Here is a 144179-nt window from a genome sequence, read left to right as displayed (position 1 = left end):
GGTTGGGATCTGGAGAGGCCTGCTTCACTTGAGGAGTGGAGGTTTGGGCTTCTAAAAAAGATTTAGCTACTTTTTACTCTTACACTTCTCCTCTTTCTCCTCCTAGATACATTTTGTCTTCCCTTCTTCCTCTATATCGAATTGCTTTGGGTGGCTTTTGAGCTATGCAACCAACTTCTTCAGATGTCCACCCATCTTAGAGTGTCCTCCGAAGGAGGCTATTGTCTAGGCTTATGTCACCATATTCCTTTACTATTTCTACCAAGATTCTACTCCATTTTTGCTGCCTTTAGCAAGTTGAAGTTTAATTTGCTCACATTGGCATTCTTTGCTAGAAGACATACTATATTCAAGTAAAACCTTATTTGTTTTTGGCGAGTTGTGGGCTCTCTATTATGGAGACAGAGTACTCCTTACCTTTTTTTTTCCTTTTTTTTTTGCTCTATGGGAATCCTTTGATGCATCAAAATTTGTTATTTCAAATGGGAGATATAGGGGTTTTAATAATATCTCCTCTATCATAGGCACAACTTTCTTTCTAGAGAAATCTGCACCTTGGCTAGCTCTATTAGCTATTCTTATGTTTCCAAATTGTCTTGCAAATTTCTCCAATATAATTGGGCCAAGTTGATGAGGATTGTCCTTTCCAACCATGGTTGATGGTTTGAGTGGGTAGGGTCTAGCGACGATGAGTTTGATGGTTCATAAATTGTATGAGCTTGCTTATTACCATGGTTGTAAAAGGAGGTGAAGTATTATGCAAGATCAGGAGGGAAAAAATGCAAGTAAAGCAAGCTATTATGTAGAGAAAGAGTATGAAATCATGAGCTTTTCCTTATCATCGATTTTGAACCATTTTGATTGATGTGATCACACAATTTGTATCTTCCATGATGTGCATGTGGAGTGGTAAGTAACTCTGGCAAGGGGATCAAAGTCCATGTCTATATACTTTTTGATGAGGTTGTGGCATACGAGGCATTCTATAATTGTTATGCTCATGTCTATATATGACCATATTGTTTACTTTTTCTACATAAAAAATGGTGAAAATAGAAAAGTTTTTCACATCATCAGTTTTCGGCTCTTCTATTTATAAATGCACTTTTTGCCTGCATATGCTTTTTGCCCTTGCATGGTACACTCCTACTATCAAATTGTGAATGACCCATGATATGGCTTCAATTTGAATCCATTGACTGCCTTTGGGGAAATGGTATCATTATATCTATAGTGAAATCAAACTAAATCTGCCTTGTCCTAGTATTCCAGTTATTTGATATGGTCCTATATTCCATTTGAGCTTTAGTTTACTAGTATGTGGACCCATTCTTGAATTAAACACCAACATATTCTGATATGGTCCTATCCAACAGAGCTTTAGTTTACTAGTATGTGGACCCATTCTTGAATTAAACATCAACACCTAGTCACTTTTCTCTTGAAAGAAATTAAACTTTGTGGTTTAGTCTTCTCTCTTTTGCGCTACACGGCTTCTGCCAAAATGACACTTTTTTGCATGTCCTCTTCTAGTGCTAGCAGTTGTTCAAGTTTATGTTGCACATAGAATGATTAGGCAAAAGCCACTTCTACACTACCAATCTCATTATTGGCATAAAGAACTCCATGGGCACAACTGCTTCCAATCCATACCGTATTAATTTGAGTGTTGTGTCTGCTATTAGTTCTGACCTTGTATTTTCTTCTAAATGCCCATAGTGTGGATTGCGGTTTTGGTCCCAATCTCTCCGATTTTTGTTGATGATCTTCTTTAATATTTTTAGCACAACATGATTGGTGGATTTTGCTATCCCCACCATCATTGCACTACGGCTAGTAAATTGTTGAATTTTTAATAGGACGATTGTTGGGCTCTTTTTGTTGCCCATTGCACTATGAATAGTAGACTATTGATTTTTTGTGTATGTTTGGTTGTGATCTCGGATATCGAATCATAAGGAAATTTCCTCCTTGGTCACTTATGAACTCTATTAGCATGCATATATCCAATTCTTGTCATTATATTCTTGTACAAAAAATTTGACATTAAATTGGTTGACTTATTGCCCTTGAGGGCCTTTGCCTCTACACGCTTGATCTGCAGTAGTTGCAACCAAGGTGTAGCAATTTCTTATCCATGTCGCTGTAGGATCACCTTTGCCAATGAAATCTAACCCTCACTTCATGAATTCTTTGATTGACAGAATTAGGTTATGGTGCATCATTCAGTTTGCTGCCCTCCTCGCCTTTAACATACATCACACTACTTGGAAAAATCCTAAGCAATAGTTGGCTACCATAGGCCTTCTTACATTATCTTTTTACATGTAATGTCACCTCCAAAGATACCTCCACTTATGCCTTGATGAGATTCCATTAGAATGGTTTGTTTACTGCTCATGCTTCAGCACACATCTCTGGAGTATTTTATCAAATCCCATTTTTCACAACAACTGATCAACTACTCATGTAAACATCTAGCGCCATCTTTTTGCATTCTTCTTGTGTTGATCCCTTATCATCCTTTCATGAGAAATGCCTTGATGTAGAAAGGTGAGCATATCATAATACCAACTTTATATTTCTATACCATTGTTGTTGCTTTGCAAACAGTCCTGCATCCACGTTGATGATTTGGAAGTCTAATTTTTGTTGGTTCTCCCACTGTACAAAAGTTTACCGTTGCATGGTCACTTCCTAGGGTGTGCACCAGTGTGAAATCAAATTCTTGCATAAGTAACATCCTTCAAGCCAACTTGCACATTATATGTCTTGTTGACGAGATACACTAGTTCTTGATGGTCCACATGGAACACAAACTTATTCCCTAACAAGTGTCTAAATTTGTTGATTGAATATATTAATCTGAGGGCTTCCCTTTTAGTTGTGTTGTAGTTGAACTTAGCCCCCTTGGAGAGTATTTTTCTTGCATAATAGATTGGGTGATACCAACTCTCTTCTCATTTTTATGTTAACACACTACCTATCGCCACATTGATGCATCCATAAATACATGAAATGGTTATTATCCTAGTTTATGGCAATTTGGTACAGGTGAGGTGTAGTAGTCAACATTTTCTTAACCCAAGCCAAATGCTTTGCCATATTACTTTGACCATTTGTACGCTAAATCTTTCTTTGTCAATGGGGGTATTAGATATGCCACGTGAGCCATATTTCTTATAAATCTTGTGTGCCATTCTACCTTGCCCAAGAATCTTTCTAATTACTTCAAATTCTTTGGTGGCAGCATGGTGCAGATTATCGTCAACTTTTACGAATCGATGATGACCAGTCCTTCTTTTGACATAATGTGGTCCATTAATGTTCCTAGGATACTATAAATGTGCACTTTTTTGGATTCAATTTGATCCTAGTTTCTTTGGACTCTATAAATATAGCCTCCGAATGGTGGTGGAGGTGTTTTGCTCTTTTGCCAAACACACTGAAATCATCCACAATTTTATGGAGAGGTTAGTTTCCTTAGAGTAAGCAAGGAAAGATTGTAATCTTCTTATGGGATTGATGGTTAAAAAACTACGGCCCAAACTCAAGGACAAATGCATAAAGGTAGGAGACATGGTACTGATGTAGTACAGTGTCTAGAACACCAATTGAAAACTCAAGTGTAGAGGCCAAGGTCCCTATTGAGTCACATAAATTTCTCCTTAAGATGTCATGAAGATAGAGACCTTGGATGGGGTTGAGATGGAAGGATATTTCAAGGTCCCTATTGAGTCACAAAATTTCACCTCAAGGTGCACTAAAGATAGAGACGACCCTAGATGGGGGCTTGAGATGGAAGGATATTTCAATGGTAGCAAGTTGAATTGTTTACTATGGACTTCTCACCTAAGGTGTGTTCTATGAAATCCACAAGACACATTAGGAATTTTTTGAGGTCATTTTTGGGGCTTGTAAGGAAGTTTGACCGGAATATTCCCTCCAAAAAGGGGCACCGGATAAAATTTTTGCAAATGAACTCCAAATTTGTCGGACCTCACATATTAAGATTCTACTCTTCAAAAGCTATCCATTGATATATAACACGATAGGGTTCGGAGAAGGGACAAGATAGATACCTAGAAGATTCCTTTTTGCTTGGGGAACATTCACGTAACGTTCGGAGAAGGGACAAGATAGATACCTAGAAGATTCCTTTTTGCCTGGGGAACATTCACGTAACGTGAATGTTTCCCAGGCAAAAAGGAATCTTCTAGGTATCTATCTTGTCCCTTCTCCAAACCCTATCGTGTTACGTGAATCTTCCCCAGGCAAAAAAGAATCTTCTAGGTATCTATCTTGTCCCTTCTCCAAACCCTATCGTGTTACGTGAATCTTCCCCAGGCAAAAAAGAATCTTTTAGGTATCTATCGTGTCCCTTCTCCGAACCCTATCATGTTATATATCAATGGATAGCTTTTGAAGAGTAAAATCTAAATATGTGAGGTCCGACAAATTTGGAGTTCGTTTGCAAAAATTTTATCTGGTGCCCCTTTTGGAGGGAATATTCCGGTCAAACTTCCTTACAAGCCCCAAAAATGACCTCAAATATTTCCTAATGAGGGAGGAGAAATGAGAGATAACATAGAAAAATGGAGGGCACAAATGCTCGTTCACGACAAAAGAAGAACCAAAGAGGTTGTAGACCCCACATGCAGGAGACATGCAACTTGCGGACCTTCAAGATTCAACCAAAATAGAAACAAAATGTTAAACTCTACTCACCATGAGCTAGAGTGACACCACCAACTTAGCCATAATGTTTTGTCTTGGGAGACATGGACCTTGTAATTAGGCCACCCACCCCTCACACCATTCACTTGTAGTATAGCCATTATTGTAGTAAAGAATTATCGATCCATGACCGTCAGGTTATTTTGAAACGGAGTTTTGCATTGAAACTAAATGAAAACTAAACCTACATCTTGCAAGTTCTATGTGACCCCAATGGGTACAATGAAAGAAAGCATCATCCTTAAAAGGGGTATAAATCATGGGGCCATTACTACATAGTTAGCCAGTGAAGAAGAACAATAATGCTCGAGCTCCGCTATAAAATGGTTATAGTACCTTTGGTGTGAACGAGGATATCTTGACAGCCTACCAACATCCCAGGCCTCATCGTCCAAGCACACACCATCATTTCATGTAACCCCTAACACATAAGACTCTCCTTGGCTCAACGCCGCATCAACCACCCCCTTCAACCCTCTTGGAGACCCAAAACTTCATCGATAGAGATGAAGACCACCCCCTAAATGTCAACCTTAATGGAATCTTGGGAGGTCACTAAGAAGGAAGGAGTGGGTACCCAAGAGTACTTTGGCTGGCCAAGGCAGGTTTGATGCTGCCCAAACAAAGACCTAGTAGTAGTAGCCACCAAAGCCCACCTTTGAGCATGGATTGGCCCAAGTAGGGGAGGGGGGATGACCCTTACACAAAGATGTCACCCAAATATGTGGCACTCTTAACCTAAGCCCCATTGGATATCAATCAAGTTGCTAGAAGAGCCCAAGGCTTCTACGAGGGGGATGACCCTTACATAAAGTTGCCACCCAAAGATGTGGCACTCTTAACCTGAGCTCCACTGAATCCTAATCAAGCTACTAGAAGAGCCCCAAGCTTCTACGAGGGTAACTCTTTTATTTGGATCCCAATCAAGCTGCTACTATAAGAGCCCCAGGCTTGCACATTAGAAAGGAAGAAAGACTAAGGGTCCTACCTCAAAGGTTGATTTGTATAGTTACTTGAGTAGAACATGAGAAGAGCAAGGGGGAGAGCATGCACATTAGAAAGGAAGAAAGACTAAATGTCCTAACTCAAATGTTGATTTGTATAGTTACTTGTAAAAGATAAAGAGTGTCTCCTCAGAGCCCTCAAACCCAAGCATCACAGCCATAGCCATACAACATTCTAATGCTACGCACACAATACCTTGAGTTGCATCTTCATTAGCAACAACAAGTCTATGCACAAACACAAATTCAGCATAAGCACGTGGCCTTGCAACTCCCAAAGCAGAAATTGTAGGCACCGTCAAGATCATGCTGCAGGTATAAGCTGCAGGTATAAGGTCTGCATGAATTGTTAATGCAGTGGTTGTAGCAAAGGATAAGGTTTTCATAACCTTAGTGATAAGGTTGTTTAGGGGTATGATGTAAAAAAGAGCCCTAATAAGGGGTGTTCACATGGTAGTTGAAAGGCTTCAACATATGGGCACATCCAATTGGGCTTCTTCACACATGAGGTGTGCAAGAGTATTTTCATCATCAAAGCTCATCGGCAAAACCTTGGGGGCATCTACTACATCATCGACAAATCTTTTCATCAAAAATTATAACCTTTGTAAATGATGCTGCCAATATGAGCAGCAGGCAAAGAATCAAGAATCAATCATGAGTAAGAAAGTGTTGTAATTCCGTGGCCAAATGAGCACATGTGAAATGAGTGTGTATGTGAGAAAAAGAAGAGCTCTCAAAAAAGTTTGGGAACATAGCACTTAGTAGTCTTTGGTAAACAAGAAGACTAAGCTCAAAGCCTCTGAGTCTAAAGCAAAGAACATGTATAATAAGTGTATGTATGTGAGAACATGTATAATAAGTGTATGTATGTGAGAACATGTATAATAAGTGTATGTATGTATAATAAGTGTATGTATGTGAGAACATGTATAATAAGTGTATGTATGTGAGAGCTCTCAAAAAAGTTTGGGAACATAGCACGAACTAGTCTTGGTTTGTAAAACAAGAAGACTATGCTCAAAGACTTTGAGTCTAAAGCAAAGAGAACAAGCCAATAAACCTAGCAATCAAAGGTTACTAAAGGTAGTAAAGAGTGAGAGCATAGATTATCACCCTATTCATCACCTCAACCTCAACCTCAACCTCAACCCCAACCTCATGTGTGTAAAGTGTCAAGTCAAAACCAACATTGTAGCCCATCGGGCAAGCTGAGATGGACCACTCTAGCATATGACTAGGAGTGTAGGTCCAGTGTAGCTTGTTAGGTGATAGACTCTAATCACATTAAGGAGGAGTGTTGAAATAGATTTGTGTAAGGGTACAACACGAATAGAGCAAGGGGATACAACACGAGTAGAGCAAGGGGGAGCATGCACATTAGAAAGGAAGAGAGACTAAGTGTCCTAACTCGAAAGTTGATTTGTATCTCATTTGTCTGGTTACTTGTAAAAGATGAAGTCAATGGTAAAAAAAGTAACACATGGAAAGCACAAGGAGGCGAATGTGGGCATATATTGGCACATGGATGGGACAAGGATGCATTTATCTTGTGGATGAGGGTTCCTTGAGAGCTATAAATCTTGTAATCCTTGCCTCATTTTAGGAGTTTGATTAATGCAATCATTATGTTATAAGTGTCTTAATCATGCGTTAGTTAATCTTTATTTAAATGATTATCTTATTATTTAATCACAAAGTTCATTATTTGACCCGTCAAATTTGAATCTCCCCACCATATCTTCAAAAATTCTCACCCCTAGCACACCATTGCACTCTAAATCACACACCAAACACAACACAAAATCACCCTACTCCAAGTTTTACAACTCATGGGTAAGAAAAATCAAACAACGGATCATTAGAATGTCCCAATTCCATTCTAGCACTAGCTCTACCCCCCGGTAGTGGCACCTCTTATGTAGAGAAGTTGTAGTATCTCATTAAGCAATGTCAATATCAGAAGCACTCACCCATCTAAAGTCGTCAGGTGTACTGCATTGCTTGTCTCAGAGGAATGGAGCCCTCAAGGGTTTTCAATCCCTCAAGCTCTACTAATCCAATGCTCAGACCCTTGTAATCCAATCCAATAAGCGAGTAAAGCTAGCAAGCTATCTCTCTATTCACTCCATCTCATTCTCAATCCCTCACTCACTCTCCCACCTAGCAAGTATCCATATCTCTTAATCCCTCACTCACTCTCCCACCTAACAAGTATCCATATCTCTTAATCCCTCACTCACTCTCTCCACACCTTGCTATTCTCAAAAGAATTAAGCATGTAAGGAAAACCTATCTCTTAATCCCTCACTCACTATCTCCACACCTAGCTATTATCAAGAATATATCTCTCTCTCCACACCTAGCTATTCTCAAGAATCCATCTCTCTCCTGTAACGCCTCCGCTATACGGCTGCGTCTTCCTCAAGCCGCCATAGCCTAGGCGTGGAGAAGAAGAGAGTGTGGAAGTCGGTTCACCTCCCAACCATATAATGACGAGTTAGGGTTTCTCGTTGGGTTTTATACCAAAACCCTGGCCTGTGTCCACACCTCCTAGCCCGGCCGCCCATCTTACTTAAGAGCCGTGCTAACTTAGATGTGTACACACATCGACCAAACCCTAACGCCCATTAACCCCTGAACCCCACTAGCACTAATAATACTCTCGAGACTCCGAAAGCTATTAACTTATGCTAGGGTTCGACTTCCATAGGACCATAGTGCTGACATTACTCCCTCCTTCGAAAAGAGTTTTCGTCCTCGAAAACAAAAGTGGGAAAACGTTTCCTCGTCACACTAATGTTTTCCCAAGTGGAGCCTTCCTCTGGACGGTCCTTCCACTTGATAAGAGCTTGTTTCCGAACTTGGTGGCGAGTACGTAACATGTGGTAATCCAATACTCTTTCTGGTTCATGAGGCAGTATTGGGGGTTCCACATATTCTACCAAGAAAGAATCATCCACCGGCCTTTCATGACCCATAAGGCGTTTCCTCAAACGGCTTACGTGAAAGATGGGATGAACCTTGGAATGTGCTGGTAACTCAAGTTTATAGGCTACTGGGCCCACCTTCTTGAGTATCTTAAACGGTCCACAAAATCGGGGCGATAATTTTGGTACGGGACCCGTTTTTAAACTGGTGGAGTTTTCTGGTACCTTCAGAAACACCCAATCACCTTCTTGAAAGTGAAGTGGCCTACGTTTCTGGTCCGCAAACTTCTTGTAACGATCTTGCGCTTGACGAACATTTAATCGTGCAAGGCGCAACATATCCATATGGTCTTGGATAAAATCCTTAACCTGACTGATTTTCTCATTCGCCAGTCCCACCGACACTGGTGAACGTGGCTGAAAACCATACATCAACATGAAAGGGCTAAAGCCTGTCGAGACATGCTTTGCACTATTGTAAGCAAACTCAAGAATAGGCAAATAAGACTCCCAATCAGATTGTTTTTTGCTGACATATGCCCTAAGCATATCTTCCAGCACTTGATTAACCCGTTCAGTCTGACCATCTGTCTGCGGATGATCAGCTGTACTAAGATTCAACATAGTACCCAGCTTACTGAATACTGCTCGCCAAAAATGGCTGTTAAACTTGCGATCGCGATCACTGACAATATTGGATGGTAAGCCATAAAGTCGGTAAACATTCTCCACGAAAAGGCGTCCCAATTCTGGAGTTGTAACTATTTTCTTAGTAGGCACAAACCGACAAAGCTTGGTTAATCGATCCACGATTACCCAAATGACATCATGTCCACGATTCGTTGTGGGCAAGCCCGTTATAAAATCCATAGAGATACTTTCCCACTTTCCGTCAGGAATCTCTAATGGATGCAGTAACCCGCCAGCTTTAAGACGTTCTGCTTTGTTCACTTGACACTTCTGACACTGCAGAACATAGTCAGTAACATCCTTGTGAAGTCCAGGCCAATAGAAATGCTTTCTTACGAGAGCATACGTTTTGCGAATGCCCGCATGACCTGCACTTGGACTATCATGACACTCAAAAAGAATTTGGCGCCTAGTGTCTAAGTCCAATGGAACACAAACTCTCCCCTTGTGGAGTAAGTATCCATCATCGATGGAAAAGTTTTTCCATCGCTGTAGTTCATCTTGTGATAAAGAAGAACCATGTGTGGAAGAACTGGGAACACTACCGTTTGAGTGAGAGGGACCCCTCATTTGAACATGATTCCACACCTTTGAGTATGTTGAATCCTGCTTGCATTTGCCTCGTAAAGATTCTAACAATTCGCTTTTCAACTCTGTGAATAACAGCGAATTAATCTCTGGCATACGACTCAAAGCATCAGCTACAATATTGTAACGTCCTTTGCGATAGCGTAGCTTGCAATCATACTCCTGAAGGATCTCAGCCCATCTGGCCTTTCGACCCTGCAAATCTGTTTGGTTCATAAACCACTTTATGCTTTCGTGATAAAAAACAATCTCGAATTGCGCACCATATAAGTAATGTCGCCATTTTCGTAAGGCATATATGATGGCAAAGAGCTCACGCTCATAAGCTGAGTAGTTTTGTTGAGCACAATTGAGCTTCTTGCTCTCATAGGCAACAGGATGACCATCTTGAATGAGAATCGCACCCACTGCCTTCGCACTGGCATCCGTTTCAATCACAAATGGTTTTTGAGGATCCACAATTGCCAAGATGGGAGCTGTAGCCAAAGCAACTTTAAGCTTATCAAAGCTACGTTGTTGCTCCTCACACCATTGAAAGGTAATTGCCGCACCTTTCAATTGATCAGTCATGGGAGTGGCAATCTTTGCATAACCGTTCACATATTTGCGATAAAATCCTGCCATTCCCAAGAAGATTTGAAGTTCTTCCTTACTTCGAGGTGTTGGCCATCGCATAATAGCATCAACCTTACTAGCATCCATAGCAATTCCGTCTGCAGAAATTACATGACCTAGGTATTGTATGCTATCCTTGAGAAATTCGCACTTACTTTCTTTCGCGTAAAGTGCATTCTCGCATAGTAACTGAAAAACTTTTCGTAAGTGTTCCAAATGCTCTTCTAAAGTCGAACTATAGACCAAAATGTCATCAAGAAAGACAATGACAAATTTGCCTAAGTACGGCCTTAGTACGCTATCCATAAGCGTCATAAATGTTGCCGGGGCATTAGTAAGCCCAAACGGCATAACCAAAAACTCATAGTGTCCAAAGCGAGTCCGGAATGCAGCCTTGGTTATATCATCAGCGTTAATACGCACTTGATGATATCCTGAACGTAAATCAATTTTAGAAAAATACTTCGCACCTTTGAGTTGATCAAACAACTCATCTATCCTAGGTAGCGGGTATTTGTTCTTAATTGTTACTGCATTCAAGGAGCGATAATCCACGCACATGCGCATGGATCCATCCTTTTTCTTCACCAAAAGAATGGGCGATGCCCATGGTGAAGCACTATGGCGAATGAAGCCCTTACTAAGGTAATCAGCAAGCTGACGTTCCACCTCAGCTGCTTCAGTCGCACTAAGCCTATACGACGGCTTACTAATTGGTTTGGTGCCTGGAACGACATCAATGCGATGAGGCAAAGCTCGTTCGGGTGGCAAACCCTCTGGTAAATCATTAGGAAAAATATCTTTAAATTCTTGTAACAGTTGTTGCAAAGACAAAGCATTAACTGGTTGCTTAAGATTATTTAAAGAGATTTTAGAAGAAGGTAAAGAGAAAGAAGGCATCGCTGAGGAAGATTCATTTGAAGAAGAAACATCATGCACATCAAACCCACTAGTTTGAGACACACAATAACAAAAATAGACTTCTTCTATTTGATTACTATGCTCCAAAAAAGAGAGTTCGGTATTACATATGAGTGGTGTTGGGGGTACATCACGTTCCCCAATAAGTAAAACATGCTTACCATTGGCCTCAAACGTAAACGTATTATGTTCATAACTCCTTTTGAGTGATGACCCTAACCCATACAACCACTCCCGTCCTAAGATGACATCCGCACGAGACATATTCATCACTTGGAAGTCAAGAACCATAGTGTGTTCTTGCACAAACACAGGCACTTGCCGTACTAGAGTATCCCACACATCGTGATCATCCCCCTGAATGGTGGACACCACATAACGATGAGAACTCTTTGTCTCCGGTAACTTTAATTTCTTAACTAATGCATAGTTCAAGAAATTGTGCGTGGCACCATCATCAATGAGAATACGTACTCGATGACCATAAATGGAGCCATGCATACGGACCAAATCGTGTGGTCCAATTGTCTCTTGCCACATAGATGCAGTGAGATTACACTCATGCAACTCGGCAGTGTGCGAAACCTCTACCGCAGAATACTTAGGATCAGCATCCAAGGGAAGCGTTTGCACCATGTGTACAGCCTTCTCCTTGACCTTATCCTTATTCTTGCGAGGCAACTGTGGACAATTTTTCTTCTCATGATCACTACCTAAGCAATGATAACATAGTTTCTCCTTCTTGGCCCGTTCATAGTCTTGTGGAGACAACGGACCACTTGACCCTTTAGACTTCTTTGTGTTTTCAGTAGAATTGCTGGCAAGTTTACGCTTATTAGCATTAAATTGCGAGCCATTGAATTTGGCCGGTCTATCCATGCCCTTCTTATCCATGGTGTCATCAAAGATAAGGGCACTTTGGATAGCCGCTTCCAAAGTTTTAGGATACTGGGTTTTAACCTTTGCCTGATATTCTTTATCAAGGCCTCTAACAAACCCACGAACCTTTTGAAAGTCGTCCAAACCGTCTAGCTTGAGAATGACTTCACGGTATTTGGACACATACTGATTAAGTGTAAGACCTTCCATCTTGCACTTGTCCCAGGCTGTCCAACTCCGATCTTTCTCGTTTTGCGGTAAGAACTCCTTTTTAAAAGCTGCCGCAAACTCCTCCCAAGTCTTAGGGCGAGTTTCAATAGGTAGACTCATCCACCACTTGTAGGCTTTACCTTCAAGTGTGAGACTCGTCTCAGTGACCATAACAGCAGCGGGAGTGCGGCGTAAGCGATGCAAGTCCGTCCACTTGTGTAAAAATGTATGGACCGCATCCTTGTTACGATCGCGCTCCTCTCCCTTAAACACAGGCGGCTTCACGTTTTTCAACATAGCCCCTTCCTGCGTTGCAGATGGTGCAATAGATTCTAGTGTAGGATTTGGAACAAGAGGAGGCATAACTATCGGAATAGGCCCTCCACTTGCCGCCGATCCACTTGCAAAACGTGCCATAAATTCAGTAAAAAGCGTGCTCATGTTTGTGAGATTGGTATTGACATTTGTTATAGTGCGCTCAAGTGCAACTACCCTTGAAGTGAGACGCCCAAACTCTACCGTGTCTACCAAACCATAATCATCTATTGGACTTGCACCCCCTTCGGCATCGGTCATGTTGTCATCCCGATCAGGCGCAACGGCCTGTCGCGAATCACCCACACCACCACCCAAAGGATGTGCCTCACTAACATCATGCATATCATTCTCAAAATCGAAGTGAACATGAGACGGTTCCGCTGAGGCCATGGTATGCACGTGCTTACAAATAGAGAACGGATTACCTTCAAAAGCGAACTCCAATTGAAGCGTCGTAGAAGAATTCCTCTTGCATGCACGGAAATTGAGAAGAAATCACCACTTGAGTCTTCAATCAACACATGCATGCAAAAAAGTGTGTTGCATGTAGCATATCGTTGAAGATCCGTCCACCAAAAACTTCCAAACTTGGAGCATAGAAAACTCCTCTCACAAATTGAAAGAAGGAAAGTTGAAGGTGAAAAGGTCACTTTCCTTGTAGTTTGTGTCACTTTCCTTGTAGTTTGTGTCCTCCCTTGAAAGAATAAGTAGAGCTCTTTTGAAGAGAAGAACAACACAAGTGAAAAGGTGAAGTGGCTAGCACACTTGCCTTGGAGCTTGAGGTTGTGGGTTCAAAACCCCACTCCTTGGATGGTGAAGCCTCCCCCTTGTGCCAATTCTCGCGCGCTCGCCAACGGCGCGCCAACGATCGCTCACCAATCGCCTTCGAGGACTGCCGGTCTGCCTTGGTCGCCGCCTTGGGCGTCCGCTATGGTGGCCGTCTGGTAGGGCCGTACGGACGGCGGGTAGGCGGCAGCGCTCGCTGTGGGCTGTTCACGCAGACGCGTGTAGGCTACGCTTGTGCAGGTCACCGTACGGGGCGGCGGCTGCGCTAGTTCCTTTTGCTGCAGCGTTGAGCTCTTTCTCGTGCAGGTCACGCCTACCGCCGCTGGCTCTGATACCAGTGTAACGCCTCCGCTACGGCTGCGTCTTCCTCAAGCCGCCATAGCCTAGGCGTGGAGAAGAAGAGAGTGTGGAAGTCGGTTCACCTCCCAACCATATAATGATGAGTTAGGGTTTCTCGTTGGGTTTTATACCAAAACCCTGGCCTGTGTCCACACCTCCTAGCCCGGCCGCCCATCTTACTTAAGAGCCGTGCTAACTTAGATGTGTACACACATCGACCAAACCCTAACGCCCATTAACCCCTGAACCCCACTAGCACTAATAATACTCTCGAGACTCCGAAAGTTATTAACTTATGCTAGGTTCGACTTCCGTAGGACCATAGTCCTGACATCTCCACACCTAGCTTTCTCAAGTTAATCCCTCACTCACTCTCTCCACACCTAGTTATCCTCAAGCATCCATCTCTCTCCACACCTAGCTATTCTCAAAATCATTCAGTATCATGTAAACAAGATCTCAGCATGCACATAAGCACTCATAAGACTCCATAGCCATGAACACACATAAACAGAGAAGCAAACAAGAATCAAGAAATCAACAAGGCAAAGAAAGAGAAGAGGAGCTCTTAAGCTCGAGCTCAATTATAGATTCTATTGCAAAAAAATGTCTTTTCACACCTTCATAAATCACTCATATACATCTAGGCTTTGTGTAGTGGGGTACCCTTAACCTATTCTTATCTTGTATGCAAGCCTTATATGGTCAAATTCCATTACAACAGTGGGCCCCTGGCCATATGTAGTGTGAATTACCTAAGCTAGGGTGGGGATTACATCATATGTATGGAAAAGAAGTAACAATCACATAGGTCATCTCTATGATTTGAGCTACAATAAAGGTATAGATGAAAGACAAAGAAGAAGATTAGCATAAAATCTTAGATCGGAATGAAGCATACTCTAGAAGCAAAGTCTCTATAGTAGAAAATCAATGGAGACATGCCATTTGAAGAAGGAGGCATTTATTAATGGAATTTAAAATTGAGTACTACAGCAGGGACTTGGCATGCATATGGCTACATCATCGACAAATGAAGAAAATGTTCTTTGATAGGACCTAGGAAAAAAGGTGGAAGAAAAAGAAGAGTTGAAGGAAAATGTTAAATGTATTACTGTACCATGTTAAAATTAAAATGAATAAGACACATTACTCCCTTGATTTGAGTGTATCACAATGAAAGAGATAAATATTTGGGTAACACCATCGGTATGTATAAAGGATAGAGAAATAATTATTTGCTCAATATCATCAATGTGTGTGTGTGTGTGTGTGTGTGAGAGAGAGAGAGAGAGAGAGAGAGAGAGAGAGAGAGAGAGAGAGAGAGAGAGAGAGAGAGAGAGAGAGAAGGACTAGACCAAGCTACGATGGACTAGGAGGATGGACTAGGAGGAGGGAGGATAAGGGGACAAGAGAGAGAGGACAGGGGTAATAGAGGGTATAGAGAGAGAGAGAGAGAGTGGATGTTAAAAAAAGCTCTCTTCAAGATTGCTTCATTCCCATCCCCAGTTATGCATCTTTTAGAGAGCAAGTTAAAGATATAAGTGAGTAGCTTTTTCATATACTTAGTTCAATGAATACAAATACAAGGAACCTTGGAGATATATGGTATGCTGATTCAAATGCTTCTAACCACATGACGAGTTATGGAGAGTGGTTTAGAGATATGTAAAAAATGGAAAAACTAGGGTATGAGGAAACATGTGATGTAACTGATTGCACATGTTTGTAAGGTTCCATTATCTATACAACATGGAAAAATTTACTTGGTGGATGTATTTCATGTCCAAACATTACAAAGAACTTGGTCTTAGTTGGTTTAAGGGTTGAGCTGAATCTAAAGTGAGGTTAATCCTCATGGATGGGGATGGGCACGGAGTGGGCTTCTCTGAGGATGCTTTTTTGAGACAACCAATCTCTCTCTATACCCATGTATTCTCTCTCTTCTCCCTGCTCCTCTTCCCTACTCCTAGCCATCCCGGCCCTAGCTTGCCAGACCACCACCTTCCCCCTCCAACCCACCATGACCAACTCCTCTCTCTTTCCATATCTCTCATGCCCCCTATCTCTCTCTATCCTCTCTCTCTCTCTCTCTCTCTCTCTCTCTCTCGTGCCCCTCCACTCCTCTCTCTCTCTCTCTCTCTCTCTCTCTCTCTCTCTCTCTCTCTCTCTCTCTCTCTCTACTGTGCCAAAATCTATCCTTCTAACTCTCCCTCCCTCTCTCGATGTAAACAAATATCTCTCTCACTCACTCTCTCTCTCCCTCTCTCTCCCTCCCTCTCTCTCCCTCCCTCTCTACCTCTCTATCTCTCTCCCTCCCTCTCTCTCCCTCTCTCTCTATCTCTCTCTTATGTTGTCTCTCTCTCTCTCTCTCTCTCTCTCTCTCTCTCTCTCTCTCTCTCTCTCTATATATATATATATATATATATATATATATATATATATATATATGTATATACATGTATGTATGTATACACACACACACACACACACACACACACACACACACACACATATATATATATACATATACACATATATATGTATATACATATACATATATCTATGTATATACATATATGTATATGTGTGTGTGTGTGTATGTATATATATATATATATATATATATATATATATATATATATATATATATGTATGTATGTATGTATGTATGTATGTATATACATATACATATATCTATGTATATATATACATATACATATATCTATGTATATACATATACATATATATATGTATATATATACATATACATATATCTATGTATATACAAAACTTTTGAGAAGGAAAACAATGTCAAGATCATGAATCTATCCCATATGTGTTGCTTCATTAATGTCTATATCTAATGGAAGCTCAATGAAAATATGGGGTTCCATATCAATATCACTATCATTATCCAATGAAGAATTGTCATGATTGATTAGGTAACTCATCATCTTCTTTGGATTGATGTTCCTCATGCTCTTGATCGGCCTCCTTCAAAATATTTTCTTCATCAGCTTCTTCTAATGAGCCCATTTGAGGTAGTACTTGCACCTCATCTAGAGATTTGACCTCCACATCTTGATCTTGAAAGATATGTTTTGAATGAGGGGAAACTTGTATAACATACCACCACTTTGGATCAATTTTATTAGTGTGAAACATAACCTAATATCACAAAGCAAAGGGGTTACACTTTTATTATACTACATCAAGATTTATCACTAGGATTAGTTAGGTTACTAACCTATTGTTGATAGTGTTGAGGTAGTACAAAAGTATCTTTCTCATCATTCCAAAATTTGGTGGAATCAATTTGAAAGAACCCATTTAAATGTTTCTTCATTGTTTCTTGGCACCTCTATATAATGTTATGCATACATTGATAGAGCCTCCTTTGCCTTGCTCTAATAATCTAAAGACTATTCGAGACCCCATGTCAAATGAGTTTACATTAGTGATGACACTATGGAGATTAGCACATGGTCATTCATCCACTAGAGTGTCCTAGTTGTGTGGTGTGGGGGTGAGTAATCTCAACCCATAAGTATATGGATATAATTCTGGATTTCTTGTGTACATAGGAAATGTTCGAGAGACATGGTATTAGTATACCACATGGTGATCATCCAGAATATATTATATCTGAGTTTAAAGCATTGACATCTTTGCCTAGCATGTGTGGTGCTATAGATGGTTCTCACATCAAGCTTTAACAAAAGCCACCAAAAAGGTATTTTCGTACCCTGTATATGTGTAGACATGCATTCCCTAGTATTATACTACAAGGTATTGTGGACTCTAGGAAAATATTTTGGAGTGTCAGATGTAATGCTCCAAGGGGGATGCATGACTCAACACACTTTAAAGAGTGTATGCTTTCTGGGCACTTAAAGAGAAGAGAGGTACTTGATGTATTGCAATTTGCAAGGAGAATCCGTACAATCGTATATTGTGGCTGATTCTACATATAATCCCACTACTTTCTTGGTTAAACCTTATAGGTCAATAGGTCAAAGGCTAGAGAACACTTACAACAGAAAATAATCTTTGATAAACATTTGTCAAAGGGTAGAGCTAAGGTAGAGGATGATTTGGGATCCTAAAAAATCGTTGGCATATTTTAAGAGACTTAAATGTCGCCATGCCTTTTGCACCAAAAGTATTACCTGCATGTTGTGTATTGCTTAATTTTGTGTAGATGCGTGGTGAAGTTGAACCACAAGATCAATGAGATCCTCACGCAAATGGGGGAGATGGTGGAAGGGCTAGCATGGGGCATCAACAAATCATGGGCATGAAGTTGCGAGCCGCCTTGTTCCATGTCTTCCGTTCGAGAATGCAATAGGATCTTAGGCTAAGAAAGTGAGTTTCTTATTCCTAGTTTTAATTTTTTTGTTTACTTGCTTTGAACAATTACTAACTTGGGTGTGGGTGGGTGGGAAGACTCTTCACAGAGTAGCAAAGGTGCTATTGTTCGATTCCCCATAGGCTAGAAAAGTTTGTGTTTGAGCGCAGGTCCTTATATGGCAGTGTAGGTCTCCTCTAAAGAAGTCAGTGGGGTGATGAAAGGTAATTTTAGTAATTAATTATTTTACAATTTCAATTTGTGGTTGATTGGTTGGATTTGTCTATTCATGTGGCCTCTTTTTAACCAACTCTAGGTAGGTCACTTTTTGGCTAGACGGGGACCACCAGAGATCGTCATGTGCACAATCTATCTCTTCTTTCTACTATGTCTAAAAGCACATACCTCTCTCTCTCGAGCCCTGTGTCTCTTCTACATCTAAAAGCACATACCTCTCTCTCGAGCTCTGTCTCCCTCCTTCTCTAATCCTACATCTAAAAATTTATGCCTCTCTCTCTTGTAAAGATCAGTGCCATCACTCAACCTCTGTGTCTGTTGCAACAAATTTTGTCTCCCTTACTACATGAGAAAAGAACCTAGGATGGTGTAGTTGAGAAATCGTAACTGTCTATGTCTGTTGGGAAGAAAAACTTGTGCTCTAGGTATCTAATATGTAGAATGCTTATAAAAAGAAGGAGAGTTGTTGCAAGGATAGTTGGTTGGGTTAGGATTCTGGCTATGGAATCTATGATAATTCGACCTGTGTAGATATAATCAAATGCTTAATGTAGTCGACTTTCAAATATATGTACAGCCTCTATGCTATGTGGTGCTTCCTTCCAGCAATGTTCAAAATAATGAAAGTAATAGTATCTATTGAAAGCAACACATGCTTTATAATAATTGTGTAGTAGTCAACTTTTGCTATGTGGTGCTTCCTTCTAGCAATGTTTAAAACAATGAAAGCAATAGTATCTATTGAAAGCAACACATGCTTTATGATAATTGTGTAGCACAATTCTTGATTCACCTTCCACAAGATATTAACATTGCCTTGGAAAGGTCTCCTATGTGTACCATCGCCCTGAGGCCCTCACTCTCAAGAGAACCCCCTTATCACCTGCGTGTTGACTGTACTAAAAAATAGGTATGTATACAAATACCATATTAGGGAGTTTGGGAAAATCCCATTACTCTAAGAATTTTCTTCTCAATCTACTTTTTGGTGTATCTTGAGCATACCAATTTCGAAAGTTGTCAGAGAATGTGGATTTAGAACCTACTCTTCAAGAGCTTTCTAACGATATGTCACATGAGGGGGGTTTGACAAAATCTTAAAAGGGTTCCCCTACTCCCCTTTTTTAATCTTGCAAAATCGAAATTGGGATTTTCCCAAACTCTCTAATATGGTCTTTACATGGTTTTATATATGTATCATTTTCTATATGTATATACATTCTTTCATATACATTGGCAACTAATAAATAGGACACCCTAAATTTAAAATTGTAAATGGCCAACTGATCAAAAAAAGGTCTCCACTGGGACTCTGGTTTGTGATAGCAACTATTTGCAATACAAAGTGATCACCAAATATAGCTCACTGAGTTGAGATATATATATAGACAAACTATCCACCAATGGTACAACATCCAACAAGAAAAAGCAATCAGAAATGCTAAGAGAATTGTAGCTCCAAAGCTCTGCATATAGCAATCACAAATGAGTAAGCTAGCCACCTCTCCTCCAAAGCACATGCCTAGTGAAACGAACTTCTTCACAATACTTTGAATCTGAACATTGATTGATGAAAAACATCCTACATCATAACAAATATCGCCCATTAATATTTAAAGATCTATACATGATAACCATAATTCATTAGCATTCCAAGAAAAGGGATTAATTTTTGCTTAGATTAATGTAACATACAAACATGATAGGTGCATTATTGCATACCTGCTCTGCAAGTACCATAATAATTTTTTGTTTTACCATCTTCGCATTCTTAATTTTCCACATAATGTTCATTTCTTTTGAAGTCACATCCTCGGCCTAGAAATATACAAAACTCGTATTTTAGTTTTTGGTCGGTGAGTTAGATCTAATAAATAAAAAAATGCTATATATTCTTGCCATGTTAAGTTTTAATTTAAAGTGGCACTATAACTAATTTCACAATATTTTACTCCTCTCACTTTATAGCTAGTAATGCAAAGCAATGGGTAGCCACCTCCCCTTATATCATGTGGTTCCTCTCCTCTTGTAGCTACATAACCCTCTGGCCTGCCTCCTGTCTCTCTCTCTCTTTCTCTCTCTCTCTCTCTCTCTCACACACACACACACACACACTCACACACCCCCTTTAACTACTCTTATACCTAGCCTTCTTATTGTATTTGCTAATAACAACTCTCCCTCTAGCCCCATTAAGTCATACCGATCTCTTCACTTGGTTCCAAGTTCCACCATACTTCCACCTTGCATATACACGTGCCTCCCCCTCCCCTAGTCCTGACTCCTCTCTCTCTCTCTCTCTCTCTCTCTCTCTCTCTCTCCCCCCCCCCCTTTTAACTACACTCTTATACCTAGCTCCTTATTGTATTTGCTACTAATAACAACTCTCCCTTTAGCCCCATTGAGTCATTCCGATCTCTTTACTTGGTTCCAAGTTCCACCATACTTCCACTCCTTCCACCTCACACACACACACACACCTCTATAATCCTTTTTTTAAAGTATGCAATCATATAATCCTTGATGGTAAGTAGTGCAGAAATTTAGATGGCCACAGAGAGTGACACATGGATGAATGTTGTGACAAGGGTAAGAACAGTGAGAATAATAGCTGAGATGTGTAGGTGGTGAGACAAAGTGTACACGCAATCAGTTAAATCATTGCTAAATTATGATAACTATAATGTAATTATACTGTTCTCTCTCTCTCTCTCTCTCTCTCTCTCTCTCTCTCTCTCTCTCTCTCTCTCTCTCTCTCTCTCTCTCTCTCTCTCTCTCTCTCTCTCTCTCTCTCTCTCTCCCCATCTCCCCAACCACCACCACCACCACCACCACCATACACAATTCTTAGTTTTGAGATACATGGAGCCTTATGTTACCACACACACAAAAATCTTGGTTCTGAGAGAGGGACAATGGATACATGGAGCCTTATGTTCTGAGGCTACGTAATCTCTAGAGATGAGATTCAAGAGGTGGTAGAATTGAATGAGGGGCAAGAAATAAATATGAGAGAAGAAGAGGAGCACCACCACCATGGAGCAGAAGAGCCAGGAATAGATGGGGTTTGCAGCGGAATACTGGTAGTTGTCTTTGATTTCTGACTTGGGCTTTCGTCCCCACATGCTTTCCATACAACCTGTTGCTTTTTTCGTTTATAGTGAAATATAGCCACTTATTTCGATTGACAATAAAAACATAAAGTAAATCGTGGAAAAATGGGCTTTATTTCTACTAAACCCATCATTTTGAAAGGTGACCCAGCCTATCAAAAACCAACCTAGACCCCACACTTTTTGACTTGTAGTCTACCCACAACACTCTTCCTCATGCTACTTCACATGCAACTGCTAAGAGCTCCCTCCTGGTTTGCGAAGTCTTGGAAGTCAATTAAGTAATGTAAATGTTCTACACCCCGTGGATTGATTTTGACTTACTAAACTAAAATGCAAGTGGGTTTAGTAATCGTTACTACATCATCTATTTTAAGCATGACTTGCAAGAACACGTTTGAGTTACACAAACAAATCCAATAGAGATGTTTCCTTTTTCTTTGATGCCACTAAAGTTCTCTTCTTATATATTAAAAAATAATAATAAATTCACTAGAAAGATTCTAGCATGGAATGCAATGATTTTTCTACTTGTGTGACTTCCCTACTACAAGTCAAGAAAAATATGGCAAGTCTGCATGGAACATAGCTCTAAGATATGCTTTGAGATGTCTTTCCCAACCAATCAAAATAAAGGTAATGCTAAAAAGTCCTTAAAAGTTGGGATTTAGACTTGATATTAGAGAAATATAGGGATTTTATCCTTTTAAAAAGAAAGGCAATGCAAGGATTCTTTTTTTTTACCCCAAAAAATACACTACAAGCTAGGCTTTTCCGAGGTCCCATTCTCACTTTGAAAAAGGAAACATGAGTAATACATAAACTATGCTTTTTATGTGCACTTGTTATCTAGAGATAGCATCTACATGTGTGTGACCCTTATTTGTAGTCCACAATGTTCTATGTGTAAGCCCTTGACTTGTATTTACCATGCTTAGACTTGTAGCATGTAGTAACATTGTGAGTAGTTTTCTACATAGCGCGTGTGACCTTGACTTGTAGTGTGCACACTCAAACTTGTAGCATGTTGTAACATTGCGAGTAGTTTTCTATGCACAAGAAACCTCCTTTTCTTACACCTTGACAACACATTTAGTCATGATCGTATCCTCACATTAATAATAGAACAAGAGAAGATTTTCTAAGCAACTTCCTTTTCTTACACCTTAACAACACATTTAGCCATGATGGTCATCTATTCTCCCATTGATAATAAAATAGGAGAAGGTTTCTCAATAGGCTTGTCTTAACCTTTTTAAAATATTATTTATCATAACATCATAAGTAGTTTTTCTCTCTACAAGAAACATCCTTTTCTTACACCAATTGTGTAGCATATTTCTTGATTCAAGATATCACCTTGCCAAGGACTCCTATGTACCATCGACCAAGGCCCTCACTCTCAAGAGAACCCCCATATCTTGAGGGTACTAAAAAATAGGCATGTATACATGGTTTTTGAAAATATATGTATCATTTTCCATATGTTTATACATTGGCAACTAATAAATAGGACACCTTAAATTTAAAATTGTAAATGCTCAATTGATTTTAAAAAAAAGGTCTCCAGTTGGACTCTGGTTTGTGATATCATACACTTTTTCCTCATGGAGCTCTCAAGGGGGGTTACCAAGGGTTGTGCTTAAGGGCTATGGAGGGCTGTGCATCGTTGGCTTGTGGACCCCTCCAGGTTGTGCTTATTATGGGCTATGGAGGGTTGTGCATAGTTGGCTTAGGTCATACCATGCTTTTTTCCACATAACTACATTATATTAATAAACATATTAATCATCAAATAAATTTTTATGTTGTTGCTATGCATTTGTTTCTAGAGGTTTAAAATGATATTTGTACCTTTTTGAATTTTAATTGTGAGCTTTATGAGGAATTAAACACAATCAAGCAACAAAATTATTTCAAGAATTTAAAGTGTAAGTACTCTATTACTTAGTATATAGCTATGTGAAATTCTCATCATCTCCCCTTTCTATAGTTGGAGAGATAACTGTCAAGTAAATGTCATGAACAATATAGAGAAGAAGCATTAAAATTTCCTTTCTTTGGTTATGGAAAAAGTAAAGTAGAATTTTTGGAGGTCACACATTTAGGAGAGATGATAATTGGGCTAAGGAATGGTTCCTATGAACAGATCTAAGACTTCTTATCTTTAACTTAAGTTGTTTTGGGATACTAAAGTTGATGATTACCTTAAGTTGTTTTGGGATACTAAAGTTGATGATTACGTCAATTCATTGTGGAACTTTAAATGGGAAATTAAAACTTGGTTGGCTATGTCTAAGAACATTTGAGATCTCAGGTTTCCTCTGAGGATTATGAACACCTTCCTATGGAAATTTTGCAAGCTTCAGCCATGGAGTTAATAGATGGTCATCTCATAGCTATGAGGTACTATTAGGATAACTATAAATAAGGATTTATTATAGATATCTAAAAGTTAAGCTTTACTTAAGTACCTTTCTACAAGCTCACCCCTTTCTTTTAGTAGGAAGGAGTGTCAGGCTATGGAATAACCCATTAGAAGAAGTTCATTTCACTAGGCATGTGCCTTTGGAGGATAGGTGGCCAGCTTACTTATTTGTGATTGCTATATGCAAAGCTTTAGAGCTACACTTCTCTTAGCATTTGTGGTTGCCTTTTCTTGTTAGGTGTTGTGGCATTGGATAGTTTATATATATATATATATATATATATATATATATATATATATATATATATATATATATATATATCAACTCAGTGAGTCGTTGTTTGGTGATCACTTTGGTATTATAAATACTTTCTTATTGTTGTAGCTTTATTTGCCAATCACAAATATATTTTAAATTTTTCCCCCAAAAAAAGAAATGTTATGTCACATGTCTCTAGCTCCTAACAAGCGTATTGTTTTCAAATTATAAAAATATGGAATAGCAAATTATGCTTACATTCTTCTTGTACAAGGGAGTTTCTCATTGTAAGTACATGTGTCTTGCCATACCTTTATGCTAGAGTTTTTAAAATGAATTGCAAGTTCTATCTAGAGCTAGCTTCATTGTTAATAAGTACCCATATAATGTTATCACTATTCACTACTACTATGAGGAGTTCCAAAACAAAAGGAAGCTTAAAGAGACACATTGTGACTGTGCTTTTCTTGGATAGTTTAGCATAAATGGCACCACCTAATAAGTACAGCCACACAATGAGGTAAGAAAAGACCAAATAAAGGCTTCGATCCCATGCTCGAAAAAACATATTTTTCAACCAATCAAAATAAGGACAACTCTTAAATCTATCTAGTTTTTGTTTGAGAGATCTCTATGTAATATGCCAGTTTTATAACTAAAATATATGAGAAATTGTTCCTTAAAATAGGGGCTACTTAAAATCTCAACCGGTTTTATAATCTCAACTAAAATATACTAAAAATCGTTCCTTAAAATAAGGGCTACTTAAAATCTCAACTGTTTTTTCTTAATTCTGGACGGCACAAATACAATAGAGTGCCATTTTTTCCGAGCACTACTGTGATCCATCGCTTGTAAAACAAAAACAATGTTGCTCAAGCAACAATGCTAAAAAAACACATCTTTCAACCAATCAAAATAAGAACAACTCTTAAATCTTTCTGGTTTTTAAGTGTCAAGGGAATGAAAGAGCGTGACAAAGCTTCTCCACCATTGGTCTACCTTGGGATGTGGTGATTGGTATTATCTCTTGGGGTCGGCAACTCTCTCATTGGGTGTATTCTTTCCATTGTTCTAATTTTCTAGTTGGGCATCTTCTTCTTTAGCATCTTGATCCAGAGTTTGGAAGCCACATCTCTTGTCCACCACAAAAAAGCACAATGTTGAGAAGATGTAGACTGTTCTAGCTGCACCAGTGCATACCAAGTAAGAAGGGAATATTCAAATTTTGAATATTTTTGGATGGAAAAATATCTCTTCTTATTAAAATAAGTTCCCCCAAAACATAAGTTCAAAAAGATTTTCAGAAGGTGCATTAGAAATCAAGTATAATCTATTCAAGAGGCCTTATCCTAGGGGTCCAGAGTTTCAAAAAATTTCAAATTAAGGTTTTGAAGGGCCAATCAAATTCATCCAAATGTATGAAGAAGATAAATAGAAGAAATAAAGAAAATCACCCCCAAAAATGAGTAAATACTCACATAAGATGAAGAGTGGACTAAGGACCAAAGGAAAAGCTAAAAAAATAGATTTTTGACACCTCACAATGTGTATTCCCCCTCATGAATGAGGCGCCTACTTCACATGTGCAATTGAGTTTTAAATCTTCAAAAATTGAGATATTTCATCTCTCCTCTCTCCTAATTCAAGTCTAGTTCCAAAAAGTTAGCTCAACTGACCTAAAAATGGTCAAAAATTGACCAACCTGATTTGGAAAATTCTAGAATCAGTTTGTTTGGTTAGGAGCTTAATTTTTCCTATAAATAGAAGCCTCCCCCTTTGTTGAAAAATAACAGTGTTTATGCATTGTTACTCTACTCCTCCCAAGCCAAGAACTGTGAATTTATTAATAATTCACTAGTTTTTGATGTTTCCCTCTTCCAAAGATTGGCGGCCACTCTTGTTACAAACAAGAGTAGAACCCTCAAACCATCAAGCCAAAGGAAAGCTCCCAGAAATTATATAAGTAGACATCTTATAATTTTCTTTATTGATTTTTATGCTTTTCTAATTTTTATGATTGTTTGAAGTGATAATTGGATGCTATGCCTTGATCGAAAGGCTTTTCCCCTCTCTCTTCTTAGAATCAACCCTTCTTTATCCTAGTTAAGTGATAATTGTTGGAATTAAACTTTTTATAATGTTTTCTCTTTTATAAGTGAATTTTGATTAGTCTAGATTACTTTAAATCAATTAGAGTTAATTTTTAAGTAGAAAATTTTGAAAAATGGTCAGCCATACAAAGGAGGTTATGGTGAAATTTTTGGAAATAAGTATTATCTTTTATTATGCTAAAAGAGTAATCCCTATCATTTCTATACTCTAAAAGTATCATTTTCATGCATAGAAGATGCATATTGATCATTATTATTTTTTATGCATAAAAGAATAAATTTTTTTATTATGAAAGTGTTACTTTCATCAAAATGGATTTTTATGCATAAAAGAATAATTTTTTTAATTATGAAAGTGTTACTTTCATCAAAATGGATTTTTATGCATAAAAGAATAATTTTTTTATTATGAAAGTGTTACTTTCATCAAAATGGATTTTTATGCATAAAAGAATAAATTTTTTATTATGAAAGTGTTACTTTCATCAAAATGGATTTTTATGCATAAAATAATAATTTTTTTTAATTATGAAGGTCTTACTTTCATCAAAATAGATTTTTATGCATAAAAGAATAATTATTATTTTTATTATGAAAGTGTTACTTTCATCAAAATGGAGTTTTATGCATAAAAGAATAATTTTTATTATTATGAAAGTGTTACTTTCATCAAAATGGATTTTTATGCATAAATGAATAATTTTTCAATTATGAAAGTGTTACTTTCATCAAAATGGATTTTTATGCATAAAAGAAATTTTTATTATAAAAGTGTTACTTTTATCATTATTGATTTTTATGCATAAAAGAATGCATAAAAGATTTTTTTATTATACAAGTGTTACTTTTATCATTATTGATTTTTATGCATAAAAGGATGCATAAAAGATTTTTTTTTAAATTATAAAAGTGTAACTTTTATCATTATTGATTTTTATGCATAAAAGGATGCATAAAAGAAATTTCTTTTATTATAGAAGTGTTACTTTTATCATTATTGATTTTTATGCATAAAAGGATGCATAAAAGAAATTTTTTTAATTATAAAAGTGTTACTTTTATCATTATTGATTTTTATGCACAAAGGGATGCATAAAAGAATTTTTTTTAAAATTATAAAAGTGTTACTTTTATCATTATTGATTTTTATGCATAAAAGGATGCATAAAAGAAAAAAATTTTATTATAAAAGTGTTACTTTTATCATTATTGATTTTTATGCATAAAAGGATGCATAAAAGAATTTTTTTTATTATAAAAGTGTTACTTTTATTATTATTGATTTTTATGCATAAAAGGATGCATAAAAGAAATTTTTTTTATTATTATAAAAGTGTTACTTTTATCATTATTGATTTTTATGCATAAAAGGATGCATAAAAGAAAATTTTTTATTATAAAAGTGTTACTTTTATCATTATTGATTTTAGGATGCATAAAAGAAATTTTTATTTATTATAAAAGAGTTACTTTCATCATTATTGATTTTTATGCATAAAAGGATGCATAAAAGAATTTTTTTAAATTATGAAAGTGTTACTTTCACAAATATCAATTTTTATGCAAAAAAAATTGATGCATAAAAGAATTTTTATATCAAGATAAGAGTTCTCTTAATCCTATGATTAATTTCCATGAATATTGGTAAATGATTAGTTTCAAATTTAGTAAAGTAGTAATTGAAATATTACCATTTGATAAAGATGGTTCAAGAAGAACAGTTCCAGACTCAAAACCTGAATCAGACTTTGACCAAGACGTAATTCCTTCGTCAATTTCAAGAAATGATGATGTGACCAATTTCTGAATCTATACTCAAATCACCCACCGAATCTATAACTAAGTTGAGACCTTTGATTTTGATCTAAGGATTAAGAATTCAGAATTCGAGGAATTCTGCTTGAGAATCCAGTCCTGTGATCTAGAAGTCTTGGATACGGAATTAAAATATACTCATTGTATTCAAAAGAAAATCAAAACTGAAAACTTGCATAGAAACCCTGTTTTCTTAAAAGACTGTCTTACGCCAAAATGCTAAAGGAAGCATTTGCTATATGTGTTTTCTAAGGGAAGATTGGTTGCAACAGCTACTGGCGGGGAGTGTTCAAGAGACAGCTCACGCGGCAAAGCCTGCCCAGGTCTTGACCAGCCTCGGTATGGTTAAAATGGTGCGCTTCCGGTACGATGGGCGAGGGCCGACGAAGCGGTCTCTGAGTGAAGTGCCAGGACACTTAAGGAGGATCCTGGAGGGTTCTAACCAAGAGATGCACGGGCTCGCGGTGCCGAGGACATCCATGCGTATGTCGAGGAAGATATTATATGATGGACCAATGTTTATTGTAATCTGTTTTACTGGATCTCGTTGTTGACCCGCTGGTCTCAACGGAGAGAGTGATACTGTTTTGTGTGAAACAAAGACTCAATGAAAATTTTGAGTTATGAAATGTGTAACCTGTAAACTGTTTGTCAATGGATTGTTTTATAAGTTAAAGTTTAAAGAGGAGTGTGTGCATATCTGTTTTCTAAAGCAAAAGTTAAGAAAGGCATTCAATTATGGGTGGGTGAGTACTTGTCTGGTTCTACTATTCCAGTGGTTGGGCGGTGGCTAACCGGATGGGGTTAGGCTGGAATCAGTAGAGTTTTAAAACAATAAAATTGATTAATAGGAATACGCTTAGAATTCGAGTAGTTAATTAGAATCCTGAAGACTTCTCTAAAGAATAAATCAACGGCTGTGCCTGATTCAATCAGGAAAAAAGCGTTGATTCCTTCAAGTTAAGTCTGTAATAGTTTCCCTTCTATCTGGTTTATTCAGATGAAGGCTAGTTCAGTATCTTAACCTCGTTAGAAAAATCCGTTAAGAAAATAAAAATGGTGGAATCGTCCCCGCTTCTCAGGCATGGGAAATTTTCCTGGTTTTGATTTTCGGAAGGACCACCAGCTTAGTCTCGTGCCCGGACATTCGAGGGCGAGGCCCCGAGTAAGAAACCCTTCCCCGCACAAAAGAGATCTACTTGTGCTGCTACCATCCGAGAATTCGGTGCGCAGAGGGGGCAGCGGGATCTCACACCATGCCTTCATCCACCATGGGATACAGTGGGCCTACTGTATTCTAACTACACTCTTATACCTAGCTTCTTATTGTATTTGCTACTAAACAACTCTCCCTCTAGCCCCATTGAGTGACTGATTTGGCAAAGGCAAAAATAGTGAAAATAAAAATCGGGTGGATCAAACACAATTAGTCAAATCATCACTCAATTATTATAACTATGATGTAATTGACTTTACACACACACACTCTCTCTCTCTATCTATCTCTCTCTTTCTCCCCAACCAACCAACCACCACCACTATCTCTCTCTCTTTCTCCCCAACCAACCACCACCACCACACACACACAATTCTTAGTTTTGAGATACATGGAGCCTTACGTTTTGAGGCTGCATGTTCTCCAGACAAGATTCACGAGGCGGTAGAATTGAATGAGGGCGTTGAGAGCAGCCTTGAGACAGAGCGAAGATGATGGCGTTGACGATGTGGGAGAAGAGGAAGAGGAGGAGGAGGAGGAGCACCACCACCACCAGAGGAATAGATGGGGTTAGCACCACCACCATGGAGGAGAAGAGCCAGGAATAGATGGGGTTAGCAGCGGAGTTCTGGTAGTATTTGATCGTGACGGCAATATATTTCTGAAGAGATGGGCACTGCTGCATACCTCTCCATGGCTTCCTTCTATTGTCCCTCGTTGGTGGTTCTTTTTATACCCATCTTTTTTGCATACCTTTGATTTCTGACTTTGGCCTTAATGTACACTTCGTCCCCACACGCTTTCCATACGACCTTACAACCTTCGCTTATTTAGATTGACCATCAAAAATAACGTAAATTGTGAAAATACGGGCTTTATTTCTACTAAACCCACCGGTCGTCGTTGGCTCGTCAAAAATCATCCTTGCTTTTACAACCCCACACTCTCTTGACTTGTAGTCTACCACAACACTCAAGTCCTCATGCTACTCTACTTCACATATGCAATTGCTCCAGAGCTCCCTCCTGTGCAGACTCAGAAGCCAATGGAAGTCAATTAAGTAATGTAAGTGTTCTACGTCCCATGATGGATTGATTTTGACTTACTCGACTAAAATGTAAGTGGGTTTAGTAAAGATTACTACATCATCTATTTTGGGCATGACTTGTAAGAACTCGTTTGAGTTACACAAACAAATCCAATAGAGACGTTTCCTTTTTATTTGATCCCACTAAAGTTCTCTTCTAATATATTAAATAATAATAATAAATTCATTAGGAAGGTACTAGCATGGAAAATAATGATCTTTCTACTTATGTGGCTTCCCTACAAGTCAAGAAAAATATGGCAAGTCCGCATGGGACATAGCTCTAAGATGCTCTGAGATGTCTTTCCCAACTAATCAAAATAAAGGTAATGTTAAAAAGTCAATACAAATTGGGATTTAGACTTGATCTTAGAGAAGTGTAGGGATTTTATCCTTTAAAAAAGAAAGGCAGTGTCAAATTCCAACAAGGATTCTTTTTTATTTTAACCCAAAAAATACACTACAAGCTATGCTTTTTCGAGGTCTTGTCATGATTTGTCCCTTTCTCACTTTGAAAAAAGAAACATGAGTAATACATCAACTATGCCTTTTATGTGCACTTGTTATTTAGAGTTAATATCTACATGTGTGTGACCCTTGTAGTCCACAATGTTCTCTATGTAAGCCCCTGCATGTGACCTTGACTTGTATTGCCCATGCTTAGACTTGTAGCATGTCATAACATTGTGAGTAGTTTTCTACATAGCGCGTGTGACCTTGACTTGTAGTGCACACACTCATACTTGTTATTTAGAGTTAATATCTACATGTGTGTGACCCTTGTAGTCCACAATGTTCTCTATGTAAGCCCATGCATGTGACCTTGACTTGTATTGCCCATGCTTAGACTTGTAGCATGTCATAACATTGTGAGTAGTTTTCTACATAGCGCGTGTGACCTTGACTTGTAGTGCACACACTCATACTTGTAGCATGTTGTAACATTGCGAGTGGTTTTCTATGTAACAAGAAACCTCCTTTTCTTACACCTTGACAACACATTTAGTCATGATCGTATCCTCACATTAATAATAGAACAAGAGAAGATTTTCTAAGAACCTTCCTTTCCTTACAGCTTAACAACACATTTAGTCATGTGATGGTCCTCTATTCTCCCATTGATAATAGAATAGGAGAAGGTTTCTCAATAGGCTTGTCTTGACTTTTTTTAAATATTATTTTTCTCTCTAAAAGTAGCCTTCTTTCCTTACACCTTGATAAAGCACTTAGTCATGATGGTCATGTCATGCTCATCCTCCCATTCTCATAGAATAATAGAACAAGAGAAGGTTTCTCAATAGGCTTGTCTTGACTTTTTCATAAGGACAAAGAAAATCCTATATTTTTATAAGTCCTAGCTTTATTTGTTTTATGTATTGTGTGTGTGTGTGTGTGTGTGTGTGTGTGTGTGTGTGTGTGCTTGCATCTACGTGCATGTACGAGTGTATGTGCATGTGCACATGTGTTGTGTGTGTATGTGTGTGTATGCACGTGTGCATGTGTGTGCATGAATGTGTGTGTGTGTGTGTGTGTGTGTGTGAGAGAGAGAGAGAGAGAGAGAGAGAGAGTTCAATTTGTAAGAAAAGTTTACAAGTTTCCCAATAGAGAATTAGTCATTCTTTTCAAGTCACACTCAAGGGGGAAACCTTTTTCAAAAATCTTTGTATTTTTAATTTGTGTACTCTAAACGTTATAAAAATATTTCACATATTCCATTCACAAAAAAAAAGTCCCTTGACGATTCTTTTGAATAGCTTTTGTTATGCATCTTTCAACATTGAACCAAAAAATCAATAAATTATAATATTTTGGCACCTTAATTGATATAAGTGAAATGCCACTACTAATTCCTTTCTTTTCCAAAGGCTCACCAATCATTATTTTTGTGAAATTTATGAGGATATTACAAAAGAAACAACATCACATGTTAAATCACAAAATGTAAAATTGAAACATGTAGGGACGTTGGAGATATAACCAAGCTTTAAATATTCATCAAAGATTGAAAGCACCATACATGAAGCTATATATATATATATATGAACGTGTGTGCATATGCGAATGTAATTAGTTTTAGAAAATGCAGTCTTAACTTTATAATGTAATAGTGCACTTGTCTAATAATCAATAATGTTTAACCCTTTACACAGAAGATAGTCATCATGATTATCGAATGCTAAACAATGACTACCTTTACATCAATAAACTTTTGATTTATTGGAAAACATGAATTTTATTCCCTACCTCTATTACTAAAATTAGAATGAATTGAAATCAAAAGGCTAAAGTATCCCTTTGCATTCCTTTATCCTTGATCATAGAAACTCTCACCACCAAGTTTTCATCACCAAATGGTTATCACGTTAACTCTAACTAATGGTTATTAGGTTAACTCTAAATTTATACTCGCTATAATTACAATTCTTATATTTTACATCTCATGACTCTCATAAAACTATTGGATATCCAACACATAAATTAAGTGTCAAAATATAGAACGATTCTCTTGACATTATAACAAGCATAACTTTAGAGTTATGCTCATTATAATTACAATTCTTATATTTTATATCTCATGACTCTCATAAAACTATTGGATATCCAACACATAAATTAAGTGTCAAAATATAGAAAGGTGCTCTTGACATTTTCCTAAAATTTGTGATCTTTTTGTAAAACCTAGTTAGTTAAATAATCATGTTTTTAGATTAGTAAATCCTTAACAATACTAGAGGATCTATTAATTATCGCTATTTTCAATTAGTTTGATGAAATTTATGGAACCCTAATCAATGGCTATGGAAGCTAACCCTAATCACACTAATTAAGTTAACCTATTCCTATGGAGGATGATGCCTAATTATAAACATAATGATGAGCTAGTTGAACTAATCAAGTTTGACTCAAGTTTAGTTAGGCTACAAGATGGAAACTTAGACTCATAGAAACACTTGAGAGCAGCTCGCTTTCATTTCTTGAAAACGACCCAAGGAGGGTACACCTCTTACAAATGTGCTCATGTGGGATAATGTCCAAGTGTGAAGTTGTTGCATTCTCTGAATCCTGGTCCTCTACTCATACCTTGCCCCTCAATGCCACCATAAATTTCAACACCCCCCTGTTGAGATGTCAAGCTCAACATGAGCTGACACTCACATGAGGTGCCTACATGACTGTTTGACATTTAAATCACTCGCAGGTTTGGTAGCTGGCACCGACATAGATTCGCCAGAGATTTGACAACTCGACTACACGACTAGTCCACATCTACCGACTCCTCTTAGCATGTTCACATTATGGACCGCTTGTCTATACTCTATTATGTGTGTTAGTCACTTTATCTTCTTTGTAGACCTCTTTTGTTATGTGAAGAAGAAGAAGAATTTTCAACCTCTCACCTTGGCGGCAAGAAAGAGAAGCACAGGACGCAGTACGAGGGTAAGAGCTTCATCTACTCTTCCCCCTTTGTGTTGGCTACTACACCCTTGTGTCGGGAGCTCTTCGGGAGGCACCGGCAAATGAACTCCGATTGAGGAGATTTCTTCATAGGAGGAGAGATACAAGGCTACAATTATATTTGTCGAATGAATTTTTTCAGGCCAAAAACGCGTTTCGGGCGCATCAAGACCTCCGTTTTTCAGCTCTCACAGGTATTCACAACGAGCATTGAAAGTAAGTTTCGATTCTCTGCAGAACTCTGTTTTTTGGAACTGCAGGAAGGGCGATTGGTTATGCAGACATTGTGTGTGTTGCAAAGAGGTCTCAAGTTACCTACCATTGGGTGTATGTATGCAAAGTAAGGTCACTGGTTGTGACAGTTTGGGTGCAGTATAGTACCGCTATGCAGAGAATACAGCAGTTTGTGTAAGTCAAACAAGAGTGCTATTTTTGGTAACATTATGCTGCAGATAAGATGTCAAATGATGGAATAAACCAGATTGTTGTAGAGAAGCTTGACAAGAACAACTTCCATGCTTAGAGGTTTATATTGACCAATTTCCTAATGGGAAAAGTTTACTGGGAAGGTGAACATGAGGAGGCACCGGAGATACCGGATATTAATCCAACTGCTCTCTGCAGATATAAAAGAGTTCAAGGATTGGAATCAAGGAGCAAGGAAAGTCATATATTAGCTTTCTATTAGTATATAGGACACTATGATTGGGCATATACAGAATGCCAAGTCACCTAAGGAGGCATGGGACACCTTGGTGAAGCTGTATGAAACCAATACCACCAAGGCACGAAAGATTCACTTGAAGAATGAGCTTCATACTGTGGAGAAGAAGAATATGTCTGTAAATTATTGTGCCTTGAAGATCAAGGGCATTTGTGGAATCCCTTGCATCAATTGGTGTTTCTGTTGATGATGATGATAAGGTGAAAGTGTGTCTGCGTGGTCTTGCGTCACAATATAAGGCGTTCAAGACGTCTATTCAGACTCGGGAGAACATTCCCAAATTCACAGATTTGGTGTCAATGCTGATCATTGAAGAGAAGAACTTGGGTGAAGATCAATAGTCTTCACAAAACAGAAATAGTTCAGAGCAGTAGGCCTTCTACACAAGTGCAAGTAGAGGACGAGGTAGAGTTCGTGGACATGGCCAAGGTGGTGGCCAAACAGGTAATCAAAATTATGGTCAACAGCAACAATAGTCCCAAGATTTGCAATAACACATAGGTAGAAGAGGCCAGTTTAGATGCAGGGGGAGTCAACAACGTCGTGGTAATTGGCAAAGGCAGCATAATGATACATGAGACTATTTTTACTATGGTAAGCCTGGGTATGTGTAGGAAGATTGCTATAAGAAGCAGAGTGACATGCGAAATGGAAAAGTGCAACAAAACAACTATGCATCCTCTAGCAAAAATAATGAGGATAATGAGAGGTTGTTTGTTATGCAACGTGTGGTTAATGATGTGTCTAGAAATGATGTAGCAACATGTAAGGACGATGTATGGTATGTTGATTCAGGTGCTTCGAACCACATGACAAGTCATGGTGAGTGGTTCAAGGAAATGAAAAGTCTTGAAAGACCAGGTTTTATTAAAACAGGGAATTACACTGCTCATCCTATTGCCCATGTTGGGGATGTGCCATTGTCTATGCAGGATGGTAAGGTGAAGTACCTTGTAGATGTACTTAATGTTCAGAACATTACAAAGAATCTAGTTTCTATTGGCCAGATAATTGAGCAGGGTTTGCAAGTCCGGTTTAACCTAGATGGCTACTATGTAGAAGACTTTAAAGGTAAGCGCAGGTTGGTTGGTTGCAAAAGGCAACAGAGTGGGCAGAATGTTTGCATTAAATGTAAATATGCTTGAATTGAGTGCTACAATGTTTGCAAATGGTTCAAGAGTTGTTGCAAATATAGACATTTGTCATAAGAGAATTGGGCATGTCAATGTGCAAAGAATGAAGTCTATACAAACTAAACAAATTGTGACAGGGCTGCCTAAGTTTAAGTTGAAGGTATGCAGAAAGTTTGTGAAGCATGTCAATTTGGAAAGCAAACAAAACATGTATTTCCACATAACAGAAATGTGAGTAGGAATGTACTAGATGTTGTGCATTCATATGTATGGGGTCCTATGAAGACTATGTCTATGGGTGGCTGCAGGTATGCAACATTCTTTGATGACCACAGGAGGAAAGTGTGGGTGTATTTCATGAAGGAGAAGAGTAAAGTGTTCGCTCATTTTCAAAATTTCAGAGTTATGGCTGAAAAACAGACAGGAAAGCATGTGAAGTGCCTAAGGTCAGATAAAGGGGGAGAATACTTCTCCAATGAGCTCTTTGAATTCTTGCGAAAGAATGGCATTCAGAGTTAATTTACATGTAGATATACTCCACAGTAAAATGGAGTGCTGAGCGAAAAAATAGGCACATTGCAGAGATAGCACGAGCATTGATGGCAGAGAAGAATATGCCACATAGCTATTGGGCTGAGATTGTGTCTATAGCAGTTTATATCATAAACAGGACTCCTATTGCAGATATACATGATGTAATGTCGAAGGAGAAGAATATGCCACATAGCTATTGGGCTGAGGTTGTGTCTATAGCAGTTTATATCATAAACAGGACTCCTATTTGCAGATATACATGATGTAATGCCGAAGGAGAAGTTTACTGCCAAGAAACCTGATTTGTCTCACTTGAAAGTTTTTGGATGTATTGCATATGTGCATATGCCAGATGAGTTACGTACCAAGCTGCATCCAAGAGCAGAAAAATGTGTGTTTATTGGGTATTCCCTTGAGCAAAGGGGATATAGATGTTATAATCTTGCTACACATGAATTGAGGGTAAGCAGAGATGTTGTATTTGATGAGATGAGTAGCTGGTATGCTGCTAAAAAAGATGTTGTTGGGGCTGATGTAAGTAAAAATGTGGTTGTACACAGAATGCAAGTCAGCAATCACAGTCATTGAGTGGACCAGGAGAGTCCTCATCCGGGGCGGTTTGTTAAATAGACCATGGAGTGGCAGGCTACGTCATAATACCAGTCCTAAAAATGTAGTTGGTACATCACATAAAGGTAAATAAAAAGTGGTTTGAGATCCTTAGTATGCCTGATATTTTTGCAAGGCATTCTCTTGTTGATGGAGATTCTAGTGGCTCAGAGATAAGCCTTAATGAGGAGCTTGGGATTCCAGCAACGAGGACACCTAGTGTAAAGAAGGCTATGGAATCCATGAATGCAAAGTTACGAAGATCTAGAAGTGTCAAAAACCCTGTGTGCAAAGGTTGACTTATGATGGTTATGTGGCACATCACTATGCTTATATGGCAAAAGTTGTGCAGGTTGTAGAACCCACATGTTTTGATGAGACTATTGGAAATGTGTTTTGGGAGAAAGCTATGGATGAGGAGATGGATGCATTGTATGGAAATGAGACTTGGGATTTGGTGCCATTACCTGAAGGCAAGAAAGCTATTGGCTGTAAGTGGATGTATAAGGTGAAACATAATAGTGATGGTACCATAAGCAAGTACAAGGCTAGATTGGTAGCCAAAGGATATGCGCAGACACATGGGATTGATTATGAGAAGGAGACATTTTTCCCTGCTGCAAAGATGGCAACTCTAAGAGTTGTGATTGCGGTGCATGCAGCTAAACAATGGTTTTTACATTAGCTGGATGTCAAAAATACGTTCTTGCATGGTGACTTGCAAAAAGAAGAGGTGTATATACAGATCAGCCACCACTAGGTTTTAAGGATACAGGTCACCCAGAGTATGTATGTAAGCTTTGTAAGGCCTTGTATGGGCTGAAGCAAGCTCCACGAGCATGGCATGACAAGATTGCTGAGTATCTTATCGCTAAGGAAGAGATCCAATACCAAAGGTTATTGAGGAAGAAGAAGAAATTTATTTACAAGGATCAATAAACTTATGGGAGGACAAACAACTTGTTGCAGTTGAGGGAAAAAAGGTATTTTTTAGAACTACACATAAAAATGTTATTTCCTTTTAAGTTAAGATTTTAATTAAGTAATTTATATATGCTTCCTTTTTAAAAAAATTGGAGATAGCTAATGAGGATAGATTCCTTAGCTAAGGCGGAGACAGACGTATGTTTGTTGGGAAATATTGTGCCCTCGGACACTATATATCAAAGATCCCTCCAAATGTGTTGATCATTTATTTTTCAAAGTATTCAAATGATCCATGCATTCCACTAATGCATCTAAAGGTATTATCAACATGCCTAGGATATGCTAAGATCCAACATAATGCAGATTATGTTTCTAGAGAAGTAAGAAGCAATACAAATATTTGGATATGATATAGGGTTCTGGGGATCAAGGGTATGGTATTTTTTATGTAATGTGGTTCAATATAGAGGCAAGCTACCAGAGGAAGACAACCCCAAAGAGGAGAGTGTGCCGCCCGAGTCTTCCCCTACCCCCAAAGCAGAAAAAAATGAGGTTGTCATGAGATTAATGAACCAATATTAAAAGATGGGATTTTAGGTACTAGCCCTCAAGTTAAAGAAAACAAGCATGCTCTACGTTAACTCGTTTTGTAAATGCTAGACTTTCTTTGAAAGATCCCCGCCCCCTCCGCGCAACAAATTCGGGGGTGCTAGCAGCGGAAGTAGCACTTCTTGCGCGGGGTAGGGTCCCTCACTCGGGGCCTCGCCCACGGATATCTAGACAAGAGACTAATCCCTCGGTTCTTCCAAAACCGACGAACCCGAAAAAACTTCCCTCGCCTGGAAAGCACGAGCGATTCCCCCAGGATATTTTTACTCTAACGGGCACTTGGATCATAGTGACCAACTCTGTTTTCCTCATCAAGAGACACAGCCGTTGATTCTTTTCCATAGAACAAGACTATCCGGGATTTACTTCATCTATTGTACCATAACAGAATTGAGTCTCATTTTAGGGATCCATCAGTCTAGCCTAACCCCATCCAGTCCCATGGGTTAGCCAACTGCCCAACCACAGTAGTGATGGGATCCAATTAAGAATTTGGTTAGGTTTTGTCCCGAGTACCAGGGAAAAGAGTTCCCAGGCCCCCTAGCCGGATATTCATGCAAACTTAAAGTTAGTCATACCACTTACACACCTAATATGAAATTGCCTAACAATCTTTTAATGAAACCATAGTGTCACTGATCATAATCCTCCAAAATATCCGGTTGAATCCTAATTTCCAATCATTCCTTCATCGGTGTACCTATGGCATCATTGGCAACCAGAACGCTCACCACTTGTTCACTCAGGGGCCTAGTTCCTAGCTCATAGTACCCGACAATATATTCATTTATGAAAATCCAGATGGAATCTCCGTTTGAAGATCAGCAAGATCAACCAACAGATCCATATAAAAGAGCCATGGACTCATCCGTTGAGGACCAGCTAGGTCAATCAACCAGATCCATGCCCGAATTCAGAAAACAACTCTTACTCCTTGTTCCAATATCTTCCTCAACGCATGTGTGGGTATCTTCGACGGCCCAGAGCCCGAGCACCGTATGGTCAACACCCTCCTCTAGGATCCTTTGGATCACCTAGCACTTCACTCTCCGTCAACTGTTGCAACTTTATCAGTTAGGTCTCCACGACCTCATTCGTAAGATAGTCAAAATGCTTCCCTAGCATTATTGACATAAAACAGTCATTTAAAAATAGGGCATAAATACAGTTCCTATAATGAACTCTCGTCTTTTCACATTGTTCCACATCAATCCACATTTTTAATCCTCGTCCAATTCATATGTATTCCCACTCTCATCCAATCACATCATTTTTCATCTCATCACATCTTTCCTCATTTATCCTCATCACATCTCATCCACTCGCATCCACCCATATCCACATCTTTCCTCATTTATCCTCATCACATCTCATCCACTCGCATTCACCCATATCCACATCTCATCACATCACATTCATTCACATCTCATCCATTCATATCTACCCCGATCCACATCACATCACATCACATCACCTCCATTTTACCTCACATCTCATTCATTGACATCTATCCCAATTCACATCACATATCATCCATTCACATTTATCCCAATTTACATCACGTCTCATCACATCACATCTCATTCATTCACATCCCGATTCACGTCACATCACATCTCATCCATTCATATCCCATATCATTCATTCACATCCCGATTCACATGACATCACATCTCATCCATTCACATCACATATCATTCATTCACATCCCGATTCACATGACATCACATCTCATCCATTCACATCACATATCATCCATTCATACTTGTCCAATTCACATCACATCCACATTCATCACATTCATTGTATTCCCATCCCATCACATACATTCTATCCACATTACGTCACATCCACATCATATCTCATTCATACACATCCCTTCTCATTCATTCACATCCATCCAATCATTCACATGCATGACTATTCACATCTATCCATACATTCACATCTATCACTTCACATCCACATATATTCACATCACATCACATCACATCTCATCCACATCCCTTCTCATTCATTCACATCCATCCAATCATTCACATGCATGACTATTCACATCTATCCATACATTCACATCTATCACTTCACATCCACATATATTCACATCACATCACATCACATCTCATCCAGATCCACATCACATTCAGGTCCACATCTCTTTACATTACACCACATCTCATCCACATCTACATCACATTCACATCCACATCGCTTTACATCACATCACATTCTTTCACATACACATCCACATCCATTCTTTCACATCCACATTGCTTTACATCACATCACATTCTTTCACATACACATCCACATCCATTCTTTCACATACACATCCATATCCATTTACATCACATTCTTTCGCATACACATCCACATCCATTTACTTCCCATCTCACCCTTTCACATATCCTCTCATCTCATCTTTCACATCCACATCCATTTACTTCACATCCTATCCACATTCATTTTCATTACACCATATCCCATTTACATCTTATCACATCTCATTTACATCCATTCACATCTCTTTTTCATTACACCACATCCCATTTACATCCATTCACATCCTATCACATCCCATTCACATCTTATCACATCCCATTTACATCTTATCGCATCCATTCACATCCTATCGCATCCCATTTACATCTTATCACATCCATTCACATCCTATCATATCCCATTTACATTTACATCTTATCATATCCATTTAGTAGCTTTTTCTACTTCGATACCGATAATGGGACTTTTTCTAAATTTTTGCCAATTGCTTGGCCTAGATAAAGGTTCTTTTTCTCGACGATCGACGACTATTTTCATATTCCTTCTCAATTCCTCAAATGAAATTATTCAATATTCCTCTTTTGAATAAAAGAATTCATGGGATTTACAAATATCAATTCTACCCATATTTCCACTTTTGATAAATAATCATAAATCTAATTATACTAAGAATTTCTCTTTTTTCCATTTAATTTCTTGGACCTCAAATATCATGAGAATTCCTCTTTTTGCATTTGATTATTTGCATTCCAATGTCATGGGAATTCCTCTTTTATCATCAAATATTTCTCATAAAATAAATTTATCTAAAATAAAATATCCATTAATTCAATATGTTAGGAATTTCTCTTTTCCCATCTAAATGATTAAATTCCAAATATCATAGGAATTCCTCTTTTATCATTTAAATATTTCTCATAGATAAAATAAATTTATCTAAAATTCATCTTTGAATTTAAATAAAATATCCATTAATTCCAATATGGCAAGAATTTCTCTTTTCCCATCTAAATGATTGAATGTTAAATATCATAGGAATTCCTCTTTTATCATTTAAATATTTCTCATAGATAAAATAAATTTATCTAAAATTCATCTTTAAATTTAAATAAAATATCCATTAATTCCAATATGCTAGGAATTTCTCTTTTCCCATCTAAATGATTTAATTCCAATGTCATAGGAATTCCTCTTTTATCATTTAAATATAATTACCATAATTTTCTCTTTTCTTAATTATTTAATTACATATAAACTTAAAAATTAGTTTTCCATTGAATGTGACAAAAACCATTCTTTTTGCCTAGAGTATTCAATCCTAGAATATGGTAGGAAGTCCTCTTTTTACGTTATGCAAAAGAATGAATTATGTATCAATTTTCTTAAAATTTTTGCCATAGCTCCACTGCTATTACTGGCAATTTTTAATTTTTATGAAAAGAATAAGACACAGTAAAGTAATTATGATAGTATAACTATCTTTTACTCTTAAATCTAATTTATGGATTTATCTCATAATATTACCATATTTTACAAGCGTATAAGTATAAAAACCATTTTCTTAAACCTCTAGCTTCACAAGCCTAGAGTTTGATTTGTGAATAGAGAATTTCTCCATGAGAGGCACTAATTGAATAGAGAATTAGTCATAGGAATGACCATTCCTTGGGGGAGAGAGAGATAAACATAAAAGCATTCTAATTTAAGCATAAATGTAAACTTCATGTGATTAATCACTAAAATTCATTAGAGAGCTTCATTTGCATTGAAGAACCATTCAATTGACTACTTCTCAAGCTTGAGAGGGGTTGAGAAGTGAAAAACATTTAGGAGATTAAGAAAAAGACCATAAAAACACACTTTACCTCTTGTTTTGCTTGATTCTTTAGTCATTGGAGAGGCCCCCAACCAATTAATTGGTTAGTATGTTGAGGAAGGCTCGAAAGAAGGTTGAAGAGAGAGAGAAGCTCTAATCTCTCCAAATTGTAGAGGATTTTTAGAGGATAATATAAAATATCATTATTTTAGTATAATATCGGCATGGTATAGTTCACATATCTTTTTACAAAGGACTAAGGAGATCTATTTATAGGTGAGGGAGGTCTCTAAACAAGTCCAACTAGGTTCTAGAATTTTCCAGGTTCAATTTAGCTAAATTTAGGTAAAATTTGGACTTGTTGGAATTAGGATTGCAGGAAAGCACACAGAGCTTGGAGAAGAAGAAGCAAGAATGCACACAACACACAGTGTATTAGATTGTGTCAATGTACAAAGATAAGTTAGCCTAGAATAATGGGCGTATATACAAGCCGGGGGAAAAAACCTCCTAAAGAGAAAAAAAGTACCCCGACGGTCCTAAGTGTGTTCACACACATCATTGCCTATATATATGGCAACAAATCCCCCCTGGGAGTGATAGTGTGAACCAGAGCTAGCACTCATGTATAGGGAAGTGCCATGCCCGAAGTAGATCAGTCCACAAAGGGGAGCAAGCCTAAAGCTTTGCAGAAAGCTTCGAACTTCTCACGAGGAAGCGCCTTTGTGAAAAGATCGGCGAGGTTGTCCTGTGTTGGCACATAGGCCAAGCTGATCTCTCCTACTAAGAGTCTCTCCCTGACATAGTGATAATGCACCTCAATGTGCTTTGTGCGAGCATGAAAAACTAGGTTTCTCACAACTGCCAATGAGCTCTGACTCTCAGTGTAGATAGAGGTGGCAGACTCCTATCCAACACCCAAGTCAGCCAGCATAAGCCGTCTGAGCCACACACACTCAACCGTAGCTGTGAAAGCTGCCCTGTACTCAACTTCACAACTAGAAGTGGCCACAGTAGGTCACTTCTAGCTCAACCAAGATATGCTTGAGCTACCGAGCATGAAACAAAAACCACTTGTGGACACTCTTGTGTCATAGCAACCAGCCCAATCTGAGTCTGAAAAAGCATGTAAATCTGGCGACAACAATCCCCCCTTGGGATAAAATAGTCCAAGATGTATGGTGCCACTCAAGTAGCAAAAGATGCGTTTAACTGCCCTCCAATGCTGAGACCCTGGGCTATGCATAAACCTGCTCACCTGTGAGACTGTAAAAACTGAATGTCCGACCTCGTAATGCATACATAAATGAGGCAACCAACAGCTGTCTGATAGAGTGTGACATCAAAGTGATCTCCAGCATCATGAAGACTCAACTTCAAACCTGTCTCCATTGGAGTAGCAATAGGCTTGCAGTCTTCAAGGCCAAATCTCCGCAACAATGTCTCAATATACTTTGTCTGACACAAAGCAATACCTCCATCACACTGCTTAAATTGTATCCCCAAATAATGATGCAAATGCCCCAAATCTAACATCTCAAAAGAGACATTCAAATCAGCCTTAAAATCAGCAATATGACTCTCATTTGGTCCTATGAGCAGCATGTCATCGACATAGAGAGCAATGATTAGATGTACATCATCCACACGTTTAACATACAAAGTGCTTTCTATTGGACTATTCTGAAAACCATGTGTAGTCAAATATGCATGTATCTTTTCATACCAAGCTCGTGGAGCTTGCTTTAAACCATAAAAAGCCTTTTTCAACCTGCACACTTTGTTTTCCTGCCCTCTTTGAACAAAACCACGAGGCTACGATCTCCATTCAAGAACGCAGTCTTTATGTCCAACTGATGTACATTCCAACCATTATGAGCTACCAATGCACAAATGCTACGAATGGTAGTCATACGACAAGTGGGAGCAAAGGTCTCATCAAAATCAATGCCCTTTTCTTGAGCATAACCCTTTGCAACAAGTCTAGCCTTATAGCGATCAACACTGCTATGTGGCTTTCGTTTCAACTTTAAAACCCACTTACATCCAATGACCTTTTTACCAATAGGCAAATCACACAAAGACCATGTACCATTCTTCATTATAGCATCATATTCACTTTGCATTGCAGCCAACCAATTTTTTGATTTTTGTGCCTCATCAAATGAAAGAGGTTCTTCCTCTTCACACATACTAGACACAGCCAAAGCATAACAATCTAATGCATAAGAGGCATGCTGAAAACCTGAACGAGTGCGACTAGAAATAGGTGCATCAATTTTACTATCACGCAAGGTTTGCACCAGCCATTTAGGCATACCTCTAGCCTGCTCATTTTCAGCCCTATCCTCATAAATTACATCCTGTAAATCTGCATCAGAAATAGGCTGATCTATGATGTCGTTTGAAATCTGCATAGGCTAAATATTTGCCTCATTAGGACTTACATTTGAATTCCCACCTGTAAACAGAGGCAACAACGTATCAAATACATCCCGTGAGCTCACACCTGTCTCTTTGGTACATGATAACAAAGGCTGCCCAGCATGTTCCACAAAAACAACATCTCGACTAATCAAGATACGCTTTGACTGCGGATGATACAATCTGTAACCCTTACTCTCAGCACTGTAACCAACAAAAATGCATTTGACAGCCTTATCATCTAATTTTCTACATTGTTGCACAGGCACTAAAGCATAGGCCAAGCAACCAAAGACACGCAAGTGACCAATAGAAGGCTTCCTGCCATGCCAAGCTTTGTATGGAGTAACAGACTGCAAGGACTTAGAGTACATATACAACACACATGACAGCCTCAAGCCAAAACGCATGTGGCAAAGCTTGGCTCTTGACCATACATCGTGCCATCTCCATAAGTGACTTGTTTTTCTCTCAGCAACACCATTTTGCTGAGGGGTATACGGCACTGTACATTGGTGTTTTATCCCATGACTAGCTAGAAATGCATCAAACTCTTTAGACATGTACTCCCCCCCCCCCCCCTCGATCAGAACGGAGGGTGCCCACAATACAATTGGATACATTTTCAACCATAAGCAAAAACTGTTTGAAGCACAAAAACACTTCGGACTTTGTCTTCAGTGGATATACCCATGCATGCCTTGAGTAATCATCAATGAAAGTCACGAAGTACAAGTGTTTACCAAATGACGGAGTTTGCATTGAGGCCCACATACATCACTATGTACAAGCTGCAATTTGCGAGTGGCCCACACAGAACCATCCTTTGGAAATGCAGAACGCTGCATTTTGCCCAAAATACAGCCTTCACAAACATGTTTTAATGGTGCCTCAAGAGGGGGCAATGAAGCAACCATATCAAATTTCTGCAAACGTAACAAACTAGCAAAGTTCAGATGACCAAAATGAGCATGCCATAGTTTTGCATCTGCCTTTTCATCAGAAACTGCATTTACTGAATCTTCCACACACTTGTCACATAAGAATTGAGCCTATACAGCCCACGAAACAAGGTGCTAGATGCAATAATCGTATCACCAGAAGTCAAATCATGAATAGTACATCTGTCATCCACAAATTTGACTACAAGTCCAAGTCTAGCAAGCGCAAAGATAGACAATAGATTCTTCTTTATCCCTGGCACATACAAAGCATCTAAAAGTGTGAAAGCGCTGCCATTTGCAGCAGTAAGTATAATTTTACCAACGCCCTTCACTGGGTAAGAAGCATTATTGGCACATGTGACAGTATTCCCATTAGGGACAGCCTCAAGACAAGTGAACATATCACGATGCGAGGTAATGTGCTTTGTAGCGCCACTGTCAAAATACCATACATCAGAGTCAATAGAAACTGCCAAACATGCATCATGTACAGATAGGTCAAACTGGCAATACACGCTAAATGTCCATTTTATATCTTGCACAACATTTGCAGAATCTGCATTTGTAGAAGCATCCGCTATTGTGGCTGCATTTGACTCTTTCTTCTTTGCCTCTTTAGCCTTTAGCTTAGGGCAATTCTTAATGACATGAGCCTTCTCAGACCTATTGTTGCTACCTGTGGAAGGAGAAGAAGTTGCAGACCTACTAATAGGAGAAGAAACAGTGGAAGGGGCTACCTTACCACTTCTTCTCTACTGGGGTAGCAAATGCCTGATCAACTGCACGCTGCTTAGCCCTGTTTTGCCTGGACTGCGCTTCTTGCAAGAGCTTGTTGACTAAAGTATCATACTTGATAACATCAGGTCTGTCCTCTCAGTAACAAGTCTCCACGTGGAAGCAAAGGTCTGATATGACTCAGGTAAAGTATCAAGAAGAGAATGATCAGGAATAATCTCACCTGTAGAAATCAACTCTTCCTTGAGATCTTTAATCTCAGAAAGAAAAACATTCATGTCATCATCTTCCTGCATAATCTTCGATTCTAGCTCTTTATGCAAGTAAGAGATTTTTGCCTCGTTACGACCTACATACAAACCAGCTAGAATATCCCAAGCCTGTTTTGTTGTTTTAGCTGAACGAATATGTGGAGTGATGTTACGTTTGACAGAAAGTGCAATCAAGGCATGAGCCTGCGCATCTTTACCATCCCAAACGAGCTTCTTCAGCAGTGGATAAAGAGCAGCAATAGTAGAGCTGCTAGAACCTGCAATATCCTCAACAGATCCTACATCCACAGAACCTGGACGTACATCCATACGCTGCACAATGTTCCACACTCTTTTTGCAACCAAAACATGCTGCATCATGTATGCCCAAAATGGATAGTTGCTGTCTCCATCCAGTTTGTCATCAGCAGACAACATGCGAAATACATCATTGCTGTTATCAGCCATGGCCACTGACTAAAACTGATGCAAAAGCTACCTGTAATGGAGCAAAGACTGAACAAAAAACAACTCGTGCTATGTAGCACGGTCCATAATAGAATACGTATGCCTTTTTTGCAGAAAATTGCACTGTCAAAATTTCTACACAAAATGACGAAAACACCTATGCATAACTTGTAATGCAAAAACAGAGCCCGAAACGACCTCAGATGCAATTTCTGAGAACGCAAAGCCATACGAGCTTATCTGTAGAGTATAGGGACCTGCAAAGCCATACGAGCTTATCTGTAGAGTATAGGGACCTGCAAAGCGCTCGTGAAAGCTCACCTCAATCGGAGAACGTGAGTCGGAGGGTGCTAGTGGCGTAGCCCTAGGAGTCGATGCCTGCTCTGATACCAATTATTGGAATTAGGGTTGCAGGAAAGCACACAGAGCTTGGAGAAGAAGAAGCAAGAATGCATACAACACACAGTGTATTAGATTGTGTCAATGCACAAAGATAAGTTAGCCTAGAATAATGGGCGTATATACAAGCTGGGGAAAAAACCTCCTAAAGAGGGAAAAAGTACCCCGGCGGTCCTAAGTGTGTTCACATACATCATTGCCTATATATATGGCAACGGGACCTAGTTTGGCTTCCTTTTGATTTGGTTTGATCCAGGAGAGATAAAAATATCACAATTTTTTTGAGTTAAAAACTCCACATGTGTGAAATAGGTGCCTCCTTGAAGTGCCCCCTTATCCTTACTACCAAGGTGTCAAAAATGTATCATTATACCCAAAATATCTCATTTTTTTAGTAATATCTCATAGTTTTTTACTAATAAACCTTGTACTCAGTCAACTCTTCATCTTATGTAGGCATTTACTCATTTTTGGGTATTTTTCTTTTATAAATTGGATTTATCTCCTCCCCACACTTGGATTGATCCTATTGGGAACCTTAATTGGACCATAATCCAAAAAATTCTGAAAATGTAGACCCTTAGGCTAAGGTCCTTTATACCTATTTTCAATTAATTCCAATTGCACATTGGAAAGTTCTTTTTGAATTTCTGTTTGAGGGGAAACCATTTTAGACACTAGGAGTTTATATCCAAAAATATCTCAATTTTGGATTATCTCTCTCTAGATATTTTCTCTCTCCAAGCCAAAATAGGGTAAAATAAGGTAAAACAGGATCTTTCTTTTATTTCAAAGAGGGAAATAATTATAAGATCAGAAGGGGAGGTTCTTACACCTATACACCTCAAAAACTGGAGGGAGGAATCTTACATTCTTGATGTCTTGTAAAATGTCTTAGCATTTTAAGATTCAGAATAATATACTTTTTTTCATGCTATAGATTTTGGATAATGTCTATACAATAAATCTTTAGTATGTTAAACTTTAAGTCAAGATTTTAAATTTGATAGCTACCTCACCACTTGATGAAGGGAAACTCTAAGCTTCAACATCGTAGGCTATCCCATCCATAATAGAGTTGACCGCATACATAATGTACATCAACCCACTCTTTGAGCAAACTACTATAGAATCATAGTAACTAAAAAAAACCCTCTATCAAAAAGAAGGACAGCCACAAGATCACGATGCAAGTGTGTGCACATAATCTATCATCTTATAGGTTATTCATCTCATGGAAGAGGTAACCACACGAAGCTAGCACTTGAGAAGACCCACCTCCCGCTATCACCACGATATGTGTCCTCCACTTTTCACACATTGCAATGTGTGCCTCTTTGCACTATGAGAAAATACATTTATTTGTATAGACATAAATACTATCTCTCCAATGAAAAAGGCAAGAGCGTTCTTTACCAACCATTATTTCACCACACTATTGTAAACCCTACGAATAACATTCCAATTAGCTACAACTTCATCAGCCATAAATCCAAAAAACATTCACTACAACAGAATGAGGGTCTAGCAACAACGAAAATAGCAGCGTTTTTATAACTAGAAGAGTAGGTAGATGTTGGGCCATTTTTGCTGCTAGAAACACTGTTATTTTCACTCTGCTGAGTAGCGAAAGCTCTACACAGCAAAAAAAGAGAGCTAAGGTAGACTGGGGAGTCTACACATCACTCCCTAGTCTACCCTAGCTCTTTTTTTAATTAAAACAGAGTCACATTTTTAAATTTATGACACAAACACAAATATAAGAAACACAGATTGTGGAGAATGCAATTGAGCCCAAAAAGTTATTATATTTCAGAAAGTGTTGGGCCTTTGGCCATATATATATAAAGTTTTTACCATGAAGAGGTATCTAACTGGAATCCTCATCGGATTCCGAGTGATTATCATCATCGTCTTCCTCGTCCTCTTCACTTGCTTCATGCTGATAATGAGGATCCTCCTCTTCATCTTCCCCTTCATCCTACATACAAGCGCAAGGTAAGCAAGAGCATTAACATACAATTAGACGTAGAAAAGAGAATGGTTTAGGCTCACTTACCTCATCTGCTTAAGTCTCCAAAATAGACTCATCCAAGAAGCATACGCCTCACGTACGCATGCATGCCCACAAATTGCGAACAGGGGGCTATGTACCCATAGTCATACTCCTCCTTTGTTGGGTCACGCCCAACAACCTCCCTCTACAAAAAACAATTAGAAAAATTTATAATTATTTAAAGAAAACAATATAGTACAAAACAAAATGAAAGAGGAGAAGAAATGATTACTTACAAAATGAGCAAGAAAGGAGGATTTCCCACAAGAGCTAAAGTGTGAAGCCCCTCGCTCCCATAATCGGGAAGCACTCGCCGCCGTTTGTTGTTGAAAAGCACATGGGTTCTTTCTTACAAAGCTGCGTGTGTGCCTCCACTCCTCGATTGTGCAAATGCTAGGCTTCTCCAAGTTATTGTTTGCTGCTCTCTTGATATTTTCTATCCTATTAGAGAGCAAAATCTTGATCCGCCTCTTCATCCACTCCTCGGAGAAGTAAAGACCCGCCATGTGGTATAGGGAACTCCAAACTTAAGTACATTGATAACGTATTGCTTAGAAAGTTCATCTTGTGCTTTTCACTTTTTGAAGGAGTTTATGAACTCCAGGTTTGCAAGTACATGCATACGGTTCATGACTTGCTTTCCTCATGCATCCATAACGAGTGCACCATCCACATCCACGTTGTATGGTAGGGTGTGTGGATCGAATGGTGAAATGGGTCTCCTAGGGGTTGGCTCATAATGTGTAGATGAAGAGCCCCCCCTATTGGGGAGACCCATCGAGAGACCTAGTGCTGCTTCTGCTTTGGCTTTTGCCAAAGCAAAAGCAGCTGCTCCCCCCCACCTACTAGCACGTCTACTACCCCCCCAAACTCCCTCTACTACGTCGTCGTTCGTGGGGATGAAGCCGGAGTGGGGTTGGGTATAGTCGAGGAAGGTGGTGTAGGCTCATCCATAACAAGGGCACCATCCACATCCACGTTGTATGGTAGGGTGTGTGGATCGAATGGTGGAATGGGTCTCCTGGGGTTGGCTCATAATGTGTAGATGAAGATCCCCCGTGTTGGGGAGATGCATCGAGAGACCTAGTGCTGCTTTTGCTTTGGCTTTTGCCAAAGCAAAAGCAGCTGCTCCCCCCCCACCTAATAGCACATCTACTACCCCCCCAAACTCCCTACTACATCGTCGTCATGGGTGAAGACGGACGTGAGGGAGTGGGGGTGGGTATAGTCGAGGAAGGTGCTGTAGGCTCATCACAACCATATTGTGATGGGCCAGCACCACTCGGCCCCGTGCCTATCAAAGGCATGGTGGTCTACCCCGACACTCACCAAGTGGGCCCCCACGGCGTCGACTAGCCAAGTGGGGTAGTCTGTCCCCATGGCATCGAGACTGGCCCGATTGTAAGCCCGCGTGCATATAAGATTAAAATATAACCCTTATAGAATGCCTAAAAGATTAACTTTGTGTATGTGAAAAGGTTTGATGGAACCATACTTGTGTCTGAGTAAACTAAGACCAAGCTTGCTGCCCATATCGTTCATTTATAATAGATAGCAGATTTGCTACTATATACATGCATGAGAAAATAAAACACGATTTCTCTAACAAAATCTATACTTAAAGCTTATAAAAAAAATACACGTGATATTTGAACATTGTTAAGACCTCCTACAATACTGCTTAGACAAGCAGGGTGGATAGTGCCCCTTTTAGATGATAACTTCTAACGACTTTCCACATGCTCCCCACTATTAAAGCCAAAGGTAACTCCTCTTTTACAAGAGAAGGATAATGAGAAGATCGAGGGCTCCCCCTCCACTATAACCACTCTCCTAACTTGACATTAGCAGCATTCTAGATGGCATATAACAATGCCACATATCTCTATGCATAAGTCCATTTCCTAAACTCGGCACCCAAGGGTGCAATAAATATGAGGTTGAATGAATAAGGCCTCTTACCTCGACAATGCCAAGCCAACCAAGAGAAAACAATAACACAAGCTTAGACAAAAAAAAAATACAACATGTGATATTAAAACATTGTTAAGACCTCCTACAATACTGCTTAGACAAGCAAGGTGATAGTGCCCCTTTTGGATGATAGCTTCTGAGGACTTTCCACATGCTCCCCACTATTAAAGCCAAAGGAAACTCCTCTTTTACAAGAGAAATATAGTGAGAAGATCGAGGGCTCCTCCTCCACTATAACCACCTACTCGTCATCGTAGATAACCACTCCTAACTTGACATAAGAAGCCTTCTAGATGGTATATAACAATGCCCCATATCTCTATTCATAAGACTGCGTACCCTAAGCATACCCTTATGCATAGCCTATATATATCCTATGCATACCCTATGCATAGCGTATGCATACCCTCTGCATACCCTAAGCATACCCTTATGCATAGCTTATGCATAGCGTATGTATAAGGCTATGCATAGATGAATTATTATAATAAATCAAAGCAACTATCATAATAAATCAAAATATTAGTTTATTAGTTCATAAGGCTATGCATAAGCTATGCATAGGCTATGGATAAGCACTATGCATAGGCTATGCATAGACTATGCATAAGCATTATGCGTAGGCTATGCATAGGGTATGGATAAGCACTATGCATAGGCTATGCATAAGCCTATTGTTAAGCCTATTATGAATTAGCCCTATTGTTAAGGCTATGCATAAATCCCTCTTGCATAAGACCTATTCATAGCCTTATTGCATAGGCTATGCATAAAGCCCTATGCATAAGGCCTATTACATAGCCTATGCGCATAAGCCCTACGCATAAGGCTATGCATAAGCCCTACACATAAGGCTATGCATAAAGCCTAATGCATAAGGCTATGCATAAACCTATTGTATATCCTATGCATAAGCCCTATGCATAAGGCTATGCATAAAGCTCTATTGCATAAGCCTATTATGCATAAACCTATTACATAGAGCTTATGTATAAGCCCTATGCATAAGGATATGCATAAACCTATGCATAATGCTATGCATAAGCCCTATGCAATAGGTTTATGCATAGCCTTATGCATAGGGCTTATGCAATAGGAATTATGCATAAGCCCTATGCATAAGGCTATGCATAAACCTATTGCATAGGGCTTATGCATAAGCCCTATTGCATAAGGCCTATGCATGTCCTATTGCAAGAGGCCTATTGCATAAGTCCTATGCATAAGACTATGCATAAAGCCTATTGCCTATTGACATAATCCTAATCCCTGGCACTGAAGGGTGCAAAAACACAAAGACAAGAAGTATAAGCAACAATGAAGAAAGAGGGCTTACCGTATAATGAGAGGCTATGCCCAAACCCTTGCTCACTTGAATAAACCTAAAAAAAAACATAATAAATAAAAAAACTTAGTCCTCATTAACACATTAGTAAGCAAGAAGAACGAGAGCAAAAATAGGTGAGTACCCTAAACCCTACTCTTAATGCATAAGTGAATGAAAAAACTAGTTTATGTTAAGCCTAAACCCTAGCTCTATGCATAGAATGTTTAATAGAAAGCTTTGATGGAGAGCTCTCTATTAGAGATCTATGCATTAGGCTAGGGTTAGGACAAGGGAGAGGAAATAGAGGGGAAGGGAGAAAGGGGAAGGAAAGAGAGAGGAAGGGGAAGAAAAGCTCACATTGAGCTATGTCCAAGCTTTCCATGAAAGCTTGGAAGAAGACAAAGATTGAAGAAAACCATTAAAGCTTGAAGAAAGCAAGAAAGGACTTACCTTGGAGAGGAAGACTTGATTGATGCAAAACCCTTGAGAGAAGTGGTGTGGTGGGAGGAATAGTCAAGAGGCTATAGGCATAGGCTGTACATGTGCAAGATAGGGGAAGTAGGTAGGTATTGACACCCATCGGCGGCGATTTAGGCGAGAGTCACAGTTCGCAAGGGTCGCTGCTTAGTAGTAAACTTTCGCTGCTAGCTTCGCTGATGAGCAGTGAATTTTAGCCTGGTTGGGCAACAAAAAAAACGATGATGTGGTTGTTGTGTAGCAACAAAACCCTTGGGTAATTTTCTGTTTGCAGTTCTGGATGTTGTTGTGTGTTTTGTATGAACCCTAAATCAGTTTTGGCCAGGAGGTTAAAGATATCTGACAGTGATCATCAAGGGCCGAAAGTTGGTTTCGAGGCATGGTTGAGAGAAAAAATTCAACGTGTGTGTGATCGATGCAAGGGCTAGTATATACGACAACATCGTATAACAATTGAGCATGTTCAGACATATGGTCTTCATGAGGCAGTGGCACAACCAAGTCTAGATGATGACATGCAGGAGAACCATAGGAGTGTGCTAGGTAACATGCCACACCATTCGGTGACATCGGGTAGAGTGCGGAAGGTGGCAAGGCTTCATATGGAAAGCATGGTTAAGACTCATCTTCCCCAATCAGTGAATGAGGTGCCTCCACCATTGCCACATGAGGAGGACGAGAATCTCATCATGGACGACATGGTGAATGACTTCTTTGTACGGGAGGTCATAGATGATAGTGAACAAACTCCAATGTCACAAGAGGAGGAAACCTTGCATAGAGAGGCAAACACCCCTTTGTATGAGGGATGTTCATACTCCACACTGCGAGTAAACTTGGAGCTATTGAACTTGCAAACAACTTATGGATAGAGTGATGCAAGTGCCACAAGTCTTCTTCGGTAAGACCGCCTCATTCTATTCTCTCAAATAGAAAATGTTTCATATTCTATATACTCTAATATTTTGACATATGAATTCTTATGTTATGTTGTACGCTTCTCAAGAAGATTCTTCCCCCTCAAAATCTATTACCGAACTCACGAGATGGGTGTCGTAAAATGCTCTCTATGCTAGGTATGGATTACACAAAAATACACGCATGTCCCAATGATTGCATGCTATTTAGAGGGGTTAATAAAGATGCAACAAAATGTCTACAATGTGGGGAGAGCTGCTATAGGGATGATTTGTAAGGAGATAAAGTTCCTCGAAAGGTACTGAGCACTCCGAGAACCCGGGATAGTCATGCATCATCCAAAGTAAAACTCCTTTCACCTCCGCCTCACGCCTATTTATTGGCCTTGAAACATCATGTACTTTGATACCTAGTCATAGTGTCTCAAGCTCCTCAATTAAAGGCTTGAGGTACACATCCATGTTCGCCACCTTATACTTGCCTGGTATACAAGGAGAGCAAGCATGATATGACCTTTCTTGATTGCCACCCATGGAGGGAGGTTGTAATTCACCAGTACAATAGGCCAAGTAGACCATGATGTGGACTTGAAGCCAAATAGGTTAACACCATCCATGCCCAAGACAATACGTACATGAGGAGGCTCATCTTTAAACTCTGGCCATTGATGCTCCACATGTTGCATTGCCGTCCTACAATCCTCATGGTGCCATCATTCGAGCGATGAGTACCATGTCACGTCATGAGTTCTACAATCCCCTTACATTTAAACATGTGTTGGATGCGAGAAATGATAGGGAAGTGTGCATGACTGTAACCCAATGATCATCTTCCAATGCATCAAAAAGAGAAGGTGGCTCCTTATGTAATGTGGAAACAACGAGGACAGAATCAGTAAAATAAGATGCATGAACAAAGGCGGCACGTGTCCAACCGTTATCAGCAGATCACAATGGCTCCATCCTCTTCAATTAATGCATCACCCATGGCATTAGAGTAATATGGGAAAGTTAGGCTACTGAATCTAACTGAATGACAAACAGGAAACTGATTTAGAGCCAAAACAAGCTCAGTAGAGTCAGTAAGAAAAAAATAATGTGAGCATTGTGAACAACAGCAAGGATAAGTTGTCAAAGTCCACAATGCCAATACATCTGAAAAATAACTTGTGTCAATGGTTAAGCCAACAACTTTGGATCATAAGGCAACCTCTCAGTATGGCAATGTAAAAGATGTGTAATCCCATAAAGATTGAGGTAAAGGAATCCTAAATTATGCATAGTGACAAGGAAACTAAGTTGAATAATGTAACAGTACAACTCCATTAGCATCCATGTCAATGAGGTACAAAGGTGAGGCGATTCAAACAAGGAGTTGGCTCAGCGTAAGTAATACAACTTAGCAAGTTAAACATCACTACATATAGGTATGTCTCCAAGACATAGCACAACTGAGGGGTCAAATGCATAAGTGGCCACAAACATCACCATCAACAATACACATCCTGCCTTCCCCCTCAAATGCAAAAGCCATAGAGATAATTCTACTGACAACTACTATAAAGCATAATCAGCTGAGGACAGATCATCATCAGGATCAATGTCAGACATAGCACAATAGACAATCATTATTCAGAGTACAGATATTCTCCAGGATCAATATTAGGCATAGTAGCATCATGCATTTTTGCATTAGATAAACCAATAACTGACAATCCTATATGTGACTAGTATTCCCTCCTTGATCAGTTTGCAATGTCAAGAGCTTGTGTGGGAGTTATGTTGAGATATCGAGCTCGTCTAGTGAGGCGGTGGACACTGATGACCCGCCTGGGGGATAGGCCCCACACTTACACCACTGGCATGGTTGGTGAGATCATGGGTGATATGCGGCCAATGGGATGACAAGCTGTGTGACAACCATTCTAGAGACTGGCATAGTTATAGCGCCAGCTCATTTAGTTGGGGTCACACTATAGAGAACCCGTGTATGTGTTGGTTGAGTACCTTTCATATTATGAGTACTCTTATCTTGTATATGGTGTGTTGAGTGTTGAGTGAAGAAGAAGAAGATTTTCAGCCTCTCACCTTGTGTGTTCTCTATTAGGGTTTTGTGAGTGTGTGTGTGTGCTTGTAAGAGCTCAAGCTCTCTTCCCCCTTGCATCTTTTCATGGTATCAGAGCCTGGTTCGTGCTAAGGGCTGAGCTGCAAGCAAGAGAACCACAGGAAGCGGTACGAGGGTAAGAGCTTCAACTACTCTTCCCTATTTGTGTTGGTGACTACACCCTTGGCGGGAGCTCTACGGGAGGCACCGGTAAACGATCTCTGATTGAGGAGCTTTCTTCGTGGGAGTAAAGCTATAGAGCAACTATAAGGTCCTATCAGGCAAAGTTTTCTAGGCCGAAAACGCGTTTCGGGCGCGTCTGGACCTCCGTTTTTCAGAAAGCAGGCGATTTCGAGCACTGTGGGTAAGTCATCGATTCTCTGCAGAACTCTGTTTTAAGAACTGCAGGACGACAGATTGACTATGCAGACACTGTGGGTGCTGCAAAAAGGTGAACAGTTGCCATTGGGTGTATATATGCACATTGAAGTCATTGGTTGTGACATTTGAGAGTATTACAGTACCGCTGCAGAAAATACAACAGTTTGTGCAGAAAAACCAGAGTGTTATTTTTGGTAAAATTGTGTGTTTGGCAAGATGTCAAATGATGGGATAACCCAGATTGTGGCTGAGAAGCTTGATAAGAATAACTTCCATGCTTGGAGGTTCAGGTTGACGAATTTTCTGATGGGAAAGGGCTGTTGGGACTACATAGAAGGTGAACATGAAGAGGCACCGGAGATACCGGACATAAATCCGACTACTGTAAATGTGAAAGAGTTTAAAGACTGGAACCAAGGAGCCAGGAAAGTTATGTATTGGCTCTCCATTAGTATACAAGACACCATGATTGGGCACATTCAGGATGCCAAGTCCCCCAAGGAGGCGTGGGACGCCTTGGTAAAGCTCTATGAAACAAATACCAAGGCACGTAAGATACAGTTGAAGAATGAACTTCATACTGTGGAGAAAAAGAGCATGTCTGTGAATGACTATGCACTAAAGATAAAGGGTATTGTGAAATCCCTTGCATCTATTGGTGTGTCAGTAGATGATGATGACAAGGTGGAAGTCTCTCTACGTGGTCTCGAGCCACAATACAAGGCGTTCAAGACCTCTATTCAGACTCGGAAAAACATTCCCAACTTTACAGATTTGGTGTCTATGCTGATTATAGAAGAGAAGAGCTTGGGTGAAGACCAACAGTCTTCACAAAACAAAAATAGTTCAGAGCAACAGGCCTTCTACACCAGTTCAGGAAGAGGACGAGGTAGAGGAGGCCATGGACGCGGTCAAGGAGGTGACCGAACAGGTAATCAGAATTATGGCCAGCACATCAGTAACAACAACAGTCCCAGAATACACAACAACAACACGCAGGTGGAAGAGGCAAATTCAAAGGCAGGGGGAGTCAAAGAGGCCGTGGAAATTGGCAAAGGCAGTATAATGATGCACGTGAATGCTATTATTGTGGTAAGCCTGGACATGTGCAGGCAGAATGTTATAAAAAGCAGGCTGACATGCAAAATGGGAAAGTGTAGCAAAACAACTATGCATCCTCAAGTAGAAATAATGAGGATAATGAAAGGTTGTTTGTTATGCAGCATATCGTGAATGCCATGTTTGAAAATGTTAAAGCAGCACAAAAAGATGATGTGTGGTATGTGGATTCAGGTGCTTCGAACCACATGACAAGTCATGGGGAATGGTTCAAGGAGATGAAAAACCCGGAAAGACCAGGTTTTATGGAAACAGGAGATGACACTGCTCATCCAATTGCCCAAGCTGGAGATGTGCCATTATCTATGCAGGATGGCAAAGTGAAGTACCTTGCAGATGTACTTCACGTTCCGAACATAACAAAGAATCTGGTTTCAGTTGGTCAGATGATTGAGCAGGGTTTGCAGATTCGGTTTAACCCTGTCGGTTTAACCCTGATGGTTGTTATGTTGAAGACTTTAAAGACAAGTGCAGGTTGGTTGCAAAAGGCAACAGAGTGGGCAGAATGTTTACGTTGAATATAGACATGCCTGAGATGAGTGCTGCGATGTTTGCAAATGGTTCAGGAATTGTTGCAGACACAGACATTTGGCATAAAAGGATTGGACATGTGAATGTGCAGAGATTGAAGTCTATGCAGACTAAAGGAATTGTGACAGGGCTGCCAAAGTTTAAAGTGGAAGGTATGCAGAGAATATGTGAAGCATGCCAATTTGGAAAGCAAACAAAGCATGTATTTTCACGTAACAGATATGTGAGCAGAAATGCACTAGATGTTGTGCATTCAGATGTATGGGGTCCTACAAAGACCATGTCTATGGGAGGCTGCAGGTATTATGTGACTTTCATTGATGACCACACAAGGAAAGTGTGGGTATATTTCATGAAGGAGAAGAGTGAGGTGTTCACTCACTTTCAGAATTTTAGAGTTTTGGTTGAAAAGCAAACAGAGAAATATGTAAAGTGCCTAAGGTCAGACAGAGGGGGAGAGTACTTCTCCAATGAGTTCTCTGAATTTTTGAAGAAGAATGGTATTCGGAGACAGTTTACATGCAGATACACTCCACAGCAAAATGGAGTTGCTGAGCGGAAAAACAGGCACATCGCTGAGATTGCGCGAGCATTGATGGAAGAGAAGAATATGCCGCATAGCTATTGGGCTGAGGCTGTTTCTATAGCAGTATACATCATGAACAGGACTCCAACTGCAGCCATACATGATGTAACTCCAGAGGAGAGGTTTATTGGCAGAAAACCTGATTTGTCTCATCTGAAAGTTTTTGGATGCATTGCATATGTGCATGTGCCAGATGAGCTGAGAACTAAGCTGGATCCAAAAGCTGAAAAATGTGTGTTTATTGGATATTCCCTTGAGCAAAAGGGATACAGGTGTTATAACCCTGCTACACGTGAGTTGAGGGTAAGCAGGGATGTTTTTGATGAGATGAGCAGTTGGTATGCTGCTGGAAAAGAACCTGTTGGGGCTGATGTGAGCGGAAGTGTGGTTGCACAGAATGCAGGTCAGCAATCACAGTCTTTGAGTGGACCAGGAGAGTCCTCATCTAGTGGGTCTGTTGATAGACCATGGAGTGGCAGGCTACGTCATAATACCAGTCCTGCAAATGTGATTAGTACATCACCTAAAGGAAAAGAGAAAGTAGTTGAGCCCCTTGGTATGCCTGACATTTCTGCAGGGCATTCTCATGTTGATAGTGGCTCAGATATGAGCCTTGATGAGGAGCTTGGGATCCCAGCTATGAGAACACCTGGTGTAAAGAAGGCTATGGAAGCCATGAATGAAAAGCTGCGAAGATCTGGGAGAGTGAAAAATCCTGTGCAGAGATTTACCTATGATGGTTGTGTGGCACATCACTATGCATATATGGCAAAGGTTGTGCAGGTTGTTGAGCCCACATGCATTGATGAGACTGTTGGAAATGTGTGTTGGGAGAAAGCTATGGATGAGGAGATGAATGCACTTTATGGAAATGAAACTTGGGACTTATTGCAATTGCCTGAAGGCAAGAAAGCCATTGGATGCAAGTGGGTGTACAAAGTAAAACATAACAGTGATGGAAGTATAAACAGGTATAAGGCTAGGTTGGTAGCCAAAGGATATGCGCAGACATATGGCATTGATTATGAGGAAACTTTCATCCCAGTTGCCAAGATGGCAACAGTGAGAGTTGTGATAGCAGTGGCTGCGTCAAAGCAATGGTCTTTACATCAGATGGATGTAAAGAATGCATTCTTGCATGGGGATTTGCAAGAAGAGGTGTATATGTTGCAGCCACCTGGTTATGAGGATGTGGGTCACCCCGAGCATGTTTGCAAGTTGAAGAAAGCCTTGTATGGCTTAAAGCAAGCACCAAGAGCATGGTCTGACAAGATTTCTGAATATCTTGTCACTATTGGCTTTCATGTAGCCAATGCAGATTTCTCACTGTATGTGAGACATGGTGATAGAGGGGTTGTGCTTGTTGTCATCTATGTAGATGACTTGATCATTACGGGGGACCACGATGCAAGAACTTTGATGTAAAGATCTTGCTTAGACAGAAGTTTGAGATGAAGGATCTGGGAGAGCTCAGATATTTCTTGGGCATTGAGGTGATTAGGTCACCACATGGTATTGGATTACTGCAGAGACAGTATGGCTTGGACATGTTGTCCAAGTATGGTATGACAGGCTGTAAGCCTATCTCAGTGCCATTGCATCAGAATGGCAAGTTGAGTGCAGATTCAGGAGAGATTCTGGAGGATCCTACTATGTATAGACGCATAGTAGGAAGCTTGATATACATGATGATCACCAGGCCAGATTTGAGCTATGCTGTTGGGTTGGTGAGTCAGTTTATGCAGGTTCCACGGAAGCCGCATTTGGATGCATTGAGACGCATACTGAGGTATGTGAAGTCTACTTTGCATTGTGGACTATTCTATGAGACTGGGACAGAGATATGTGTACATGGGTACACAGATGCTGATTGGGCTGGTAGTATCTCAGATAGATCTACCAGTGGATTCATGTTTTCTTTGGGGAGTGCTGATGTGACTTGGAGCAGCAAAAAGCAGCCTACGGTTGCTCTATCCAGTACTACAGAGGCTGAGTACAGAGGAGCTGCTATGGCAGAATGTGAGGTAGCTTGGTTGAGAAAGCTACTTGCAGATTTGGGTCTATCAGTGGATAGACAAGTTGTCATTTTCTGTGACAACATTAGCAGTATACAATTGGCCAGGAACTCAGTATTTCATGCTCGTACAAAGCATATAGAGGTCCACTACCACTTCGTCAGAGAGAAGGTCTTGGTAGGAGACCTTGACCTTGTTTATGTCAGCACAGAGGATCAGGTAGCTGACATCTTCACCAAAGCATTGGGTACAGAGAAGCTCCGCAGATTCAAGCTAAACCTTTTTATATTCTCTGCTGTGAGCGTCTCCGTGCGTTTGAATTGCACAAAACATCAAAATCCAAAAGGGCCAGAGAGGTTGCGAAAATGCCATGTGCGGGCCTCCCACACATGCCTTTTTCGCATCCTTCTAGCCCATCATGAGGACAGGTCTTCTTCCCACATGGATGGCTTAGGTGTCAATAAAGAGAGAACACTTTTCACAAATTAAATGATATGATTACTTTGAGATGGGAATATGAATTGAATTGACATGAGATTTTGAGTTATTTAATTCTTGCATGGATGTATTAGTATCCAACTTCGAGTTGAAGGTCATTTGGCCTATAGATGATTAGATTGTAAGAAATATCATGATTTCATGCACTACTGTTACAAAGGTGTGGAACACAAAATAAATGTATTTGAAAAACTTGAACTCAAATTACAAGGTATAACTGGAGAAACACTTCCTTTCCTCTTTAGACTTATGTGTCAACGTATGGAAAATGCGCAAGAACAGCAAATTTAAAGTGACTTAAGCATTAGGTCTCGTGCCATATTAAAATGAAATCGATACAAAGCCCATTAGTTCCATTAGTGCAAAGGACTGGTATAGTTGGAGCTTTGTATTTGCCTTCGCTCCAAACCTGTCGTCAAGCTTGAAAGACGATGTCAAAGAGCTTTGTAAGTTAAGATGAGCTAATTTTAAGTCTTCTTGAAATGTTAACATCACTATTTGCACAAAAAAGATCCACAAACATTACACAAAACATTAAAATCCAAAGGGACCAGAGGGGTGCGAAAATGCCTTGTGTGGGCCTCCCGTACAGTCCTTTTTCGCACTCTTCTGGCCCATCATGTGGACAGGTCTTCTTTCCACATGGATGGGCTAGATGTCAATAAAGAGAAGGCTTTTCACAAATTAACGATTACTGTGGAAATATGAATTGAATTAACATGAGATTTTGAGTTATTTAATTCTTGCAAAGGATGTATTAGTGTTTTATGATCCAACTTCGAGTTGAAGGTCATTTGATCTATAGATGATTAGATTGTAAGAAATATCACGATTGCATGCACTACTCTTACAAAGGTATGGAGCACAAAATAAATATATTTGAAAAGCTTGAACTCAAATTACAAGGTATAACTAGAGAAACAATTGCTTTCCTCTTTAGACTTATGTGAGCGTATGGAAAATGGACGAGGATTGCAAATTTGAAGTGACTTAAGCGTTAGGTCTCATGCCATATTAAAATGAAAGCGATACAAAGTCCATTAGTTTCATTAGTGCAAAGGGCTGGTATAGTTGGAGTTTTGTATTTACCTTCGCTCCAAACCTGTTGTCAGTGTTGAAAGACCATGTCAAAGAGCTTTGTAAGTTAAGATGAGCTAATTTTAAGTCATCTTAAAAGTAAACATCACTATTTGCATATAAAAATCCACAAACATTGCACAAAACGTCGAAATCCAAAGAGGCCAAAGGGGTGCGAAAATGTCCTGTGCAGGCCTCCCGCAGAGGCCTTTTTCGCACCCTTCTGGCCCCATCTTCTGCATACGTTGTTCTTCCATTTAAATGAATGTAGTGAACTCAGAGACCGAGAATCGCATAAATTTATCAATCGAACGTAGTGTAAACTCATAGATCACCATATCCTAAATTCATCAATCGAGTATAGCGTAAATTCATAGACCGAGTATAGCATTCATCGCATCAAACACTCAATCGCAGACTATGAAACAAAGACAAAAAAGTTATCTTGCATTGACAATTGCAAAAATATTACATTTGAACTTGATAGGCCAATCTATTTTTGCAACCCTTTTTCTCCGCGAATTTACCACGCCAACTACATGTCCTTCGTCATGATGGTCACTCTCTTAGCATGAATTGCGCAAAGGTTAGTGTCTTCAAAAAGAGTGACCAGGTAGGCCTCTGCTACCTCCTGTAACGCTTCGAGAAAAACGAAGTGCATGTGACATTCCATCTTATAATCCCATAGAATTTCCTTACACATCTCTGCGAATGGAGCCCTCTCGATTAGCAGCTCCGTCGACTTTTAGTAATAGTGTATCTCTTGGAATACTCTGAAGCAAGAGCGCGTTTTACGTCGTTGACCACGCGAAAGAGCTTGGGGGGGTCAGGCCATGTGTGCGGGGGGCTTGAAAAACTTGTTATGAGGGCGGTGTTGTGGAGGTGACTCATCGGGATCGGATTGGCCAACCCCATCTCTATCCGAAGAGGGAGCTAGTATGGTGCCCAATCTGTCGAGCTAACAATGCCAACACGGAGTGTCTACATTCCCCGTTCCACCCTCTATTGCACATATTGCCAAAGATAGAGCAATCATAAGTCACGAACTACTATCAACAACGGACTACTCAAGCCCATGCTCTACCTCAAGCCCTACCTGCGAACCCAAGGCAACTGTTGGCCTTGCCAACACCTGCTCTTCACAATGTACCTCCACCAGGCCAAGAAGTGGCCCAAAGAGAAATTGGAGTGCAGATTTCATGTTATAGATGAAAAAGCACTCCAAGGCCGGATAATAATTCCCTTGAGTATGAAAGAGGATGTCTCTAGAAACAAATTTCAAGCTACAGAGACAACCTTAAATTTGCAAAGGCATACATACCACTTCTATGTATGTACAACTACTTTTTCTCAAGTTTGCAATGAGCATGTGTATTTGCCATCCCTTAACACCAAGGGAGTTAACAACCACATTCCGAATAAAGACTCCCCTATGGTAGGGATTGCACCTCAATCTTTATGCACTTCCTCCTTTTTCTTATGTTTTCATAAAAAGTCCAAAATGTTGACATGTGCCATTGTGCATGTGTGCAAATAATTGTGAACGCAAAGCAGATATTCTACTTGTTTACCACATCAAGTTGTGCAAGGCATTCACTCCAGTCCTGAAACCCACCCTAGCTTCTTATATGCTTGAACTGATGAATTAGTATAAACACCATTACACACTTCAAATGATAAAATGCTACCTTAAACAAATTTGCAAAGAGTGCATATATTTTCCTTTCAAAGTATAAAACAGTTATACATCACATTCCTTTCTTTCTGTGAATAGAGATCCCCTCAGTATATATTCATTCCACCTACACATTCACTTTTTCATGGTTGTCATAAAGTTCAGTATGCATGCTATGCATGAAGTACTTGTATGAACACAAATGTCAATATTGTTGGCATGCACACTGGATATTCTACTTGTTTATCAGATCAAGTTGTGGAAGGCAATTGAAACTCCTACTGTCTTGAAACACACCTCAAATTTCTTGCTTGCTCGGACATTTTAATGCAAGGTGTGTTCAAACAAGTATAAATATTGCATAAAGCAAGATATCTAAGCTATCCAAAATCTTGAGGCATAATTGAACCAAAAATCCAAAATGTAAGACCACCTGCAACGAGCAATATAAGATAATAGCCAGCAATATTGTAACGTGGGTGACATGACCCACCACAGAAAAGAGCCTTTACACTTAATGAAGAAAGAGTACTCTCAAAAGAGTGAAGAATAAGCTTGTTTACTTCATTGGCCAAGGTTTGTTTTGATTGAAAATCCATGTATACCCCATAATACTGAAAGTTGTATGTTAAATATTTGAGGGAAAAAAGGAAATGATTTCGCCGTCATCTATTTGAAGTTCCTAGTACAATTAATGATGATCTTCCAAAGCCTTGTCACCAACATTAGATGAGTAGTCGGACCTGCAGTGTCATCACAAGTGAAAAGCCTCAATCACAAGAGAAGCTACCAAATACAACAGAAACTTGCACACTAACACCCAAGCATGTGTGCTGACTTCAAACAGTCATTTTTATATGCCAAGAATACCAAAGCAAGCTACGGCATAGAGCAAGAACTGAACATGTTATTAATAGGGACATACATGACTTTCCTCGACAATTGGTAGATTCCAGTAGCTGCCATAGCAACATTCACACTAAAAAGGTTCCAGTTTTTCTGTGGACCACCACACTCAAAACAAGTCAGCATTTAGATCACAAAAATTAACCTGTATCACAAAAACATGTCTAACAAAGACGCATAGAATAATTATAGCTTGAGATGTTCAGTGAGTCATGATACAATGCAGGACGAGTAACTGAACATTTCAAAAACAGAACTCTCTCTTTCTCTCTCTCGGCTCTCGAATATCCCATCACTTATTGTACTCCTTATACCTGGCACAGTAGGATCTAGATTTTTCATCTTGTATAATCTCAGAGTCTAAGATCTTAGCTTTCAGTTTTTACTGTTGCTTTTTCTTAATTCATCCATGACGGGATTTCATGGACACTATGTACACCTCATTTTGGTCTCGTAGACCCTTTGGGTCTTTTGAAGACATTAATATAACTTCCGTTCTTCCTTTCTTTCTCCCCCTCATGGCATCCTAGGACAGATGGTGCAATGTGGCACAAGAGCCAACCATATCACCAAAGTTTCATCATAAGCTTATCTGATAAATGAGAAAAACATATAAATCCACACAACTGTCTCCAATATATAAAATACACCAATCCATGCCAGCTCAATACACCATGTCTACATGGCCGGCATTAATATAAGTGCAAGATCTCCATTGGCCCTACCCAAGATCTGAGCAAGTGGGCCATACCCAAGATCTCCACATGCCCTACCCGAGATATAAAACAAACTGTGGACCCTCCCCAAGGACCAAACATCTAGAGATCTCCATGAGCCTTACCTGAGATCCTAGATCATCCTGCCATGTCCTTGGACTCCATATGGCCCCTACCCACATGATCCATATGCATGCCCTGCATGTCTCCATTAATGTCAGTTGGTTCCAAATTTAGATTTGCAAGCTCTGGCTCACCACCCAACCATAGATCCCTCATCAAGGATCACCCCCGAGCTTAGGGCTAAGACTCCCGTACATCATCAATCCATGCTTGTCGACCAGGGTGTCCCATACCAGCAAGGTTTGCCTAGCCAAGGCCCTCAGTAAGTTATCTGCATCTTGGATAGACAAATATCAATCCTCAAGTCTAGGTAAAGACCAACTTGTCCTCAAGACAATAACATGCACAATAGATCCAGTCATCCCACTTATAGAAGTGTCCTCCTTACGAGTTTACGGAACACTTTGTTTTGTCTGGCTGGATTTAGGCCCAAGATCCTCCCATAGTTACAGTTTTTTCACCACTTATATAGTAACCCCCCATAAAAGCATAAGGCAGTCAATTATTTAATTTACAAGTATTTACAACCTTACACTATTATAATCAGCATGTTTTCCTAATATTTTGGGCCCTGTAACCCAAGATTGGACCAAATAATCCTATGGATAGCATCAGGTACGTAACAAGAAGCCATAATAATCAGGCTCATTAATGCTTTCTTGGAACACACTCAAGAAAACATACCACTCCTTGCAAAGATACAAGGGTAAGGATAAACAAAACCAATGCAACAATCTTCTAGACTACATAATCTATATAAATGTGTAAAAATATATATACATATACATACATATATATATGGATTTCGGCAACTTCATGGGCTCCTCAGTCCTCATGAGAGAGATGGAGAAAAGGGGAGTCCAAACTGTACTGAGGGGTGCGAGGCGGTCCATGCAGAGCCCATATACTAAGAACCAAGTGGAAACAAAGGCATATCATACTCCAAGGTGGCCCTCAAGTGCTAGCTATCTCAAGGACTCCAAGGCAAGCCTCGGGTAACTGCAGGGATCCATGTGATTGATGCGATGGAGGTATGTGACTATCAGGAAGAGTGCATCCACCACCATCGGGGCTGTAGCAAACTCTGCCTAGATAATCTAGTGTGGGACTGATGGTATGCTAAGGATCATATGCGAGAACATCATGATCTTGGGGCCCCTCAACTCACTGCCAATCCTTATCGGATAAATCTGGCCCCTCGAAGGCTGCTCCATACATCAAGGCTGGTGTGACGAGGGTGTCAAAAAGCCAACCCTTCGTCTTGGGCTCCTGGAAACGTGCCTGGAAGCACTACCACTCAAGGCTACCTATCCCCGTGTCACTGTGGCACATGCTGTGGGAAGCATGGTGAAGTGTGAGCCACTAAAAGTGACACCAAGGTAGACATGGGATGAGACAATCTCCACAAGATCCCCTCTGTATGTGAAGCTCAATCTGGATGTGAAGAGGCGGGAGGTAATATCAGCGTGACTGCGAAACCTAAAACGTTTCACCTCGACAACTGCTTACTGAAACGCTGCTATATACACACACACCCAACATACATACATACACACAAAAATATATACATACACATATAAATACATCCACATATATACACACATATACATACATACATACATATAAATATAACTATAAATTTATGTATATACATACGTATGTACTTGCAGTAGTAGGTTCTCGACCCATGCCTTCTTGACATGAAACCAGCAAAGCAATATGTTTCAACCAACCTACCATCAAAGCCCCTATCGATCTAATTTCCAGTAATGTCAATCCTCATCCACACGACCTTCAAAATAGAGTGTAGCTCTTCTGTACACTTGTCAATGATAATGGCTGCTAACGAAATTCTATTTAATCTAGAGAACACCATACTTATCATGATCTCCAAGGTAATGCTTTCTTGATTTGTACCAACATCATTCCTGCAAAATCATGAACCAAATAGGTATTCTAATGCCAGGTTGGCTGTCTAAAATAGTAGCGTACAATGGGAGACAAAACACATTGGTTTTGAAAGTGCTATCCACAACCCAAGCATTGTTGCATGAAAATATCATTGCCATTTGTAGCATCCAATCATCTTGAATGACGACGATAATAGGCTTATCCTTGTCCTTTCATGCATGTGGATTATAAGTCTAGACGTACAAAACCTACATATAACACTTTGCTTTGCACAATTAAATAATATTACGAAAAGCCACATAGACACCCAAGAATCGAGGGGGTCATCAATTACCTTCTTTTTATCCTTTAGGCCGAGTGCCTCCCTGAACATTGTTTTCCAATCATCACTTGAATGTCTACCATGGCAAAGCCTTTGATATTGAATCAACTAGACTTCCTTTGGTATCATGAAGAAGCTATAGTTTATGTATATACGTACGTGTGTACGTAAATATGTATGTAATAGTCTTTGTGCGCATGCGAGAGAGAGGGAGAGAAAGAGAGAGACTTGAAACTGAGAACACGAAACGGTGTTTCAGAGATGATGTTTCAAGGTTTCACGCAACGCTAAAAACGTGTTTCAGCGTTTCAAGGTTTCAGCCGAGCTGAAACACGTTTCATGGTGACCCTGGGAGGTATTGAAGACCATTACCTTGGTTTTACCAAGGTTAACAGAGAGGTCTCGCTGAGTGCCCTGTCTCTCTGCAAATGAACTGAGCTCCGTCTCTAGCACCGATCACTTGGTAACCCAATAGTACCCCGACGTCAAGCCAGTGAAGGCAAAGGGAACTATTCCATAAATCCCATGAAGAGGAATCTACAAAAGAGACCATCGGTGATGCAAACGGCGTCTCTCATGCCGACTGGACGCTGGTGTAGAATGATGATTGCCGGACCAAGGGCGAAGCTTGTCTGGTACATCCCTACCTGCATCCAAATGAGTGAAAAACCTTTCTTTGCAAAGTTTTGCACTTTGCCTCGGAATCATCAAGCACTTTTACTGAGAAGCAGGAGCCTAAGTAGATACCGAATCCGGAACAATAGGTGCTTGGAGTGCCGACTCTATCCAATCGAGATGTTAGACATGGCTTCCATGCTTGCTTTAAAACCCTAAACTTTGAAGTGAATCTGCAAGCTCTACTAGATCCATAAAAAGTCGCACCAGAAACCAAAGATGAAGAATGAAAGCCTTTCACAACGAGAAAGGGTGGGTGGGATAAGGGAGCACTCCTGGAACCTAGGGACTCTACCCTATTCAAGCACTCAATCCACATGGGTGCCAGAAAAGAACACTAGGCTCTGATACCAACTGTAGAACACTCATGTGTATGTGCTAGGATTTTTAGAGATAGAAAGAAGAGTGCGATGGCATCACACATAGCACACACGAGAGTCTTAGACTACTGCCTGTATTACGTTCAAGAAAGAAGTAACACAATTGAATCTCTAGTGCAATGGATATGGCTGAGTGAAAACGTCAACTGCAACCCTGTGACCTAGTATATACTCCAATTTTATTTTTTTCCCCAAAAAAAAGATCCTTCAATTAGTTAAAGAGAAAACAGCCACAAAGGGTAAATACAAACTCACCTCATATAAGGACAGGAAACGAGTGATCATAAGGGGGAGAGATGCTTCTCCTCCGGCTGGGCGCTCTATGAGGAGAAGGCTATCTCATAAAGGGGGGGGGGGGGGGGAACAACCACACAGGTGGTCTGTAGTGCCAAATGGGGTCACCGCCTCTATTAGTGAGGAAAGGGCTAGGCCTCCAAAGTCTCAAGAAGGCTTCCCGCCACTTCCTCATGCGGTCACAACCTCCCTGTTGCTTCCCCCACTGACCGCAGAGGGTGTGAATGATGTCGAGCCATATGCTCCTAATGCCGGAGTGTGGGTACCCTCGATGGCCTCGCTACATCCAGCACGCCAAATGTGCCAGGCTGCTATGCTACTGCAAATCTCCCAGTGCTGGTGTCATGACCCTGTGTTTTTCTCTGGACAAGATGCAGATGTGCACGGGGACATGGTGGACAGTGTGAATGGCATCAGGTGGGAGTGAAGATGGAAGCCCATGTGTGGATAACCCCATGTGTGAAAGGGGGCAAAAAGATTTTAGCTTAAAAGGTTTAAAAACCTTTGTAATCATTTATTAAGCTTTTCATTAAAGAAACGTGGCCCTTATGCTATTTTGGGGGCCACGTGTGCTTTTTGGGAAAAAGGAGGGCTGCTCATCTGATTATTCAGGCGCCTATCTCTCTTGAGGAAGCATGCGCTTTTTGGGAGAGGTGAACTGCATACTGGCTGCACACAGAAAAGCCTGTGAAGGATTGTACGGCTGCTGTGCAGGTACTGTCCACGTGGCAGATCAGACTGCTGCAGGTGCAGATTCAGGCGATGCAGGTACAGGCGGCGCAGGTCAGGTTGCTGCAGTTTGGAGGCGGCGCATGTGCAGGTGCAGTCCACGTGGCAGATCTGTACGGCTGTTGCAGGTTGGCTGGCGGCGGCTGGTCCAGGTGTTAGATGCAGGCCTGTACGGACAGTAGGAAGGTACTGCTGGCGGGCTGCGCTACAGGCTATATAGGCGCATCTGAGTGTCTATTTATGCATGCTTTTTGGGAGATTAAAGGGCTGGCTGCTGTGCGGTGCTACAGAACTGAGACACAGGCCTCCTTTCTCTCTCTCTCTCTCTTTCTCTCTCTCCCTCTGCTGAAGAGTAAACAAGGGCTGGTTTCTCCTGACACAAAGGTGGACAGAGACTGGGTTTCCATGAACATAGACATCATGTCGATGGCGTTCATCTGATGGAACTCTCAACTACTCTTTGCTTTGGATTCGGGACTGTTTTGGGACAGTTTATGGGCTGTTTTTGTTTGGTTGCAAATTCAGCTATGTGCTTGGGTTTTTGGCTGCAAGTACAAGGTCATTTGGTAATGTTTCTTGGCATGGGAGTGATGCAAGCTCGCATGGCTGCGTGCTCATGGAGCAGATTGTTTTCTTCCTGCTAGAAAGGAACAGTGGGACACCTACAGTTATGGGCATCTCTATGTTGCCAGATGTTTCATGAGGGAACAGGTAACTAGATGTATGGGAAACAGGACAGAAGTTTCAAAGGGGAACAGGCCTCAGGGTTTCATGTGGAAACAGGTCGTAGGTTTTCTCGAAGAGACATGCTTTTGGGTTTCTCCAGGAGATAGGTCACATGCAGGCAGAAGGTACAGGAGTAGACACATGTTTGGTACAGCCTTGCTACTGACAAGACAGGGGACAGGGAATCCATGACAGAGATGGATAGTACCCTTGGAAGGTAGAGAGGGTTTGTACAGGTGTGTCGACTGTATGGTATGCTGTGCTGTGATACTCTTTTGAGAGACAGTTTTGGAGTCTGTGTTGTGATGCAGAAGCACTGGATGTGTCAGGGTGTGATGCTGTTCATAGTGTGAGAGGCTATGGATGGTTGTCGCAGCCTTGATCATGGGAGAAAGCTTCTGTATGCAGACTCAATGCGAGAAGAGTCTTTCGATATGAACAATGGCTAGACTTGTTTGTGGATGCCGTGTGGACAAGAAGCCAGATGCAGGTTCTTTGCAGGCTTCAGGAGTTCTACTGGGACGGCCGAATTACCAGCCTTATATTGTAATCAAAGCTCCTATAATCAATTAAAGAAATACCGCAAGGGGCGCCACTGCGATTTGGGGCCAATCGGTGTCCGTGTACTATTTGCAGGAGCACTCTAGCTCCCTCTGTTTGTTTTCCTTTTCTAGGTCCTCAATGGTGTTGAAATGTTTTATGTGCGAGTGTTTGTTCCACCGCCCTTTGGTTTCTGAAGGCCGGTTTCATGGTTCCGTTGCCGGGACACATCGTCGACTTTCTCAAGGAGGCGAGTCCGTGGTTGCTTTGGTTGGGACAATCGCCAACTTTCCTAAGGGGGCGAGCTCGTGGTTGTCTCATGAGAGTCACATCAAAAGCTTCAACATGAGGAAAGTGAAAAGGAAGTGCAGGACACACTTCAGGATTTTGTGTCTTTGCCTATATGAGGTGAAGAGCAAGAGCTGAAGATGAAGCTCAGGAGAAAAGACACCAAGGACAAGAAGTAGTCGGCCAGGAACAAGAAGCAGTTGAAGTGTTATGGTGCAGGAGATGCGTTGAAGGCTATGGCTTTCGACAGTTTGTCACCGGTGGTATCTTCACGGAGGCTTCATGGGTTCGGAAGACAGTTTCTTTCTATGTTTAGCAGTGGTGATCTACTATGCTTCATCGAGGACTTGTGCTTACCACTTGGGTGGAGTGCAAGCAAGTTTTGGGTGCCTGAGGATGTATCAGATGAGGCTCAGATGGAAGTGGAGGAACTTGACGAGGTTCTTATTCCTGAGCATATACTGGCACATAAGGAAAGAAAGGTACAGGGTAAGGTTTCCCGTCGCTATCCTATGAAGTTCAAGAGCTGTTCACTGATGGATACGAAGTGGATGGAGGAGGTTCACTGATGGATGCGAAGTGGATGGAGGAGGGTGACTTAGCAGATTCACCTCAGGAGTTGCAGCTTTATCTTGATGCCTATGAGTTGGAGTCGACTCTTGTTACGGCTCATTCAGGTTCAGCAGAGCATAGGTCTGGAGCATTGCCTGATGCTCAAGAGGGGGGTAGCACCTCCGCTCCCTTGTTGTTACAGACAGGCTCAGTTGTTATCTAGGAGTCGCTTGGTGACATCTTTGTATTCACCCGAAGGTACTGAGGCTGACAGTACATCTGCTTATGGGACTTCTATGATATTGTGTACTAATCACAGGAGATGGTGGTTGAGTATGGTTCACAGTCGCGCGCACCTTGAACTCTAACTGCAACTATGGATAACTCTATGGAGGGCATAAGTCTTGCGAGCAGTCCTAGAGTTGGTTTGGTTCATGGAAATATGGATCGAACTCTATTTGTGCATGTATGCATACACTTTTTGACGTAGAGGTATTTTTGTATTCTGGTGCCATTGGATCCTGGTACCATTGAGAATACATTGGGAAATACTCTGCATTGTGTCATGTGCTGCATGTATGTTGGTATGATACATCAAGTGCTTTATTATGTCATGGATGCACCACTGGGTGTGACTCCTGCGGGATGACCATGAAACATATGTGGGAAAGTACTTGGTAGATGTAGTGATTGGATGCATTGAGTGCTTTCATATGCTCATGTTGTACCATCAGTCATGGGTCCTGCGGGATGCCCATGGGCGTAAGGCTTGCGAGCAGCCCTCAGACTGTTACTTTGGAGTAGGTAGAGCATTTTGATGAGCATATTGTTTGCGAATGCATATATGTGTCATGCATATGTGTGCCATATGTAGAATGATGCATGGTTTTGTTTTTGGCTAACACCGTTAACGTGTTTCCATTTGGTTTTAGACTTTTGCTGTAGGTTCTGAAGGAACAAGCAAGAGGACAGTGTGGCTTATTGTGCAGGATGATTATTTTATCATCCAGATGCATTGGAGAGCCATTGTTTTTGCCATACGGGGTGTCTTTGCTCATGAGATGCTTTACTGTGCCATTAAGTGCAATCGAGGATGCTTGCCATTTTTCAAGAGGGGGGTATGTCATGACCCTGTGTTTTTCTCTGGACAAGATGCAGATGTGCACGGGGACATGGTGGACAGTGTGAATGGCATCAGGTGGGAGTGAAGATGGAAGCCCATGTGTGGATAACCCCATGTGTGAAAGGGGGCAAAAAGATTTTAGCTTAAAAGGTTTAAAAACCTTTGTAATCATTTATTAAGCTTTTCATTAAAGAAACGTGGCCCTTATGCTATTTTGGGGGCCACGTGTGCTTTTTGGGAAAAAGGAGGGCTGCTCATCTGATTATTCAGGCGCCTATCTCTCTTGAGGAAGCATGCGCTTTTTGGAAGAGGTGAACTGCATACTGGCTGCGCACAGAAGAGCCTGTGCAGGACTGTACGGCTGCTCTGCAGGTACTGTCCACGTGGCAGATCAGACTGCTGCAGGTGCAGATTCAGGCGATGCAGGTACAGGCGGCGCAGGTCAGGTTGCTGCAGTTTGGAGGCGGCGCATGTGCAGGTACAGTCCACGTGGCAGATCTGTACGGCTGTTGTTGCAGGTTGGCTGGCGGCTGGTCCAGGTGTTAGATGCAAGCCTGTACGGACAGCAGGAAGGTACTGCTGGCGGGCTGCGCTACAGGCTATATAGGCGCATCTGAGTGTCTATTTATGCATGCTTTTTGGGAGATTAAAGGGCTGGCTGCTGTGCGGTGCTACAGAACTGAGACACAGGCCTCCTTTCTCTCTCTCTCTCTTTCTCTCTCTCCCTCTGCTGAAGAGTAAACAAGGGCTGGTTTCTCCTGACACAAAGGTGGACAGAGACTGGGTTTCCATGAACATAGACATCATGTCGATGGCGTTCATCTGATGGAACTCTCAGCTACTCTTTGCTTTGGATTCGGGACTGTTTTGGGACAGTTTATGGGCTGTTTTTGTTTGGTTGCAAATTCAGCTATGTGCTTGGGTTTTTGGCTGCAAGTACAAGGTCATTTGGTAATGTTTCTTGGCATGGGAGTGATGCAAGCTCGCATGGCTGCGTGCTCATGGAGCAGATTGTTTTCTTCCTGCTAGAAAGGAACAGTGGGACCTACAGTTATGGGCATCTCTATGTTGCCAGATGTTTCATGAGGGAACAGGTAACTAGATGTATGGGAAACAGGACAGAAGTTTCAAAGGGGAACAGGCCTCAGGGTTTCATGTGGAAACAGGTCGTAGGTTTTCTCGAAGAGACATGTTTTTGGGTTTCTCCAGGAGATAGGTCACATGCAGGCAGAAGGTACAGGAGTAGACACATGTTTGGTACAGCCTTGCTACTGACAAGACAGGGGACAGGGAATCCATGACAGAGATGGATAGTACCCTTGGAAGGTAGAGAGGGTTTGTGCAGGTGTGTCGACTGTATGGTATGCTGTGCTGTGATACTCTTTTGAGAGACAGTTTTGGAGTCTGTGTTGTGATGCAGAAGCACTGGATGTGTCAGGGTGTGATGCTGTTCATAGTGTGAGAGGCTATGGATGGTTGTGGCAGCCTTGATCATGGGAGAAAGCTTCTGTATGCAGACTCAATGTGAGAAGAGTCTTTCGATATGAACAATGGCTGGACTTGTTTGTGGATGCCGTGTGGACAAGAAGCCAGATGCAGCTGCAGGCTTCAGGAGTTCTACTGGGACGGCCGAATTACCAGCCTTATATTGTAATCAAAGCTCTTATAATCAATTAAAGAAATACCGCAAGGGACGCCACTGCGATTTGGGGCCAATCGGTGTCCGTGTACTATTTGCAGGAGCACTCTAGCTCCCTCTGTTTGTTTTCCTTTTCTGGGTCCTCAATGGTGTTGAAATGTTTTATGTGCGAGTGTTTGTTCCACCGCCCTTCGGTTTCTGAAGGCCGGTGTCAGCTGGCATGAGCCTGGACGCCAAACACCTGCAGGTGGGGCTGTTATTGGTACTACTACAATACAATGGTGGGAGACCTGAAGGGCATGGCCTCCCCCATCCTCCTCGTAAGTCCTAACCACTCTAGCCTCGGTGGCCCAAGCGACAATACCCCAAGTGATAATCCGGGTCGATGCCCTGTCCATAGCAAAGATGTGGAGAATCCGCTGCCAAATCTGCTGAGCCTTCGGGCAAATCCCAAAGGCAATGTCGCTGAGACTCCTGGGAGTGGCCGCACCTCGGGCAAGCTGCTAGCCGCCCTCCGACTGCCAGCCAAGTACCCACTGCCAGACTCCTGTGTGCCGTCAGCTAGAGGAAGAGAGTGATCTTCCTCGGCCGAAAGCTGTCCCAAAGCCTCTTCCAGAAATCTGAAAGGAAGCGCTGTGATAGGCCCTGAGATTGCCAGTGTGCTACTGTTGCCGGTGTGCCATCTATCTCCGACATCTGGATCCTACAGCCGAGCCTCGCTGTATATGCAAAGAAAGGGGCATCTAGAGTCTCCACCCAATGGGATCATGCCACGTCCACTCTCCAGGGTCCCACTGCAACCACGTGAGAGGTCGGCACTCCCAAATCCATAACCGCCAAAATCTCTCCATGGCCACCTTGGCTGGTGCTGGATCTACGTGCCATGCACGTGCCCGAAATCCAATCACCCTCACCCTCTGCAAGGTGCAGCCTCTGAAATCCTCCAAGGTCTCTCTAATCTGCCATGTAATCCAATAGAAAAAGTGGGCAGACAACTGTCCTCATTTGCTCCATAGACTGCCATGAGAATATCGTGTCTAGTGAACACGCCTAGCCATATCGTGGGGGGGGAGTCAGCCACTCCAGAGGAATAGCTGAGTCAATGTTGATGCTGAGCTAGTCTCTAACCCAGATCCCTGTCAAGCCTCTCTCCTACTCCTCCTGGGGTAACTGCCTGTGTGCAACCCAATCTCCAAGAGACCTGGCTGGTCCCATGCTCCAGGCACCCCAAGATATGTGCAGTTGGGCCCCTAGCATGTGGCCACTAGGTAAACGGATCAGGGGATTCCAGATCAAAGGCTGTCGAAGCTGCTCCTCTAAGGTCACTGGAACAATCTGTCTGAGGGCTAACCTGAGATGATCCCAAGCACGAAGTAGACTGGCTGCAAATCTATCCTCAAAGGCAGGACTAAAACCACAGGCTCGCATCTCTGTGAAGATCCATCTAGTGCTTTGCGGCCACAGGCCTCCAAGGCTCAGAGTGCAGACTGAAATCCGGGCCAAGAGGAAATCCTTCCAAGGCTCACCACTAGGTTGGAGTCCTCTAAATATCAACTTGCCCAACAGGGCACGACTCTGTATAGCTGGATCAATGAGACCTAGCCCCCTCCTGCTACGTGGTTGAATGATCACTCTCCATGCCACCTTGACCCTGGCTGGCCTCCCATCACTTATGGCCCACAAGAAGTTCGTTGTACCTGGCCAATACAAGCCCAAGAAAAGGCCCAGCACGAGGTGATGTACCACATGGTGGCAAGCAGTACTTGGTTCGCCACCACCACTTTGCTTGCAAGGGATAGCCTCACCGAGCTCCAATATAGAAGCTTCTTCCGAATACTAAGAAGAAGCGGAGCGACCTGCTGCTCGGGAGAGATATCAATGCCAACCTGGCACCCGCCGAGGTATTAGATTGGAGTGCCCCTCAAGATCCACTGGAAAGCCTCAACTGATCGCCAAGTCGGGGTGGGTGCTGAGCCTACCCAAAAACAACACGACTTGTGCCAGTTGATCTGTGCTCCTGATGCACGACAGAAAATCTCTATCACCTCTGAGAATCTTTGGAGATTCCCAACATCTCTAGCAAGGTAGGCTGCTGTGTCATCTGCAAACTCTGAGTCCATCAGCTCCTCCTGCGTGCGGAGGGGAAGGCGCAATCCCTGAAGTTCGGTCTCCCAGGCGGGAAGAAAACTACTCATGTCCTCGGCGACAAATAGAAAGACGTACGGTGCCAGAGGATAGCCCTATCGAACCGAGCGGGAAAGGGGGAATCTGTCGCCTCAGGCTCCCTAAATGAAAACCTGGCTGTGAGATGCTGAATAAAGTCTTGAAACTCCGCAAATCCACTCCATGGGGAATCCCATCCGGCTCATAGTGCGCTCCAATCCACCCTATCATAAGCTTTCTCAAAGTCAAGGAGTAGCACAATGAGGTCCTGCTGTCGCATCCTGGCCAAAGTTGTCGCCTCCCAAAAGGTAAAGATGTTGTCCAGAATACTCGGATCCTGAACAAAACCAATCTTGAGTGTCATGGATCAAGTCTGGGAGGGAAGGCTGAAGTCGCCTGCTGATGGCCTTGGCCAAAATCTTGTAGGCCGTCCCTAGAAGGGTGATGGGTCTCCACTGCCGGATCTCCAATCCATCACCACCCTCCTTGGGAGTCAAATGTATCAAGCCCTTTGTGAGCCTCCTGGCATGGCACCTGTGAGCATAATCTCATTGAAGGTAGCACGAAGGCCACCTTCCATGAGGTCCCAATGGCAAAGAAAGAAAGAAGCAGGAAGCCCGTCCGCCCCCGAGCATTTGCCCCTGGGTAATGCCTTCACCGCCTCCGCCAGCTCGGGGGGGGGGGAACCACCCCTCTCGTGTGTCTCCAGACTCTCGCGCGCATCCATCAACTGGGGGGATAATGGGACACCAGTGAGAAGAGACCAGAAGAAACCCATGGCGATGGCTCTCACCTACAAGGGATCGGAAACAATAACTCCATCCTGGCCACGTAGCCTGTGAATACCATCTCTCCTCAAAGAAGTCTCCAGTAACTCTGTCACCGGCCTGAGTCTAGAATGAGGATCTGGCGGCATGGTATCTATACTCCACCCTCCTCTCCTCAATGGACTGAATCTCCGTGCGGGCAGCTATGATCTGACTCTCAATCCACGGGCTGTCCGGGGAACACTCCTGAAGACGCTGTAAAGAGGCTAGGCCCCTCCTCAGACTCCTCTCTTGCTCTCTAAATCCCTCCAATCTCCTTTGGGTTGCCTCCTGTAAGAAAATAATGACCTCCCCAAGGCCCTCATCCAAAGTGCACGCTGCAGATCCTGAGGAAAAGTCTAGACCCGCCCATATTTGCTCAATCCGGCTACGAATCTCGGGGTCCTAAATGAGGCTATCTGGAATCCTGGAGCTCGCATGTCTGTCATGCCCATGGGTCCTCTAGGGACATAATAACTCGGGCATGATCTGAAAATGTAGTGACTGCCAGAATACCAACCATGCCTCCACGGCTGCAAGCCCACTCGTCAACATAAAACCTGTCTAGCCGAGAGAGGTTGGGGCTAGTGCTCCGCCTATCCGATCGAGAAAAGCTAAGACTCCCAGGGCTGCGCCCAAACTCTGGAAGATGCCAAGGGTCCTGTACCCTAAGAATCAGTATCATCTCCTCCCATGCAAAGTACTCCACCCCTGAGACAGTGGCCGTGCCACCTCCAAGTCTGTCCTTTGCTGCCTCTATCATGTTGAAGTCACCACCCATGCACCAAAAATCAGCCTGGGGAAGGGCCTGTCGGACAGTGCTCCAAAAGACAGCTCTACCTACAGCCGCATTTGGGGCATAAATGTTGAAGAAGCCAACGCTATCCTCTCCAATCAAAATGGTAACCCACTGAGCACGTCCTGGAACTATGACTCCTGATCTTGTCAGAGACGGTAGAAGCTGCTCGCTGACAGAGAGAGACACTCCTCCCTGTGTCCCTAAAGGGCCGAAGGACGGAGACCAAAAAGTATGACTCCTGCCTGGTAGAATCTTCCCGTGGCAGCGGGTACGCCCCTCAATAAGATGGTGCTCCTGAAGGAAAAGAATGTCGATAGATCCCCCCACCATCTTACTAATCCACCAAGCTCCATCTTGGTCACAAGCCATAGATGAGTAAGAACGTCTGTGATCCGGAGATCCTGCAGATGATGCGATAGCTCAATTGCCAGATCCTATATGGTAGTGGCCACCAACTCTGGATCCCATCTCTCTCAGGGGCTGTGCTCAAGGGGAAAGAGAAGATCATCGCACCATTCTCTAGCATTGAGGGTCTCCTCAAACTTGTCTCCTCACATACCACACATACCCGAATAGGGGCTACGGTCTCCTCAAACCTGTCTGTCCCTTCCGTCGAAAGACACCGAAAGAAACTATAATCCACAGGCTGCCCCAAGATCCTGGGGGGGCCGCCTGGAGACTCAAGTGGGAGAGCCCTCACCGGTGAGGCGGCAATGGTCATCTCCACCAGCTCTAAGAAACGATGAATCAAGTGGCGAACGGTACTCACTGGTTGTCTCCTCTCCATGCCAGGGGCCGATGGGAATGCTCTAGAGAGGCGGAAGGGAAAGGGAGGAGGGGGGGGTGATCGTAGGCACGAGAAAGAGGAAGGGGCAAATGGAGCGACTGCGGGAAGAGTCGGAGGCGAGGGTGGGGGAGGGGGGGGAGGCGGCGAGGGAGGAAGCGAGGGGCAGTGGGAAGGCAGAGAGGCTGGAGAGGGATGCTACTGAGAGGTATCCATCGGAGAGGAAGGCTGCTGTGGAAGGCTCGACGAAGCGAGGGTGGGGTCAACCTACCCCACTGGGCACTGAAGGCCAGAGGACAAGTCGCGACGAGGAATCGGCCACCACCTCGGGGGGGGGGGGGGGGGGGGGGGGGGGGGGACCCTCTTCGTGACTGGAGGGGACCCGCCGTTTGCTGGTGGGTGCTGTGATAAGTGCTCAAAACGGTTCTCTGACAGAACCGAATCCTCCTGCATGTTGCCAGCCTAGCGCACACGACGGCGACGCGCAGCTTTGGTGCTCAGCTGGCGACCGCGGCGGGGGCCAACCGTCTGCCACTCTCCGGCTGATGGATCATCCACGCTGGGAACCTAGTGCTCCACGGCCTGGGAACATGCTCCTCCCTCGGCTCCCTGATGAGGATCTAAGTGGGCAATAGGAGGGGAAACCACAGGGGGCGGTCACCTAGTCTGACGCCGAGGGCAAACTCCGGCCAAATGACCCATCTGTCTGCAAATAAAGCATAGGCCTAGAAGGCCGGAATACTCCACTCGCTGCATAATGGGATCGCCCCAAAGATTGGGAATAGATATCATGTGAGGCACAGAATCTGGCGAGGCAATACAAATGCGGAGAGATGGAATCCCTGCTGCTCGTGCGAGGGCCGAGGCAGCAGTGGGGGGGGGGGGATTCCATCACTCTCCCGATGGCACCACCAATCACTGGGAGAAGAGAAAGGTATTCCTTCCTGAGGCCTGGAAAGCAGACTGCCTCGGGAAAGCCTCAAACTCCAGCTAATGGGTCAGATGCCGGGTCAAAGCCGTGCTGCCATCGTGCAAAGAAGGCCTGGGTCGTACGCAGTGCAATGGGGCTCAATTGCATGACAAGATCAGACGCCGCTGGTGAGTCGAACTTAACCTGGTAGTAGCCGCACCCCAAAGGATGAATATCTGCGATCTTTGTTGGCGCACCTAGGAGGCTAGCTTGAAGAAGATCTCTGAGTTGGCCATGCACAGGGCGGCTACCGACAATCTTGCTCTGAGTGGAGGCCTCTAGGGATGCGATAGTCGTAGTGAGAAGCTCCACGTCCGCTTTAGAAAACAAAAGGTAGGTAACAGCGGCCTCGGACGGGGGAGACAGAGCGGCTGCCATGGAGTCCTCCCGGGGGCGAAGACCAGAAGAGGCCGAAACTTTGCCGAGACAATGAAGAAATACCCACAACCTGAGGGCGCTGCCGGAGGAACAAGGACGGGCTAGAGATGGCGGAGAAGAGAGGAAAGGGAGGGATAGAGGGCGCAGAAAGGAAAAGGACAAGGAAAACAAAAAAAACAAAAAAACAAAAAGAAGAAGAAAGAAAAGAAAAGAAAAGAGAAGGAAAAAGTAAAAGAGAAAGAAAAAGAAAGAAAGAAAGAAAGAAAAATAAAGAAAAAAGAAGAAGAAGAAGAAGAAGAAGAAGAGGAAGAAGAAAGAAAGAAAGAAAGAAAGAAGAGAGAAGGAAAAATAAAATAAATAAAAATAAATAAAAAAGAAAGAAAGAAAAGAAAAAGGCGGCAAAGGGAAAGGGGCGGAAAAAGAAAAAAAGGCAGCGAAAGGAGAGGGCGGGGGAGGGAGGTGGGAGGGAAGGGCAAGCGAAAAAGAAGAGAACGGAGGGGGAGGGGCACAGGAAGAAGCACAGCAGGGGGGGGGGGGGGGGGAGCAGGTCGCGCTACTGGCTACTGGCTACTGACAACAACTTGTGTATACTCCAGGTTAGCACTTCGCCTACGGAGAAATGCTATGTGAAGTACAACGCTGAGGAAAGAAAATGGTTATGAACATTTGGCTACCCACCTTTATATTACACCAATACTACTGGTCAGTTTGTTTTATTGCTGTCACCTAAGTCCCGGACATGCCACGTGTCATCAATGCCACGTCATCTTGCCACCACTTCCAAATGGCAAACCCAGCAAGACGTGCTATGACAGATTCCACCATGTATCCAACAGAGAAAAATAGAAAGAGAAGATAGAGAGAGGAAGAGTGTAGGGTTTAGAGAATTTTGCACAGGACACACACTGAGTGGGGAACAAGCTCCGCCCCCTTTCAAGAATTTATTCAGGAACACTCCACGGGCTCGCAAGCCAAGATCAATGCATCAATGAATAAAAAAGCAAACAAATATGCCGATGAAGAAACCAATATCCTAGTCGATGTCGAGGCACCAAGTCCCGTTGCCGAGCACACCACGGGGATGGCCCACAAGATCCCTCACCAGGCTAGTACCAAATCCAAGGGGAAATTTGCCCAAAACTTGAGCAAAAGCACAAATTCACCATGTATCCAAGAGAGAGAAAAATAGAGAGAGAAGATAGAGAGAGGGAAAGTGTAGGGTTTAGAGAATTTTGCACAGGACACACACTGAGTGGGGAACAGGCTCCGCCCCCTTTCATGAATTTATTCAGGAACACTCCACGGCCTCGCAAGCTAGGATCAATGCATCAATGAATACAAAAGCAAACAAATATGCCAATGAAGAAACCAATATCCTAGTCGATGTCGAGGCACCAAATCGCGTTGCCGAGCACACCACGGGGATGGCCCACAAGATCCCTCACCAGGCTAGTACCAAATCCAAGGGGAAATTTGCCCAAAACTTGAGCAAAAGCACAAGTTCACCATGTATCCAAGAGAGAGAAAAATAGAGAGAGAAGATAGAGAGAGGGAGAGTGTAGGGTTTAGAGAATTTTGCACAGGACACACACTGAGTGGGGAACAGGCTCCGCCCCCTTTCATGAATTTATTCAGGAACACTCCACGGCCTCGCAAGCCAGGATCAATGCATCAATGAATACAAAAGCAAACAAATATGCCGATGAAGAAACCAATATCCTAGCCGATGTCGAGGCACCAAATCCCGTTGAGCACACCACGGGGATAGCCCACAAGATCCCTCACTAGGCTAGTACCAAATCCAAGGGGAAATTTGCCCAAAACTTGAGCAAAAGCACAAATTCACCATGTATCCAAGAGAGAGAAAAATAGAGAGAGAAGATAGAGAGAGGGAGAGTGTAGGGTTTAGAGAAGTTTGCACAGGACACACACTGAGTGGGGACAGGCTCCGCCCCCTTTCATGAATTTATTCAGGAACACTCCACGGCCTCGCAAGCCAGGATCAATGCATCAATGAATACAAAAGCAAACAAATATGCCGATGAAGAAAAAAGTTTGCAAAAAAGTTATAATACAGGCACATGTCACAACCCTTTGTCCGGCAAAGTAAGGCCATTTGTAGTGTGCACAATGGCCTCCTATGTTTCATGATAAATTGCACCTCCATCAATCATTGTGTGCACTTCTTAGCAACCTAAGACCTTGTTTGCACACACATTGGCTGGTAGCTGTGTATCCACACTCTGTCACAAACAATTGCTAGCATCCAACATGCTTACATGGCTTCTTTATTTTCCACAACTTTTGGAAAATTTGAAATTTTGTCCATTGTCCCTGTTGAGGAAGCGTGGGAACGGGCTCTTAGATCTTTGGCGGCCGGATTTCCATTGGCGTTGGGCTGCCGTGATGTGGCGCCCTAAAATGGTGGGTATGATGTCGGCACACATTCTAATTTCTTGTGCTTATTTGGCATTTTAGGAGGGTTGTGTGTCTTGAAGTTGAGAGTGAGCGATGAAGCTTGTGAACTTGCAGGGGCTGCAGAGTGTCCTGCGGCACAACAAGCGACTCATAGGCTTGGATGTGGGTGTGAAGTACCTGGGCGTGGCTGACGGACCCTAATTGTCGAATTGCAATACCCCTCAGGTATGTTCTTCTTTAATTTCTTTTGTATCAAATGTAAGAGGAACGGGCTAAGGGGCTAGGGCTAGGGCTAGGGCTAGGGTTAGGGTTACCTTGGTGTTGTTTCATCAACTTGATGGAAATCCAAGGGGAAATTTGCCCAAAACTTGAGCAAAAGCACAAATTCTCCACAAGTTTGATTCTTTCGCACAAAATCCAATGTACCCCAAGTTTGATCCTTCTGCACGAAATGCTCAATCCCCTCTTGTCAATGATGCTCCTGGCTGGCATTTAACTCAGTTTGACTTTTTGCTTTTCTCTGCTTTTTGACCAAAACTAGTGCTTTTCCATGTGCAAACCTTATGGTCCCTATCCCCATGCCTTCTTCCACCAGTCCAGTGTCCTGGCAAGGGTTCCATCATGTGATAAAGTGCGAGAAAGGCCAAATAGTTACACCTGTGTCCACCCACGGGCCTATACATGCTATCCTATATGTACCACAAGTGAGGTGTGGCAGCACCTGAATGCTTGCATTAACCTCCTGGATGACCTTCTACTGGCTGCGTTTTGCTCACAGCAGGTCGCCCTTGATTCCTATGGGTTGCCTGCGGCTGGACACAACTGGGTGGACCTTTGCAGAGATCTTAGATGTCAAACCCTAGGGCTAGAGCACCCTTATAAAGGGGATGGAAGGCTGAAATACATGGCCTGCCTTGTGCATGGGGGGTGGCCAACCTGAAAATGGAAAAATATGTGACTATTTGTCAAAGTGTGTTTCCCATGTGTGGCCCCCAGGTTGGGCACCTATGCATGGGCTGCCCCCTTGGCCTCCTTGTCACCCAATGGGCTTGTCTATGGGCTGTCCGCAACCCCATGGCCCCAAAAGCCACCCAAGCCCTTGTAAGCGTTGCTAGTTTCTATCCTTCAAATGGGTTCACACACTCTCCTGGGCTCCTGTGCCTAAAACTATTGACTGTGACAGATGCCTGTACACCCGGCTACTACCCTAATGAATGCTCAGAACATCAATACATCATTCAAGAGAGTTACATCAGTGTGCAGGACAAGCACGACTGACCTGTGCAGGACATGCACACATGAACCTGACGTTCCTGTGAAGGCACACTGGCTGACATGCCTCTGGACAAGGGCTCACAAGGGACCAGGTGTCCACACTTATCCTGTACAGTCATGTCCACCACATTTCAGTGCACGATTATGCCACCTGTACCTACAACACCCCTGTTGATGTCATTTTGTACCTGCTGGCCGTACTTCTGCTGTTGGTCAAGGTGTACCGGCTAAACCTGCTTTTGTGTCTTGTATCACTTCGAATCATCTTTGTAACCACATTGTGTTGACAAAAAGTGAGCTCACAACCATCAAAAGGAGCATACACTGCACACAAGAGGGCATTACACATGATGGCATGTTCCCTGCCTTCCGAACTGCACAACAACAAATCTTCCGGAGAACTTATTTTGTTAACATGTTCCTCCCCATCTCAATTCCCTATGTAAAAAATTTCCTGTATGCATCATCTGCCACACCATGATTTAACATGTAAGGCGTGGGCAGGAGAAAATTACCGGAGTGATAACCGTGCTATAACGTGACCAAATCACCCCCGTGGCAGTCACAGCTGTTTACACACAGTCAAGTTGAAGATGTCAGCTTATCAAGGTGTAATTATTGCAAAAGGTGTACATAGCTCTTGCACCACTAAAGAATTCAAATTGCAGCACACACCAGAATACTACCAGCAAAAAGGATCAAAAAGAAGTGCAAGAATGGGCGTAAAATTGTTTCCTACCGATTTGCTGAGGGTAAGAGATCTTTTCAGGTGGCTTGGCAAAGTCAGCAACATTTGCTATACTGATACCCCATTTGAATGTTGGTGCCCAGAAATGGACTGCAATTGTACAAAAGCACAGTACAGCTTACTGCAATGCCAACTCCTTTAAGAGCTGACAGACGACTAGTGTAGACTGATTCAGCATATGAGCCAATGGTTTCAAAAAAAAAAATCCAAAACAGGTAACCAGTAATGAACTTATTATTTTCAGTTGTTTCAATTTGTCAATTCTTAATCCAACCATTTTAATTGGTCTAAAAGAGAAAATGGTAAGTGCCAAAGAAAGGGTATATTTCCTGCCATCTTGTACATGGAATCCATAACGTTCATTATAATTTCCATCCATCTAACTTACTTGTCACCATTCTTTTCAAAAGCAAACAAGTCTTATCCTTCCCTGTTTACACTTCTCTTTGTCAGTACATCATGAAAACATGTACATGAATACAAAGGGTTCAACATTATGTTTAGTCAAAATTTTCTCATCTAAGCCAAAAAAACTATTGAGATTAAAAGGAAGATAAGGGAGCTTAGATACTCCCTATTGTTGTCTCCATAAAAAGTGGTTGATGAATGCTATGAATGCAGTATAGTAGACAAATTCTTGAAGAGGATCTCACACTTCCTTCATGGAAACCTGGTCTTCAATCTCTTCTCTAGACGCAATTGCCCAAGGTGGCATATGCAGAAATCTTCGAGCTTTCTATTTCATGTTCATTCTTTTTTGCCAAAAAATACTTCCTTCCATTGGTAGAAATAATGTGTATCAAAAAACAAATAAAAACCCTCCAATGAGATTTAAGTATAAAGAAAGAGAGGTGGATGTGTGGGTGGGAGTCGGGGGTGTGTGTTGGGAGGGGGGGATTACATGCAGGTGAGGTGGGGAGAGCCACACTCCAAGCTTGTAGCACACCTTGTGATTCCATTCATGCCTCCAGGACAAGAGGTCCAGAACTCCATATGTGCAAGAAAGCAGCCTTTTGTTCCTGCATAGCCCTAGGGCTGTCTTGAAGGTGCTCCCATCAGCCCAACATATCAATAAGGTATGTCCAAATGGAAAGTTGCAAGTTGCAGGGGTGGTGTAATGTTCCCAAAGGTCATAATGTAGTCCGCATAGTATTTAAAGCTAGCTTATACCTATGATAGAGACTCCAAGGATAACAAATGACTCATATACACGTATGGGCATGGGCTAGTGTGAAAGGACTTATAAGTGTCCTTTTGTGCTTTATTTATAACTGAGCCCTATCTATATAAGTGAGTGAGTTATTGCCGGCTAAGTCAACATCCCTCACAAGGAAGACTCTTTGGAGATCAAGACCCAAGCAAGGCCTTGGCAAATGCCCGCTAGAGATTCATTCCTTGACTTGAGTAACTCTTAAATACAAAATAAAAACACATAACAATGCTATCATGCAATCATGCAATGCAATTTATTCCATGGAAACAAAAGCCGTTTCTCAAAGTAGATGACCCGCCAAGTCAGATGGAACTCTCTCTGCACATAATAGTGGTTCAATTAACCTTCCAATAGAAAACCATGAGCCAGTAGACTTATAGAAGCCAATAACTGAATCTTTTCCTTTCTAGACACATAATCCCACAGTATTCTTCTGCCTGAGCAAAATCCAAAAGACCAAAAAAATCCAACCAATCAAAAATTCCCTTGATGATGTGCAATGTTGTCGTGGCATAAATCACTTGTCTTTCTCAAGACAAATCCAAACAAATGAGCTACCTGCCCACAAGCCATGTTATAGACCGGGTGTCCCAGGTAACACCTCACCAGCCACTTAAATTCATGAACAAACCTTTGCCTAACCAATGTCTGCCCATCAATGCAATAACTTTAATAGTTTTAAATTGCCGACATTGCACGCAACATTAGCCTTTACCCTAAAAGAAGAAAAATAGTCAACACTTCAAGTAGCTCTCCAAAAGTGGGAGTCCCTCCATGGCGGCAGCATTCAAGCACAATATGCAGTGGCATTCTCAAAGCAATGGCATTGAATAGAGGCATAGTGGCGCTTATTACAGAGAGACACAAAGGCCAAGCAAAGTGTAGCTAAAGATGGCAACAACGCTCCCAAATGACAATGATGGTGCATAGCAGAGGTAATGACAGAAATACTATAGGCGGGGCAGTAGCCGCAACAACACTATGGGCAGGGTGGCGAACGCACTGCACACCTCAGCAAACAGCTCCACATCAACTACAGGTTCACCTCAGCAGCCATACACCTCCCACCTGTGCTCCACTCAGAACATTTCTGTAAGAGGGAAATTTTGGGGCTTTTACAAAAATCAGCATCATGCAGCGAAACTGCCTCTTGCAATGCCCACAATTTGGGGGTTTTTTGAAATTGAGTCCAAATCGACAAATTGGACCACCATTAGTCGGGGGTCTCTCCTATAAAAGGACCTTGTACTAATGTTTATATACAACTTAAGCAAGATGTAGCCCCTACAGCAATCTCATGTTATTTGTATAGGGGTGTGCTAATCAATTTCTTGGGGCTTTTCAAATCAACTCTCAACGGATCAGAGATGTATACACATTGCAGTATGTTACTTCCCACCAAAGGAAGTCCTCATATGCTATTTTTGAGGAGGGAGAGCAGTTTTATCCCCTCCATGCAGACATCATTGAGTTCTCATGCTTGGGCAAAGTTCTCCTTTTAGGGGACTTCAATGCTAGGACGCAGAGTGAGCATACATCTGAAGTTCTCATCTTAGGAAAGTTTTATGCTTTTTAGGGTTCTTATGTCATGTTAGGAAGTACATGGATTCTGAGAGAGGGAGCGAGATGGGAGAATCATGCGAGAAACACTTAGCCAGAGTCTTGGTCAAACTTGGACCAATATTGAGACTATGATAACAATAACCCATGTCTCACTTATATAGTGCCCACTGCCGCTATAAATAACCATCGTGTTATAAATAGCTAGTACACATGGATTTGTTAATAATAACCTTAGCCACCCGTATTAGCCTGCCTTCTCCTAATCCTAGGGCTCCCCTAACCCTGTTGGATTAGGCCATAAATTTTGAGGATTAGCACATGAGAGCTGTCCTGAATGATCTCATCATTGTTGGCAAGCTGCTCTGAATGGGAGAATTAGGGTTAGGTTTTCATGTGGGAGACATACACAGAGAAGAAGGGAGAGAGAGAGAGAGTTGTGGAGTTAAGTCAACTCAATGAGATGAGTGTGTGACTCCCCTATCACACATGTATATTGCACTAGTACACATAGTGCACTTAGTACATTAAAAGTACTAAGTGTACTATGTACTATAACTTATGGGCTTGTACACACTACAAGGGTGGGCATAGTGCCTTTACCCCAACAACCTCCCACTTAAAGGCAAAGTGCCCTTAAGTAAAGGAAAAGAAAAAATCAACATGTACATGATAATATACAAGGCCATATCAAGGCTGAAACTGGCCTCATCCAATGCCCATCAAGTGTGTGCAATGAGCAAACCGCTCCGGCGGCAAACTCTTTGTCAACAGATCAGCCGGGTTGTCATCCGTATGAATCTTAACAAGCTGAATTTGCTTGTTCTCTATCACCTCTCTGATGAAGTGATACTTCACATCCACATGCTTCGTCTTTGCATGAAAGACAGGCTCTTCCGGATCTGGCCCCACATACTTCCGCAAAAGACTCAAGTGAAAAGCATTGTGAATCTTCCAATGACTGGGTAAAGCAAGCATGTAGGACACTTCATTGATCTTGTCAACCACTTTGAAGGGTCCATAATATCGAGTAGAAAGCTTTGGATATGATCCCTCTCGTCTTGGCCTCTTCCGAAACCTAGCTTTCTCAAATTTCAGCAATACCCAATCACCTTCCTTGACTTGCATGTCCCTTCTATGCTTGTCAGCAGCCCTCTTATGCTTGTCTTGTGACCTTGCAATGGCTGTCCGCACCTGAGCAAATGGATGCAGTTTTATGGATATCTTGGGGTACCACACAAATTTGGTGGTAACCACTCTTCAAATCTATACCGCTGAAACAAGTCGAACCATCAGGTTTATCCAAGATGTCATCTATGAGTGGAACTGGAAACCTGTTCTTGATGGTAAGCTTGTTTAGAGCTCCATAATCCATGTATATGCGGAAAGATCCATCCTCCTTTTGCACAAGAAGCACGGGAGAACAAAAGGGTGAGGAGCTTAGATGAACCAAACCCTTTTCTAAAAGCTCACTAACCTACTTCAAGATGACTCTGCCAGGCTCCTGTTGCCTTGCAGGCTCCTTATACATGCATGTTTCATCAAAAATGACATCATTGCTGCGTATAATCTTTCTATTCACGGGATCCCAAAGTCTATACCCCATTTCACCTCTGTCACCATATCCTAGGAATATGCATTTGTGAGACTTAGGATCAAGTTTGGTGCGCATTTCCCTGCGTATGTGCACGTACGCAACGCAACCAAACACTCTCAAGTGCTTGTATGACGGAGGCTTCCTTGTCCATACTTCCTCTGGCACTTTCCCACCAAGCCTCGTGTTAGGTGACCTGTTTATAAGATGAACGGCTATCATAACAGCTTCAGCCCAAAAACCATGAGGTAACGCAGCATGTGACAACATAGAACGGACCTTCTCTTGAATGGTCCTGTTCATCCTCTCTGCTGTCCCGTTTTGTGGAGGATCATAAGGAGTAGAGAGCTCCCTCTTGATGCCTTTAGCATCACAAAAGTCCTGAAACTGTTTGGACATATACTCTCCACCATTGTCGGAACGCAAAGCCTTCAGTGTTTTGCCAGTTTGATTCTCAACATGAGCAACAAACTTCTCAAACACTGAGAATGTATCACTCTTCAAACGAAGAGGATAAACCCACACCTTGCGTGTGGCATCATCAATAAAAGACACAAAGTATTTTGCCCCTCCCAAAGAAAGCTGAGGCATCTCACATACATCTGTATGCACAAGCTCTAACTCAGCATCTTTCTATCCAAGAGCTTTCTTGTGGGGGCACTAGAGTTGCCTGCCATATATACAATGCTCACAAAACTGAAAACTTGAAAACTTTAGAGAAGGCAAGTAACCCAAACGAGACAATTGCTCCATTCCTTTGACACTCATGTGTCCCAACCGGCTATGCCACATAGAGATTTCCGACAGCTCGGTTGCATTTACATTAGCATGGTGACAAACACCTCCATGCATGAAGTAAAGAGTGTCCACCTTAGAGCCTCTGGCAACAACCAGTGAGCCCTTAACTAATTTTCCACTTTCCACGACCAAATGTGGTAACATAATCAGCATCATCAAGCTGTCCAGTAGAAAGCAGGTTCTTCTTGATCTCAGGCACATGCCTGACATCATGGAGCTTAAGCTGTGAGCCATTTGAAAACACAAGCCTCACATCACCTCTGCCAAGAATCTTGCATGCATGGTTGTCACCCAAATAAACTACTCCTTCATTGCCAGCAGTATACCTGACAAACAAGTCTCTGCAGCCTGTGACATGAAAGGAGGCACCTGAATCAATGATCCATGAGTGCATACCATGACCATCTCCTGTAAGAAGTGAATGGGCATCAAGTGAAGACGTGAATAGGACTCCATCCTCACTGTCACCTGCATGTGACACATTGACTTCTTCAATTTTAACTCCACTTGTGCCCTTTGGCTTCGCATCTTTGGCTTCATCTTTGTCTTTGTCCTTTCCTTTTCCCTTTTCCTTTTGATCATTTTTCCATTTGTAGCATTGCTTTTTGATGTGTCCCTTCTTGCAACAATAATGGAATTCCAAGTCCTTTTTGGAGCGGGACTTGCTCCTTCCCCGTTCTTGGCTTTTACCCCTTTGCTGGGATCTCCCACGTGCATTCATTGCATTGGACTTTCCAACAGAGTTGTTTTTCCTGTTCATCTCTTCTTGAAGAAGAGCACCCTCAACATCTGCATATGACAGCATAGCAGTCGAATTGCTAGTGGCTGTCCTGAATGTGTCCCAACTCTCTGGCAAAGTGCATAAGAGAAAAGTGGCTTTGAACTCATCGTCCATTGCCAACTTTTGATTAATGACCTGGCTGACAATACCATTAAACTCATTTAGATGGGCTGCCATAGACGCCCCTTCCTTCATCTAAAGACCTATGAGTTTCTTCAACCAATACACTTTGCTTGCGGCACTTTGCTAGGCATACAAGTCCTACAATCTTTGCCACATTCCCCAAGCTGTCTTCTCTTCACGAATGCTGAAAAGTAAAGTGTCTGACACAGACAACATGATGGTGGATCTTGCTAGCTCATCCATATCTTCCCACTCTTCAGCAGTAAGAGAAGCGGGCATTACACCCCTTTCTTTGATAGGCTTGTGCTGCTTCTTCTGGAGCAACACATTATAGCACTGGGTTTGCCAAATATCATAGTTATGTGAGCCTTCAAGCTTCTTGATGTGAAGCAATGAAGAGCTCTCACCTGTGGTTGCCATAGCAATATGCAACCTGTCAATGCCTGACTCCCTGCAAAATGTGCAAACACTGCACCAAAGCACACAAAGTGCTTACAGTTGTTCTCCCAAAGTTTATCTCCCACTGCGGAAGCACAAATGCAACTTTGCTCCCACTGTATGTGATGAAATCACCAAAATCTGGTTGCTGCAGATTTAGGACAGCACCTTCAATGTGCTCTGTTCCCCTTCCAAAGTACTGTACAGCAGTACTAAGTGCTCACCAATGATGTACCAAACCTGTACCGGCAAGTACAGTAGCTGAAATTGAGATTTTTGCTCACTCAAATCAATGTGCAGCCATGCCAAAACTTGTACAAAGCTGTACCAAATCTGTACCAGCAGGTACAGTAGCAATAAATGCTCTCCTGGCTGTCCAAATGAGTGAAAATCAGACTTTTACAGTCCCCACCACTGCATACAACAGTCCCGGACTGAAATTGAGCAAAAGCCCCTTGACTGCAAGTGGATTTCTGAGGATTCAAAACATAAAAGTCTTGTCTGCTGCTTTGCCAAGCTCAACAAGCATAAAATCTTGAAAAGCCCCTTGATTTGAGATCAATTTCTGATCATACATAGTACATTAACGCACATGAAGGCATCCACAGTGCTTCCCCCTGGCCACATAAACATCCAGTACATAAAAGCCCCTTGACTTACAGGCACATTGAGTGCTTGTCAGGCATCAACACATTGCCCAAAGCATCAAATGCGATTGCCTGCATGCAAATCAATCCAATCGGCACAAAAGCCCTTTGATCTGCACTGCAATTTGCTGCAATTTTGCCCGAATGTACGATTTCTCACATCATACAGCATGTATGAATGCTTAATTGCACAATTACATCAAAAGCCCCAAATTTTGACATCCAATTTCTTGCAAATTGATCCTGATTGTGACCAATGTCACCCAATTTTGCCAATTTTGCTCAAAATTTGAGCAATTTTGGCACCTATACCTGCTCAATTGATTGAATTGATAAGAAATTCCCAAAGAATTGAAGCAAATACCTCTTAATTTTTGAATTTCTCTGAGATTTGCAGACTGAATTTTGTTGTTGCAAGAGAAGGGGGGGGGGGGGGGGGGGGGAGGGGGGCGCTTCTTGCTGATGTTGCTGAATCGGATGCTGCTGCTGCTGAAAAGGGTGCTGCACGTGTGTTGATGCGCCTGCTGCTGTGCAGGTACGGATGGCTGGGCAGCCCTCTGCGCTACTTGGTTGGGCAGCGTGCTCTGGTTGTATTGCTGAAGGCGACTAGTTGTTGACGTGCAGGATTGAAGAGGGCAGCTGTATTAGTGCAGGCGGCAGTTCCTCAGGCGGTTTCGTACTGCGCGAAGACGGCTAGGAGTCGTTTCTGTGAGGTCGAAGGAGAAGCGCCGCGTTTGCCTCACAGCAGGGCAACGCTAGTTTTCTTCTTCGCTTGCTTGCCTCCCCTTCGCGCTACGGGTACTCGCTCACGCCCAGCAGCCAGCCATCTAACGCCCAACGCGTTGCTGCTTGCAACGCTCTCTTGTGGCAAGGCGCTGACGCGTGGCGATGATGACGTGCTGCTTCTTTTGAGCCGGTGCCCTTTGTTACGTTACTGGCCAGTCGCCTGCCTGCCAGCCTCGCAAACCTGTGTCATGCACACTGCACACGTTTGCTGTGTGCCTACCTGCTTGCGACTCTACAACTCACGACACAGTAGAGATTGACCTTCTGTCGACCTTGCTCACAGGCACCAGTTGAAATCACAGGATTGTGTGAAGAGCTGGGTGCAGCCATAGAGGGGAAGAGGGAGAGGATCAAGATAGCTCTGATACCAGTTGAATGGGAGAATTAGGGTTAGGTTTTTATGTGGGAGACATACACAGAGAAGAAGGGAGAGAGAGAGAGAGTTGTGGGGATAAGTCAACTCAATGAGATGAGTGTGTGACTCCCCTATCACACATGTATATTGCACTAGTACACATAGTGCACTTAGTACATTAAAAGTACTAAGTGTACTATGTACTATAACTTATGGGCTTGTACACACTACAAGGGTGGGCATAGTGCCTTTACCCCAACATGCTCTTGAAGGTCGTTAACCTTCATCTAATCCATAGAATCACCCTCATCCATATGCAACATATCCAACTGCTTTTTCAAATAGGCCACTCGTGCCTCATTGCGCACTTGGTAGAGTGCTGCAAGTGCATCCCAAGCCAACTTAGTAGTGACACAAGAATGGATATGAGGAATGATGCTCCTCTTCATTGAGAGGGCAATGAGCGCATATGCCTATGTATAACTAGCATCCCAGCCTCGCCGATCCACAGTAGGGGGTGTGGGTGCCTTAGTGACAGAAGATCCCATAGTGCCAGATGTAGTTGTGCCCTTGCCACCTCTAGGTGGAGGAGCAGCTCGCCGTTTCAAAACTCCTCCTCACGTGAAACCATAACCCATAGGCCCTTGGAAACTAGAAGGTGCCTCATCATGTATGCCCACAATGGGTAGTTAGTCCCATCCAATTTGTCCTTAGCTGTAAGCATGCCGAATACATCATTGCCAACCATAATAACCTGCACAAAATATCTGACCCAAACACTCAAGTGTCCAAATCGTATGGCTGTGGAGTGGCCTGCTGTAAACCTGAAAATGTATTGAAATTTCAAGTGTAGGGATAGAAAGTACTAATCAATGTCGATTTTGGCATTGTGACTTGTAGCCTCACCCACATAAAGCATGCCTCTATGTCCCTGCCGACTATAGTGATCATGAGCTATAGGTGTGTCCTGAATAGTACCGCCACTCCACCAAACTCGCGTATCCCACCGCATGTGCATGTCTCCTTGGTAGGCGGATGCCCACTCATAGCCAGAAATGCATGGTAGCCCTCCCTCTGGGCTTTGGTGGATCTCTGTGAAGAAGATAATGTCCCTCTGTGTAAAAACTTCCCTTAAGTCCCCCAATGTCCGACCATAGCGTTCCCTTGCAGTTCCAAACTGTCAGCTCCAGGTGTATGGTCCCACACACCCCATGCCCCTATTTGGGATGCTGCTCTGTGATGATGATTGCCGTCCATGTATACTGCCCACTTCCTCGCCTTGCGGGCCTCGTGTACCTTGGGCATGTTTGCCCGTTTGTGCTCTACCTAGGTTTGGGTGAGATCATCCCCTAGGTATATCTTCTCCCCTTGGAGAGCTGTCCGTGTGTCCATGAAGGCCTCTCGGCTAGCAAGGTCCGGTAATTTCAAAATTAGGGGCCGCTCCCGTGAAGTGTCTTGTCCTACATGCCATGTGTCCACATAAGGGGTCCCTTCCACTTTGAATTTCTTGCATAGGGCTAGAGCGTCAGCCTTGGGGGCTTCCTCCTTTAATCTTGTCACCTTCACATGAAGAGCACGGACCTTCCTCCTCTTCCAAGGTATCATGTATGATGGGAGTGCGGGTGGGTGTGGGGTGTTTTCTCACCACCTCTGTCCATTCTTTCTCTACTTCTTGCTTAACCACTATGGCCCACCCTTTCTCCATCTCCTTCTCTCTGGCCACTAAACCTTCCTATAGTTTGTTTTTTAGGCTTTCAACCTCCAAGGCAAGAGAGGGATTAATTTCCCCTTCTTTCATTTGTGCTTTGCATACATGTAGCTCCTCCTTGAGGTCTTCAACTTGTGCTTTCTACTTTCCCACTTAAGTCGCATGGGCTTCCCTCGAGCACTTTGATTTCCCTATCCTGTGTATTTTCCTGGCATATCAGGATGTTCGTGATAACTTTTAGCTCATCTTTCACCCATCCGCCTAGAGGGTGCTTATCTGGCTTCTCCGAGCTAGCAAGCACCAATGGGCACTATATAAGTGAGACATGGGTTATTGTTGTCATAACCTCACTATTGGTCAGAGTTCGACCAAGACTACTAATCACTTGTGTCTTGTGTTTAGGAGATCTGTGGGGTCATAACACGTTGGCACCCTATGATGGAGTCCGCCAGTCTGGGCGGTGAAAATGGACAAAAACTAGCTGAGATGGTGGTACGAAGCCAATAGGCCGCTCCTAGCCGAATGGTGGCGCAAAGAAGACAGTAGCTCCGATAGGGCTCTAATACCAATTGAAGCTCACAGGGTTAGGTTATGGCGGGTGGAAGACCACCATGGTGGAGATGACGAGCGGCAGATAGAGATATGACAACCTCAACACATGAAAGAGAGACTCCATGACTCAATGAACTGATTTGATAGATGTGATAGTTCACCACGTACAATGCTTTTATGGTCATGTAGGCTCATCTTCATGACATCATTGCTTATGTCAATTTGGGTATAAAATATCTAGATATTAAGTGAACCACTTTAAGAGTGGGTTCACACATACTAGCACACTCAACCTTTATAGAGGTTGTTCACACATAGAAGCTCCGTCATCCCAACACTTACAAAGCTTGGCATAACAAAAAGCCATCAATGGCTCATATGCATGTCTTTGGTTGCTTGGCTTATGCTCTTGTGCTTGAGTAGCACCACACAAAACTTGATGACAAGGCAGTGAAATGTATCTTTGTGGGCACCGTCTCTACCATCCTCCTCCTCAGAGAGTAGCACCATACGAAACTTGATGACAAGGCAGTGAAATGTATAGTTCAGAGAGTAAAGGGTACCGTCTCTACCATCCTCCTCCTCAGAGATTATGATTAGCTGAGACGAACATTTTTTGTGGAGAAATCATCTCAGCCCTTACTTGACTGCACAAAATAGCCAACTGACAGAACTCTTTAATATTATCCTCCCCTTATATGGGACACACTAACCAGGTGTTGGGCATTTGGACACTCAACCAACCTCATGGTTTTGTTCAGAAGGGTCAAGAACACAAAGTGTGTAGGTTATGGGAGGCTTTGTATGGCCTTAAGTAGGCTCCCAGAGCTTGGTACGAGAAGATACATGCATACTTGGTCTCATGCGTTTTCTAACAGTCCAATATAGAAAGCACTCTCTACGTCTTTGTAATTGTAATCTTCTCAACATTGGCCCCAATGTTGAGAAGATTTCAGCCTTTCAGGCTGAATTACAAGCATGTTGGGGATTTGGGCCCGCTGCACTTTTTATTTGGGCATTCAGTTCTTACATAGTGATGATGGGATAGTCATCATGCAATCAAAGCACATACAAAGACTACTTAAAAGATTTAATCTTGAGGATAATAAGCCTATGTCTACACTAGTTGAGACAGGTGCCAAGCTTAGCATTCAAGATTTCGGAGAGCCTTTTTATAAGACACTATATTAGCATGATGTTGGATGCTTGATCTACCTATGCAACACGTGGACAGACATTCACTATGGGGGGGAGGGGGGTCACAGTTGAGTAGATGTATGCATTGCCTGGGTACCACGCATTGGTAGGCATAATGACTATCCCATCATCACTATGTAAGAATTGAATGCCCAAATAAAAAATGCAGTCAAAGCACATAAAAAGACTACTTAAAAGATTTAATCTTGAGGATAATAAGCCTATGTCTACACTAGTTGAGACAGGTGCCAAGCTTAGCATTCAGGATTTCGGAGAGCCTTTTTATAAGACACTATATTAGCATGATGTTGGATGCTTGATCTACCTATGCAACACGTGGACAGACATTCACTATGGGGGGGAGGGGGGTCACAGTTGAGTAGATGTACCACGCATTGGCAGGCTGTCAAGCGGGTTTTCCACTACTCACACTGCACCTAGTTTCTTGGATTGTTCTATCCAAAACGGGGGGGTTGGTCACAGTTGCATGCCTTTATAGTGATTCGGACTAGGCATGATGTTACAACACTAGAGTGTCCACTAAGCAATTTTGTTTCTTTCTTGGTGGTTCATGGATATCATGACTCAGCAAGAAACAAATGACATTGGCCACAACTAACCATTAAGCTGAGTACAAGGCACCATTCACAACTACCATTGAGTGTGTATGGCTCAGACATCTTTTGGCACATCTTAGTGTTGGAGAGCAGTCCTCCACTCCTATCTACACTAACTCTCAGAGCGCATTGGCAGATACAAGGAACCCCGTGTTTCATGCTCACACAAAGCACATTGAGGTGCATTATCATTATGTCAGGGAGACGCTCCATGCAGGAGAGATCTCCTTGGTTTATGTCTCTACACATGACAATGTGGCAGATTTATTCACAAAGGCTCTTCCTTGTAAAAAGCTCGAAGATTTCTACAGAGTTTCAAGCTTATTGCCTTTTGGAGATTGATCAGCATATCCCTGTACATGTTCACTATTGTAATCCTAGTGGAAATGCTAATGAGACATTCATGATATGAAAAACAGCTCGGTTGCATTACATTAAAATGAACTAGTTACAAAGGCTTATATAGCCTTTGAGGAGGTGCACAGCTAAAAGTAAACAATGACAAATCCTTTACAAAGTATAGGAGTCATCTTCATCTCCACGACCAACAAAACCATAAACTTCTACAAAGTTACTTTCTTCTACTGCAACAGTGTTGGCCTTCTCTTTACCTTTCTTCTTGTCCTTGAGATAGCACTTGTGTGGTGGATGGTTGGTCTTTCCACAATGCACACAAGGGTTGGTGGTGTAGCAATATTTGGTTTGGTGATTGGTCCTTCCAGAACTTGCACATTTCTTCTTATTGTTGATGGAGAAGACAACATAGTCACCGTCTTGGAAGTATTTGGCCACCTTCTTTTCTTCATTACATAACCTTTAACCTTGGTTTGCCATATATGGAAACCAGTAACATTAAATTTGTCAAGAGATTTTGATCCATTGTAAGCCCAGCGGGACGTGCCCTGACAGATTCAACCACTTGTCCATGAGAAAAAGATAGAGAGAGGGGAGAGAGAAAAGGGTGTAGTGTCACCAACCTGGACATTTCCTAGTATGAAAGGGGTCTGGTGGACTCCAGGATGTCTAAATATTTGAAAAGTACAAGCTTTGGGAATGGGGGATTATCCTGGAATACAAAGGACCACACTCCTAAAATTTAGGAGAGTTGCTATTTTGGCCCAACTCGAAAGTGGATCAGAGTTAGACAAGGGGCCTCACACTTGTCACTTCAGCTATCGTGTAGCTCTCCACTTGTCATTGTAGCCTTCTCTTGCCATTTTAGCTCGTGGGAGGCCCAAATCTATAAATTGGAGCCCTCTCTCTTCATTAATAGAGGCTCTCTTGCTGCACACTAGCCCCTACCACCGTTACAAGCTGCCCTAATGATGGCTACTCTCTTTCTCTCTCTCTCTTGAAGGCTACCCATGAAGATTACCGGCTGTTGGGGACTGTTTTGGAGACTTCTATCGCGAAGAAATACTGAAGGCAAGGGTATTTACTCATTTATTATGATTTCTAGCCATTGTACTTGTTGTACCAACCCTTGTACCTACTGTACTAGCCAATATACTGGTTGTACCAGTCCTTGTACTTGATGTACCTGATTGTACCAACCACTGTACCAACTATACCAACCATTATACCTATTGTACCAACATTTGTACTTGTTGTACCAGCCACTGTGCCGGCTGTACCTATCATGACCCTGTGAAATTGGTGCAGCATAAGTGTGAGCATGGTGGTCGGTGAGCAAGATATATGTTTAAAGGTTCATACTTGGGGACAAAAAAGGAACTAAGGTTTATAATCCCATGTGTGGACAACCCCAAGTTTGAAGGGGACAAAGAGAATTAAAGCTAAAAGGTTTTATAACCTTTGGTGCTAAGAGAAGTAAAATTAAAAAGGTTTCATAACCTTGGGTGGCCTCTAGGCTATTAATGGAGGCTACACCACTTTTGGGAGACACACCTCTCTCTATCTCTCTTGTTTTTTGAGAAAACAGCGGCTGGCGGGCTGCGCTTCAGGCCTACTGTTGCTTTTTGGAAGGGATTACAGGCGGGGTGTGCTACAGAGTGCTAAGGCGCAGCTTAATACCTCCGTACGCATGCTTTTTGGAGGCTGAAGGTTGGCTGCTGTGCTGCGCTACAGGACAGAGACACAGACCATCCTTTCTCTCTCTCTCTTTGGCTTTTGGAGGACAGTTTGGCTGCTGCGCAACGGTGCATACATGCACCTGTAGAATCTCTTTCTCGTCTCCTTTGCTTTTGGCAAGAAGCTAACTGTCAGCTGAACTGAGTTCATACAACCAGTGCTGGACATAGAAGCGTGGACTGTAGGAGGGAGTACAAGGCTGGACAGCAAGTTCATCCACAGGTGTTCTCTCTCTCAGCTGCAAGACAAGAGGGCAGGACTGAACGGGGCTTTTCCTCGCGTCTCCTCTCTCTTGTGAAAAGAGACACAAAGACTGTAAGTTTCTCTCTCTTTGTGAGTAAGTGGGTGCCATATTGAGTCTCTCTTTTCATTGGCTCGTGACCGTTCCGGAGTTGTTCTCTCTGGCCCTTTGTGAGAGGAAGGGTTTGGCAGTTCAAAGGGTGGAAACGGGGAAAGATTGTGGACTGATTTGGAAGAGTTTGTGGACTGTTTTCATGGCTGAGTTTGTGCCTATGTGCATGGTTCAGTCAGATGCATATTCAAGGCCTCATGGATGCACTGACTTAGCAGATTAGAGGAGATAACAGCGTGGTGTTCTTGGGACACAAAGCTGTGTGTAACCCCTATGCTGAGAGGTCCAAAGGATTGGCAGATTAGACTTGTAGACATACGAGCCATGAATGGCCATGTTGTAATCATTTAAACTTTTCCATTGAAATTGAATAAAGAAATACTGAAAGGGGCGCCAAGCTTTGGAGCCAATAGGTGTCATTCTCTTTCATGTGTTGGAGCACTCTAGCTCCTATTTATTTGTTTTATTGGCTAGACTACAATTAGATTGGGTGACTGCTAGTCTACTGCAATTTGGTTTCTACCAGAGGCCGGTTTCAAGGTTCCGTTGCCGGGACCATCACCAACTTTCTTAAGGGGGTGAGCTCGTGGTTGTCTCGAGGAAAGCCATTGCTGAAAATTTCAGTAAGATGTCAGACTCTGAAGATGACTATGATTATGATGATGAGGTAGAGCAGGAGACCACTCCTGAGAGGACTGAATCTGAGGATGTACTTGCAGGAGAACAAGCTGCAGAAGATACACGTTATGAGGATGTAACGTAGCCAAAAGACATGCAAAGTAAAGCGGAAGATGATGCCCAGTTTAAAGCCCGTTTGGCAGAGGCAGTGGATGTGTTTATGCAGCTCACGCAAAGTGAGAAGTTTGCTGAAGTTATGAGGGCCCCTTCTGAGCCTAAGAAGAAGAAGAAGGTGTATTCTAGGAACCCACCTCAAGGCAATATTGGTGCCTTCCCATAGGATCCTGCTTTTGGAGATTTTTCTAACATGCAGAACACTTATGGTGCAAACCCACAGAGTTCCTTTTCGGACAGCCACCTATTCCACAGCAATCTATGCATCCAGGCTATTTTGGCAGTGATTCTGTGTTCCAATCTATGACTGGGGGTTACCCTCAGGGAGGCATGGAAATGCAAGGGAATTTTGGAGCTAATTTTCAGCCTGGTATGCAAGGCAATATGTATGGTGGTATGCAGTCCGGAATGCAAGGGAATATGTATGGGGGCATGCAGCCCCGAATGCAAGGAAACATGTATGGGGGCATGCAGCTCGGTATGCATAGTGGTATGTTTGGAAACATGGGAGGATCAACAAGATTGCATGGTATGCAAGGTGTGGGAACCGGCAATGTTGACCCTACTATGGGCATGAATGCAGGGGGTAGCAATCTTGTGAGGCCACTTCCTTACGATAATCTAACGCCTATGGGTAAGGCGAAGTATTATAAGGAAGGGGGAGCTGCAGTAAAATTTGACAGGAACAATCCACGGGCACGCTGGCCAGGATCAATACAATCAATGAATACAAAACAAACAAATATGCCGTTGTAGGATATCCAAGTTGATGTAGATGTCGACGCACAAGATCTCTGATGTCGAGCACACCACGGGGATGACCCACAAGTATCTCTCATCGGGCTAGTACCAGATCCAATATCCAATATCCAAGTCCAATATCCAATATCGAAGTCCAAATCCAAGTCCAAGTCCAAGTCCAAATCCCAGTCCAAAATCCAAGCTCCATGTCTAAGCTCTGTGTTCCATGTTCATGTCCAAGCTTCATGCCCAAGCTCTATGTCCAAGTTCTTCATGTCTATGCTCAAGTTCAAGCTGCCATGTCCAAACTTCATGTTCCATGTCCAAGCTCTATGCCCAAGTTCCATGTCCAAGCTCTATGCCCAAGTTCCTCATCCCATGAATAATCTCCAAAATTCCTATAGCCTTGTCGATGATGAAAACCCTAGAGAAGCTCTTTCTGGCAAGAAAAGTGATATAAAACCTGTTAAAATGGTTTTCGAGAGATAAAAAGCTCGAAAAAGCAAAATTTTAGGATTTTTTTAAAGCAGTTTTAGGGTTTTTGGAATTTTTAGGGTTTCTGAAAATCTATGTCTGTACAGTTCGTACAGCTGTACGGATCCGTACAGTCACACGAAACGATGGTGACGGTGGCACTGCATTGTTGGAGGCGCTCTGAAATCAACGGGCGGATAGCGATGAAAAACTCCATGATTTGGTTCATAGATGATGAAGAAGATAATCTCCACGCTTGAACGAAGATGGCAATGCGATGAAGAGATTCTTCTTCAACTTGATGCTAAAGCGAGACTCATGCTTCTTTTATACTTGGGGAAGCCTTGCTTTTTGCCAAAAAGTAATGCTTTTGCTTTGCTTTTGTCTTTTTATTAAATATTATTAATAATAGCCAAAGTTCTTGATTTGTGCTTTTACAACTTCAGGGCCTTGCTTTTTGGCCCTAGAGCTGCTTTTTGGCCCTAGACGCTTTTAGCTTTTTGGTCCAACTTAGTCTCCTCTTTCCAATGGTGCCCTTGGCTCGTGGTCAACCTTGTTTGACTTTTTCCATTTTCTTGCTTTTTGACCAAGAATGGTGCTTTTTCTTAATCAATCCTTATGGACCCTGTCCCCATGTCTTCTTCCACGTGCCTAGTGTCCGCGCATGGATTTCATTATGTGAAATAGAGCTAGGAGAGCCAAATAGTTACAACTTGGGTACAATTTAAACAGGTGTTCTCTTCCGTGTGGCTCACATCTACATTTGAGGTGGATGTAATCACAGCATGGCATAAGTTGGATGCATCGAAATGTGAGAATCTTGAGGATTACAACAAGAAGTTTTGGGAAGCTTTACTCCCAGTTACTTCTTATCATGCAGTGCCACTCTCGGAGCAGATTGAGAAGTGTTGTTGTGGGTTGCCCAAGGAGGTGTGTGACTATTGCATAAAGACTTGAGTAACAAATATGTCGCAAATGATAGAGAATGCCATGACGGCAAATGTGTTACTCACTGGAGTTTCAACTTGATTTAAGGGCAGCAAAAGCACAAACAAGAAAACTGAAAAGTCAGGACATGCATCGCGTGATGCAACAGTGTCTGCAGAGAAACGACGTAAGAAGTTACCAATGCCCAAAAGAACTCCTCAGGAGAGACAGGCTTTGATGGATGCCAAAAAATGCTTTTTCTATACCGAAGAGGGACATGTCTTTCAAATGTCCCAAGTGTAAGTCCCACAAGGACTCTGACACTAATAAAGGGGAGCCCAAGTCTAAGAAAGCAAAGCCTTCTGCAGGGTTAGTTCTTGATCTTGTTGGGGAACAGCCAGGTGGTGAGGAGAGTAAGTTGTGCAGGGCATGGGGCAAAGTTAGAGATCAAAATGCTTTGATTTTCTTTGACACAGGTGCTAGAGCCAAATCCGTGCAGAGGAGATGGGGCCTTTGTATAAGGCTAATATGGCTTGTCCTGGGTATGCAGAACCCGTTACCCCTATTATTGGGAAGTTGGGCTTCATGTGCAGGGTTATGTGGAAAGTGAAAAGTTCTATATCATGCCACTTGATAGGTGTGATGTTTTGTTGGGTATGCCATGGTGCCATACAGTACATGCGGTGGTGGATACGTACAACAGGAAGATTACTTTTACTCATAGAGAGAAAGAGCATATTTTGGATGTAAAGCTTAAAGAGGAATCCGTTCCTGTTGTATCGGCTTCGGCCATTTCATCAGTAATGAAAAACCATCTTCCCGTGTACTTGGTTTTTGTAAAGGATGCAAAAGATGATGCATCTCAATCTAATTTGTCTATGTTAGATAAAGACAAGACTGATTTCCTACGTGAGTACCAAGATTGCTTTTCCGAGTCATTGCCACGAAAACATCCTCCAGAAAGGCCAAAAGATCATGCTATTTATTCCGGGGAGTACCCCACCAAATAGACCGTCATACCGTGTTAGTGCAACCCGACAAGAGGAAATTATGAGCCAGGTACAGGAGTTGTTGAAAAAGGGGTTGATTCAGCCTAGCTCATCACCCTTTTGCTCACCTGTGCAAAAGAAAGATGGTTCTTGGCGCATGTGTATAGATTACAGGGCGCTAAACAAGAACGCGATCAAGAATCGATTCCCTATTCCGAGGATCGATGACATATTGGACCGCTTACAGGGCTCTACAGTCTTTAGTCGGATAGTGTCACGTGCATCCCGCACTTGGATGCCACGTAGACATTTCTGTACAGAAGGTGCAGGACCTGGGATGGTGAACTGGTCCCATGTGAGCCCAGTCCGGGACGAGTCAGCCAGGGATCCATCTCAGTCGTCCGAGGTCAGGTGTGCATTGTCCTGCACATGAGTCCAAGGTCAGGTGTGCACTGTCCTGCACATGAGTCCAAGGTCAGGTGTGCACTGTCCTGCACATGAAGCAGTGCCAGTCCGCGCTGTGAGTCTCCCTCTGGAATGATGTCAGATGTTCTGGGTATTTGGTTTGCAACTGGATGCCAGACCTCTGTAGGCATGTAGGTTTGCATGTAGAGATGGGGCCAGCCCATAGGGCTACCCCAGTGCGAAGAGTTGCACCCCTAGTGTGGGCATGGGGGAGGTGTAGAACCACCCCCAAGGGGCCAAGAGAGCCCAAGCTGTGCCCACCAGCCATGGCATGGGCTGGAAGGGCTGTCGGCCAGCTTTACTGCTGCTGGACAGGCAGCCGACAGGGTCAGAATCCCTAACCAGCAGGTCGGCCAGGTGTAGGGGCAGTCCCACACCCATGCGCAACCTGGTACTGTCCCACACAAGCATAAGCGCAGGCTGGACAGCATTGTAGGTGTGAAATGGTGGGCAAAATAAGCATTTAATGCCTATTAAAACAGGTCGTGAGCTTTTCACAGCAATCCGACTTCAGGATGCTGGCCGACCAGGGCTAGAGAAGGGTATAAAAGCCCAGCCAAGAAATCAATGAGATCATCTCATAATTCACCAAGTGCATCAAGCAAACAAGGGCCAGGACAGCCAAGAGGTTGCTAACGCAAAGGGGTGAAGGACTGAAGGTCAAGGGCAGGTTTTCCAGCCAAGAAAAGGTCAAGTTTCTGTATTTGTTTTCAAATTTACATCATTCTAATAAAGCAAATACACCATCCGTGGTGGGGGCCCTACAGAGGGTAATTGGGACCCAATATTGTGTCCTCTCCATCTCCCCCTTCTCTCTCTTTTTTCTGCACATCGTCTTTCAGTTTGTGCGTTAATTCCGTCGCGAAAAGAGTGCTGATTTCTGAGTTTTGAAGTACCGATCCTTCTCCGAAGCTTCCGCATATTACAGTGGTATCAGAGCTCACTTCAAGCACAAAGATTCAGCAAAGAAAACCAGCAAATTTTTTCGCTCATGTGGTTGGTTTTTAGACGCCGGTGGACTACCCCTTTCGGAGTGACGTTTTTAGCCTCCGGAAGCCTCCGGAAGTCTCCCACACAGATAGTGGATGGTCAGATTGCGTTCCGGAAAGGAATTGCATTTTCCCGCTATGGCGAGTTTCGGCGACGAGAGAGAACCAGAACCATGGGACCAGAGTGCACCAGGCAGCCCAGCTAGGGCACCCGGCTTGAGTGTCACAAACATGTTCCAGCAGATGATGCGAGCAATCGCAGACCAGACAACCAAGTTGGATGAGCAGAAGGCGCGGATTTTGGCTCTAGAGGAGCGTTCTCGCTCTCCAGCGTCGCGTTTTCCATGTCCTCCTCCCTCTCCTTCCGTATCCCAGATACCAGATCCTCGTCACAGGGACCCTCTCGCGGGGTCACAGCCGCAGCCAAGCTCCTTGCTTGAGATGCAGATGCGTGCATTGGAGATTCGACAACGAGAAGACGACGCCATGCGACGAGTGGAACACGAGCGTTACCTCAGAGCTTTGGACGCCAGATTGACACCGGCGGCGCCCTCGAATCATTTTCCCGAGAAAATGAATTTCAGTAAGTATAATGGTAAACTCGATCCCACTACTCTTTATTCATGGTTACATCAATTTGAAGCTTACTTTGCCACAGTTAGGAAAACAGATATTGACAAAGTGATCTTAGCTAGTTGGTACTTGGAAGGTGAGGCCATTCCTTGGTGGACTCAGTGGGCTCATGCCCACACCAGAGCAGGTATGGCAGCTTATGTGTGGGACGAGTTCGTCCGCGACCTTAAGCAGCGGTTTCTACCGCCCCACTACCTTGAGCGACTCGAAGACGAGTTCAGGGGAGCGCGTCAGAACGCGCAACCAGTCCTTCAGTTTGCCAATAAAATTTCGACCTTGTGTCTGCAATTAGGCTTATCTGATACGGACAAGAAAGGGCAGTTTTTGTATGGCCTGGACACGCAAATCCAATGGGAGGTGCGTATGTTTAGGCCAGCCACCTTTGAGGACGCACTCTCGCTTGCGCAGAGTGCAGAAATGAAACACAATGGTGGCAAGCCCAAGACTTCCCAGCCGGCTTCCTTGGTGAGGCCATTCCTTGGTGGACTCAGTGGGCTCATGCCCACACCAGAGCAGGTATGGCAACTTATGTGTGGGACGAGTTCGTCCGCGACCTTAAGCAGCAGTTTCTACCGCCCCACTACCTTGAGCGACTCGAAGACGAGTTCACGGGAGCGCGTCAGAACGCGCAACCAGTCCTTCAGTTTGCCAATAAAATTTCGACCTTGTGTCTGCAATTAGGCTTATCTGATACGGACAAGAAAGGGCAGTTTTTGTATGGCCTGGACACGCAAATCCAATGGGAGGTGCGTATGTTTAGGCCAGCCACCTTTGAGGACGCACTCTCGCTTGCGCAGAGTGCAGAAATGAAACACAATGGTGGCAAGCCCAAGACTTCCCAGCCGGCTTCTCCCAAGGCTAACGCCTCGGGGGGCAAAAGCCAGAACCAGACGGGGTCTTCCCCAGGACAGAGCCCGAGAGCCTCTGGCTCCAAGAACTCGAACAATGCGTCTAAGCTTACTCCAGACCAGAAAGCGGAGGCAGGCAAGACAGGTGGCAAGTTGAGTGCTGAGGAGCTTGCTCAGTACAGGAAGGAGGGTAGATGCTTCTTTTGTCACACAAAAGGACATACTTCTCGGGATTGTCCGAAGAAGCCTCCAAAGGCCGCCGCCGCCTCCACAGCTTCAGTGGTGAGCACAGCTCCCACACAGACCCCAGCGGCTACCCCTAGTTCTTCAACCCCCGGTGCTTCAGTTGGAGCAATTATTAGCCGGGAGCTCGAAGATAAGCAGAAGGGCGCCCATGACCAGGAGTATGAGCGCAACGAATTGCTCAAGTCCTTTGGCTACATAGGTGGCCAGAGAGTCGTTGTCTTGTTTGACAGCGGCAGCACGGAGGATGTGATCACGGAAGAGGCCGCTAGGCGTGCCCGTTTCGAGCTGACTCCGGTGGACAAACAAGTTGAGGGTTTTAGCACAGGTATGACAACGAGCGTCAAGTATGAAGCTCTAGGTGCTAAGTTAGTGATTCAGGGCATAGACTTTGTGCGTGACTTTATGGTTGCCCCTCTTGTAGGAGCAGACATAATTTTGGGTATCCAGTGGTTTCACAAGTTTCTTCCTGATGTCAAGTGGGACAAGCACACGTTCCAGATTGATCGGAATGTGTCAAACACCCCGGTGACCATTAAGTGTGAGCCAGGTATTCCAAACTTTCCGCTCATAAGCCACTTGCAGGCTAAGCGAGCAGTCAGGAAAGGCGCACAGTGTGCGATGATTTACATCCAGACAGCCCAGACGGTGGCCAGTGCTTCCGAGAAGTACTCGGTTCTCCATGAAAAGTTCCACAAGATTTTTCTTCGGGACAGTCTCCCTCCCCAGCTCCCCCCGTCCAGACCGGAGGATCACAAGATTGACCTCCTCCCAGGCTTGGAACCCCCGAGCAAGTTTCCATATCGCCTTTCTAAGGCAATGGAATCGGAGTTGGACCGCCAACTCCAAGAATTGTTGCAAGCTGGCTTCATCCGCCCCAGCGTGTCGCCATTTGCAGCACCGATCTTATTTGTCAAGAAGAAAGATGGGTCTTCTCGGTTGTGTGTCGATTATCGTGCACTCAACAAGCTGACTATCAAGAGCAGATTCCCGATGCCTCGAATTGACTATATTCTCGAGAGGCTGAATGGAGCTAAGGTGTTCTCCAAACTGGATTTAAAGAGTGTACCACCAGGTACGGATTGTAGAGGGGGACATCCCCAAGACAGCCTTCCGTACAGAACGGGCCCACTATGAATTTGTGGTTATGCCATTTGGATTGACGAACGCCCCAGCTACATTTAACCGCATGATGATGCGTATTTTCCGGGAGTTGATTGGAGTGTGTGTGTTCATATTTCTGGACGACATACTCATATTTTTAGCGACAGTTGAGCAGCATGACATTGATGTGGAGAAAGTCCTTAAGTTGCTGGAAAGCAACGAGCTCTATGTCAATGAAAAGAAGTCAGAATTTTATCTGTTCCAGGTACATTACTTGGGATATATAATTAGTGCCGAAGGCATTCGACTTGATCCGGCTAAAGTGGCCGAGATTGTTAACTGGGAAGTACCTCAGACCGCTTATGACATTAGATCATTTGTGGGTATATGCCAGGCATATTCCACCCACATTGACAAGTTTTCTGATCTCTCGGCAGACCTCACCGATCTGCTAAAGGGAGTGAAAACAAGGAGGCAAAAGATTCGAATGACTCCACGAGCGTTGGAGGCATTCCAGAACCTCAAGGTGGCTTTGTCAGAAGCGCCTTGTTTAGCCCTTGCCTCATGGGACGAACCATTTCAAGTGATCACCGATGCGAGTAACATCGCAATTGGAGGTGTATTACAACAGAATGGTCATCCGGTAGCTTACATGTCTCGTAAGTTACTGCCCGCCGAAAAGAACTACTCAGTCTACGATCGTGAACTCCTAGCAGTTATACAGGCCTTGAAACATTGGAAACATTTCCTGTATGGCCGTGACTTCAAGGTTCGCACTAACCATCAGGCATTGCGCTGGATTCAGACGATGCCAAGTGCACAGTAAGTGATCGACAACACCGCTGGAGTCAGATATTCCAGCAGTTTGGTGGTATGATTGAGTACCTTCCAGGAAAGGCCAATCCAGTGGCCGATGCTTTGAGCAGGAAGGGACAAGTATCTGCGATTCAGACCACTAGACTGGACCTTGTTGGTACAGGACTAGAGGACATGAAGCACACGTACACGGATTCCGAGGAATTCGGTACACAGTGGGAACAGGCATTGGATGCCACAGGACCATGCCATTTTCTGATACGCGATGGTTGGCTTTTCTACAAAGGCCGACTATGTGTCATGAAATCATTCCGGGCAGCTCTTCTTCATGATGCCCATGACGCCATTACAGGTGGTCATAGGGGCATGAATTCGACTCTGGAGAAATTAGAACGGCAATACTATTGGCCAAAGATGAGGCGTGATGTGTTTACATATGTACAACGCTGTGACATTTGTCAAAAGGTGAAAGCTCCTCGGGGAAAGAAGATAGGGTTGTTACAGCCTTTGCCAATTCCTGAGAGTCCTTTCCAGGACATTTCGATGGACTTTGTCACAAATGTGCCTCCCAGTCTGAGTAAGCGTAATACACAGTGTTTAACTATTGTTGATAGGTTCAGCAAATTTGTTATGCTTATTCCTTGCAGGGCCAATGTGACCGCCGAGGATGTTGCCCAGCTATTCATTCAGCATTGGTACCCGATTGGCGGGATTCCTAGGACCATAGTGTCAGACCGAGATGCCAAGTTTACCAGTCATTTTTGGAGGGCATTGTTTGATAATTTTGGTTCTAAGTTGAATTTTTCAAGTGCATTCCACCCACAGACAGATGGCCAGACAGAGATATACAACCAGTTGGCCTTTGATGTGCTGAAGTGTTATGTCCACGATCAGCAAGGTAAGTGGGAATCGTTTTTGCCTTTAGTTCAAGCTGTTTTGAATGACTCTTTTTCTTCAGCTATTAGCAGGACTCCATATGAGGCAGCGTTTGGAAGACCTTTCCAGTCGTTGTTAACCAGGACTTCGTCTTCAGTACCGGAGGCGAACAGAGTGACGGAGTCTTACCAGGAGATCCTAGAGTCCGTTAAAGACAGATTGGCTAAAGCGCAAGAGGCCTACACTCGACAGGCCAATAAAGACCGAAGGGACATGAAGTTTTCGGAAGGGGATTGGGTGTATCTTCGGATTATGAAGCAAAGATTGAAGCAGGTGGGCAAGCGATGCCCAAAGTTGTCTTTCGGAAGCTTCGGACCATTTCCCATCCGGAAAAAGATTAATGAGGTGTCTATGCAGTTAAAGCTACCTCCGAGTTGGACTATGCACAATGTATTTCATGTCAGTTGGTTAAAGCCATATGCAGGTCCACCCCCTTCAGAGGTCAAAGACGAAGCGGAACCAGACATTATTGATGAAGCAGAAGTAATGGTTCCAGAACAGATCCTTCTGCACCGTTTCAAGCATGGCTCAGGCCGAAGACTACGACAGTTTCTCACAAGTTTCAGGACCGAGGAACTCATGAAGCGGTATGGCTCGACAAAGAATTTTTCGAAGACTATCCGGCATTATTGACGGATTATTTGGAGGCTATGCAGCTTCCGTCAAGTTAAGCAGAAGGGGATGTCACGTGCATCCCGCACTTGGATGCCACGTAGACATTTCTGTACAGAAGGTGCAGGACCTAGGATGGTGAACTGGTCCCATGTGAGCCCAGTCCGGGACGAGTCAGCTAGGGATCCATCTCAGTCGTCCGAGGTCACGTGTGCATTGTCCTGCACATGAGTCCAAGGTCAGGTGTGCACTGTGTAGGGAAAAATGGGGGAGAGACAAAGATAAACTGAAACTAAAAATGAGAGCAAGACTAGAAGGAAACACAAAGCATAGACATACCTTGAGATGAGTGTAGACAAGACACAAGATTGATGCATTCATTGATGTGACACCTACAATATATAGGTGAGAAGTACAAGATTGAGTAGACTCACTTATGGGATAAATGTAGAGGTGCCACATGGCACTAGACTCAAGACACAAAGACTGAAACTAGACTAGAGAAATAATACACCTAGTGTGCACTTATTTCCAACACCCTCCTTAAGTGGACACTAGGAGGAAGACAAAAAAACAAGACTATGACATGACAAAAGATAAGACCAAGACAGAGAGACTAGACAAGGATTGAGAGACAAGCTAGAAGACAAGATGGACAAGACTAGAAGACAGAAGACAGACATAAAGACTGATAGACTGAGAAACAAGACATGAGAGACAAAAGATCCTGAGACACCCCTCCTCAAGTGATATCCTCATATGGGTCCACAAGGGTAGGGACAAGAGTGGATCATAGACAGACAGAGAGAGAGACAATCAGCCAGTAGAGTGGTCCCACAGAGAGAGAGAGACTTTCAGATAGACATGAGAGAGACTGACACATAGAAGATAAATGGGGACATAGACAAAATGCCAAAGAGAATGTGGGTAGCTAATCCACAAAAGAGAGGCATATAGACTGATAGACAGAGTGTCAAAGATATGTGACAGGATAGACACATAGACAGAGAGACTGACTGATTGTAGATAGACAGAGAGATGGGCCTTGATTGATAATCCCTCCTCAAGGGCAATCCTCCTGCTAGAGTGGGTAATGCAGGGGTGCCTCTTGGATAGGGACAAGATAAGTCCATGTAGACAAATAAACATGATATTACCCCATGATCTACATCATTGGTGATCAATGGTGGTAGATAGCATGAAAAACATAGATAATTATGAGAGAGATGGGAAGGTCTTACCAGATTTGGCAGTGTCTAATCCCGTACAAGATAGAGAAGTAAATGAAATTCAGAACTGAGATTTTTATTTTTCAAGAGATAGAGAGTAGACTGAAAATAGAACACAGCATACTCTTGATGTCTGTTTTAAATTTGCTGCTGCAGGTCTGGCTGGTCCAATGGACAGCTAACCCACATGTGAAGATGAAGAGGAAATGGGAAATAACAAAGGGGAAAATGCCTTTGCACAGATGTTGCAAAATCAGGTCCAAAATCAGCATTGGAGTTTACCTTCACAAAAGGACCTGTTGAGCTGATGTCGAGAAGACCAGAGATCCAAAAATGACGAGTTGTTGCATGAGTTGAATGTCCAGGAGGTCCACGACTTGAGAAGGCATGTTGATGAAGAAGAGAGTGTGGGGGTAGCTGCTGCATGTGCAGTACTAGAAGACAGGCCGGTAAGCTCAAGAGAGGCGGCAGCACCATGATGAACCCCCGTAGCAGCAAGAAGGAGAAGACGGGCAGTTGTTGGCGCAGATCTGGAGTTGCAAGCTGGAGCAGAATCAACAGGCCGAGCAGAGACAAACGGGGCAGGTTGGTATGGCGGGCAGAAAAAAAAAACGGTTGAGCCCATACATAGTTGGCGTAGTGAGTTGGTGTGAAAGCGGCGGCCCTCACAGCAGCCATCAGCAGGCCAAGCCAAATGAACGGGTTGCAATGAGCGCTAGGCAAAAAACAGGTATGGTGTGAATTTCGGCAGTAGCCAAGGAAGACCGCTGAGCAACGGCGTGAAGTGCGCCGATAATGTAAGCGAACCCACGTGGTCAACTGTTGAGCCATGAGCAAGAGAATCGAACCAAGCGCCTGAGGGCAGGCGTAGATGCAAAAGAAGCTTGAGGGCGAACAAACCTGCTCTGATACCATGTAGGGAAAAATGGGGGAGAGACAAAGATAAACTGAAACTAAAAATGAGAGCAAGACTAGAAGGAAACACAAAGCATAGACATACCTTGAGATGAGTGTAGACAAGACACAAGATTGATGCATTCAATGATGTGACACCTACAATATATAGGTGAGAAGTACAAGATTGAGTAGACTCACTTATGGGATAAATGTAGAGGTGCCACATGGCACTAGACTCAAGACACAAAGACTGAAACTAGACTAGAGAAATAATACACCTAGTGTGCACTTATTTCCAACACACTGTCCTGCACATGAAGCAGTGCCACTCCGCGCTGTGAGTCTCCCTCTGGAATGATGTCAGATGTTCTGGGTATCTGGTTTGCAACTGGATGCCAGACCTCTGTAGGCATGTAGGTTTGCATGTAGAGATGGGGCCAGCCCATAGGGCTACCCCAGTGCGAAGAGTTGCACCCCTAGTGTGGGCATGGGGGAGGTGTAGAACCACCCCCAAGGGGCCAGGAGGGCCCAAGCTGTGCCCACCAACCATGGCATGGGCTGGAAGGGCTGTCAGCCAGCTTTACTGCTGCTGGACAGGCAGCCGACAGGGTCAGAATCCCTAACCAGCAGGTCGGCCAGGTGTAGGGGCAGTCCCACACCCATGCGCAGCCTGGTACTATCCCACACAAGCATAAGCGCAGGCTGGACAGCATTGTAGGTGTGAAATGGTGGGCAAAATAAGCATTTAATGCCTATTAAAACAGGTCGTGAGCTTTTCACAGCAATCCGACTTCAGGATGCTGGCCGACCAGGGCTAGAGAAGGGTATAAAAGCCCAGCCAAGAAATCAATGAGATCATCTCATAATTCACCAAGTGCATCAAGCAAACAAGGGCCAGGACAGCCAAGAGGTTGCTAACGCAAAGGGGTGAAGGACTGAAGGTCAAGGGCAGGTTTTCCAGCCAAGAAAAGGTCAAGTTTCTGTATTTGTTTTCAAATTTACATCATTCTAATAAAGCAAATACACCATCCGTGGTGGGGACCCTACAGAGGGTAATTGGGACCCAATATTGTGTCCTCTCCATCTCCCCCTTCTCTCTCTTTTTTCTGCACATCGTCTTTCAGTTTGTGCGTTAATTCCATCGCGAAAAGAGTGCTGATTTCTGAGTTTTGAAGTACCGTTCCTTCTCCGAAGCTTTCGCATATTACAGATAGACTTGAAAAGCGGGTATCATCAAATACGCATTAGACCGGAGGATGTGCATAAGACAGCATTTCAGACCACCTTTGGGCTATATAAGTTCTTGGTCATGTCCTTTGGCTTGACAAATGCTTCCGCTACCTTTAACAGGATAATGGATAGGATTTTCCAGACTCATAGAGCGGTTGTGGGCACATTCTTTGATGACATGATTGTGCATTCACGCTCAGAGGAGGAGCATAGGAAGTATTTGGCCATTGTGTTTGAAGAACTCCGGAAGCATAGGTTCGTCATAAATGGCAAGAAGAGTGAGTTCTTCTTGGAAGAAATACACTTCTTGGGACATATTGTGTCTAAAGATATAGTCCGTATGGATCCTTCGAAAGTGGAAGCAATTCTCAATTGGCAAAATTTGAAGACCGTGCATGATGTATGCAGCTTTTTGGAATTGTGTTCCTATTACAAGTGGTACATACGGTATTTTGTTGAGATTGCTTCGCCCCTTCGTGCTTTAACAAAGAAGGGAGAACTCCGTTTCGATGGGCTGATCGGGAAATTGTAGCCTTTAAAAAGCTTAAAGAAAAGCTTACTTCGGATCCCGTATTGGTATTACTGGATCTCCGAAAAGTTTTTGTTGTCCAGTGTGATGCATGTGGGAACAACATTGGGGCAATTCTCATGCAAGAAGGACATGTGATAGCCTATGAGAGTCATATATTACAGAATGCCGAGAAGCATTTACAGGTCTATGAGAAAGAGATGTTGGCTGTAATTCATGCTCTTTCTACATGGAAACACTATTTGCTTGGGGCTAATTTCACTGTGCAGACAGATCATCAGACCTTGCGTTATTTCCTCACGCAAACTAAACTTTTTGAGAAGCATATGAGATGGGCCAACTTTTTGTCTATGTTCCACTTTCAGATTGTACATGTGGAAGGCAAAAAGAATGTTGTGGCAGATGCTGTGTCACGCAAGCCACAGGTCTCAGCAGTTTCACTTGCTTATCATCATGAGCTTGATGAGATGAAAGAGCAGTATGCCCAGGAGGATTTTGGCAGGGTCTATGATCAAAAGTCTGAGGGTCAACGGCATGATCATTATACTCTCAGGGATGGCTTTTTGTTGATACATGGTAGACTGTGTTACCAAGCAGTTACGACTCAAGGTTATGATTGAAAGTCATGCTCCACCATATGCAGGTCATAGAGGCATTGACACCACGGTAAAGGCAGTTGAGGCTTTCTTTTATTGGCCGACCTTGAGAAGAGATGTTGATGCTTTTGTTAGGCAATGCATCGTATGTCAAAAGGTGAAGTTTGACCATCAGAAGACACCAGGGTTACTTCAGCCTTTACCTATTCCAGATAAACCATAGAGGAGCATTGCCATGGATTTTATATTTGAACTTCCGTGGACACAAACGGGGAATGATGGCATTTGGACTATCATATGCACGTTCAGTAAGCAGGCTAATTTCATTCCCGTGCGTAAGAAGATCAAAGTTGATCACATGGTGAAGTTGTTTATGGCGAACATCTTCAAGTATCATGGCATGCCTTCGTCTATCATTAGTGACCGTGATCCACGGATGACGAGTTCATTTTGGAGAGGGCTGTTTAACAACAGGGTACAACTCTAAAGTTTTCATCATCATTTCATCCACAGACAGATGGGCAGTCTGAAGAGGCTAATTCCATGGTGTTAGATCTTCTCAAGTGTTATGTGTCAAAGCACAAGCAACAATGGGAAAGTATCTTCCTTTGGTGGAGTTCGCTTATAACAACAGCATCCATACCTCGACGGGCAAGGCGCCTTTTGAGATTGTGGAAGGAGAGAAGAAGGTACCACCCATTTTGCAGAAAGGATAAGATCTTTGAGGCTGACCAGTATGTGGAGAACATGGATGAAGCTTATAGGAGAGTTAAGTTGGCACTCCAAAAAACTCAGCAAAAGAAAAAAAAGGCAGCAGACCGTCACAACCGTGCATTACAGTTTGCATTGGGTGACTGGGTTCTTTTGTGATTTGAGAAAGCTAGGCTCAAAAAGATGAAGAGTAAAGAGCGCTTATTCCCTAAGTTGAGCATGCACTATTATGGACCTTTTCAGGTATTGGAAAAGATCGGTAAGGTGGCCTATCGTTTGAAGCTACCAGATCACTAGAGGATTCACAATGCATTTCATGTGAGTCTAGTCTACTTAGACCTTTCCGTGGGGATGTGCCTGAGGATGTATCAGATGAGGCTTAGCAGCCGGAAGTGGAGAAACTTGATGAGGTTCTTATTCCCGAGCAGATACTAGCACATAAGGAAAGAAAGGTACGAGGTAAAGTTTCCCGTCTCTATCTTGTGAAGTTCAAGAACTATTCACCGATGGATGTGAAGTGGATGGAGGAGGGTGACTTAGCAGATTCACCTTAGGTATTGCAGCTTTATCTCGATGCCTTTGAGTTGGAGCCCACTCTTGCTCGGCTCATTCAAGTTCAGCAGAGCATAGGTCTAGAGCATTGCCTGATGCTCAAGAGGGGGATAGCACCTCCGCTCCCTTGATACAGACAGGCTCAGATGTCATCTAGAGGTCGCTTGGTGCAGCTTTTTGTCTCCCCCCGAAGGTACTGACAGCTGACAGTACATCTGCTTATGGGACTTCTATGATATATGTGTACTAGTCACATTGGATGTTGTGGTTGTGTATGGTTCACAGTGGTATACAACTTGGACTATTACTACACCATTGGTTTGCAGTGAATGTTGTTACATATACATGGCTTAGAGAGATTGGGACGCTGATCTTGCCATATTGTACATTTCACTTTTAGTTGCATCACATGGCTGAAATCTTACTGTATTGGGCAGCCTTCATTATCAGTGTGGTTCGCTTTGGATGTCTTGCTGTATCACCAGAATGCAATCGAGGATGGTTGCCATTTTTTAAGATGGGTGTATGTCATGACCCTGTGAAATTGGTGCAGCATATGTGTGAGCATGGTGGTCGGTGAGCAAGATATATGTTTAAAGGTTCATACTTGGGGACAAAAAAGGAACTAACGTTTATAATCCCATGTGTGGACAACCCCAAGTTTGAAGGGGACAAAGAGAATTAAAGCTAAAAGGTTTTATAACCTTTTGTGCCAAGAGAATTAAAATTTAAAAGGGTTTATAACCTTGGGTGGCCTCTAGGCTATTAATGGAGGCTACACCACTTTTGGGAGACACGCCTCTCTCTATCTCTCTTGCTTTTTGAGAAAACAGTGGCTGGCGGGCTGCACTTCACGCCTACTGTTGCTTTTTGGAAGGGATTACAGGCGGGATGTGCTGCAGAGTGCAGAGGCGCAGCTTAATACCTCCTTACGCATGCTTTTTGGAGGCTAAAGGTTGGCTGCTGTGCTGCCCTACAGGACAGAGACACAGGCCACCCTTTCTCTCTCTTTGGCTTTTGGAGGACAGTTTGGCTACTGCGCAACAGTGAATACAGGCACCTGCAGAATCTCTTTCTCTTCTCCTTTGCTATTGGCAAGAAGCTGACTGTCAGCTGAGCTCAATTCATACAACCAGTGCTGGACATAGAGGCGTGGACTGTAGGAGGGAGTACAAGGCTGGACAGCAGGTTCATCCACAAGTGTTCTCTCTCTCAGCTGCAAGAAAAGAGGGCAGGACTGAACGGGGCTTTTCCTCGCGTCTCTTCTCTCTTGTGAAAAGCGACACAAGGACTGTAAGTTTCTCTCTCTTTGTGAGCAGGTGGGACTGCAGGAGGTGTCATATTGAGCCTCTCTTTTCACTGGCTCGTGACTGTTCCGGAGTTGTTCTCTCTGGCCCTTTGTGAGAAGAAGGGTTTGGCAGTTCAGAGGGTGAAAACAGGGAAAGATTGTGGACTGATTTGGAAGAGTTTGTGGACTGTTTTCATGGCTGAGTTTGTGCCTATGTGCATGGTTCAATCAAATGCATATTCAAGGCCTCATGGATGCACTGACTTAGCAGATTAGAGGAGATAACAGTGTGGTGTTCTTGGGACACAAAGCTGTGTGTAACTTCTATGCTAAGAGGTCCAGAGGATTGGTAGATTGGACTTGCAGACATACGAGCCATGAATGGCCATGTTGTAATCATTTTAACTTTTCCATTGAAATTGAATAAAGAAATACCGAAAGGGGCGCCAAGCTTTGGGGCCAATAGGTATCGTTCTCTTTCATGTGTTGGAGCACTATAGCTCCTATTTATTTGTTTTATTGGCTGGACTACAATTGGATTGGGTGACTGATAGTCTACTGCACTTTGGTTTCTACCAGAGGCCGGTTTCAAGTACTAGCCACTGGGCCATCAAGGGTGCCCACACTCTGCCGGGTGAGACCATCAGGAGCATATGGCTTGATATCATTCACACCCTCCGCGATCAATGGGAAAAGTTACAGGGAGCTTCTGACCGCATGCGGAAGCAGTGGGAAGGCTTCTTGAGGCTTTGGAGGCCTGGCCCTTTCCTCACAGATAGACGCGGTGACCCCATTTGGCATTACAAACCACCTATGTGGTTATCCCCCCCCTCCCCCCCTATGAGATAGCCTTCTCCTCACAGAGCAGCCAGCCAGAGGAGAAGCATCTCTTCCCCTTATGATCACTTGTTTCCCACCCTTATATGAGGCGAGTTTGTATTTAGTCCTTCATGGTTGTACCTAGCCCTTTGTGGCTGTTTCTCTTTAACTGATTGAAGGATCTTTTTCCCGGAAAAAAAAAAGAGAGAGAAGGGTGTAGAGAACTTGCAGAATACACCACACTAAGCGGGGAACAGGCCCCACTCCCTTTCAGGAATTTATTTAGGAACAATCCACGAGCTTTTCCAAGCCAAGACCAATACAATCAATGAATACAATATCAAACAAATATGTCAATGAAGAAATCTGGGTCGAAGTCAATGTCGAGGCACAAGATCTCTGATGCCGAGCACACCACAAAGATGACCCACAAGAGTCTCTCATCAGGCTAGTACCAATGTCCAGAATCTGATATCAAATCCCAAATCTCAAAGATGTCCAAAAAAACTAAATCTCCAATCTACAGAAAATCCTCAAGAAAGCAAACACCAAGTTGGCGATGGAAACCTTAACCCTGATGGCGGATTTATGAATTTGGAGTCAAATCTCTTACCAAAAGGCTGAAGTGTACACATGGCAACGCTGGCGGTTGAGGGCGGCACTACCACTACTGCTAGTGGCACTTGCAGCACTGTTGGCGGTGTTGCATAGGCAACGCAGGGCGGCGGCGCTAGCGGCACAGGCTGCGATCGGTGGCACAACCGACGAGAGGGAGGCTGGCGCAAGTAGCTATCCACAACGGCAATGGCAGCGAGGAAATGATGAAGATGATGGTGATGATAACCTTGCTCTTCACAACCTTGATCCCAAAAGAGAGGCTCAAGGTTCCTTTTTATACTTGGGGAGAGCCCCGCTTTTTGCCAGAAAAGCTCTAGCAAAGCTTTTTGCTTTGCTTTTGTCTTTTTGGTTTTATATTTTAATGATAATAAAATATTACTCGTCTTGAATTATTTCTTTTCTAGCTTCAGGGCCTTGCTTTTTGGCCCTAGAGCTAGTTTTTGGAAAAGCAGCTTCTAGCATTTTGATCCGGCTCAGTTTCCTCTTTCCAATGGTGCCCTTAGCTCACGGTCAACTCAGTTTGACTTTTTGCTTTTCCTTGCTTTTTTACCAAAGCTGGTGCTTTTTCCTAAGCCAATTTCATGAGGTTCCCATGCTTTCATCAACCTGTCCATGTGTCCGGGCATGTGTTCCATCATGTGAAAAGAGTTAGAAGGGATAGTTACATTCCCTCCCTCTTATATCGCACTTGTCCTCAACTGTGGAATACAAATGTTTCATATGTTTCAAGTACTAGCCCAATCTGGTGATCTTGTGCATCTGGTCTTTCCTCATGGCAACATCTCGATGCCTTATCTTTGACCATTCTTGATGGTACTTCTTTAGATAAAAAATAATGCATACTTACCTTCTTGTCGCGTATTAGGTGTTGATCCTTGTGAGCAGTGTGATGCCTCTTTGACTCGGAAGCAGAATGGTTCATTGATTTGGTTGATGGACACCAGATTGGACGGGAGCTTCCTGATGAGGCAGTTGAGCTCATGGTTGCAGATGACTCTTTGGGAGGCAGGATTGTGTATCCTGTGGTTTCTGCGGCATGCGAAGGATCATGGACTCTTTTACACAGGAGGGGGATTGATGGATGGAGTCCGACTCCACGGTAGGAGTGTTTGGGGAGGAGATCCGGACACGAGGAGATCTACTTCAAGCCCAGGAGCAGTTTTATGGAGCAGTAAGAGGCAATCATCTTTTGCCTTGTCATCGACAGAGGCAGAGTACCGGGCTGCTTGTGATGCTGCTTGTGAGGTGGTGAGGCTGCAGAGGTTGCATTGCAGGATCGGGCTTCCACTGGAGGAACCCATGGTCATCCAGAGGCACTTTGTTCGTGAACAGATCGTTGCTGATGACATCTTGCTAGAGTTCTCTTCGACGAAGGACAGTACGGTGGACCTCTTCACGAAGTCGCTATCTCAGGATTTGCTCAGGCGGCACCCCAGCTCCCTGTGGTTGGTTTCACAACCAAGAGCTGAGAGGGGGTGTTAGAAGTCATCTCCTGTCTTTATGTTGACACCAGGGCCTTTGTTGTGGGTGTGCCCGGCCTCATAGGTGTTTTCTCATTTTTCCTCACTCCCCATTTTTCCCTATTTTTGTGGCTTTGGTGGCAGCCCTGTGGTGGAAGGAGGACCTCTGAAGCTGGCCGACTGCATTTGGACATGCTGGTGCTGGCTGATTGTGTTGCTTCAGGTCCACAACCTCCCACATGAGCTGGCCGACACCCCTGCTACTGGCCGACTCGTGATCATGGCTGGTCGTGGAGGTTCAGGCCCTGTCGGCTGCCCTACAACAGGCCGATTGCTCTTTGGGGACCATATAAAATGGCCCCACATCCCCTTGCCACTTGTGTATCATTACGGGATATTCTTTGTGTATATAGAGCAGAGTTACACGCCTCTATCTCTCTCTCTCTCTTGTGCTGTTGTTTTTTGCATTGCATTTGCTCGTGTTCCCAAATCTGGTCATCATCTCCGCTACGTATTCTAACAGTGTGAAGTGACTTTTGTACTTTAGGTCACTCTCACTTTATCTTTTGTACTAGCATTGTGGTACACTCAATCACAATATAGAGTATTGTCTCATTCTTTCTCACGACTGCTTCATTGTGTGTGTCTGTGTTGTGCATTGGTGCAAACTCTAACCCTAATCCCAACACATACCACCAATGCCACCCGTACATGCCCTCAACAAGACTATCTATGGTCCGCCATGTCCGAAGCAAGAGTATGACAACTCTTGGTCCAGGCACAAACTAACTCTCAAGCCATAATGATAATAACCCATAAGTCACTTACAGGGTTGTTTTCCGTACAACGTACGATGGCTTATCGTACGGAATACCGTACGTACTCGTGTGGGTTTTATCAGAAAAAATATTTTTTTCCCCGATTTTTTTTTTCAAAACTAGATTTTTTCCCCCAAAAAAAATATTTTTTTGGTAGGTAATGGTCTTTCTTTTGCTTATCTATGGCTGTTTGAGCTTCCTCTGTACTATGATGCTTCCCTCCTTTCTAAAATACTCCATATTTGGACTTGGAAATACCTAAGTTTATAAGTATTTTTTTAAAACACCGTATTTTATCGTACGAGAAGAAAAAACTTTATATCGTACCATAGTTTCCCGTACGGTATCCTATCATACGAACCATACGGTATCGTACCTGACAACTATGGTCACTTACATAGTGACTATTGCTACTATAAATAACCATCCAATCATAGATAGCTAGTACCCATGGATTTATTAGTAATGAACCTATGTGAAAATATACCCAAAAACAGGTATTTATTCAGCCCTGGCCGCTCAAAATCTCATATAAATATGAAGCTCTTCTCGTGTTCATCATCCACAACATCCACGTGGACTTTGGCGCCCTGCACCTCAGGCTGCGTTTCTCTTCTGCGTTTCATCACCTGCTGGACTATTCATGAACTGCGCCTCACTGTGAGCATCACCACCTCCTGCTGGTCAGAATACGCCACCTTACAACAGGTTCATCTGCTGCGCCAACTGCTGCTGAAATGGCCGCCTATATCAACCTCACATCAGTGTTTTCGCAGCCCACTTCAGGTTCGCCTATTGCTGCTGGACTTCATCGCCTACATCAGGCTCACAACAGCATTTACTTCGCCTACATCAGGCTGACTTCATCATCTACATCAGATTGTCTTCAGCGTTTGCATCAGGCTTATGTCAGCGCTTTCATCAAGATCACTCCAGCTCTGTTAACTGCGTTTTATGGGACAGCAACTCTCTCTGCTTATTCGGAGTCTCACATAGAGCTCCTATACTGGACTTCATCTTTTATATTCACATCACCATTGCATGCTGTGTGTTTTACTCTGATATATTTGGTCCTTTGGTCTCTTTTGCCCTCACAAACCCTCGCCACCTATATCCGCCTGCTTCCCCTATAGGCCCTAGCCCTAAGGATTGGTATTACATACGTAGCATGCACAGTCCACAATCAAGCCATAGCTTGATCTAATCATACATGGCACACTACAATCAAGCCATGGAATCCTTGCTCCGGAAGTAGCCAAAGTCCCGACTCCAACAAGTTGGGTATTCATAATCACAACATTGCAGCTATCCATAATCCTTGGCTTTTATAGAACAAGTATTCATCCAAGGTCTACATAACTCTGCTTTCCGTGGGAAGAGGAATGCATCGGTGAGAAGAGCTGGAGCTCCCCCCATAGCTAGCATGTCACTCCTTCACCTTCGTCCATCCCTCCCATCCCCTGCACCACCTATGCATGCGCCCTCCCGCTTCCCCTCCTGCCATGCTGCATGTGATTGCCCCCACCTTCCTACCTCCAATGCACCCCCAACCTGCCCCCTTTCCCGCCTTTTGGCCCGCCCCATCACTGCCCTCCGCCACCTGCCTGCCCACTGCTTCCCCGCCATTTCACCAGCGCCACCTCCTTCGACCCCTCTTCCCTTGGTGTCACCTGCCTCCCCCCCCTTCTCCATCATCAAAAGAGAAAAGACTATAGTGAAGTAAAGACTCGGTCTGTAGGACTTATGCAATCTGAATACTTGGAAAAATCTAGAACTGTCTGCAGGTCACAAATATTGGGACCTGTGATGATTATGATTTGGGCTGGGCAAGGTGTGCTGATCTGACTAATGGTAGGCTGGTCTCACTCATCTGCTAACTGGTCTGACTGCTCGACCTAGATACCCACGACACTCATCCGCTTGCCCACATGACCTGACCACCTTTCTAGCCGCCCATCCAACCCGCCCAGACTCCCAGTGCAGAAGAGCTTGCATGGACAAAGGCTGCTCCAAAGTGTCACTAGAACTCCACTAGAACAGGATATCTCGTAGCCTCAGCTAGCCAGTGTTGCTGAAATAGGGAGTATGGCCACACCAATGAAGCTTGATCTGACACCTAAGATGAGCCAACAGGCAAAGAAGGGTAGCCAGGATTTGTTGAGGGTTTTGTCCAGCCGAATCCAGTGTAATCAAGCCAGGATTGGTCCTCCAAAATCCACACTCCACACGAGAGGTCTAGAGGCTAGAGCAACTACCATGCACAGGGTCTGTAAGGCAATTCTGCTATGGAAGGCAATCACCTGGATATGCTGTTGAGGCCCTGAGGCTGTCCTCAGTGAGATCCTCCCACAACCATCACACAACCACTCTCTAAAGATGGCTGCAACAATGTTGGCAACGTGATCCCAACTGCCATCCCAGGTACCCCAAAAGATGTAGGAGCACGTGCCTGACTCATGTCCATAGGGAAAACACACAAAAATTTTGCTGATCAAGGCTTGTCAGATTCTTGCTTCCTTCATGCTGGGAGGACTCTCAAATGGGCTACTTTAAATTTGGACTAGGCTATTCAAAGTCTGCCATGTCCATAGGGAAAACACACAAAACTTTTGCTGATCAAGGCTTGTCAGATTCTTGCTTCCTTCATGCTGGGAGGACTCTCAAATGGGCTACTTTAAATTTGGACTAGGCTATTCAAAGTCTGCCATGCCAGCTTGAGGAGTCCCACTCACGAAGCTTTGACAATCGTGAAGATCCATTCAGTTCCTCGCAGCTCGGATCCACAATGACACACCTACGGGTATTCAGGGAGCATCTCCCAAAGCCGGGAATCAAGGAAGAGTATCGAACAAGTGTGTCATGATTTGTGACTACTCTCTCTTAACCTCTCTTAATTACAACCTAATCATCATTCTTAGTGAAGAGACACTATTCAAAGGTTGTCTCCCGCGTCCCAAGGGTTATGTTGAAGAGGCATGTCTTATCTAAAGGATATGACCCTTCACCTTAGAGACACACATGTTCACTCAAAAGACAATTCTTTGATCAAGAGCCACCCCTGCATTTGGAATGTAACTCTTCACTTGTACCACTTCAGGCCCTTTATAAGAATGGCCCTTGTCTCAATGCAATGACACTCAACTTTCTGCTCTATTTTCTTGACTTTCAGTATTAAGTCTTTAACCATGTCTTATAAATATTATTAGACTAGAAATTCCTTACAGTGGTATGAGAACTCTCAAGTTCCACCCTGTGAGATGCCCACACCTAAGGCTCATGCTTCATAATCCTAGAGAACCCATAAAACCTAGCCATAGCCTGAGTTGTATGGAAGAGAAAGAATGAATGAGAACCCTAATTGCCCCCTTTTTTCTTAACTATGTAATAAAACTTCTTTTCTCACCAAAAGAAACTCATGGAAAGTGACAAAACATATCTAAATTCAAGGCGGAGGCGATGGTTTCATCCATGCACGATTGAGGAAGGGTGGTGTGGGGAGGGAATCGGGGAGGCTCAGTCAACGATTTTGTTCCTATCCACCCCTCCAGCAACATGCTTCACCAACGGGCATAATCGTTGGGCACCAATAGGCATGATTGTTGGGTTGAATCGTCTTTTACAAAGAGGCACGACTCTTCCCATTTACACACCTAAGGTTACAACCTTAGCCTTATATTCAGCCCATCAAAATCTTCAAACATTAAACAAAAAACATATCATGGTTTTGACGATTTACCCCTACGTAGCTTATTCGGCCAGCCCATTTACACACAAGATGAACTTAACTGCCAGTTGCCTAGCGATTTGCAGCCACTCCGTCATTTTTTAGCACCTCAACTCTTGCCTACACATAGCTACCAGCCCAGTATGCCTCTTCTGCACGACCTTGGCAACACCATGCATGCAGGTCTTCTTCAATTCTAATGGTGCCTCTATAGATTTGAGTTCGTGCATCCTAGCTGCCCCCTGTTAACAACAATCAGGTGTGCTCATTCCATTCCTTGGGTACTTACATTGTTACAATTGTGGCATTTCCACGTTACAGAGACCATTATGGACTCAAAACTCCTACCCTCATCCGTTGGACACACATTACAACTTTTGAGTAAACCCCACCACCTGCACATTTGTGTGGCTTATGGCTGAGGAAGTTTACAAGTTTAGCTATCTCAAGTATTCCCTTCCTCGGGAACCCTCTCCAGTGCTTACTCCTCTGCCTTCACCCATATCTGACCCTTCAGGTAGCACACTACTGTCAGAATACGCAGCGGAGATGATGACCAGATCTGGGAACACAAGAGCAAAACGCAGTGCAGAAAATAACAGCACAAGAGATAGAGAGGTAGAGGCATGTAACTCAGCTCTATATACACAAGAAGATCCCGGAAAATGATACAACAATAACAAGGGGGCTGGGGGCCACTTTATATGGCACCCAACAGCAGTCGGCCTGCTGTAGGGCAGCCGACAGGACACAAAAATCTCCACGACTGTAAAATACACAGTCGGCCAGCAGCGAAGGGGGTCGGCCAGCATCAGGGAAGTCCACGACTCATGCAAATCAGTCGGCCACCTCCAGAGTCTCCACAGATGCAGTCGGCCAGGTTCAAGGTCCTCCTGCCACTACAAGACTGCCTGCCACAGAGAAATAGGGAAAAATGGGGGGAAAATACGGAGAGTGGGGAAAAAATGAGAAAACACCAGATAAGGGCGGGCACACCCACAACAAAGGCCCTGGTGTATATGTATAGACAGGAGATGACTTCTAACACCCCCTCTCAGCTCCTGGCTGTCAAAACCAACCACAGTGAGCTGGGGTGCCGCCTGAGCAAATCCTGAGATAGCGACTTCGTGAAGACGTCCATCGTACTGTCCTCTGTCGAACAGAACTCTAGCAAGATGTCATCAGCAATGATCTGTTCACGAACAAAGTGCCTCTGGATGACCATGGGTTCCTCCAGTGGAAGCCCAATCCTGCAATGCACACCACCTCACAAGCAGCATCACAAGAAGCCCGGTACTCTGCCTCTGTCTTCGACAAGGCGAAAGATGACTGCCTCTTACTGCTCCATAAAACTGCTCCTGGGCCTGAAGTAGATCTCCTCGTGTCCGGATCTCCTCCCCAAACTGAGTCACTCCAACTGTGGAGTTGGACTCCATCAATCAATCCCCCTTCTATGTACAAGAGTCCATGATCCTTCTCATGCCGCAGAAACCACAGGATACGCAATCCTGCCTCCCAAAGAGTCATCTGCAACCATGAGCCCAACAGCCTCATCAGGAAGCTCACGTCCAATTTGGTGTCCATCAACCAGATCAATGAACCATTCTGCTTCTGAGTCAAAGAGGCATCACACTGCTCACAAGGATCAAAACCTGTTACGGTGCAAAGCCTAGTCCTGGAAACCTGCTGAAGACCACGCAAGGCCTTCTGAAACCTGTCAACCACCCTCTCTGAATCCGGAACGAAAAAGGCTGGAGTATACACCTCCTTCTGCAAGTAATCAACTGCCACCTGCCTGGCTTTCTGAAAGGTCCCCATGGAAAGAACATCCTCATCTACAGGAGGTTCTTTGTTCCGAATACTACGAGACATCAGAGCATAAGTTACCTATTCAGTTTCCTCTAACTGACGAACACAAGAACCACCAACATCAGTACTGGAAAGTTCCTGCCAACTGCTGCCATCTACTGGCAAGCTATCCACCATCTGGTCCCGTAAAGCCTGTACCTGCAGCGTATCCACATTTAAGTGGCCATTACCAGATTGCCACTCATCACAATCCTGAGGACCTGGGAGAGAGAGTGCTGAAAGCTTGTAAACTCCATTCTCCACTCCGTCTTCCCAAACCACCTGGCTTGTTGCTTTGTCCCAGAGAGCAACAAAATGCTCATCAAACTCCACCCGTACGCCAGTCTTGCAAACCTGATGCACTGACAACAGATGAAAACCAAGTGACAGAACATACAACACCTGGGAGGAATGCTTCCCCCCTCTGCCATCGGGAACTATCTCCATCCTGCCCTCACTGTGAATTGGGATAGTGGATGTATCCCCAGTAAGAATGTGACCAAAACACTTGCAGAGATCCTGTAAATCTGAACGGGAAGGAGTCACGTGCCTAGAAGCACCACTGTCTAGAATCCACTCCCGAGTATCCGTTGCGGAGAATCCTCCAATCTCCTCCCTGCCTGAAGAAAATGAAACATCGGTGTCCATCACCTCCAGGTGCACAAAAGCCGGAGTCTTCATGATTGCTACTGAGGAATCTTCACCCTTCTCGGTCTTCCGCTTGGGACACTACCTCCAATAGTGGCCTTTCTCACCACAATCATTACAGGTCCTCTCTGCCTTTAGTTTCTCGCGGTCAGTAACGGACTTCTTCTCAGAAGACTTCTCCGACGAAGCCTTCCCTTTGCCCGTGTTACGGCCTTTCGACCGTTGGCCAGTTAAGGCCTCTCCGAACCTCCACCCTGAGGAGGGTTCGTGAATCGTTCCTCCTGGTCCAAGACCATGGGCACAAGCTCCTCCCACGTGATGGTGTTGAGCCTGCCACCACTGGTAATCAAAGACGAGTAAAATGTTGAGTACTGAGAGGGCAAGTGCGACAGCAACGTTATGGCCATGTCCTCTGACGATATCTCCTTCCCAGCCTAAAGAACTTCCTGCTGAAGAGCCTGCAGCTTGTATATGCTTCCGCATCGTCGACGACTTTGTAGGGCTCATAACCCGCATCTGTACTTCCAAGGAAATCCTCTTCATGGGCGATACCCTGTTGTAAAGAGAGGCCAAATGCTGCCATATACCTCTGGCCAGCGTCATATGCTTTACATGATTGATTACCTACGGTGTGCAGTTGAGAAAGATAAACGAACGGACCCTGGCGTTGACACGATCCCACATCTGTGCCTGTGCCTCCCGGTCCTTTCGGATCGACGGTAACTCCCCTTTCTCTACTTCCGGCCATGGAACCCCAACAACGACAAAATCAGCGAGGTCGTAAGACTCCAGAACAGATTCCATCATAACCTTCCATATGCCGTAGTTGTTCCCGTCCAACTGATGGTCCACTAGGAACGTGGGGAGTGTCGGGATCTTCACATGCCTCTCGGCCATCTCAAACAGATCTGCCATTGCGGGGATGTATACTGAAAAAGGGTAGGTGGGTGGGAACAAAGAAGAACTAACACCTGCAAGTGGCTGTCCAGCAAATCAGCCCGCCGTCCTCTGGCTTCACCTCTCCTCGAATAGTCCCGTACAGTCCACCAATCAGCAACACAACGGTCCCCCTCTTGCTCACACAAATCCCAAGAACTATCTAGAGCCTAGGCTCTGATACCATATCAGAATACGCAGCGGAGATGATGACCACATCTGGGAACACGAGCAAAACGCAGTGCAGAAAATAACAGCACAAGAGATAGAGAGGTAGAGGCGTGTAACTCAGCTCTATATACACAAGAAGATCCCGGGAAATGATACAACAATGACAAGGGGGTTGGGGGCCATTTTATATGGCCCCCCAATAGCAGTTGGCCTGTTGTAGGGCAGGCGAGAGGACACAAAAATCCCCACGACTGTAAAATACACAGTCGGCCAGCAGCAAAGGGGGTCGGCCAACATCAGGGAAGTCCACAACTCATGCAAATCAGTTGGCCACCTCCAGAGTCTCCACAAATGCAGTCGGCCAAGGTTCAAGGTCCTCCTGCCACTACAAGACTCCCTCCCATGCCACAGAAAAATAGGGAAAAATGGGGGGAAAATCCAGAGAGTGGGGAAAAAATGAGAAAGCACCTGATAAGGGCGGGCACACCCACAACAAAGGCCCTGGTGTATATGTATAGACAAGAGATGACTTCTAACAACTACCTCCCAGCCTCGCCAATTCCACGTGTGGATCTTCGTCGTCAACCCTGCCCAAGAATATCTTCACCATTATACCTTTCTTCTACAGCGATACTCATGCATGGGTCTCTCTATTCCAATTCGCCGTATAATCTCCACGAAATCGGTCTTTACCAGGAGGTGCCTCACCTGCAAATAATTCATTACAAGCTGTGACACTCGACTATTCTCCTTGAACACCCACACCCTCTCCAATACCCTAGATTTCCAGCTTGATCCTAAGCCCTGCCGATCCATAGTTCCATTCTATACTAGTACGGATTCATTCAATCCATATTGTACGAATCTATTCCATCCGTACATCGTACGGAATAATTGATGTGGCTAATATTTTTTGTTATCCCAAAAAATGTCGATGTTCTAAACTAATAAGATCTTGTACATTTGTTTTTTCGCTTTTCTCTTGTTTTCTGTGCTGCCATGTTGTCCATACCTTGACGAGTTGTCGTACCTGCTACTATCGTACTTGCGGTTACACCGACTTGAACTATGGCATGAAGCAGAGGCGAGGGGGGCAATGAAAAGCAATCTCGGCAATGAGTTGGGGTACGGCTCTCTCTCTCTCTCTCTCTCTCTCTCTCTCTCTCTCTCTCTCTCTCTCTCTCTCTCTCTCTCTCTCTCTCTCTCTTTAAAACCTTAATTAAATTAATTTTAATGCTACTATTTGTCCCAATTTAAATCCCCATAATTTACTCCCCAATTTTCTTTGATTTCTCTCAATTTCATCAATTCCTTAATTCTCAAAATTAATTATTCTCCCCTTTTTTTCGGGAATTATTCACCCCTTTTTTCCCCCTAAATGCCCAAAATTCTCCGAATCTCAGGAAACTTTCTCAAATTCCTATAGTTTTTTGTATTTCACTCAATTTCCCAATTTTATCTTCCCAAATTATACTTGGTTGTTTCTTTGTTGCATTTTCAGAAATTCAGCCCATAATGTAACTTCTAATGTTGATTTTTGGGAATTTCAGCTTATCCAAGATGTCAAAGGCATCGAATCCTTACTGGGCTGCACACACCATCATCCTTAACACCATATCATTATCAGGTTCAGGCACCTGTCATTGGAAGTACCATTATTGTCCCTTGCGGGAGTCTAGCTCGATCACGCGCGTCATCCGCCACATGTCAAAGATGGGGAGCAAGGATATTAGTGGGTGCCCCAAGTAATCCATAGGAAAGCTGATGCTATTATAAAGGAATACGCCAGGGAGTTCCCACATGGCAGAGAGATTCGTAGCACTATCGTTGATGATAATGTATGCATCCTTTGCCTACAGATGCAGCACCTACTACTAGCAGAAAGAGAACTAGGGTTTCTGAGGATGAGGAAGTGCTAGCATCTTTAGCACCTATTGGCCAGCCTCCTAGGCAACGCAACATTGATTCCTCCTTGCACTCCATGTCTTGGATCAAGGAGAAACAACGTAGGACAGTGATTGAGATAGAGCACACTCCCATTGAGTACAATATCTTTTTCAATGTGTTATTTACGGATCAATGGAAGAGAAAGACTATCGCTATTACAACTGTAGGCAATGTGGATGGGTGGACAAGTTTAGAGTATAAAAAGATGAAAACCACCATGTTGAAGAAAGAGGAGACGATTAAGGCTTCTCTCCAACCTATCAAAGAAGGTTGGAAGAAGTTTGGTTGCACCATCATTTCAGATAGTTGGAGTGACACGAGGCGGCGCCACATAATTAACATCTTGGTCTCTTCATGTGTTGATACCTTTTTTTTTTGTGCAGTTGATGCAGTAAGGCAGGGAGCAGATCACAACTATTTTATCTACCACCACCTTCGTCAAATTATTTTGGAGGTGGGGATAAAGAACGTGGTGCAGATAGTCACAGACAATGCCACTAACTGTAAGAGGATGGGTGAGTCAATTACACAAGAGTTTCCAAGCGTTGTGTAGACTCCTTGCCCCCTGGATCTTCTTATGAAGGATATTGGGAGCTTGAGTTGGATGAAGCCTCTCATCGACGATGTGATACGCAAAGCTTCTTTCTTTGGAAAGAAGCACCAGGCATTGGCTATTTTTCGCTCCCATAATACAAAAGATATCGTACGATCTTCCCAAGACCAAATTTGCTTATATATATTTGGTCTTGGAGCGTTTGTATGATGTTCAAGATTCTCTTCTTTGATCAGTGGGTCGATGTACCTTGGACGCAAATACATAATGCAAATCAGGAAGTCCCAAGGGTCATTCAAAGAAAGGTGCTAGATGAGGAGTTCTGAACAAAAGTACATGACATCACCATAGTCTTAAAACTCCTATTTATCCTCTTGCGTGTTACAGATATGGAGAGACCTACCATGAGAATACTCTATCACCTTTTCCAAAAGATGAGAGAGCTTGCAACATGCACAGTCATCTCCAAAGCTACGTGAATAATGAATTATAATGTCTATATTTCTTATTCAATATTTTATATTTCAAATTACTATTCTCTTATCTTCATTTAAAATTCTTCAATTTTGAGTTACAGCATTATTTAAAATATGTACTTATGGTTGTTTACATTAATAGGGTGGATGAGATTTTGCACCTTGTAGAGAGGAGATGAGATTGGATGCATCGCTCAATTGCATCCTCTCTACAAGAGTGTGGATCTTTTCACAGACACCACACTTCCAGCCACAAGAGATTAGTACATGAGTCGTATTCTGACGAATAAGTAGCAAGTAAACATACACCGAGAGATAATAGGATACTCCAATAACTTTGGAGAATTCTATAGTCATCAAGTTTCTATGCTGCCAAAGGTGTGTAAGACATCTCTTAATTAGTGGAAGACATATAGATATCATTAGTCCCAACTAAAAAACCCTTCCACTTCGACTATTATCCAAAGTAATAATATACAATACATATTGATATAAGTTTATAACATTCATATCTGGCGTCTAGGGTGCAGGCTTGAACGTCTATTACAACTAACTTACTAAGCACTTATTAATATCAACATACTTGAATCTTTCTGGATATAAGGATTGTTCTTATGGAGCCAGTGAGAGGAACTGGAGTTCCTACTCTCTTATCCACACAAAGATCCGAAACTACCTGAGCACAACGCAACTAGAGTGATTGGTGTGTGCAAAGCTAACCTTCGACTAATTCAGAATCTTCGAAAGATGGATAGACCAAAACATGTAAAGTCAAGTTATGACATACACTTTATAGAAAGTTTAAAGTGACAGTCACTAATAACTACTAGTGAATACATGATGTGTAGGTTGATGTTGAGAAGCTCGAGCGTCACAAATAACAGCATGCCGAGGAAAGCAACATAGTACACAATAACCATGAGAAGGTATATAGATAGCTTCACAAAGAGCTCGAGTGCATTGGTAAACGAGTCACTCGAGCTCTCACGACCACTTTCCTCACTTCTTCAACTCAGCCGAGACGTCCTTGCACCTCTAGAGGCATCAGGGTCGACCACTTTCCTCACTTCTTTAACTCAGCCGAGACGTCCTTGCACCTCTAGAGGCATCAGGGTGTATACTCGTGGTACACATTTAAGATAAAAAGCCGCCAAAGCAATCGGTGAAGGTAATCCAAAGCCAGATGCAGACTCTTCCAGAGAAGAGACATGGGCCCTCTACCATTGTTGAGGAGATATCAGATACCGATATACCAGGTGATGTGGTGAAACGGAAGCCGCTATGTGATTCAGATGGAAATCTCCTCACAGATGTAGACTACTCATCATCCTCATCTTCAAGCTTGGATGATAATGAGTGAGTGGTGACTCATGAGACTTGATTTATTAGTCAATGGTCTTGTAGTGACCGATCGCTCCTACTAGTAGGTAGTTAGCATATCAGTATTTATTTCAGTAGTGTCCACTAACTAGTCACATTTTCACCTTGTAGCTATTAGCTAGCCTTGTACTTTCATGATTTATGACCAAATATATATAATATCATAGTATTTTGTGCCGGCCATATCGCTATAATATTTGTACTAGAATTACGGATTTAGTAGGACTTCAGTCAACCCACAAGACTATATAACTATCAACTCCATTATGCATAGTATGGACTAGATACTACGACCTCCCCACTAACGTCATCAGTGCCCAATAGTGGGTGTAGAACTCTGTATCAAGATATGCTCTCACACACGCACTCCACAGACACACACACACACACACACACACACATGAGAGCATATATTCACACAAAGGCCTTCGTACTGAGTTTTTGTCAAACCTCCGGAGATGCAGCGCAGACTCAACCATAATGAAGCCTAACACTAAGAGAAGTAGCAAATAGAAAGAATTAGTACAGCAAATAAGTGTTTGAATAGGTGTTTGAATTTTAATTGTTTTTTGTGTAATTTTGTATACCAGTGTTGCTAAATTCTAGATGGGTTATAAGATATATTTTTTTATTTATTATATATTTACAATATTAAAAAAGTGAACGTAGTGAACGTACTTAAATTACATATCCCGATGAATACTTTATGTACTCGTACATATACTGTACCGTACCGCATGATACCTAAAATACGCAACCACTATACACCAATCCCCTATGAAATACCAGGTGGCCTATTGTTGCTGCTCCTTTGGTAGCCTCGGCATGCACAATGGCTTCTACTCACCTAAATAGTGGTTGATACACAAACGAGTACATAAAGTACGCACCGAGATAAGTACTTAAAGTACGTTCACTTTTTTAAAATAATGCATATATATATATAATAAATATATATTGTAAACCATTTATAAATTAGCAACACTAGTACACAAAATCACGCAAAAACAATTAAAATTCAAACATCGATGTCCTATAAATGTCAAATGAGCTACGGGCATACAACATAAAGTCCTATTGAATCCGAAATCCTAATATAAACATCAATAGCCATATGGCCGACACAGACTAATATGGCATCATACATGTTTGATCATAAATCATGAAAGTACAAGGCTAGCCGCTAGTAGCTAGTAGCTATAACCTGAAAATGTGACTAGCTAGTGGTCACCACTGAAATAAATACTAATGCGCTAATGACTAACTAGTAAGAGCAACCAGCCACCACACGGCCATTGACTAATAAATCAAGTCTCATAAGTCAACACTCACTCATCATGATCTAAGCCTGAAGATAAGGATGATGAGTAGTCTCCATCGATGAATAGATTCCAATCAGAATCACATAGCAGCTTCCTCTTGTTAGCACTTTCATCCCCAATTTCTGCTCTTTATTGTGCCCATTTGGTCCCCTTTTGTATGGCCCTTGCTTGTGGGCTGGCCACCCCTTTTTTAGTATTTTTCTGGGATTTTTCCTAGCCATTCTGGCATTTTTCCAGTGAGCCATGTCCAACAGCTCCAGTCGGCCTGTTTCTGAGCTCCAGTCGGCCAGCTCTTCCCCACTATAAATAGTGGGTGCTGGCCTCTCATTTTTCATTGAGTCTTGTACTTATTTGCTCCCTCACTTATGAGACTATCACTGTCTCTTGCTTGGGACTGTTTTGGTTCAGTATATTCAGCATAGTTTGCTCCATATCTCTCTCTCTCTTGCACTCTCTGTTCAGCACATTCTAGTGCCACTCTGCTTCCGCTCTGTGCACTCTTTCATGGTATCATCGCTCCAGGTTTAACAACCTTTCTGCTGCCCCAGATTCAGCCCTGTTTTCAGCACCTTCTCCTCTGTGTTTTCTTCCAGATCCATAGCTTTTGCTGCTGCGTTTTCTGGACAGCACTCTGCTGGTCGTTTTTTCTTCAGATTGGCTTCACCGATTCAGCCGTCTGGCTCTTGGAGATCAGCGTTTTATTGCCCACTTGGAGATTGGACTGCAGGCGGCCTGTTTTTCTACAGGACAGCACTTGTTCACTGCTGCGTTTTCCTCTCCGGTGGTCCTTTCCCTTTGCAGAGGGGGCTTGTGGTGTTGCAGGCTTTGGTGGCACTCTTGGTACCTGTGGAGGACACCTTTTCTTCAGAGATTGTGCATTTCTTGAGATTGAGCCCAAATCTTGTGATGGCTACTCCCACTTCTCTTCATATGTTTGCTGAGTCTGCCAAGTTGGATGGTTCCAACTACACCCTATGGAAGGTGAAGGTGAAATTGGCCTTGCATGGCGTGGATCTCTGGGATTGGCTTGTTACACCAGCCAATGCCACCCCTCCCACCCTTGCTTCCGGTGGTGTGACTCAGGCACAGATTGATATTTGGCAGTCGAATGATCGACGTTTTCTCCTTCCTAATGTTGAACAGTCAGGATGCTGTTCTCTCTCATGTGCGTACAGCAGATGCGGCACATGAAGTTTGGAAGGCTTTTGCAGATCTCTATGAGATTAAGTCTCCGGGTCGGATTTTGGCATTGGAAAAGCAACTTATGAACTTATCAGTTTCTGCGTTTCCATCTTTATCTGCTTTCATCTCGAAGATGAAAGATCTCCGGGACGAGCTTGCTGTTTGTGGCAAGGACATCTCCACAGAGGATATGGCTATTCGGCTGCTCTCCAAACTTCCAGAGAGGTTTGATGCATACTTTCAGTCTCTGGTTTCTTCTCCTCGTCCTGTTCCAGTTACTTGGGAGGAAGTTCTCCCCTCCATTATGCAGATAGAGTCTCGCTTTGAGGAGCGGACTGGCACCTCCGGTGGCCCTGATGGAGCTTTGGCAGCATGAGATAAAGGGAAGTCTCAACAAAAGAAAGGTAAAGGGGTTCTGACAAGAACTCCAAGGATTCCGATAAGGATAAAGACAACAAATCTTCAAAGAATAAGGACATTGAATGTCATTATTGTGGCAAGAAGGGTCACAAGTCACCCCAATGTCACAAGAAGAAGCGTGATGAAGCAGCAAAGAACTCTTCCTCAACGGCGGTGTCTCAACCCAAGAAGGATGATGGAATTCTTCTCTTAGTAAGTACTCGGCGTATACTTGCTCTTGTGACTTCTCAGTCACGGTCTTGGATTGTTGATAGCGGTGCTACTGCTCATATGACACCCCATCGAGATTGGTTCGAGGACTTCACTGCCAAATCAGGCGAGATCACTCTGGGTGATTCTTCTTCTGTGCCAGTGCATGGTCATGGCACTATCCCCATCTTCCGTTCTGAAGAGGACAAGAGGTACTTCTCTGACGTTCTGTATATTCCAGATTTGGCTTTTAACCTTTTGTCAGTGAGTGCTCTTACAGCTCAGGGTGCGGAGGTGATCTTTTCTCGTTATGAGATTACCATTCGTGATAAAGCGACTGGTAGCATCTTGGCTCAGGGAGTCCAAGATAGTGGCCTCTACAAACTGACCGCTCTGCTTTCTTCTGGTGCTTCTTCTGCTCTTTGGCATGCTTGGTTTGGCCATTTGAGCTATCAGCTTCTGCAGCGAGCTTCGAAGGATGGGTTGGTTGATGGATTACCAACCATCAAGGCTCCGTCTTCTCCTTGTTCCTCTTGTTTACAGGGGAAGCAGCACCGAGCCGCCTTTTCGAAGGAGGCGACACACAGATCTTCGACATCACTTGCTCTCATTCATGCAGACTTATGTGGTCCTATGAGTACCGCGTCTTTGAGTAAGGCGTTGTACATGCTCGTGATGGTGGATGATTTTACCAGATATACTTGGGTTTTCTTTCTGAAGACCAAGGATGAGACTTTTCATCACTTCTGTGATTGGAAAGCCGAGGTGGAAAAAGAGACCGGTCACTCCGTCAAGGCTCTCAAGACCGATGGAGGGGGTGAGTTTACATCCCAGGAGTTTCAGCAATATTGCAAGACACATGGCATTCGGAGACAGCTTACTACAGCATATACTCCATCTCAGAATGGAGTTGCCGAGAGGAAGAATAGGACCATTATGGAGATGGCCCGTGCTATGCTTGAGCATTCTTCATTACCTCGACGTTTCTGGGTTGAGGCGGCTTCCACTGCTGTCTACATTCATAATAGGTCTCCTACTGCTGCTCTTCCCGACAAAACTCCATATGAGGCTTTCCATGGTGAGAAGCCCTCCGTTGTTCATTTCCGGATATTTGGATGTACCGCGTATGTTCATGTGCCTAAGGAGCACCGCTCCAAGTTGGACTCGAAGTCTCAGCGCATGACTTTTCTCGGATACAGCACTGTGTCCAAGGCATATCGTCTTTATGATCCTCAAGCCGGTAAAGTTGTTGTGAGCTGTGATGTGGTGTTCGACGAGACTCCTACATCTTCAGAGGGGGGTGGTGAGCTTCTTCTTCCTGCACCTCCTTCTCCTCCTCCTACTCCTCCTCCTGCTCCCGCTGTTACTGTTACACCTCCAGCTGAGGATTCTCAGTCAGATGATGATGACCCTGCTCCTCCGACGAGTTCGAGCAGATCTGTACCTGGTTGGTATTATCAGACAGTTCGTGACTCTGGGTTACGTGAGCTTCCTTTTGCTCCTCCGCCTGGTTCTCTTCGGCGTTCTTCCAGAGTTACAGGGAAACAAATTCATGAGGGCAACATGTTTGTTAATTATGCTCTTATGTCTACAATCATTAATGGTCCTTCTGATCCCACTTCTGTAGACGAGGCTCTTTCACATGAGTCTTGGCGTCATGCTATGCAGACAGAGCTGGATGCTATCGAACGGAATGGCACTTGGATTTTGGTGCCTCGGCCTCTGCAGCGTAAGGTGATTGGTGTGCGTTGGATTTTCAAATCAAAGTTCCGAGCTGATGGCAGCTTGGACAAGCACAAGGCGAGGTTGGTTGCCAAGGGTTATGCTCAGCGCCCTGGTGTCGACTTCGATGAGACCTTCGCTCCAACGGCCCGGATGACTACCATTAGTACCGTTCTTGCACTTGCAGGACATCATAGATGGCCCGTTTTCCAGATGGACATCAAGTCGACTTTCTTGAATGGAGAGCTTACACAGGAGGTTTATATTGATCAGCCGCCAGGATTTGTTGTTCCGGGCAAACAGGATCATGTGTACCGGCTGAAGAAGGCTTTATATGGTCTAAAGCAGGCTCCGCGGGCTTGGTACCAGCAGATTGATGAGTTCTTTCAGAAGCTCGGCCTGCGCCGTTCTCATGCAGATTTGAACCTTTATATCCTCCTTGAGAGGGGGTTGATTGTTATCATTGTGGTCTATGTTGATGACCTCATCTTTACAGGTTCTTATTCTGTGCGGATCCGTTCTGTTATGGATGCTTTGGAGACAGAGTTTGAGATGACGGATCTGGACCTCTTGCACTATTTTCTTGGCTTTGAGATTTGGCAGACCTCGAAGGGCATTTTCTTCTCTCAGCAGAAGTACACTCGGGAGATTCTCGACAGATTTCAGATGACTGGGTGCAAACCAGTATCTTCTCCTTTGAATATTGGTGAGAAGCTTTCTTCTCTAGATGCTTCTCCTGGGACTGATCAGGGACAGTATTGGGTTCTCGTTGGTTGTTTGGTATGGTTGACCTACTCCCGATTGGACATATGCTTCGCAGTCAGTTTATTGAGTTCCTTCTCATCCAAACCCCGTCAACAGCATTGGCGGTGTGCTCTCAGAGTTCTTCAGTACTTACGTGGCACTCTGGATTTTGGCATCTTTTATGGCCAAGGACACACTCTTGTTGGATGGTCTGACTCAGACTGGGCTGGAGATCCAGATACACGGCGTTCGACCACTGGTTGTGTTTTTTCACTTGGGTCTAGAGCCATTTCTTGGAGCAGTAAAAAGCAGCCTGCTGTGGCGCTTTCCTCTACCGAGGCCGAGTACCGTGCAGTTTGTTATGCTGCATGTGAGGCGATATGGTTGCGGAGATTATTGGAGGAGCTTGGCTGTCCTCCTACCGGATCTACTCTTCTTTGGTGTGACAATCAGAGTTGCATCGCCATCGCCAAGAACCCTGTGTTTCATGCTTGTACGCAACACATTGAGATTCAGTATCACTATGTTCGTGAACGGGTTCTTGTTGGAGATTTACGTTTGGAGTATTGTCCTTCCGCAGAGAATGCTGCAGATTTGTTTACCAAGCCAGTTTCTCAGGCTTCCTTGGCTCCTCATCTTCGGATTCTCGGAGTTTGTTCGGCATCTGGTGCTGAGAGGGGATGTTAGCACTTTCATCCCCAGTTTCTGCTCTTTATTGTGCCCATTTGGTCCCCTTTTGTATGGCCCTTGCTTGTGGGCTGGCCACCCCTTTTTTAGTATTTTTATGGGATTTTTCCCAGCCATTCTGGCATTTTTCCAGTGAGCCATGTCCAACAGCTCCAGTCGGCCTGTTTCTGAGCTCCAGTCGGCCAGCTCTTCCCCACTATAAATAGTGGGTGCTGGCCTCTCATTTTTCATTGAGTCTTGTACTTATTTGCTCCCTCACTTATGAGACTATCACTGTCTCTTGCTTGGGACTATTTTGGTTCAGTATATTCAACATAGTTTGCTCCATATCTCTCTCTCTCTTGCACTCTCTGTTCAGCACATTCTAGTGCCACTCTGCTTCCGCTCTGTGCACTCTTTTACCTCTCCACATCGCTTAATACATCAGTACCTGATATCTCCAAAGGTAGACGGTCCAAGTCGCTCCTCTGGAAGCGTCCGTATCTTGTACTCTAGATCACCTCTATCAGGCGCTCTGGCAGCTCTCCATCTCGAATGTACACCACGAGTATACACCCTGGTGTAAAAGGATGACTTTGTTGAGCTAAAGAAGTAAGAGACATGGTCGTGAGAACTTGAGACTGAGCTCGAGTGACTCGTCTATCAATGTCCTCAAGCTCTCTATGAAGCTGTCTCTATATCTTCTCATACTCATCACGTACTATGTCGCTCTCCTCATCATGTTACTGCTGTGTCTATAATGCTCGAGCTCCTCAATATCAATCTGAATAACATATGTGCGCTAGTAGTTATTAGTGACCAGTCACTTTAAACTTACTATGAAGTGTATGTCAAAACTTGTCACTTTTACATATTTTGGTCTATCTATCTTTCGAATATTCTAAATTAGTCGCGCGTGAGAAAATAACGCAAGGTCTGATGATCTGTCTGCACGATGAAATTAGCCCCAAGCAAATAGTGTTTCCATGTAGAAAGAGCATGAATTAGAGTCAACATCTCTTTCTCATAAACCTATAAATGCTTCTCGGCATTCTGTAATATACAACTCTCATAGGCTGTCACATGTCCTTCTTGCATGAGAACTGTCCCAATGCTGTTCCCACGTGCATCACACTAGACAACAAAAGCTTTTCGGAGATTTGCAAATATCCTTGAAGAAAAAAAAGCAATCACGTTGCATCAAAATGTTGGTTGAAATACACTCTTGTACTTAAGTTCCTTCTTTTCTGCTAACGGGAGTGCAGCAGCGTATATCCATGGCTCGTTTCCAAAGCACAATCCTGTTTCATTATCCAAGACAAACTGACACCCACCTAATTCTCCAACATTCCAGTAACAGAGATCAACATGCTTCAGCATCTAGCTCTTATATTCACCCATTCTTCACCAACACTGTCAGGCTCTCGTCCACCACAAAATTGCCCTTGTCATGCCACGAGTGAAGTCTCAAAACTCTTAAAGGGACCCTTCTCTTGGCATGTGCTTGTGCTTACATGTGTAATAGAAGACCGTAAGAAACCCATGTTTGATCCATCTCCTAGCCAGTGCTGATCCTGCCTCTCGAGGTGGTTTAAAAGCTACATATAGGGCATGTAAACTTGCTCAGAAAAACAAGAAATCCTAAACTAATCAGACAGGGACTCACTGGTTTTGGGGCCAGCGGGGTGGTTCCACAGAGCCATCAGACGAGCGGTCGCCATGGATTTGCAGGGAACCAAAGGAGCGTGTGAAGCCCGGCCGAACGTGGAGAGAAGATGCAAAATACGCCTTTGACGTTTCTTGTTTTAGCAATCGCCCACATTGACCGTTCAAAACACTATATGTTAAAGAGAAAAATAATGGTACTCTCACACAAGAGGGAAGTTATTGGACAACACCTCGCCAATAATTGATAAGAACTAGATGCACTTTTTAAGTCCAGAGAAGGCTATCTTCTGTGAGAACGTACACAACGTGCACTGTATGTAAGGCAACACCCCTACAACACTTGCACAATGTAGAATATTTCATAGCACAAAACTTAAACTCAAATTGTATAATAACACAGATGGAGAACAAGACTGCTCCACACCCATGTTTTTCAATAAGGGAGCGTCAAAGTCTAATCTAGAAATAATAAGGCAAAGAATGCTAGAACAAAGCTAGGATGCAAGAGACACCCCCGTCTTTCATGGTGGGTGTCTAGCATGCTTTCATCATGGGATTGGCTTAAATCCATTCACAACAAGAAATATTCCCAAAGCCATCAATTTCTACATACTTGGTATAGCACAAGGCTATGCCTGCAAATGTGCCCAAGGTGACACTCCAAATATTAGATGAAAGAATTGAGGCGAAACTCAAGGGTGTAAGTGAGCTATGGGTCAAGGACATATGTATATGGACTTTAACTTCTCTTGCCATTGTGTATAAAAGTCATTTTCTCTACATTCTGAGATAAGCTTTTTCTCTTCGAGCTTACTCTTACTTAAAAGCTTCTCTCTACTTTCCCTCTTGTTATTTTATCCATTCGATCTCTACGCTGATGAGCTCTCATTAATTTGTAGGCACTATGATGCTTGGGAGTCTTCAAGTTCTTGTTGTTTGCATCCATTTGATCTCTATGATTGTGAGCTCTCATTGATTTGTATGTACTATGATGCTTGGGAGTCTTCACGTTCTTTTTAACCCAATCATTGTAGAACTAGGGTCATAATAGTCAAAGGGCTATATTTTCTTTATTTTGGGGAGCATGTAATTTTAGGCCATGAATAGCAATTCTAGCCATAGATAACAAGTTTTATCTAGTTAGGGAGAAGCAATTAAAGGTGTTTCTAATTCTTTCATTTTTGGTGGACTTTGCTTACTATAAATAGAAATATTTTGGTGTACTTCACTTACATTATATAGAAATTCTTTAAACTATGAGAAGCAAAGAAGTAAACAATAAGGAAGAGTGAGAGAGATGAAAGTCAAGAGAAGCTATGTGCAATCTAGTGAGAGAAAGAATCTAGGGAGATCTAAGTAGTAGGAAGCAACATCATTACAAAGGGAACCTGTTAGAGAAAGAAACGTGCAAACTCATAATCTCGATGAAACAGCCTTGATCTCAAACCTCAAGCCTTGGGAATTTGACATTTAACTTATAAGAAATCACCTTGGCCTTAAGCTCATAAGAGAGAAAGAAACTAGCAAACTTATAATATGGATAAAATAGCCTTGTACCTTGACTGTTAACTTATATACTTGTGAGTTGAAAACTTTTGCACTTGGAAAGCACCAAAACATGAAAAGTGAGCACTAGTGCATGAACACTTTAATATCGAAAATAACACTTGCATTTAGGTAGGGGAAGAAGGCATGAAATAGTAAGAGTGGGAGTAGGTAGCTGTTGTTAACCCCGTTTTGGGCTTAAAAATTAAAAAGGCACTCCCTATTACAAATGGGAGTAGCACAATAAGTGTTATGTAACAGCACTATAAAATATTGTACATATTATGAGAAAACTCAACAAATGACCAAGATTAATAAGTTAGGGTTTAAGTTTGGGTGTCCAAGTGTGAATAAAGTCCAATTGTATATAGGTGAACTTCTCATAATGTAAACACACAAAGCCCCTTTATGCCAATTGAGTCTAACTTATCTACTTTCTATCTTGTGCTCTAGTCTTGTGTGTGTGTGTGTGTGTGTGTGTGTGTGTGTGTGAGAGAGAGAGAGAGAGAGAGAGTTGAGAGTAGGGTGTATGATTCTTAGTGCACGTGTCTCTTACTTGTTGCGTGAGAGTGAGCAAGAGTGAGAGATATGAGTCCTTGCAGGGAAGTGAAGTTAACTTCTTGGAGGTGTATGATTCTTAGTGCACGTGTCTCTTACTTGTTGCGTGAGAGTGAGCAAGAGTGAGAGATGTGAGTCCTTGCAGGGAAGTGAAGTTAACTTCTTGGAGGTGACAACAAGAAGGAGATTCAGGAGATTAGAGCTAGCAACCACTAGTGGTGAGATCCTAGGCCGGAAGCAAGGTAAGAATCCCATGATAGTTGTATCTATTCCACTATTTACTAGGATGGAAGAGTTCTTGACAGAGTAGAAATAGTCCTTAACATTTTGGCAGCGCTCCCTTAGAGTAATCCTTTGTCTTTTATCGGTGTTTATTCTCCAAATCTATGCATAACCCATTG

The 144179-nt window shown here is 43.0% G+C and overlaps 1 protein-coding gene across 1 annotated transcript; it reads right to left on the bottom strand.

Moving 5' to 3' along the window:
* Nucleotides 1-65222: 65222 nt before the first annotated feature.
* LOC147636808 (mitochondrial pyruvate carrier 4-like) lies at nucleotides 65223-141838 on the bottom strand. The gene is made up of 5 exons (XM_086800366.1): nucleotides 141674-141838; nucleotides 85943-86041; nucleotides 85719-85771; nucleotides 65612-65685; nucleotides 65223-65429 (listed from the first exon to the last, which is right to left on the bottom strand). Exons 1-5 carry the CDS (start codon nucleotides 141726-141728, stop codon nucleotides 65378-65380), a joined length of 333 nt encoding a protein of 110 aa, XP_086656492.1. The 5' UTR covers nucleotides 141729-141838; the 3' UTR covers nucleotides 65223-65377.
* Nucleotides 141839-144179: the final 2341 nt, after the last annotated feature.

This window comes from Cibotium barometz, chromosome 7, assembly GCF_041138505.1.
Source record: "Cibotium barometz isolate CiBa-2024 chromosome 7, ASM4113850v1, whole genome shotgun sequence".
Lineage (NCBI taxonomy): Eukaryota > Viridiplantae > Streptophyta > Polypodiopsida > Cyatheales > Cibotiaceae > Cibotium > Cibotium barometz.
The sequence above is the reverse complement of the archived record's forward strand: the minus strand, read 5'-3'. Positions and strand labels throughout refer to the sequence as shown.

Excerpts from the sequence above, each read along its gene's own strand:
- LOC147636808 (XM_086800366.1), bottom strand. The coding sequence starts at position 141,728 with ATGGCGACCGCTCGTCTGATGGCTCTGTGGAACCACCCCGCTGGCCCC. Across the intron at positions 85,772-85,942 it reads CTCTTACCCTCAGCAAATCG|CTGTGACTGCCACGGGGGTG; the intron begins GTAGGAAACAAT and ends GTGTGTAAACAG. Across the intron at positions 65,686-85,718 it reads ATAGCACGGTTATCACTCCG|AAAAACTGGAACCTTTTTAG; the intron begins GTAATTTTCTCC and ends GGTGGTCCACAG.